Source organism: Salvelinus fontinalis, chromosome 26 (assembly GCF_029448725.1).
Source record: "Salvelinus fontinalis isolate EN_2023a chromosome 26, ASM2944872v1, whole genome shotgun sequence".
Lineage (NCBI taxonomy): Eukaryota > Metazoa > Chordata > Actinopteri > Salmoniformes > Salmonidae > Salvelinus > Salvelinus fontinalis.
In genome coordinates, this window is record NC_074690.1 from 41,911,315 (window position 1) to 42,055,493 (window position 144,179).

Below are 144,179 nucleotides of genomic sequence, written 5' to 3' on the forward strand. Positions count from 1 at the left end.
CAGAAATAAAATGCCTCCGGTATGCAGATGATCCGGTACTGCTGTCCTCCACAAAAGAGGGGCGACAGCAACATTTAGATAATCTGAAACAGTTCTATCAGACCTGGGCAGTGACAGTCAATCTTAAAAAGACAAACATTATGATATTCCAGACAAGATCCAGATGTCAGGGAAACTGATGTACTTTTTACAGGACTCCACTCATATAGAACACACACACACCAACATATGTTTGGGACAAAACATTTACTTTAACCTGGCCGTGAATGAACTGAAAGACAAAGCAAAGAGGGCTTTCTATGCTATTAAAATACCTAATACCTATCCACCAAGTGTTACAATACTTTAAAAACAAGTGACCCCCAATTCCTATCCTTACAAAGCCCTCAAATTCAAGAGGTTACCATCGAGAAGAGTCCCCTCAGCCAGCTGGTCCTGAGGTTAAGTTCACTTACCACTACCAAACCAAGAAATCCTCAGAATATCTGGCCCATCTAAATTATCACAAACCAAAAAAATATAAATATTCCACCTATTGGAATGACAGCACAAAAAGTAAACTTCAATGCTATTTGGCTCTAAATAGACAGTACATGGTGGCAGACTATCTGACCAACGTGACTGATAGAAAACAGACTCAGTGAGCACAGCCTGGCCATAGAAACTGTCCGTCACAGGCAGATCTGGCTACCCAGAGAGGACAGGTTGTGGTCATTTTGCCCTCAGAGAAAGGTCGAGACAGAGCTGCATTTTCTCCTACACACAGACTTACGGGAAATTTCCTTCACCAAAATTGAAAACAAATACAACGATTTTGAAAAAAGTATAGAAAATAAGAAAATCCAATATCTATTTGGATAATAAACCCTTTGTGCTGTATTAGCTGCTAAATATGTAGCATCCTGCCACACCTACAGTGCATTCGGAAAGTATTCAGACCCCTTTCCTTTTTCCACATTCTGTTACGTTACAGCCTTATTCTAAAATGGATTAAATAAAAACAATTCCTCATCAATCTACACACAATACCCCATAATGACAAAGTGAAAACAGGTTTTTATAAATATTTATGAAAAAACAAAAACAGAACAACATTATTTAGGGAAGTATTCAGACTCTTTGCTATTAGACTCGAAAATGAGCTCAGGTGCTTCTTGTTTCAACGTATTATCCTTGACATGTTTCTACAACTGGATTGGAGTCCACATGTGGGAAATCTAATTGACTGGACATGATTTGAAAAGCAAACACCTGCCTATATAAGGTACCACATTTGACAGTGCATGTCAGAGCAAAAACTAGGCCATGAGGTCAAATGAATTGTACGTAGAGCTCTGAGACAGGATTGTGTTGAGGCACGGATCTGGGGAAGGCTACCAAAACTTTTCTGCAGGTCCCCAGTTTGGCCTCAATCATTCTTAAATGGAAGAAGTTTGGAACCACCAAGACTCTCCATAGAGCTGGATGTCTGGCCAAACTGAGCAATCGGGGTTGAAGGGCCTTGGTCAGGGAGGTGACCAAGAAACCAATGGTCTGACAGAGCTCCAGAGGTCCTCTGTGGAGATGGGAGAACTTTGCAGAAGGACAACATTCTCTGCAGCACTCCACCAATCAGGCCTATATGGTAGATTGTCAAGACTGACGCCACTCCTCAGTAAAAGGCACATGACAGCCCACTTGGAGTTTGCCAAAAGTCACCTAAAGACTCTCAGACCATGAAAAACAAGATTCTCTTGTCTGATGAAACCAAGATTAAACGCTTTGGCCTGAATGCCAAGCATCACGTCTGGAGCAAACCAGGCACCATCCCGTCGGTGAAGCACGGTAGTGGCAGCATCATGCTGTGGGGATGTTTTTCAGCGGCAGGGAATGGGAGACTAGTCAGGATCAAGGGAAAAATAAACGGAGCATAGTACAGAGAGATAATTGATGAAAACCTGCATCCAGAGCGCTCAGGACTTAAGACTGGGGACTAGGTTCAGCTTACAACAGGACAACGACCCTAAGCACACAGCCAAGATAAAGCAGGACTGACTTCGTGACAAGTCTCTGAATGTCCTTGAGTGGCCCAGCAAGAGCCCGGACTTGAACCTGATCAAACATCTCTGGAAAGACCGAAAAGGCTCCCCGTCCAACCTGACAGATCTTGGGAGGATCTGCAGAGAATAATTGCAGAAACTCCCTAAATACAGGTGTACCATGTTTGTAGCATCATACCCAAGAAGACTCGAGGCTGTCATCGCTGCCAAATGTTCCTCAACAAAGTACTGAGTAAAGGGTCTAAATACTTATGTACAGTTGAAGTCGGAAGTTTACATACACTTAGGTTGGAGTCATTAAAACTCGTTTTCAACCACTCCACACATTTCTTGTTAACAAACTATAGTTTTGGCAAGTCGGTTAGGACATCTACTTTGTACATGACATAAGTAATTTTTCCAACAATTGTTATTTCACTTATAATCCACTGTATCACAATTCCAGTGGGTCAGAAGTTTACATACACTAAATTGACTGTGCCTTTAAACAGCTTGGAAAATTCCAGAAAATGATGTCATGGCTTTCGAAGCTTCTGATAAGCTAATTGACATAATTTGAGTCAATTGGAGGTGTACCTGTGGATGTATTTCAAGGCCTACCTTCAAACTCAGTGCCTCTTTGCTTGACATCATGAGAAAATCAAAAGAAATCGGCCAAGATCTCTGATTTATTTTTTGTTGAAAAAATTTAATCCCAAAACAACTGTAAAGGACATTGTGAAGATGCTGGAGGAAACAGGTACAAAAGTATCTATATCCACAGTAAAACGAGTCCTATATCGACATAACCTGAAAGGCCACTCAGGAAGGAAGAAGCCACTGCTCCAAAATCGCCATTAAAAAGCCAGACTACGGTTTGCAACTGCACATGGGGACAAAGTTTGTACTTTTTGGAGAAATGTCCTCTGGTCTGATGAAACAAAAATAGAACTGTTTGGCCATTATGACCATCGTTATGTTTGGAGGAAAAAGGGGGAGGCTTGCAAGCCGAAGAACACCATCCCAACCGTGAAGCACGGGGGTGGCAGCATCATGTTGTGGGGGTGTTTTGCTGCAGGAGGGACTGCTGCACTTCACAAAATAGATGGCATCATGAGGTAGAAAAATTTGGTGGATATATTGAAGCAACATCTCAAGACATCAGTCAGGAAGTTAAGCTTGGTCACAAATGGGTCTTCCAAATGGACAATGACCCCAATAATACTTCCAAAGTTGTGGCAAAATGGCTTGACAACAAAGTCAAGGTATTGGAGAGGCCATCACAAAGCCCTGACCTCAATCCTCACATTCTTAAAATAAAGTGGTGATCCTAACTGACCTAAAACAGGGAATTTTTACTAGGATTAAATGTCAGGAATTGAGAAAAACTGCGTTTAAATGTATTTGGCTAAGGTGTATGTAAACTTCCGACTTCAACTTTAAATGTCACTCAGCTTACATTTTTTAAACTACTGGTATCAGTAATGTAACTTTTGAATTACCAATACTTAGTAGCGTAATCTGATTACTTAACATTACTTTCCCCTTTAGAGGCATTAGTAGAAGACAAAAAGGATCCATCAAACGCATTTGGTGTGTCATCATAGTGGTCTCTAACTTGTGGTCAGACTTGGTCAGGTGGAACAAACTTAAACTCGTGCTTTTCAATGCTGAATGGAATGTCACTGAGAAAACAGAAAGGTGTCATGTATTTTTTCTCGCAAATATCCTTTCTGAATTTAAAAGTAATCCAAGAAGTAATTATCTAGTTTTTCAAAAGTATCTGTAATATGATTGAAATATTTTTTGCAGGTAACGTAACTGATTACAGTTACAGTTTTGTTATCTGATTACATGTAACTGATTACATGCGATCAGTTACTCCCCAACCCTGTGTATGATAAGGAAATCCTGCTGGTTTTTACCTGCTGAAAACAAAACTGCATACACGAGCATAAATTTCAAGCTGGTCCATGACTGTCTATTCTGGGCAGTGCTGGTCTAGCTGGTTATGATGGTTTAACAGCATGATTTAGCTGGTTATGCTTGTTGAAAGCTAGCTAACGTTACCTCCCATCAGCCTGAGTTGAGTTCACCTTAGCCTACCTAAGTGGACTGTAGCTAATTTCTAGAAAATAACTAGCTATATAATTGCTAGCTATATTTTAAAGACTAGTTACTGACTAATGAACACTTTTTGTCAAACTACTTTGTTCCCGTACCTGATAGAACAAGTTGGCAATTTAGCTAAATACCCTTATTGATTTTTATGCAAATAGGCTGTGTTGGCTTGGTATAATTTGGCTGATTAGGCTTATGCACATGTACCTGAGTGTTTCATTAGTTAGCTAAGTTTTTGACTGACTAGGCTCATTCTTATTCACATTGCATTTCAGGCGGAGAGGGAGTTGGATCACAGAAAGCCGCATGCTGCAGACAGACCAGGGCCCGTATTCACAAAGCATCTCAGAGTAGCAGTACTGATTTAGGGTCAGTTTTGCTTTTAAAGACCACAATGAATATGATTAAATTGACAAGGGAGCGCTGGTCCTAGATCAATATTCCTACTCTTAAGACGCTTTGTGAATACGGGGCCCTGGAATTAAGCTGTTGCCTAATACATTGCACAGCAGTCGTTTCACCACAGAGGTACTGTACTACAGTCAATACTTATGAACTGAACATAAGTGCATTTCTATATATCATATTTATATTTAATGTGCAGTAAATGCTAACGCGGCTTTGGTGATGAAAGGTACATAATGCATTTATTGTCATCTCCCTATCAGGCCAATGCATGCCGTGACAGGGGCCCGGAAGATGACATCTTCAAGCTACCTGACTGAACACTGGAGCCTTCAGTGCTACCGGAAGCCCTATCTGGGAGCACAGCAACAGTCTCTCTCTCACAACTATTCTGTCAACATGTATTGTACGTAACCACTCAAATTCATACAGGGAAAAGCATTGACTTGTATAGGCACTTTGTCCATTTGACCCATTCTTCAATCTTCAGTACATTTTAGTTGACACGCCTGGGTGATGTGTCTGCTATACATGAATAAAAAGGCATTCACCCTGGACATAAGACCAGCGCTGATTTGAGACATTTCAAATCATAAACTCTAAGTGCTTTCTTAAATGTTGAATTTACCACAGAAGTCCTAAATAAACTGAAGACCGACATGCGAAACATGAAAAGTTATTGTTTTGTAATCTAACAACTGAAAAATGAAAAATGAGTTGTTTATACACAACTTGCATCTGGTCATGCCCAAATGTGGCCATTGAAGGCCTTGATAGATCCATCCTTCCCCGGGGAACTGTCTGTGGATAGCTGACAACAGGGTGGCAGGTTTTTTCATGTGCTGCTCTTTCCTTGTCATCAGCCAGCCTTAGCTCGGACAACACCTGCCAGTCTGCACAGCGTGATATCAACCCAGAGCATATTGGACTCCTTCTCTCTACCATATCACCGGATTCCTGCCCGTCTGGATCTCATTACACCGGATCATTACAGCTAGCTAGCTGCAAACAAGTGGCTAGTGTTAGCTAACACCTCTGTCCCGAAGCAAGCATCAGCTTGACTTGAGCTAGCCTCGAGCTAGGCCCATATACCAGCTAATTCTATGGCTACAATACCTCCTTTGCCAATTGGCTTGGACCCTTTATTGTCAACACGGAGCCCCGCCAATCCATTACGACTGGACTGCCGATGTGATCGTCCAATTTGGTCTCAACAGGCTATTATTTTCTGATGTTGCCGAAGAACCATCTACTAGCCCCGGCCTGCTAGCTTTTCTGTATGCTGCGTCCCCAGCTCGCATAGCGTAGTAGTGACTACCGAACAGCACCCTGCCTCACCTATTGCTGCTCTTTTGACCCTATGATCACTCGGCTACACAGCTGTTGCCCCCTGAACTGTTTCAATAACATGGTACCTCATTTTGTTTACCTGTCGGCCCCAGCCTCGAACTCAGGTCCTATGTTTACCTAACTGACCCGCTCTGCCCATTCATCTCCATTTACCCGTTGTTGTCTTAGCTCTCTTGATCAACACCTGTGATTGCTTGATGCTTCTCTCTAATGTCAATATGAATTATCTACTGCTATCTTGGCTAGTTTTTACTGTTTTATTTCACTGTAGAGCCTTCAGTCCCGCTCAAAATGCCTTAGATAGCTCTTTCGTCCCACCTCACACACATGCATAGACCTCACCTGGCTTAACTTGTCCACCCAAAGACGAAACCTCTCTCATCGTCACTCAACGCCTAGGGTTACCTCCACTGTACTCACATCCTACCATACCCTTGTCTGTACATTATGCTTTGAATCTATTCTACAATGCCCAGAAACCGGCTCCTTTATTCTCTGTCCCCAACGCACTAGATGACCAGTTCTTTAGCCTTTAGCCGTACCCTTATCCTACACCTCCTCTGTTCCTCTGGTGATGTAGAGGTTAACCCAGGTCCTATAGCCCCCAGTTACACTCCTATTCCCCAGGCGCTATCATTTGTTGACTTCTGTAACAGTAAAATCATTGGTTGTTTATCCCATGTGTAACTCTGTGTTGTTTCTGTAGCACTGCTTTGCTCTATCTTGGCCAGGTTGCATTTGTAAATGAGAACATGTTCTCAACTGGCCTACCTGGTTAAATAAAGGTGAAATAAATAAAACACTATCTGTGATTTATTTAGAATTTAATGCACACTTAACCAGCATGGCTACCACAGCAGTCTGTTGTGATAAGCCATCCTATCTGGTTATCGCTTAGTGCGATTATCCATTGTTTTTCAACAGGGCAATAACCCAACACACCTCCTGGCTGTGTAAGAGCTATTTGACCAAGAAGGAGAGTGATAGAGTGCTGCATCAGATGACCTGGCCTCCGCAATCACCCAACCTCAACCCAATTGAGATGGTTTAGGATGAGTTGGACCGCAGAGTGAAGGAAAAGCAGCCAACAAGTGCCCAGCATATGTGGGAACTCCTTCAAGACTTTTGGAAAAACATTCCTCATGAAGCTGGTTGAGAGAATGTGGTGTCCAGGTGAAACTAGTCTTCACTATTATTGTACAATGTAGAAAACAGTAAAAATAAAGAAAAACCTTGAATGAGTAGGTGTGTCCAAACTTTTGAGAAACTTGGTGAATTGGCAGCATATTGGGTAGAGATTGAGAGTGAAGAGTGATAGTTGAGCCTTTTTTGGATATTATTACATTCTAATTCGTTTCTTCAAACTACAGGAAACAGAGGAGATGGATTATATAAAGTTTTACTGGTTTTAGAATTGTATTTTTGTGTGAAGTTACTATTTCAATTTGCCTTGCTAACTTTACTTGCAAGTAGCTAGCTAATGATAGCTAGCTACCAGAGTGCATTATTCTCCGCCAGAATGGCTGGCTAATGCTAACAGCTATGTAGTGGATTTTTATTTGATGAACCCTTTCCATTGCCCACATCATATCCAAGGCTCTTGGACAGATCATGTAATGGACGAAAGTCTGCGTATTCAAACTGCGCAACACAACAAGAAGGTGTATGATATGAAAACAAGACAACTTGTCAGTCTGATCAACTGTAGGCTACTAATAATAGGAGGTGCGTACAGCCTATGCACCCTGTCCATCTGGCCATGGTAAAGAAATTGGTAACACTATGTAGCACATTTGTTGTCAGGAGAAAATGTGAATGTGATCAAATTTGGTTTATATTCAAAATTGGGCTGGCTAGGCTGCCTATACCTTTTCAATCCACATTAATCAATCAACATAAGTGAGTACATGTTATATTAGGCCTACAGTTGCATAGGCCTGCATGATGCAAACATGCATAAAGCAATCTCATCCCTGTCAGTTCTATTGTCCATCAGTTGTTGCCTCTGTGTCTGGGTAGAGGAAACATCTCTGTTAATCTAGTCTAAATATAATTCATATGAACAATTACAAGGTTGGTGCAGTTTGGCAGGGTGTTCATCCACCCCAGGGCCAGGAGTTATTACAGGAGTTTTTGTGACCATGTGACCTGATTAGAAAAAACTGCACCCACCATAACTCGTATAAAAACGGATTAATGACTGTCATTCCCTATAGGGTCCAGAGTTTTCCTGATTAGGTGACCAGATAAGGAAACAATGTTTTGTCTGAGTCTCAGGAGGATATTAGAACTTCTGCCTCCCCCTCTCCAATAATCTCTTTAGTGTGTGGGAGTATGTTGTTCTGATGGGATGTGTGTTAATGAACATACTAAACCTCAGCATGTAGGGACTGGGAGGGGTGGGAGGCCAACTTGTCCTAATTTCTGAGAATGAATAAAAGTTGTCCACTTATGAGGGATGTGATTAAAATGTAGTTGGCTCTGATTAAACCTCTGAGCATGTGTTAACTGTGTGTGTTAACTGTGTGTGTGTGTGTGTGTGTGTGTGTGTGTGTGTGTGTGTGTGTGTGTGCTCAGAATGGGGGTTGAGATTCCTAAACAGACTTTATTCTAGTATTGGAGATGATTACACTCATAAAAGCTTTCACTCTGAATTGCTAAACTAATCCCCATCCTGCTAAACAAACAAACAAACAAACAAACAAACACACCATCTTAATCAAGGACATTTGTCTCTCTGGGCTAGCAGCCTCAGAGCTCAGAATCCCTCCTGAACGAGTGATTGCATTCAAGGAAAAGAGGATCAGTCCATCCATTCCTTTTCCGTTTCCTCTCTTTTTTCATCTTTAACCGGTTAGCAACAATATTGCAACAAAAGAAGGATGGATATTAAGTTAAGGAGGAGCTGGACCTATCCACCCAATGTCTCTTCTTTTCTTTCCTCTCTCTCTCTCTAGGTCAGTGGTTCCCAGCCATTTTTGAACCGTGGCACGTTTTGATGGGCTAAAAAATTCTGACCTCCCTCATCTGATCCATACTGCAAAATCATCTATTGTCTGTGATAAATGTTTTTAATTATTAAATAGTGTTTATTTGAACGATTTTCATAGTTCCTTAATCATGATGATTCATTTTTGTGTACCCCTTTTTAAGAGCATCGAGCCGAATCGATTCTAGAATTTTTTTGAGCTCCAGTAAAATTGTAGATGCATCTATATTAGGTTTTCAGCATCTATATTAGGTTTTCAGCCAGAAGTTAAATTTAAAGTGAGGTTTTCACCTCTTCATTTCTCCATCAATACTCAATATTATTAAAATGTGGCACACCGGTTGAGAACTCAATTCCCTAAACGGCCAGTAGATGAGGCCACGGCCCGGCCCACTAGTTTTCTTGCTGGAAAGATTTATTGACATTTAGCATTCTCACGTAGAGATTCTCTAAGAAGATATTTAAGAAATTACACTAAGTTGTTGACAGTGACACTCGAATGACAGAGAAAGATTACATATCAGAAGTGCCTTCCGTTTGAATATCCAAGAAAGGTGTTGTTGGTGTAAATGAAGGAAAGCTAACTAATTACTTGGGGGCTAACAGGCTAATATTTTATTTTTGTTGAAGGAGAAACAGAAAATGATGGACAGAATCAGGATTACAGATCATACAGTCTCACTCAAAGTGAGAAATGCAGCATGTCTTCATTGGAGATCTATTTGTTCTATGTTCCCGAGCTCTGTCGCATATTAGCATATGTAGCTAGCTAGCTACATACTTTTGTTTAGCTATCTAGCAAATGTTATATCCCAACAACATTGACCCTCAATATTTTGGGGTTCTCAGCCATGTGTAAGCCATTTTCATGATTGAATTCAAGCCAGATAGCCTAAATTGTTGAAATTGTATCTGTTTCGTTAGTTGACGTTGTACTGTAACTTTAGTTTGCGTTCAGCCCTCATCCGAGCAGCCCAGCTATGGCCTACGTTGGTTAGCTGGCTAGCTAACTTCTTGTACCATAACAACATTGAACCTCAACATACTTATTTTGTTCAATTATATCAGCCATATAGCAGACAATTACATTTAAGGCAGATTAAATATCTAACATAAAGGCATGAGCTCAGATCGGCTACAAACATTCATTTTCTTGCATCAAATCGACCTTAGCAAATCAAACCAATGCTCAAATTACATAAAATAGCATAATGCCATGACAATTTTATCAAACAGAAGTAGATTATTATAGCTATGTCTATTCGTACCTTGATCGTCGGTATTAGCTACTCTTTGGCCGTATCACCAATACTATTTGGATTCTTATCGCAAAATCATACAAACGTCCAGGCAATGTTGTTCTGCACTAAGATGACGAATGTTGCCGCGTCTCAGCGTGATTTAATCTCACATTCTGACAATTGGTTACAGAAAGTATTACAATAGCAAAACATAAAAAACATAAGTATATTTTACTCAAGTCAACCTTACCAACAGGATTGTAATACAGTCATCAGTACTATTCATACTAACCTACTGGACCTCCTTAGTAGAAAACAAACAAGAATATGAATCACACATTGTTAAATGTGGTAGATGCAAACTGTCTGCGTTTACATTCCTCAGTCCAATCTCTAAAGATGGCTATAGTAGTGGGAGAGAGGTAACGAGAGAAAATAGTGGGGGGACTAGGTGGAGGTTAAGATATCCTGGAGAGGTACCCTCTTGTAGCTTATCAACCAGCTTGTTATCAGATTCAGGTGCACTAGATTAATGTTGGAGGAAACCTACAAGACGGTAACTATCCAGAGGAACCCTGTATCAAATCATGCTAGATATTGCATTGTCTGTTGATTCCATCTCGACCTGGGGGCCTGATCGGTGTCACAATTTTTTTCCGGCCCGAGCTAACACATCTGATTCAACTAATTGCATTACATGAACAACAGTTGCTCATCTCTATGATAGATTGTCACCATTATCACCTGAAAAACATAAATAGTGTCACAATTACTTTATTTGCAAAATGTAGAAACACTGAAACTTTTTTTGTAAACCAAGCACTGCTCTCACTAACCTACAGTGCCTTCAGAAATTATCCATAACCCTTGACTTATTCCATATTTTGTTGTGTTACAGCCTAAATTCAAAATAAATTAAATATACTTTTTTTCTCACCCATCTACAGACAATACCCCATATTGACAAAGTGAAAACTTGTTTTTAGAAATTTTGGAAATATCAAATGTACATAAGTATTCACACCCCTGAGTCAATACTTTGTAGAATCACTTTCTGCATGTATTACAGCTGTGAGTTTTTCTGGGTAAGTCTCTAAGAGCTTTCCACATTGTGGAACATTTGCCCTTTATTATTTTCAAAATTCTTCAAGCTCTGTCAAAACGGTTGTTGATCCTTGTAAGACAACCATTTTCAAGTCTTACAATAGATTTTCATGCATATTTCACCAGTTAAATGTAACTAAATGTAATCTAAAATGTAATCTACGTAATCCCCAAAAGGAATTATGTATCATGAGAGGGCCATAAACAGTAACTAGTAATGCTACATACTCAAAGAAAGGTTTAAAATCTAGCGTAGTCAGTTGAGGCCACGAGCGCACTTACACAGTACAAATATGATTTCAAAAAATGAAATATGTTATATGATGTATTTCCTATTCAATAAAACTGTATGAATAAGGCTTGAAATGACTTATATGCTTTCTACACATAGCATAATCTAATTATAAACTGACTAACTATAAGCTCTAGCTTGGCTTCCTGTATTCGTTTGGAACTTTCATCTCATCTTACTATTCTCAGTCTATGACAAAAAGAAAGGTTTTGTTGGTGTCACGATTGTTATAATAACTGGTCCGAAGCGCAGTGTGATCTGTTTTCCACATATTTTTATTTCTATGTGAAACTCACAGCAAAACAAAACAATAAATAGCCAAACTGTAAAGGCAGTCATTGTTGTTCTCCCCCTTAGACGAGAAGGAGCATGGATAGGACCAAGATGCGGATTGAGGGAAATAAGCCATCTTTTAATGAAAACAGCAAACAAGACACTACAAAACTACAAAACAACAAACGTGACTAACCTTCAACCGTCCATGTGAGGACACAGGAACAAACACCCACAAAACCCCAGTGAAACCCTGGCTGCCTTAGTATGACTCTCAATTAGAGACAAACGATAACCACCTGTCTCTAATTGAGAATCATACCAGGCCGAACACAAAAACCAACCTAGAAATACAAAACATAGACTACCCACCCAACACTCACGCCCTGACCAATAAAGACATACAAAACAAGAGAAAACAGGTCAGGAACGTGACAGAACCTCCCCCTTAAGGTGCGAACTCCGGGCGCACCAGCACAAAGTCTAGGGGAGGGTCTGGGTGGGCGTCTGTCCACGGTGGTGGCTCAGGCTGAGGGCGAGGTCCCCACCCCACCATAATCAATCCCCGCTTCTTTATCCCCCTCCCAATGACCACCCTCCCACTAACACCACCTAAATGAAGGGGCAGCACCGGGATAAGGGGCAGCACCGGGATAAGGGGCAGCACCGGGATAAGGGGCAGCACCGGGATAAGGGGCGGCAGGTCCTGGCTGAGGGACTCCGGCAGGTCCTGGCTGAGGGACTCCGGCAGGTCCTGGCTGAGGGACTCCGGCAGGTCCTGGCTGAGGGACTCCGGCAGGTCCTGGCTGAGGGACTCCGGCAGGTCCTGGCTGAGGGACTCCGGCAGGTCCTGGCTGAGGGACTCCGGCAGGTCCTGGCTGAGGGACTCCGGCAGGTCCTGGCTGAGGGACTCCGGCAGGTCCTGGCTGAGGGACTCCGGCAGGTCCTGGCTGAGGGACTCAGGCAGGTCCGGGCGTAGGGACTCCGGCAGGTCCGGGCGTAGGGACTCCGGCAGGTCCGGGCTGAGGGACTCCGGCAGGTCCGGGCTGAGGGACTCCGGCAGGTCCGGGCTGAGGGACTCCGGCAGGTCCGGGCTGAGGGACTCCGGCAGGTCCGGGCTGAGGGACTCCGGCAGGTCCGGGCTGAGGGACTCCGGCAGGTCCGGGCTGAGGGACTCCGGCAGGTCCGGGCTGAGGGACTCCGGCAGGTCCGGGCTGAGGGACTCCGACCGGTCCGGGCGTAGGGACTCCGGCAGGTCCTGGCTGAGGGACTCCGGCAGGTCCTGGCTGGACGGCTCCGGCAGGTCCTGGCTGGACGGCTCCGGCAGGTCCTGGCTGGACGGCTCCGGCAGGTCCTGGCTGGACGGCTCTGGCAGGTCCTGGCTGGACGGCTCTGGCTGGTCATGGCAGGACGGCTCTGGCTGGTCATGGCCGGGCGGCTCTGGCTGACTGAGACGCAATATAGGCCTGGTGCGTGGTACCGGAACTGGAGGTACCGGGCTGAGGGCACGCACCTCAGGGCGAGTGCGGGGAACAGGAACTGGGCACACTGGACTCTCGTGGCGCACTCTAGGCCTGGTGCGTGGTACCGGAACTGGAGGTACCGGGCTGGAGACACGCACCATAGGGAGAGTGCGTGGAAGAGGAACAGGGCTCTGGAGATGCACTGGAAGCCTGGTGCGTGGTGTAGGCGCTGGTGGTACTGAGCTGGGGTGGGAAGGTGGCGCCGGATCTACCGGACCGTGAAGGAGGACACGTGCTCTTGAGCACCGAGCCTCCCCAACCTTACCAGGTTGAATGGTCCCCGTAGCCCTGCCAGTGCGGCGAGGTGGAATAGCCCGCACTGGGCTATGCAGGCGAACCGGGGACACCACCTGTAAGGCTGGTGCCATGTACGCCGGCCCGAGGAGACGTACTGGAGACCAGATACGTTGGGCTGGCTTCATGGCACTCGGCTCGATGCCCAACCTAGCCCTCCCAGTGCGGCAAGGTGGAATAGCCCGCACTGGGCTAAGCACGCGTACTGGGGACACCGTGCGCTTTACCGCATAACACGGTGTCTGACCAGTACGACGCCCTCTTACTCCACGGCAAGCCCGGGGAGTTGGCTCAGGTATCCAACCCGGCTTCGCCACACTCCCCTTTAGCCCCCCCCCAAGAAATTTTTGGGTGAGCCTCTCGGGCTTCCAGCCTCTCCTATGTGCTGCCTCCTCATACCAGCGCTCCTGGGCTGTGGCTGCCTTCCTCTCCTCCCGAGAGCGGCGATTCACTCCAACCCTTCCCCAGGGTCCCTTTCCATCCATGATCTCCCAAGACCATTCCTCCTGTGTCCAGTGCTTTAATTCCTTTTCTCTCTCCTCAATCCGCTTGGTCCTGTTATGGTGGGTGTTTCTGTAAAGGCAGTCATTGTTGTTCTCCCCCTTAGACGAGAAGGAGCATGGATAGGACCAAGATGCGGATTGAGGGAAATAAGCCATCTTTTAATGAAAACAGCAAACAAGACACTACAAAACTACAAAACGTGACTAACCTTCAACCGTCCATGTGAGGACACAGGAACAAACACCCACAAAACCCCAGTGAAACCCTGGCTGCCTTAGTATGACTCTCAATTAGAGACAAACGATAACCACCTGTCTCTAATTGAGAATCATACCAGGCCGAACACAAAAACCAACCTAGAAATACAAAACATAGACTACCCACCCAACACTCACGCCCTGACCAATAAAGACATACAAAACAAGAGAAAACAGGTCAGGAACGTGACACAAACGAAACATGAAGCTGCTATAGTGCTCACAGGCAACTATACATAGTCAATATCCAACAAAGCACAAAGGGGAAATGGCTGCCTAAATATGATCCCCAATCAGAGTCAACGACAAACAGCTGCCTCTGATTGGGAACCATACCTGGCCAACATGGAAACATAATCACCTAGATGACCCACCCTAGTCACACCCTGACCTAAGCAACATAGAGAAAAAAGCTCTCTATGGTCAGGGTGTGACAGTTGGTTTAAAATCTATTAATTATTTTAGATGAATAGCAAAAATGGATCTCTGAATGTGCTACCGTGATGAAAGCACTCTCCCCTGCTACAATGTAACGATTGCAAGCATTTGCTTTGTCAGTGGCAGCTACTGTATGAAGGGTTCAGCCAGGAGTTGATGGACAGTCAAAAGAGCAAATTAAATGGTATGAGGGACATCCCAGATTCAAGTGGTTTCAGATTTAACATCCTATGTTGCACAGGCTCAGAAAAAAATACTGTGTCTGTGGGAACCAGGGCTATTGTTCAATGCAAGTGATTTATGGTGTCCACAGATTGATTTATAAGCAAAAATGTCAATCAGAACCAGTACCAGAACCACTCAAGTCCCGAAAACAGGGGACATTATATCTAATTTAATTAAGTCAAAACTGTAACTCGGCCACTCAGGAACATTTACTGTCTTCTTAATATGCAACTCCAGTGTAGGTTTGGCCTTGTGTTTTAGGTAATTGTCCTGATGAAAGGTGAATTCATCTCCACGTGTCTGGTGGAAAGCAGACTGAACCAGGTCTTCCTCTAGGATTTTCCTGTGCTTAGTTCCATTCCATATATTTTTTATCCTGAATAATTCCCCAGTCCTTAACAATTACAAGCATACCCATAACATGATGCAGCCACTACTATGCTTGAAAATATGGAGAGTGATACTCAGTAATGTGTTGTATTGGCTTTGCCCCAAACATAACAATTTGTATTCAGGACAAAAAGTGAATCTTTGCAGTATTACTTTAGTGCCTTGTTGTAAACAGGATGCATGTTTTGAAATATTTGTATTCTGTACAGGCTTCCTTCTTTTCACTCTGTCAATTAGGTTAGTATTGTGGAGTAATACAATGTTGTTGATCCATCCTCAGTTTTCTCCAATCACAGCCATTCAATTCTGTAACTGTTTTAAAATCACTATTGGCCTCCTGATGAAATCCCTGAGCGGTTTCCTTCCTCTCCGGAAACTGAGATAGAAAAGACACCTGTATCTTTGTAGTGACTGGCTGTATTGATACACCATCTAAAGTCATCTAATTAATAACTTCACCATGCTCAAAGGGATATTCAATGACTGATTTTTTATTTTTACCCATCCACCAATAGGTGCCCTTCTTTGTGAGGCATTGGAAAATCTCCCTGGTCTTTGTGGTTGAATCTGTGTTTGAAATTCACTTCTCGACTGAGGGACACGAGACTTTTTTGGCCAGTGACCAAAAATCTCAATTTAAACCATTTAAAATGCAGGCTGGAAAAAGAAAGCAAACAGATACACGTAACAAACATTCATTGAAGTATAGTCAATGAATTCACAGAGTTGGATCATATCTAAAGAGAGAGGGGAGGTGGGGAATTTGATTAGTCTAGATAGAACAGCATTTCTTAATCCTGGTCCTGGGGATACAAAGGGGTGCACATCTTTCTTTTTGCAGTAGCACTACACAGCCAATTCAAATGATCAACTTATCTTGACGATTTGAATCAGGTGCGTAGCGCTGATGCAAAAACAGTATGTCTTCCTTCCCTGTCGCTGTCCCACCCTGGGCTTGAACCAGTGATCCTATTCTCGCAAACATATGTGAATGTCCTCCTTGAAAACATACCAACGGTTTGAGCAACCTGAAAGGTACCAGTTGGATGGCTCCATCCGCAGCATTTCATTCAAGTTGCCTCTCTCTCTTGAACCATGGGTATTGTGTATTGTACTTGTACTCCTCAGTCTTGCCTCCATTGTTTTTCAGCGAGACAAGATGATGTTATTGGGAGGTTGCCCTTCAGTCTCCTTCATCCGAGGCAGGCGTCTCTCGAAGAACACAGAGGGGGAGAGAGGGAAAGATGAGAAGGAGAAAACATTCATATGGTCTTATCAGAAAGGCGTATAAATACAGGTATTCTGGTTGGCAATAGGCTGCTTGTCAAGGAAAATAATGCATTACTACACCTTCTAAAAATACATTGAGTCATTTAGAAAATGAGGAGGCGAGGAGAGGATACTCACATGTACATGGAGAGGAAGCCATAGGTGGAATTGATTCTGGATGTCTACTAGTTAAACATCTCACTGGCATCCCAGCCCTGAGACTAACAGAGGGAGACACAAGGGAATGGTGGTTAGTATGTGTATCACAGTGTGTGTCTCACTGTGTCTGTCACCAGAGTGGTATACTACGAACAAGTTAGATCTACCCAGGCTTTTATAAAGCTAGCCAGATTCAGTAAGCTTCACATTCCAGGTCAGGCTTCATCTGTACTACGATGGTGGATATTGCTTATACGCCTGCCGCTAACTCTAGCAGGCTTGTAACTGCACGTGGATGTCGCACATGGCTAGTTGAATGCAGAACTCTTTATTGAGACAATGCTGAAACATCAATCCATGGGTGAGTCAGTGCCACATTTTCATTTGTGCCTAAATCAAAATGAAAGAAAATCTATCTTTCAAATTCAGCAGGCTATGGTATGAAATAGACTTTTGGAAGTGCCGTCTATCTTATTTTTTATTGTCAATGCTGTCTTTGGTATGTTTATCAATGAAGGAGCTCCTTTTTCCCAATCCCATTGCTCCTATCTGTGTAACAGCTTGTTGCGTTGTGGCCATAGACATATAATTAATAGAAGGGTTTTGGAAACTCTAACCCCAGCAATTTGACTGTTAAACTCATACACTAGCAATAGCTGCCAGTCTTGACTTGAATGGGAATTGCCATCTATGGATTATATGACTATGGTTGGTTGTGGCTGTCAATGTCTTTTACAAATTTCTAAATACAATCGCATAAAAACATACAATTTGGAAAGCAAATGCTTTCCTTACTGTATGTTTAACATGAAAAAAAATGTACCCCAAAAATCAATTTCATTAATAACAGGGAATGACGAAACAATCTTTCCTAGAGGGAGGGTATCTGATTTCATTGGTCCTCAGCTCATGACTCAGACACTTCATTCAAAATAAATGGAGTTAGCCTGCCCCGGAGCCGGTTAGTTCTGAAGGATTTGTTACCATAGAAATGCCCCTGGCTAAAAAGGTGAGCAACTTTCATGTTACCGGGTATCCCAAGTTCAACTCAGAGTTGACCAAAGTTACTGCGCTTTGTTAGTTTGAGCTAACTCCTCAAACCTGATTTGTTGTATAGGGCTCAGGATGAAGCCCTCCTGTTGCCGTCTGCAGCTCCCAGTTCACCCCCAACAAGCTGATTGCTGTGTCTGTGAGTGCATTATTGAGATAGTTGTACTGTAGCACGAGGTCATAAAGAAAGATGGACACATGCTCACCTCCATTGTGCCTTACTGAGTCTTTACCTCTTTCTTCCCTTTTCTGGTGCCCAGTCCTGAAAGAGACAGTTTTATTAGACTCCATTGAACAACATGGCAGGTCGGTCCAGTATATAACCCTCCAGCTGTTTCTAATAATAATCACATTGTTGGACCATACCGTTTCTATCTACAAGCCATCAGACTGCTGAACTGGACTGACCACCTGCTCTGATTCTCTGCACTTTAGCACACACGCACTCGCTCACTCATGCACACACCCACACAGACATGCACACGTCCACACACACACACACATCACAACTGCTTCTAGACTCTTATTATGATTGCTAAATACTGCACAATTGAAACACTTGCCCCGCATTCCCCCGTTGCCCAAAACACATGTAAATATTGGACTATAAATTGTTCTTTCCTGTATAATACTTATGCTAAAATGTTTCTTATATTATACTGAGCCATTTACAATTTGTTATTGTTTTTCCATTGTCGAGAAGGAACCTGCAAGTAAGCATTTTGTTGGACAGTGTATACCATGTGTACCTGTACATATGACTAATAAAACTTTAAACTACTGTTATACAGTCTGCTACATTAACACTGTTCACTACATTAGACTAACTCTGGCAATAACAAAGGGGCTGAAGTCCACATCATCCCATATTACATTACCCTCCATTAGACCCCATTAACGTCCATTAGCCCATTGTGTGTGTGTGTGTGTGTGTGTGTGTGTTGCACCTGGAACTGAGGCCAGTCAGTAAGCATGCCCATTCTGTGGGTGTTCTTCCACCAGCGCAGTCTGTCCTGCTCAATGAAGGGCATGAGAGTGCTTTGGACACTCTTGGAAAGAGAATGAGAGAGAGGAAATGAGAGATTAGGGCAGAAATGATCAGTGAGAGATAAAGAAAGACCATCCACAAACACTCTCCTAGCAACAGTCTGAGTGCAGGTGTAGCCCACCTCTCATTGTTGACAACATCCACTGCGTATTATTGCTGATCCTTTAACTCTCCTCCGGTGGTCAAAGATAGACTCTATCTCCTCCATGTAGCAAAGAGTGAAGTGGGTCAGCTCCTACAGAATCTTCTCTAAGCGGGCTCGCAACTGGGGGTGTCGCTTTGGAGGGAGATGTGCGCTTTATTACATACACCACCTACATAGACAACGTTTTCCAGTAGAGCATCATACAGTACAATATTGAGATTTTTTTTTATTCTGTACTTACTTTGATTGGGGTTGTACTGTACATACAAATGTGTTGGCGGAATACAGGTGTATGTCCTTGATCTATAAAATGTGGAGAGAAAAAAAATTCATATAAGATCTACAGTCGGAAGTTTACATACACCTTAGCCAAATACATTTAAACTCAGTTTTTCACAATTCCTGACATTTAATCTGTAACGGCTTTCTTCCTGGGGTGAAGGAGAGGACCAAAATGCAGCGCGGCTAGTGTTCAACATGATTTAATAAAGAAGAGACAATAACGTGAACGCTATACAAAATACAAAATAACAAAATGTGAAAACCGAGACAGTCCTATCTGGTGCAGAACACAAAGACAGAAGACAACCACCCACAATCCCCAACACAAAACAAGCCACCTATATATGATTCTCAATCAGGGACAACGATTGACAGCTGCCTCTGATTGAGAACCATATTAGGCTGAACACAGAAACAGACAAACTAGACACACAACATAGAATGCCCACCCAGCTCACGTCCTGACCAACACTAAACAAGCAAAACACACAAGAACTATGGTCAGGACGTGACATAATCCTAGTAAAAATTCCCTGTCGTAGGTCAGTTAGGATCACTACTTTATTTTAAGAATGTGAAATATTCAGAATAATAGTAGAGATAATTATTTATTTCAGCTTTTATTTCTTTCATCACATTCCCAGTGGGTCAGAAGTTCACATACACTCAATTAGTATTTGGTAGCATTGCCTTCACAATTTTTAACCTGGGTCAAACGTTTCAGGGAGCCTTCCACAAGCTTCCCAAAATAAGTTGAGAGAATTTTGGCCCATTCCTCCTGACAGAGCTGGTGTAACTGAGTCAGGTTTGTAGGCCTCCTTGCTCGCACACGCTTTTTCAGTTCTGCCCACAAATGTTCTATGGGATTGAGTTCAGGGCTTTGTGATGGCCACTACAATACCTTGACTTTGTTGTCCTTAAGCCATTTTGCCACAACTTTGGAAGTATGCTTGGGGTCATTGTCCATTTCTTAGACCCATTTGCAACCAAGCTGTAACTTCCTGACTGATGTCTTGAGATGTTGGTCAAAATTTCCACATAATTGTCCGTCCTCATGATGCCATCTATTTTGTGAAGTGCACCAGTCCCTCCTGCAGCAAAGCACTCCCACAACATGATGCTGCCACCCCCGTGCTTCACGGTTGGGATGCCGTTCTTCGGCTTGCAAGCCCTGTAGAGGTCTACAATTTCTTTCTGAGGTCTTGGCTGATTTCTTTTGATTTTCCCATGATGTCAAGCAAAGAGGCACTGAGTTTGAAGGTAGGCCTTGAAAAACATCCACAGGTACACCTACAATTGAATCAAATGATGTCAATTAGCCAATCAGAAGCTTCTAAAGCCATGACATAATTTTCTGGAATTTTTTTTCTGGAAGTTTCCAGTGTAAACTTCCAACTTGAACTGTACATTGCCAGAAACAAATAATGCTTTGTAAATAATATTAATTCATTCATAGGACTGGATGGTTTCAGATACTAACTTTAATAAGCTTGCTCAAGCAACAACATAGCTCAAGCAGTAGGAAGCTCTCTTATCCATTTATATGCAGTTGATACAGTCTTATACTCAGCTTGCCCCTCCACGGATTTTGTGTTAAATGCTTTATGCACCATAAAAACATGAAATACAACACTGTCCTTGCTTGACATATAGTACCAGTCAAAAATGTGGGCACACCTACTTATTCAAGGGTTTTCCTTTATTTTTACATAGGAGAATAATAGTGAATACATCAAAATTATGAAATAACACATATGGCATCATGAAGTAACGAAATAAATGTTAAACAAATAAAAAAAAATATATTTTATATTTGAGATTCTTCAAATGAGCCACTCTTTGCCTTGAAGAAGGCTTTGTACATTCGTGGCATACTCTCAACCAGCTTCATGAGGAATACTTTTCCAACAGTCTTCAAGGAGTTCCCACATATGTTTGTATTTGTATTTTTATTTATTATGAATCCCCAATAGCTGCTGCCATAGTAGCTGCTATTCTTGCTCTTCATGTTGAGCACTTGTTGGCTGCTTTTCCTACACTCAGCGGTCCAACTCATCGCAAACAATCTCAATTGGGTTGAAGGCGGGTGATTGTGGAGGCCAGGTCATCTGATGCAGCACTCCATCACTCTCCTTGGTCAAATAGCCCTTACACAGCCTGGAGATGTGTTTTGAGTAATTGTCCTGTTGGAAAACAAATGATAGTCCCACTAAGCGCAAACCAGATGGTATGGCTTATCGCTGCTACCCGTGGTAGCCATGCTGGTTAAGTGTTTCTTGAATTCTAAATAAATCACTGACAGTGTCACCAGAAAAGTACCCCCACACAATCACAAAACCTCCTCCATGCTTCATGGTGGGAATCATACATGCAGAGATCATCTGTTCACCTATTCTGCATCTCACAAAGACACGGCAGTTGAAACCAAAACATCTTAAATCAGACCAAAGAAAAGATTTCCACTGGCCTAATGTCCATTGCCCGTGTTTCTTGGCCCAAGCAAGTCAATCAATCGATCAAATGTATTTATAAAGCCCTTTTTACATCAGCCGATGTCACAAAGTGCTGTACAGAAACCCAGCCTAAAACCCAGAACAGCAAAGCAGATGTAGAATCACGTCTCTTCTTCTTGTTGGTGTCCTTTGGTAGTAGTTTCTATGCAGCAACTTGACCATGAAGGCCTGATTCACACAGTCTCCTCTGAACAGTTGATGTTGAGATGTGTCTGTTATTTGAACTTTGTGAAGCATTCATTTGGGCTGCAATCTGAGGTAGTTAATAACTCTAATGAACTTATCCTCTGCAGCAGAGGTAACTCTGGGTCTTCCTTTCCTGTGGCGGTCCGCATGAGAGCCAGTTTCATCATAGCGCGTGATGGTTTTTGTGACTTCACTTGAAGAAGCTTTCAAAGTTCTTGACGTTTTCCATATTGACTTGGTCTTTTACCAAATAGGGCTATCTTCTGTATACCACCCCTATCTTGTCACGACACAACTGATTGGCTCAAACACATTAAGAAGGAAAGAAAATCCACAAATTAACTTTTAACAAGGCACACCTGTTAATCCAGGCTTTATCACAACCGTCTGTGACTGGGAGTCCCATAGGGCGACGCACAATTGACCCAGTGTTGTCGGGTTTGGCCGGTGTAGGCCATCATTGTAAATAAGAATTTATTCTTAACCGACTTGCCTAGATAACCTTTTCACACGTACCAACAAACGGGTGTTTTCATTCTACAGTGGTCCCTGCAGCGTACGCTCAAACCGGTGTGATTAGAATGCTTATTTAGAACGTCCAGTTTCGATTGACACAACAATCAGCATTTGAGCTGGTAACACTGTTTTTTTCACAGAAACATTTTGCTCAAACACAGTCCTTACAAAGTTATGTCCAGAATGTAAACAATGTTTTTTGCCCCCTATCCCTAAGAAGTTTTAGAGTAGTTGACAATATCAGTGAGCTTTGTGATGAATGAGCCTTGTGATTCAATGAATGATGGAGCCGAGTTGGCCTTTTATCCCCAAATTTCATTTTAGGTGCCCCAAAGCTTTTACTAATCATTCTTTATATAATTTATCTTTGTTTCATAGTATAGTTTCTTTAATTTTTTATTTAGTTTCGACACATGATTTCTTAAAACCTGTCTAGGACAGCTAGCGGAACCCCTCGCCAACAGCTAATGAAATTGCAGGGCACCAAATACAAGTCAACAGTAATCTCATAAATCAAATTTCTCAAACATACAACTATTAGGCACCATTTAAAGATACAAGTCTCATTAATCCAACCACAGTGTCTGATTTGAAAAATGCTTTACAGCGAAAGCTCCACAAACGATTATGTTAGGTCACCACCAAGTCACAGAAAAACCCAGCCATTTTTCCCGCCAAAGAGAGGAGTCACAAAAAGCACAAACAGAGATAAAATTAATCACTAACCTTTGATGATCTTCATCAGATGACACTCATATGACTTCATGTTACACAATACATGTATGTTTTGTTCGGTAAAGTTCATATTTATATCCAAAGATCTGAGTTTACATTGGTGCCTTACGTTCAGAAGTTCCAAAACATCCTTTGATTTTGCAGAGAGCCACATCAATTTACAGGAATACTCATAATAAACATTGCTAAAAGATACAACTGTTATGCATGGAATTTTAGATGCACTTCTCCTTAATGCAACCGCTGTGTCAGATTTCAAAAAGCTTTACGGAAAAAGCAAAAAATTAGCAATTTATGTCCAAATAGTTACTTTTGTTTGCGCGTTTGGTAAATAAAATCCAAAGTCACAAAGCGCGGTCACTAAAAGCAGACGAAATGTAAAAAAGTTCCGTAACAGTCAGTAGAAACATGTCAAACGATGTATTGAATCAATCTTTAGCATGTTTTTAACATAATTCTTCAATAATGTTCTAACTGGAGAATTCCTTTGTCTTCAGAAAAGCAAAACGGGAGCAAACTCTCATGTGAACGCGCATGGTCAGCTCGTGGCTGTTGGCAGACCTCTGACTCATTCCACTCTCATTCGCTCCCACTTCACAGTAGAAGCATCAGACAAGGTTCTAAAGATTGTTGACATCTAGTGGAAGCCTTAGGAAGTGCAACATTACCAATATCCCACTGTATCTTCAATAGGAGCTGTTGAAAATCGACCAACCTCAGATTTCCCACTTCCTGGTTGGATTTTTTCTCAGGTTTTTGCCTGCCATATGAGTTCTGTTATAATCACAGACATCATTCAAAAGGTTTTAGAAACTTTATAGTGTTTTCTATCCAAATCTACTAATAATATGCATATTAGCCATTTACTCTGGGCATGCTTTTCATCCGGACGTGAAAATACTGCCCCCTACCCTTTAGCAATGGCTTTTTTCTTGCCACTCTTTCATAAAGCCCAGCTGTGTGGAGTGTACGGCTTAAAGTGGTCCTATGGACAGATACTCCAATCTCCACTGTGGAGCTTTGCAGCTACTTCAGGGTTATCTTTGGTCTCTTTGTTGCCTCTCTGATTAAAATGCCCTCATTGCCTGGTCCATGTGTTTTGGTGGATGACCCTTGTTGCGGTGCCATATTCTTTCCATTTTTTAATAATGGATTTGATGGTGCTCCGTTGGATGTTCAAAGTTTCTGATATTTTTTTACAACCCAACCCTGATCTGTACTCCTCCACATCTTTGTCCCTGACCTGTTTGGAGAGTTCTTTGGTCTTCATGGTGCCGCTTGCTTGGTGGTGCCCCTTGCTAAGTTGTGTTGCAGACTCTGGGGCCTTTCAGAACAAGTGTATGTATACTGAGATCATGTGCCAGATCGTGTGACACTTAAATAAAGTCCCCCTGTGTGCAATCTAACTACTTATGTGACTTCTGAAGGTAATTTGCTGCACCAGATCTTATTTAGGGGCTTCATAGCAAGGGGGTGAATTTATACGCACGCAACACTATTCCGTTTTACCTTTTTTTTTTATACAAGTTCTTTTTTTAATTTCACTTCACCAATTTATATTATTTGCTGTATGTCCATTAACTGAAATTATAAATACAAATATATTTCAATTACAGGTTGTAATGCAACAAAATAGGAAAAACGCCAAGGGAGATGAATACTTTTGCAAGGCACTGTTTGGTTTCCGGTTTACATAGAGTCCAGTGAAGTTCCTTGAGGGCCGTCTTGGTGTCTGCTTGAGGGGGAATATACACAGCTGTTACGATAACTGACGAGAATTTTATTGGGAGGTAATATGGCTGGCATTTGATTGAAAAAGATTCTAGGTCGGGTGAGCAGAAGGACTTGAGTTCCTGTATGATATTATGATTACATCATGAGTCGTTAATCATGAAGCATACACCCCCACCCTTTCTCTTCCCAAATAAGTGTTTTATCTCTGTCGGCGTGATGCATGGAGAAGACCGGTGGCTGAACCGATTCCGACAACATATCCCGAGAGAGCCATGTTTCCTTAACTTCTTGCAACTATAGGGGGTGCTATTTCGCATTAGCATAATTAACTCTACAGATTAAACTGCCTAGTACTCAATTCTTGCTCGTCCAATATGCATATTATTGTTATTATTGGATAGAAAACACTCTCTAGTTTCTATAGTCGTTTGAATTATGTCTCTGAGTGAAACAGAACTCATTCTACAGCACTTTTCCTCCCAGTGTGTGAGATTTAGACATCTTGGCCTCTGGTTCCAGATCAGTTTTTAAAGTCTCTGTTAATCCTATGAGATACAAACACTGCCCACGCCTTCCACTAGATGTCAGTAAGTGATGACAATTTGAATGGAGTCGATTGCGCAATCACAGGCTCTATAAATGACCAAAGACCGGAAGTAGGATTCCTTTGGAGTCTGCGCTCAACGCAAGAAGGATATCTGACTGGCCTTTTTCCAAGTCTTGGTTTAGCCAGTAATATAGCGTCGGTCATGTTTTTCCTCGTTATAGGTGTTAGAAACATCATAATGTAGTTAATTTAAACCGTTTTATAGCAATTTATATCCGTTTAGTGCGATTTTGAGGCATTGCTTTGTAATAGACTTTGAAGCTCCGGGCACGTTTCGGGGTTCCGGTCGTACGTTAGTGGGCATTTCGACGGACAAGTGGACATCTTTCGACCAAAAGAAGATTAGACCCAAGAAAGGATTCATTGCCCAAGAATCTGATGGAAGATCGCCTCATAGTAAGAAATATTTAAGATGATAAATCGTTGTTCTGTAGAAAAATGTCAAACACACGTTCTGCCATTTTGTTAGATGTAGCTTTGCTTGGCGCAACCTGTATTGAAAAGTAAGGATAATTTTAAAAATGTAATTCCGCGATTGTATTAAGAATTAAATTGTCTATCAATCGCTGTCCACCCTATATTTTTTAGTCAAGTTTATGAGTATTTATGTATAAGACTAGATCACTGTCTAATATGGTGCACGACATTTTCTGACCAGCTGTGCTACTTTTGTCATTGTCTAACCATGATTTTGGTGGCTACATATGCACATTTTCGAACAAACTGTATATGTATGTTGTAATATGATGTTACAGGAGTGTCATCTGAAGAATTCTGAGAAGGTTAGTGAAAAAATGTATATATTTTGGCGATACGATATCGCTCTCTTTGGCTAGAATCAGTGCTCGGGTAACGTTTGCGTATGTGGTATGCTAATATAACGATTTATTGTGTTTTCGCTGTAAGACACTTAGAAAATCTGAAATATTGTCTGTATTCACAGGATCTGTGTCTTTCGATTAGTGTATGCTGTGTATTTTTACGAATGTTTGATGATTAGTAATTAGGTAATACACGTTGCTCTATGTATTTATTCTAGTCCATTTGTGACGGTGGGTGCAATTGTAAACTATGATATCTACCTGAAATATGCACATTTTTCTAACAAAACCTATCCTATACCATAAATATGTTATCAGACTGTCATCTGATGAGGTTTTTTCTTGGTTAGTGGCTATCAATATCTTAGTTTAGCCAAATTGGTGATAGCTACTGGTGTTGAGAGAAAATGGTGGACAAAGAAAAATGGTGATTTTTGCTAACGTGTTTAGCTAATAGATTTACATATTGTGTCTTCCCTGTAAAACATTTAAAAAATCTGAAATGGTGGCTTTATTCACAAGATCTGTATCTTTCATTAGGTGTCTTGGACTTGTGATTTAATGATATTTAGATGCTACTATTTAATTGTGACGCTATGCTAGCGATGCTAATCAGTGTGGGGGGGGGGTGGGGGGTGCTCCCGGATCCGGGGTAGAGGCTCGTTAGAGGTTAAAACAGAGAATCTTACCATCTCTGATGTCTCTCTGGAAGGCAAACCTTGCTCGAACTTCATCTAACTTGTTGTCAAGAGACTGGACATTGGCGAGTACTATACTTGGGAGTGGTGGGCGTCTACGGAGTCTGACCAGGAGGCCACTCCATCTGCCCTTTCTGTGGCGCCAATGTTTCTGGTCGGTTTCTGACATTAGATACATTGTCCTGACTGGTTGTCCAAACAAACGATTCTCTTCGGGAAAGTCGTACTCCTGGTCGTAATGTTGGTAAGTTGACGTCGCTCTTATACCCAATAGTTCTTCCCGGCTGTATGTAATAAGACTTAAGATTTCCTGGGGTAACAATGTAAGAAATAATACATAAAAAAACAAAATTCTGCATAGCTTCCTAAGAACTCGAAGCGATGCAATCATCTCTGTCGGCGCCATCTTTCTTCTAACAGTCAGATACTGACTGTTAGCACTTGGTGGTCTACAGCAGCTTCCCACAAGAATGGGCTTTAGGTGAGGCAGATTAACCTGTAGCCATATTACTTCAACAGTATTTAACATAAGATAATCTCTAAGCTTTACAGGAATGTGGTTCTGAATATAGACCGGAACACCGCCCCCGTTGGCAGTTCTGTCTTTTCGGTAAATGTTATAACCATGTATTGCTACCACTGTATCATCAAAGGTATTAGCTAAGTGGGTTTCAGAGATAGTCAGAAAATGAATGTCATCTGTTACAAGCAAATTATTGGCTTCATGGACTTTGTTTCTCATATGAAAATAAGGGCAATTTTTGGCACTTTTCTGGGTTGCTTGATTGTTTTTAATGCTTTACTGGGAAGCTTATCAGAAGTAGACTTACTCATGTTATTTATATTGGAGCTGATAGTGCAGGGTCAGGCGGCGCTGGACAGACGGGAGACTCAGGCGGCGCTGGACAGATGGGAGACTCAGGCGGCGCTGGACAGACGGGAGACTCAGGCGGCGCTGGACAGACGGGAGACTCTCGCGGCGCTGGACAGACGGGAGACTCTGGCGGCGCTGGACAGACGGGAGACTCTGGCGGCGCTGGACAGACGGGAGACTCTGGCGGCGCTGGACAGACAGGAGACTCAGGCGGCGCTGGACAGACGGGAGACTCAGGTGGCGCTGGACAGACGGGAGACTCTGGCGGCGCTGGACAGACGGGAGACTCTGGTGGCGCTGGACAGATGGGAGACTCTGGCGGCGCTGGACAGACGGGAGACTCTGGCGGGGCTGAGCAGGTGGGTGCACCTGTAGTGAGGAGACAGAGAGACAGCCTGGTGCGGGGGGCTGCCATCGGAGGGCTAGTGCGTGGAGGTGACACCGGCTAGACCGGACCATGGAGGCGCACTGCAGGTCTTGAGCACCAAACCTGCCCAACCCTACCTGGCTGAATGCTCCCCGTAGCCAAGCCAGTGCGGCGAGGTGGAATAGGCCTCACTGGGCTGTGCTGGCGAACCGGGGACACCACGCGTAGGGCTGGTGCCATGTACTCCGGCCCGAGGAGACACACTGGAGACCAGATGCGTTGAGCCGACTTCATGGCACCTGGCTCGATGCCCACTCTAGCCCGGGCCGATACGAGGCGCTGCTATGTACCGCACCGGGCTATGCCTGCTCACCGGGGACACCGTGCGCCTCACGGCATAACACGGTGCCTGCCCGGTCCCTCTCTCTCCAAGGTAAGCACGGGGAGTTGGCTCAGGTCTCCTACCTGGCTTAGCCACACTCCCCGTGTGCCTCCCCCAATACATTTTTTGGGGCTGCCTCTCTGGCTTCCAGCTGCGCTTACGTGCAGCCTCCTCATACCACCGCCTCTCCGCTTTCGCTGCCTCCAGCTCAGCTTTGGGGCGGCGATACTCTCCAGCCTTACATAATTTCCATCAATTCCCATTTTTAAAGTGGCTGGAGTTGAGTCAGTATGTTGGCAGCGGCCGCTAAATGTTAGTGGTGGCTGTTTAACAGTCTGATGGCCTTGAGATAGAAGCTGTTTTTCAGTCTCTCGGTCCCTGCTTTGATGCACCTGTACTGACCTCGCCTTCTGGATGATAGCGGGGTGAACAGGCAGTGGCTTGGGTGGTTGTTGTCCTTGATGATCTTTATGGCCTTCCTGTGACATCGGGTGGTGTAGGTGTCCTGGAGGGCAGGTAGTTTGCCCCCGGTGATGCGTTCTGCAGACCTCACTACACTCTGGAGAGCCTTACGGTTGTGGGCGGAGCAGTTGCCGTACCAGGCGGTGATACAGCCCGACAGGATGCTCTCGATTGTGCATCTGTAGAAGTTTGTGAGTGCTTTTGGTGACAAGCCGAATTTCTTCAGCCTCCTGAGGTTGAAGAGGCGCTGCTGCGCCTTCTTCACAACGCTGTCTGTGTGGGTGGACCAATTCAGTTTGTCCGTGATGTGTACACCGAGGAACTTAAAACTTTCCACCTTCTCCACTACTGACCCGTCGATGTGGATAGGGGGGTGCTCCCTCTGCTGTTTCCTGAAGTCCACAATCATCTCCTTTGTTTTGTTGACGTTGAGTGTGAGGTTATTTTCCTGACACCACACTCCGAGGGCCCTCACCTCCTCCCTGTAGGCCGTCTCGTCGTTGTTGGTAATCAAGCCTACCACTGTAGTGTCGTCCGCAAACTTGATGATTGAGTTGGAGGCGTGCATGGCCACGCAGTCGTGGGTGAACAGGGAGTAAAGGAGAGGGCTCAGAACGCACCCTTGTGGGGCCCCAGTGTTGAGGATCAGCGGGGTGGAGATGTTGTTACCTACCCTCACCACCTGGGGGCGGCCCGTCAGGAAGTCCAGGATCCAGTTGCACAGGGCGGGGTCGAGACCCAGGGTCTCGAGCTTGATGACGAGTTTGGAGGGTACTATGGTGTTAAATGCTGAGCTGTAGTCGATGAACAGCATTCTCACATAGGTATTCCTCTTGTCCAGATGGGTTAGGGCAGTGTGCAGTGTGGTTGCGATTGCGTCGTCTGTGGACCTATTGGGTCGGTAAGCAAATTGGAGTGGGTCTAGGGTGTCCGGTAGGGTGGAGGTGATATGGTCCTTGACTAGTCTCTCAAAGCACTTCATGATGACGGAAGTGAGTGCTACGGGGCGGTAGTCGTTTAGCTCAGTTACCTTATCTTTCTTGGGAACAGGAACAATGGTGGCCCTCTTGAAGCATGTGGGAACAGCAGACTGGGATAAGGATTGATTGAATATGTCCGTAAACACACCAGCCAGCTGGTCTGCGCATGCTCTGAGGACGCGGCTGGGAATGCCGTCTGGGCCTGCAGCCTTGCGAGGGTTAACACGTTTAAATGTTTTACTCACCTCGGCTGCAGTGAAGGAGAGCTCGCAGGTTTTGGTAGCGGGCCGTGTCAGTGGCACTGTATTGTCCTCAAAGCGGGCAAAAAAGTTATTTAGCCTTTCTGGGAGCAAGACATCCTGGTCCGCGACGGGGCTGGTTTTCTTTTTGTAATCCGTGATAGACTGTAGACCCTGCCACATACCTCTTGTGTCTGAGCTGTTGAATTGCGATTCTATTTTGTCTCTGTACTGGGACTTAGCCTGTTTGATAGCCTTGCGGGGAGAATAGCTACACTGTGTGTATTCGGTCATGTTTCCGGTCACCTTGCCCTGGTTAAAAGCAGTGGTTCGCGCTTTCAGTTTCACGCGAATGCTGCCGTCAATCCACGGTTTCTGGTTTGGGAATGTTTTAATCGTTGCTGTGGGTACGACATCGTCAATGCACTTCCTAATGAACTCGCTCACCGAATCAGCATATTCTTCAATGTTGTTGTTGGACGCAATGCGGAACATATTCCAATCCGCGTGATCGAAGCAGTCTTGAAGCGTGGAATCAGATTGGTCGGACCAGCGTTGAACAGACCTGAGCGCGGGAGCTTGTTTGTTTTAGTTTCTGTTTGTAGGCTGGAATCAACAAAATGGAGTCGTGGTCAGCTTTTCCGAAAGGAGGGCGGGGGGCTATTGTGGCTATTGGGGCTATTGTGGCTACGCAAATATAGCGCTACATTTTGTTTTCGCTGTAAAACATTTAATAAATCGGAAATATTGTTTGGAATCACAAGATGCCTGTCTTTCAATTGCTGCACACTATGTATTTTTCAGAAATGTTTTATGATGAGTAATTAGCTATTTGACGTTGGTGTCTGTAAATATTATGGCTGCTTTCGGTGCAATTTCTGATTGTAGCTGAAATGTAAACTATGGTTTATACCTGAAATATGCAAATTTTTCGAACAAAACATATGCTATACAATAAATATGTTATCAGACTGTCATCTGATGAATTTGTTTCTTGGTTAGTGGCTATTTATATCTTTATTTGGTGGAATTTGTGATAGCACCTGATGGAGTAAGAAACTGATGGAGTAAGAAAAGTGGTGTCTTTTGCTAACGTGATTAGCTAATAGATTTACATATTGTGTCTTCCCTGTAAAACATTTTAAAAATCGGACATGTTGGCTTGATTCACAAGATGTGCACCTTTCATCTGGTGTCTTGGACTTGTTAATGTGTGAAAGTTAAATATTTTAAAAAAAATATCTTTTGAATTTCGCGCCCTGCACTTGAGCTGGATGTTGTCATAAGTGTACCGGTGTCGGGCTGCACCCCTAACAGGTTAATAGGTATTTCTTTTTGAACAGTTTGAGCAACGGAAGAGGGGTTTCTGCATTGTAAAGATGCAACCACGGACACAAAGCCATGCTCTGTTTGTTTTTATAGCAGAGACGGTGGTACAGCCAAGCCTAATCAGACTTTCCAGGTAAAATTATATAAATTAGTTTGCTCGTGATGTGCGCCCTTCAAATGATACTACAAATGTAAGAACATTCCTGAGCACACCAGACGTTCAAGAAACAACAACGATATAGATGTAACCATATGCTATTCAATATATCTGAGTGGCACTGGTGCTCCCAAGTAAGAATTCCATGTGTCATGTTTATGAGTGTGCCACAGGAACCCTGGTTGAATACCACTGCTCTAGGTACATCTTAATGCAGCAGAGGATAAGGTTGTTGCTGGGTTAATATGGTTGCCACGATAACAATCTGTCCCTCCATCGCTGGTGATTGATAGCTGGTGGAGTGTGTGTGAGGGTGGACGACAAGAGACTGAGTGGTGCAGTGTGGGACGTGTGTGTCTGTTTGTGGTGTGTGTGTTTTTGCTTTGTGTGTGTGTGTGCGTGCGTGCGTGCGTGCGTGCGTGCGTGCGTGCCTGTCTGTCTGTCTGTCTGTCTGTCTGTCTGTCTGTCTGTCTGTCTGTCTGCTACTGCTATGGCAGGGCAAGGGAAGTGGCGGGGGCCAACGTATTCATCAGTAGAGAACAATGGCTTTTAAATGAATCTGTGAGCTCGTAAATCACACAAAGAGAGAGCCTATACCGAACATTGATTGCCCCAACAACAGCGCCGGCAAACGACAGGAAAGAGCGAGGGAGAGAGTGAATGAACAAGCGCTACAGTGAGACACCTTGTTTACGCCGGGACAAAACGCCTCCAAAGTATTGTTCTTAGGAGACTGCACACACACACACACACACATACATACGCACACACATACGCACAAACACACTTCCGCTAACAAGCTCTCGCAGTCTCACTGCAGAATTAGGCGATTTAGCACTTTTTTCCAAACATTACATTTCAAAGTTGCTCTAAACGTCAAATGTCTACGTTAAAGGTTAAGGTTTTGGAAATGGTTAAAACATTACATTTTGGTATTCATTCTGATTCGTTAGGTTCCAAATATTTCTAACAGTCAACCCAGAGAGAGTTTTTTATTCATATGATGTCAGATTGCACTCACTGTTCCAAAATGGGATTGTTACGGAACAGGACAATTAACCAGTGCTGACCTCAAACCAAGACACACTGCCGGCTAATTATCTATAGGCTATGTTTGAACTTGTCAATTTCAAATTATTTTCTAACATGTTTTATTTTCTAACAGTTTGAATATCGGTGTGTTCTGCCTCCTCATTAATTCACATAGAAGTAGCCCATTTCACTGTTGCGGACATTTTATGTTTGAAAATATACTGAGCTGGACAAACGTTTCTCTTCGAGGAGAGCCCAACCACTTCCACAGTGTTTCCGCAGATCTAGTATGCAGACATTTGCACTAACTTTTTCCCCGTAGCACATTTTCTGGCTGGCGCTCGCATTACCTTCACTGTTGTTTTCTATACAAATAATAACTTTGGACATGTGTGCGTTCCTATCAAAGTAAGTGCCTTATTTTCTGTATATCGTGTTGTCGTTTCTACTGTAGTTTATGTAGCATAATGTATTTACAGTTTTATTCACATGTTTTCAAATATTGGTGACAAATCATGCATTCCGATTATTGCTTAGATTGTAATGGACACCTATGACGTGTGCAAAATACTTTTTTGAAGGTTTTTCTAATATGATGAGCTAGAGCTAAGCTATTTGCCAGCTATGTTTGGCGCCATGTTTGTTGATATTATACATTGCTTTCTGGGTGTCACACAAATGTCTGTCAGACCGAAGATGTCATAACAAAATTAGGTCAAGGAGTGAATGAAGGGAAGTGAATGATTGTAAACGACACACCCCCTTCACCATGCATACTGCAAATAGACCAAACTCATCTTGTCTTCTTATCTTTGCTTGACACGAAAAAACAACATGGTGGCGTGCACAAACTACCTATCGTTGGATTACTTTCGATTTTTAGAAAGTATATATATATTTTTTCGATCAATGGTGAGCTCACCCATGATGTGATGAATTATAAATAGTAGCTAATTGCTATAAGCTAATTCAAATTGTGGTTTCTGTCAGCCTAAAGTTAGCTAAATATGACTGCTTGTCAATCTTTCCTCAGTTAGCGCTAAGACTAATGTAGCCTACATTTTCCGGTTTGGAATATTGGGTTTAGGCTTTGCTGCTTCTGTGAATGTGTAGGCTACAGACTGTGTTTGTGCAAAATGTGAAACTGTAAAAACAGTGTTGCCAGCTCAAATGCTGACCTGTTGCGTCAATCGAAACTGGATGTTCTAAATAAGCGTTCTAATCACACCGGTTTGAGACTACGCTGCAGGGACCACTTTATAATTTTCACACCCATTTGTTGGTACGTGTCAAATGGTTAAGCGTTAAGATTTGGGATAGGGTTAAAATAAAAATAAAATAATAAAAATTGTCTTCCACTGGGATTGAACACGCAACCTTCAGATCCAGATTGATGGGATCACGTCGATCCACCATGCCCTAGCAAAGCCCAAGACTACTTGACGGTAATAGCGCTCACTGTTGCCCATAGTGGCCGGTCTGAAGGCATTTCCCGATGTCCTCAGGACATAGACAGACATCCAATTTTGAAGTCAATCTTGAGCGTTCTGGCTGCTTCCGCACACACAAAAAGCTAAAACAAGGAAAAACCTAGTCAGTTGCACAACTGAGTGCATTCAACAGAAATGTGCCTTCCAAATTTAATCCGACCTCTCTGAATCGGACAGGTGCAGGGGGCTGCCTTAATTGACACCTGGGAGCAGTTGGGTACATAATATGTAATCAGGTTTTAACATATTGTTGTGTTTTAGTCTGGTATTTTGGGCCTACAGTAGCTAGTGAAGTACTATACTACTAAACAGATCCAACTACATTTTAGTCATTTAGCTTGTCTTTTTTCTTCATACTGGTCTCTCATGGGAATCTACCATCTGAGCCACACAGGCTTGTGATAAGTTAGTTAGCTGAATCAGGTGTATTAGTTGCTGGGCTAGAAAAACATGTGCACACCTTATAAGTACTTAGGAAGATGACTGAAGAACAGTAGTCTAAGGATCAGATGTGTCATTTACTGTATAGGTATAGATCTGGCAAGACAATGTCAGTTGTTACCTTTCAGCATCATAGATCTAGCCTCTGACCCGAGCATCAGCTGGGCTTCTGTGGGTGGCCAGTGCCCTGACCTAACCCTAACCCTACCCATGATCTTGGGGTCAATGGGAGCTGTCTCAGTCAGAGTGACCACAGATGCTGGGAACCAGAGCGGACTGGCTACCTGAGTCATGACACAGCTTCTACTGAGAAGACACACTCGCATACATGCACACGCTTACACACACACAAATTCAAAACACGCACACACGCAAGGACACACATACACACTTTCTCTCGTGATCTCCAGCATAGTCTCCCTCTCTCAGACACACTAACACACCTCCTGTCTCTGCGGTTACTGTATATCTTTGATTGACTTATTTATTCCTATGGCAGGCCCTATACCAGTTCCTCCTTTTTCATGCATATCAATCTCACAGAACAGAGCTATCCTCCGACAGCTGCAAAAGTACAATGATGGATTGAGCTGCACCTCCACCCCACCATCACATGCGCGACAATGTCTATTTTTGGTCCTTCACTGAGCACTGTGGGCCTTGCCTATGCATCTTCCCTCCACCAATGTCCCGAATATCACCGCTCAATATACACCACCTATGTCAACTTCCCTAACCTATACATCTCTCCTAACCCCAACCCTAATCCTAACCCTAAATGCATGTCCACACACCGGTTCAACCATAACCCTAAATTCATGTCCACACACCCCGGTTCAACCATAACCCTAGCTTCCTGTCCACACCCTGGTTCAACCTTAACCCTAGCTTCCTGTCCACACCCCGGGTTCAACCTTAACCCTAGCTTCCTGTCCACACCCCAATTCAACCTTAACCCTAGCTTCCTGTCCACACCCTGGTTCAACCTTAACCCTAGCTTCCTGTCCACACCCCGGTTCAACCTTAACCCTAGCTTCCTGTCCACACCCCGGTTCAACCTTAACCCTAGCTTCCTGTCCACACCCCGGTTCAACCTTAACCCTAGCTTCCTGTTCACACCCCAGTTCAACCTTAACCCTGGCTTCCTGTTGACTCCCCGGTTCAACCTTAACCCTGGCTTCCTGTCCACACCCCGGTTCAACCTTAACCTTTATCTCACCCTCTTTCTCACTCTCTCGCTCTCCCCACTACTCCATGTCCCTCTGCTCCTGTGCAGTGGGAGCTGCAGCCAGATAGCCCTGTGTGTGTTTACTTAGCCCGCTGAACCGACGAGAGAGAGGAGGGGGCTATTTCTCTGACAGGGTTTTCCTTTTTTAACAGAAAGTGGGGGAAATAGAGGGAAAGTGTAGGAGGAGAGGGAGACACACAGAGGGAAAACAGAAATAGAAAGACATTTAGAGAAGTAGAGGAAAAGAAAAAAGGCTAGAGAGAGAGATACAATCACGAAAAGAAAAGAGGAAAATCAGAAGGTGGTGGAGAAGGGTAAACATCTATCCAGACATCCAGATGTGTCTAGCGTCACAACATACTTCAGGCTTTGAGGCTACTAGCAGCATCATCTCCCCTCCCCTCTCTCTCCTCTCTCTCCTGTGTGTGTATCTCTCTGCTCTCTCCCTGCTCTGGCCGGTCTCTTCCTCCTTTCCAAAGGGACTTTCCCCATCTGAAAACATTCCCAGAGATACAGTCAGCAACAATGTAATACATTCACTATAGTACGGTCACACACACACACACACACACACACACACACACACACACACACACACACACACACACACACACACACACACACACACACACACACACACACACACACACACACACACACACACACACACAATGATCGACTGCATTGCCCTAATGGTTTCTAATCTTGAACCTCTCTGTGCATATATCTTTTTTCTGGGTACAAGGAAAAAAACTATTATGACAGGGCCTTGTCCAATAATCTTACAGAATGGACCCCCTCCGCCTTACATCCCCTCTCCTCTCTTCTGAATGTGTATCCTCCTTCCCTCTAGGCCATTTCCTCACACCTACTCTTCCCCTTATCCCTTCTTCCTTCCCTCCTCTTCTCCTGGTGAATGAACAAAAAGAATGGACGAAAAGAGAGAGAGAGAGAGCGCTCACTATAACTGGTTTTGTGCTGAGAGGTCAAAGCCAGGTGTAAGATGTAAAATTGAAATGAAGTGTTGGTCTGGCACTGGGCCCACACGACAGCTATATGCATGTAGTCGTGTGTGTGTGTGTAGGATCTTTAATTTGAGCAAGCTTGCATATAATCCTGCAGCAAGAGGAAATGTGAATTATTATGTGGATTATAATTAATGGACATTTTTATAGGGGTTGATACATTGTTCTTTGGGGCAAATCAAGTCTGACATGTCAAAGTGGAAATGAAAGACTTAAGAAGCCTTTTTAAAACTCAAGTACACTACACGTTTGCATTTCCTGCTGTGCAACAAAAGAGTAATCAAGTGAAGATCCTACGTCCGTTTGTGGATATGCTAGTGTGTGGGGGATAATAGAGCTAAAGGAAAGAAAGGAGATAGAAATAGAGCTGTCTTCGGAACCACATTGATGTCCCTCTGTCTCTCTCCGTCTATCCCCAAGTGTGTGAAGGAATCTGTGTCATTGTTGACTGCCTATCTGTGTACCTTGCACAATTGATTGAGTGTGTGCGTGTGTGTGACCCCTGTGTGTAAGACTCTGTGGTGGGGTGACAGTGTGAAAGGAACATGAAGGAAAGGCTGTGAATCCTCTGATACTCCTGCTGTCACGGGCCCAAGATGATAAGGACACACGCACACACACACAGATACATTACCATGTAACTGGTAAGGGAAACCAGCTCCCCAGGGGTAGCCTGTACTAACACCCTTTCTGAACCCCGGTGTAAACGACCACATGGCCATTCCCAAATACTTCCAAGCCCCCTACCTCCATCCTGGAGGCGCCTCTTCACTGTTCTGTGAAGGGAGTAGATTTTTTTTACCTTTATTTAACTAGGCAAGACAGTTAAGAACAAATTATTATTTACAATGACGGCCTAGGAACAGTGGGTTAACTGCCTTGTTCAGGAGTAGAATGGCAGATTTTTACCTTGTCAGCTCTGGGATTCAATCTAGCAACCTTTCGGTTACTGGCCCAACGCTCTAACCTCTTGGCTACCTTCCGCGCCAAAAGTACACAGCGTTGTACAAGATCTTCAGTTTCTTGGCAATATCTCTTATGGGAATAGCCTTCCTTTCTCAGAACAAGAATATACTGACGAGTTTCAGAAGAAAGTTCTTTGTTTCTGGCCATTTTGAGCCTGTAATCGAACCCACAAATGCTGATGCTCCAGATACTCAACTAATCTAAAGAAAGCCAGTTTTATTGCTTCTTTAACAATTTTCAGCTATGCTAACATAATTGCATTTTTTTTTTCTTATGATCAATTAGCCTTTTAAAATGATGAACTTGGATTAGCTAACACAAAGTGCCATTGGAACACAGGAGTGATGGTTGCTGATAATGGGTAATGGGCCTCTGTACGCCTATATAGATTTTTCCATTAGAAATCTACCGTTTCCAGCTAAAATAGTCATTTGCAACATCAACAATGTCTACACTCTATTTCTGATCAATTTGATGTTATTTTAATGGACAAAAAAATATGCTTTTCTTTAAAAAACAATTACATTTCTAAGTGACCCCAAACTTTTGAACAATAGTGTATGTTTATCCCAATTTTGTTCCGTTTGCTTCAGTTGAAGAACCATTTTTCAACAGAATGGGTGGAATGAATACACCCCTGATCACGCGTCAACACAGTTCACTTTCATAGCTGCCACGTTGTATTCTTTCTCTCATCTGTGCACTCTCCTCCTTTCACCTTCACAAGTAGACTTCAATAAACAACACTTCAGCTGTATGTGACCGGGCGAAAAAACCTTTCCAAGCAAAACCGATACACACAGCCTACATCGTTGTCACCATATTAGCTAAAGTAACGTCATAGTCAGAATAGCCAATAGAACTAAGGGGTACAATCATGCAGTGACATTACAGTGTACAGTCAATAAGCAGTTACACTGGCGTGCCCCGGTGGCAATAAATTAGTAATAGCAAAAGCTTACCTCAACTTGGAAAGTTCCAATGTTTTGTTGGATAGTCTTAGCCAGCTAGCTAACATAGCATCTCTCTGTTTGATCAGGGTGTTTTAGTAGGCTAAACTAGCTAGCTGCATAAGTGAAACTGAAAAAACTATGACGAAATCTTCCTCTCTATTTCTCTCTTGCTTCTCCTTCATTTTGGAAGAAATTAATTTGCTCAAAACAGTTCAACTATTGTCTTCTCTTTGAGTCAACTACTCACCACATTTTACGCACTGCAGTGCTAGCTAGATGTAGCTTATGCTTTCAGTGCTAGAATAATTCTCTGATCCTTTGATTGGGTGGACAACATGTCAGTTCATGATGCAAGAGATCTGATAGGTTGGAGGACGTCCTCGGGAAGTTGTCATAATTACTGTGTAAGTCTATGGAAGAGGGTGAGAACCATGAGCATCCTAGGTTTTGCATTGAAGTCAATGTACCCAGAGGAGGACGGAAGCTAGATGTCCTCCGGCTACACCATGGTGCTACCCTACAGAGTGCTGTTGAGGCTACTGTAGACCTTCTTTGCAAAATAGTTTTAATTAATTATTTGGTGAGGTGAATATATTGACTATAGTTTTATTTTAAAAGGATCACTTTTAAATGTATTACAATTGTTTTTTAAATTAAATTAGTTGAGGGGGATGGTCCTGCCCATCCTCCTCTGAGGAGCCTCCACTGATATCAATGTACACTTTACACAAACCATACATTTTGCACACTCAATACACACTTGCTCATTAACACTCATACACTTACCATACTCTTACAAACTTTTCAAATCTTACAACTCCCTTCCTACTCCTTTGGCGTGTGTGTGTGTGTGTGTGTGTGTGTGTGTGTGTGTGTGTGTGTGTGTGTGTGTGTGTGTTTGTGTGTGTGTGTGTGTGTGTGTTACCATGCAGACTGAGTGGCATTTAAAATCATTCTGTGTTAATGAAGGCACTAATCTCAGTGTGTAGATTTTCAGGTTGTAGTTTGGAACAGGCAGCCATTGTGGCAGGAACACACAGAAACTACAACATGTAATAGAACAATATAACCTCAGCAGAAACATATGAAAATAACGTAAAACTGCATTTACACACACTTATAAGCATAAACTCCGCAAAAAAAGAAACATCCTCTCACTGTCAAGTGCGTGTATTTTCAGCAAACTTAACATGTGTAAATAGTTGTATGAACATAACAAGATTCAACAACTGAGACATAAACTGAACAAGTTCCACAGACGTGTGACTAACAGAAATGGAATAATGTGTCCCTGAACAAAGGGGGGGGGGGTCAAAATCAAAAGTAGCAGTCAGTATCTGGAGTGGCCACCAGCTGCATTAAGTACTGCAGTGCATCTCCTCCTCATGGACTGCACCATAAATGCCAGTTCTTGCTGTGAGATGTTACCCCACTCTTTCATCAAGGCACCTGCAAGTTCCCGGACATTTCTGGGGGTAATGGCTCTAGCCCTCACCCTCCAATCCAACAGGTCCCAGACGTGCTCAATGGGATTGAGATCCGGGCTCTTTGCTGGCCATGGCAGAACACTGACATTCCTGTCTTGCAGGAAATCACGCACAGAACGAGCAGTATGGCTGGTGGCATTGTCATGCTGGAGGGTCATGTCAGGATGAGCCTGCAGGAAGGGTAACACATGAGGGAGGAGGATGTCTTCCCTGTAACACACAGAGTTGAGATTGCCTTCAATGACAACAAGCTCAGTCCGATGATGCTGTGACACACTGCCCCAGACCATGACGGACCCTCCACCTCCCGCTCATTCCTTCGACGATAAACAAGAATCCAACCATCATCCCTGGTGAGACAAGACCGCGACTCGTCGGTGAAGAACACTTTTTACCCAGTCCTGTCTGGTCCAAAAACGGTGGGTTTGTGCCCATAGGCGACGTTGTTGTCGGTAATGTCTGGTGAGGACCTGCCTTACAACAGACCTACAAGCCCTCAGTCCAGTCTCTCTCAGCCTATTCCGGACAGTCTTAGCACTGACGTAGGGATTGTGCAATCCTGGTGTAACTCGGGCAGTTGTTGTTGCCATCCTGTACCTTTCCCGCAGGTGTGATGTTCGGATTTACCAATCCAATGCAGGTTTTATTGCACGTGGTCTGCCACTGCGAGGATGATCAGCTGTCCATCCTGTCTCCCTGTAGCGCTGTCTTAAGCGTCTCACAGTACGGACATTGCAATTTATTGCCATGGCCACATCTGCAGTCCTCATGCCTCCTTGCAGCATGCCTAAGGCACGTTCACGCAGATGAGCAGGGACCCTAGGCATCTTTCTTTTGGTGTTTTTCAGAGTGAGTAGAAAGGCCTCTTTAGTGTCCTAAGTTTTCAGAACTGTGACCTTAATTGCCTACCGTCTGTAAGCTGTTAGTGTCTTAACGACCGTTCCACCGTGCATGTTCATTAATTATTTATGGTTCATTGAACAAGCATGGGAAACAGTGTTTAAACCCTTCATAATGAAGATCTGTGAAGTTATTTGGATTTTTACAAATTATCTTTGAAAGAGAGGCTCCTGAAAAATGGGACGTTTCTTTTTTTGGCTGAGTTTATCAGATGAGTAAAGCAAAAATAGTAAATATTACTAGTAACTAGTGTTCCATTATTAAAGTGGCAAATGATTTCAAGTCTATGAATGTAGGGCAGCAGCCTCTAAGGTGCAGTGTTACGTAACCGAATGGAAGCAAACTATATTGAGGCATATGTGTGTGTGTGTGTCTCTGTTTGTGTGTGTCTCTGTGTGTGTGTGTGTGTGTGTGTGCGTGCGTGCGTGCGTGCGTGTGTGTGTGTGTGTGTGTGTTTGCGTGTGTGTGTGTGTGTGTGTGTGTGTGTGTGTGTGTGTGTGTGTGCTGGGCAAGCAGCCCAGTTGGAGTGTTGTGGGATCTTTAGGTAGGTGAGGTGGCCTGCAGGGGCAAACTTTTTTTCACATTCCTTGTCACACACACACGCACACACACACACACACGCACACACACACACACACGCACACACACACACACACACACACACACACACACACACACACACACACACACACACACACACACACACACACACACACACACACACACACACACACACACACACAAATAGTCCCTAAGGAAGCAGGAACACCTTTGTGCCGTGCAGATTTCCCATATCTCCCTGCTCCTGCACAGATAGATCATCTCAGCACCGCTGTACTCACTGTATGAAGGACACACATGCCAGGAAGAGAGGGGAAGAGAGAAAGGGGGAGTAAGAAGGGAAGAGTTGAACCGTACTATACAGAGAAAGAGATGCGAGGAAGAAAGGAAGCAAAAGAGGTAAAGGTAGAAAAATATGATCAAAAGTGATTGGAATGGACTGAGCACCATGTCCAACTTGATCTTCTTTCATCCACTCTCTCCCTTTTCCTTCTTCAGAATCTCAATCTCTCATTCCCCTCCCTTTCTCTCTATCTCTCCGCAATCTCTCCGTTGAGACAGCAGCTCTTTGAAGGTGATCCAGAATCCCTCTGCTGCCGCTGTTCCCACTCTCTCTCTCTTCTCCTCTCATCACCCCATTCTCGTCCAACTCCCCCACCCCTTAACCCCCAGGGGCATTGATCTCACTCAACCCGAGAGCAGCCGCACTCCAAATACAGGTCCTGGCTCTGTGCTCCTTCCTCAGGCCTCACTGGAGGGAACAATGCATTGGGAGGCCTGGGAAGAGATAGGGAGAGACAGGGAGAGATAGAGGGATGCTATAGTTGTAACTGGGGTGTTTGCTGAGGATTTTTATATATTTAATCCATTTTAGAATAAGACTTTAACGTAGGACACTAAAGAGGCCTTTCTACTCACTCTGAAAACCACCAATAGAAAGATGCCCATGGTCCTTGCTCATCTGTGTGAACATGTCTTAGGCATGCTGCAAGGAGGCATGAGGACTGCAGATGTGGCATTGGCTAAAAATTGCAATGTCCGTACTGTGAGACGCTTAAGACAGTGCTACAGGGAGACAGGACGGACAGCTGATCATCCTCGCAGTGGCAGACCACGTGTAACATCAACTGCTCAGGATCGGTACATCCGAACATCACACCTGCGGGACAGATATAGGATGGCAACAACAACTGCCTGAGTTACACCAGGAACGCACAATCCCTCCATCAGTGGTCAGACTGTCCGCAATAGGCTGAGAGAGGCTGGACTGAGGGCTTGGAGGGCTGTTGTAAGGCAGGTCCTAACCAGACATCACCGGCAACAACGTCGCGTATGGGCACAAACCCACCATTGCTGGACCAGACAGGACTGGCAAAAAGTGCTCTTCACTAATGAGTTGCGGTTTTGTCTGACCAGGGGTGATGGTCGGATTCGCGTTTATCGTCGAAGGAATGAGTGTTACACCGAGGCCTGTTTTCTGGAGTGGGGTCGATTTGGAGGTGAAGGGTCCGTCATGGTCTGGGGCGGTGTGTCACAGCATCATCGGACTGAGCTTGTTGTCATTGCAGGCAATCTCAACGCTATGCGCTACAGGGAAGACATCCTCCTCCCTTATGTGGTACCCATCCTGCAGGCTCACCCTGACATGACCCTCCAGCATGACAATGCCACCAGCCATAATGCTCATTCTGTGCGTGATTTCCTGCAAGACAGGAATGTCAGTGTTCTGCCATGGCCAGCGAAGAGCCCGGGTCTCAATCCCATTGAGCACATCTGGGACCTGTTGGATCGGAGGGTGAGGGCTTGGGCCATTTCCCCCCAGAAATGTCCGGGAACTTGCAGGTGCCTTGGTGGAAGAGTGGGGTAACATCTCACAGCAAGAACGGGCAAATCTGGTGCAGTCCATGAGGAGGAGATGAACTGCAGTACTTGTCTGTGGAACTTGTTCAGTTTATGTCTCAGTTGTTGAATCTTTTTATGTTCATACAAATATTTGCTGAAAATAAACAAGTTAACAGTGAGAAGACGTTTCTTTTTTTCTCTGAGTTTATGTATATACTGTATTCTATTTTACGGTATTTTAGTCTATGCCACTAGGACATTGCTCCATTATTTTAGTTTTAGGTTTGTGTGTATTGTGTATATTTTTGTGAATTGTTAGATAAGCATTTAGTTAGATATTACTGCGCTGCTGGAGCATGAAACACAAGCATTTCGCTACACCCGCAATAACATATGCTAAACACGTGACAAATAACATTTGATTTGATTTGATATCAAGGGCACCAAGGAGGGTCCGGATGGCATTACTTTCAACCTTTTCAGGCATTCATAACTTGCCAAAGAGGACCAGAGAGTTACTTCAGTGTGAATATTGTGAAGTGTTTGTGTGTGTGTGTGTGTGTGTGTGTGTGTGTGTGTGTGTGTGTGTGTGTGTGTGTGTGTGTGTGTGTGTGTGTGTGTGTGTGTGTGTGTGTGTGTGTGTGTGTGTGTGTGTGTGTGTGTGTGTGTGTGTGTGTGTGTGTGGCAGTGGCAGTGGCAGTGGCAGGACCTTCAGCCTGAGTCTGGGTCAGTTGTTTGTTTAGCATCAATTAGAGGCTCTGTGTTCCTCAACCAAAGTGGCACATTCCCAGCATATTATTACACAATCACAACACCTAACCTGCATTCTGTGTAGGTGTGTGTGTATGATGTCTACGTGTGTGTGTGTGTGTGTGTGTGTGTGTGTGTGTGTGTGTGTGTGTGTGTGTGTGTGTGTGTGTGTGTGTGTGTGTGTGTGTGTGTGTGTGTGTGTGTGTGTGTGTGTGTGTGTGTGTGTGTGTGTTTGTGCATGTACTGTATGTGTGTGAGTGTCCGTGTCTCTCTCTCTCGCTCTCTCTCAATTCAATTCAATTTGTTTTATTGGCATGACGCAACAGTGTACATATTGCCAAAGCTTATTTTGGATATTTACAATATGAAAATGAGAATCAAAATGTCGTGTCTTTGCTATCATTAAATTGAAGACTTCTAGTTTTTATCAAAGATTCCTGTAATTAGGGATTACGCTATCACTTGAGTAATAACATAACTAATTAACTATGAATTCGAGGGCACCAGGGAAAGTTATTAGATTACAAAGTTATAATTTCCCAATATAACCTTTCAGATAGTTTCATATCTGATCAATAATGTTCTGATTAATGATTTATTTATTTTTACCTCACGTTAGTTTCATTCCAAACGTCGTAAATTGTTGATTATGTGCACGAACCCAGTCTTCACTATGAGTCATCCATACATCAATTGTCTTAAATCATTTATTTATTACTAACTAATTCACAGAAATGTATAAACAAACAAACAAACTTAAAAAGGGTTACATGAAATGGGAGAAATATGCCCTAGTGGCTGAACCGGCATGGCGGCTTGTTATACAAAAGGGAGAATGGGGGGTCGATTCAGAAGTCACTACAGAGTATACTCTTTATAACAATTGACATGCTAATCCTTACACATGAACGCTCACTCATTCGGGAACAATTGCAATATATATATATATATATATATATAGTTACACTCGGTGTGTGTCGTCTTGATCGTTGGAGAGAAGTTAGTTTCTGTTGGAGTGAAGTTAGTTTCTGTTGGAGTTCCTTCTGTCTTGGTTTTTGTGGATAGTTCAGAGTGACATTCGTTATAGAATGATGTTTCGGCGGTTGTCTTTCTTTGCGTTCAATGATACCGAATTCCTAGCTGCAGACTAGTAGTCAATATCAAAACTTGTTCTTGTTCGCCTAAGAGTTTAACCATGTGGTATGGTTAAAGATTCAGCAATGGTACTCAACCTTCGTTCTCCCCACGGAGGATAAACATGGTCTAATGGTAATTTCTCAGAGTTTACTTTTATTCAGATATCAGGAAGTGGCTGTCCTTGGATGTCTGACCCAACTGGCTCAGGGGCGGGTCCTCGGGTTTAGTTCAAATCAAAAAGGGATTTGTATTTTTCTTAATTAAACAGTCCAAAATCATATTACACAATTATACAAACAGTATCATACTCACTCATTCATTTTATACAACAAACAGATGTAACCCTCATATCTGAGGTTATTATATGAACAGCGGTATGGTAATGTAGTCCCACAGTCTCTCATGAGTTTCCCACGTGGTGGCCAATGGGCATGTTAATGTGTGAAAGTTAAATATTAAAAAAATATATATTTTGAATTTCGCACCCTGCACTTGAGCTGGCTGTTGTCATATTGTGGGCGGCCTCGGGCTTGCAGCCATAAGAAGTTAATAGCTGGACTCTCCACCGATCTTTTATACTTTTGCGGGAACATGAAATATGTTCGTACCTCAAGTTCTGTGAGGTGGGAGAAAATTCCTTTGTCCTGAAAGTTTACCCTCTCTATAAATACTATTTGGCCATGAGGAGATTCTCAGGAATTTACGAAGTCTCTCTGTGATCACAGCATGGGTTGAAGGAGGAAAGAGAAAGGCAGGGAGAGGGGGATGGGGTTTGCAATACCCAAGCAGGCGACGTCATGACAAAAATATTCAACAGGACAACAGTAACAACAATAACCAAGGGTCAAAATAACCATACATTCAACAATAACAATAAGCATACAGTAGAGTACATTTGCAGGTTGATTGGTCTGTCAGACACTGTCTCTCAACTCCCTCAGCTCTTGGCATTGCAGGGCTTGGTAGTGATATGAGAGAGGGTCACTGTATTTTAGATGTCTCCAAAACTTAATTGCTCTTTTTGTAGTTTTTATTATTAGTGGATATTGGCCTAATTCTGCCCTGCATGCATTGTTTGTAGTTTTCCTCTGGACATGTAGTATAATCTTACCGAACTCTGCATGCAGGGTTTCAATGGCGGTGTTTGTCCCATTTGATGAAATCTTGTTTTACAAGTGGACCCCACACCTCGCTGCCACAAAGTGCAATTGGCTCAATGACAATTTTAATTAGTTTTAGACAAATTTTAATAGGTATTTCAATTTGAATTTGCTTTTTAATGGCTTAGAATACTCTCTCTCTCTCTCTCTGTGGGCTGCTCTCTCCTTCTTTCTCTCTCACTCCATCTCCGTCTCAGACCACAGTCCGACCACAATCTCTTTTGCCTAGCAAGTCACAGTTTCCATGGAACAAGGCTTTAATGGGCCTAGATATCCTGCATAGAAACTGGAGAGAAAGTCAACTGTAAAGACGAGTATGTGTGAAGGTTTCCTATTCCTCCATTCCAACTAGTCTGAAAACCCATATTAAAAAATGTATTCAGTAACTTAATCATGACAACAGAGACATGATTGGGCGGCAGGTAGCCTAGTGGTTAGAGCATTGGACTAGTAGCTGGAAGGTTGCAAGATCGAATCCCTGAGCTGACAAGGTAACAATCTGTCGTTCTGCCCCCTGAACAAGACAGTTAACCCACCATTCCTAGGCCATCTGGCACGTTCACTGTCTTCAAACTCCCTGTCATAGATGAGCCAAGGCGCAGCGTGCATGTAATTCCACTTTTCTTTCAATCGTAGTGAAACTTTCACAAAAAGAACAGGTAGACAGAAACAAATGTGACGCAACCGTGGCGCACACAAAACACACACAGAAAATAAATAACTACCAACAAAATAATAAATAACTACCCACAAGGCTGCCTAAGTATGATTCCCAATCAGAGACAACGATAGACAGCTGCCTCTGATTGGGAACCACACTCGGCCAAATAGAAAACATAGAATGCCCACCCAAATCCCACCCCAACCTAACCAAATAGAGAAATAAAAAGGCTCTCTAAGGTCAGGGCACCATCATTGAAATAAGAATTTGTTCTTAACTGACTTGCCTAGTAAAATAAATGATTTTTTTTTTACGTCACTCTCTTCAATGACAAATGAACTTTACATTATCAATTTAAAATCAGGTGTGTTGGTGCTGGAATAAACAGCTAGCTTACCCGTGATACAAGTCAGTAGTTGACATCCATCCATGTCTGAGGATGTTGGGACATAGAAACCGGCCACTAGGGGCACCCTAAACCCTCTTGCAATCTCTTATACCCTTCCATTCCTCCATCCCTCTCTCTCTCCACATCTGTCTCTCTTCGCTCAGAACCAAGCACACGGTAGGCTAAGCAGCCTTGTAGAGGACAGCTCTCTTCCAATCAGAAGACACAGAGACATTGTGTCAATTAAATGGTATGTGTTTATGCCGCAAATCACACACACATGTTCCTGCCACAAATCTTTGTCACACACACACACACACACACACATAAATCATACACACACGTTCTTTCCACCCCCTCATTAGCTACCTTGAGTGTAAATAAAATAATCTCTCTCTCTCTCTACGAATACATTTCCCCTAATCCCTTACAATAACATAATCTGTTTAAATCTGCCTAAACTACACATGCACACATTTACACAAGTCATACACACGCAAAGGACGTTCGCACGCACAGACAAGCACACACACACACACAATTTACAGGCGATTGGGGTCAATCCCCAATAAAATCAGCTGAGGGGGTCCCAAACCCCCCTTACTGCTCAGCTGCCCGTTTATGTGTTATTGTGTTACAACACACAGAGCAGAGGGTACTGAGTAACTGACAATGTGTAGTAAGGTTGTGTTTTTAGATAATAATTAGAGAAGATATAGTTCCTATTAGTTGACTATCCTCTTTTGTAGCTCTCTGTGTTATTGTCTGTGTTTAGAACACTCTGGCTCAGTTCTTTTTCTATCTAGATAGACCCCTATCAGCTGTTTGTGTTTGTATCTGACCCAGCTGCAGTTGTTATTCTTTATCTGGACAGACCATTGAGGTGTCTGTGTTTTTATCTGGCCCTGGTACTCTTCTTATCCATTAGTCCTCTCTGCAGACAACGTCTGAATATGGTCCTGTTTCAGATCCTGTTATATAGTTGGGATGAACATGTGACAATAATCTGACCTTGGTACTGTGCTGTTCTGCTATTTTTCCATGCTGTCTCTCGCCTCCAAACCACTTACAGATGTTAGCGGCAATGGAGTGCGTTGTGGCAACTCCCAAACAAGGAAATCAAAAAAGGGATCATCCCGTAAAACACAGGCCCAGAGAACGAGGGAGGAAGAGAGAAGAGAAGAAAATTAGGGAAATAACTAGAGAGAGCAGGCAAGAAAGGAATAGAGAGAGAGAGTTCAAAGAGCAGCTGGTAAAATGATGAGCTCCTAATATCTAGTATTATATATCACATTTCAAACGATTTAGAGGAAGAGTACATTTGAGGAAAACAAGAGAGTGAAAACAAGTAAAGGAAGAAGGACTAACAATATAAAATAAGGAAAATAGAATACAGTTGAAGTCGGAAGTTTACATACACTTAGGTTGGAGTCATTAAAACTCGTTTTTCAACCACTCCGCAAATTTATTGTTAACAAACTATAGTTTTGGCAAGTCGGTTAGGACATCTACTTTTTGCATGACACAAGTCATTTTTCTAACAATTGTTTACAGACAGATTATTTCACTTATAATTCACTGTATCACAATTTAAGAGGGTCAGAAGATTACATACACTAAGTAGACTGTGCCCATAAACAGCTTGGAAAATGGCTTTAGAAGCTTCTGATAGGCTAATTGACATCATTTGAGTCAATTGGAGGTGTACCTGTGGATGTATTTCAAGGCCTACCTTCAATCTCAGTGCCTCTTTGCTTGACATCATGGGAAATTGAAAATAAATCAGCCAAGACCTTAGAAAAAAACTGTAGGTCTCCACAAGTCTGGTTCATCCTTGGGAGCAATTTCCAAACGCCTGAAGGTACCACGTTCAACTGTACAAACAATAGTACGCAAGTATATACACCATGGGACCATGCAGCCGTCATACCGCTCAGGAAGGAGACGCGTTCTGTCTCCTAGAGATGAACGTACTTTGTTGCGAAAAGTGCAAATCAATCCCAGAACAACAGCAAAGGACCTTGTGAAGATGCTGGAGGAAACAGGTACAAAAGTATCTATATCCACAGTAAAACGAGTCCTATATCGACATAACCTGAAAGGCCGCTCAGCAAGGAAGTGCCCTTTCAAAACCACCATAAAAAAGCCAGACTACGGTTTGCAACTGCACATGGGGACAAAGATTGTACTTCGGTCTGATGAAACAAAAAAAATAACCAGAACCGGGTAGAAGAGTTGTGGCAATTCCAGGAGGCTAGCAATGCATCAATCGAACAATTAAGACAGAAGTTAAGACAGTTAACACTTAACAAATGACACAGTCCAATGATGCCCTCCAAGAGGAGCTGTGTGTAGTAAAGGTGGCACTGCAACAGAGAGAGAGCGACATCGATGCCCTCTGTCAGAAACTTCTGACCATGCCACCAACAGAGCAGCACCATCAGCCAGGTAGAAGCCCAGATACCCCTGAGCACAGTGCAGCCTTCACCACATCTGCCTCACAGGCCTCTCAGCCTCTTAGCATCCACACTTACCTGCCAACCTCCCAGCATGCTACAGCCTACCCTGACCTGCCAACCTCCCTGCCTGCTACAGCCTATCCTGCCTCACCAACTTTCCAGCAGTCTGACCATGTTCAGCTGAACTCACCTCCAGAGGACAGGAGACAGGATGCAGTTCAACCCAGGATACCTCCCAAACCTGCAGTTCTGATAGACTCTAATGATAAGTATCTGGAAGATAGGAGACTATTCCCCAGACACCAGACAACTAAATGCTGGTGTCCCACTGTTGACTGCTCAATCAAGCCAAGCTGGAAGATCCTGACAACCTTATCATACATGCTGGGACAAATGACCTGCACACAAAAGGAGTGAGAAAGGTGGCCGAGAAAGCACACACCCTGTTCCCAAGGACATACACAAACAAGGGAGATATTTCCTTCTACCAAGGAAAGATCTCCCCAGGCAAAATATGCACAAAGTCAACCAAAAAATCACCATGGACTGTGCCTCACTACCAAATGTTAGCATCTCTCACCACCACACCCTGACATGTGAGCATTTGTACGACCGTGTACACCTGGACAATGAGGGAGTCAAAATCTTTGCCAAGGACCTGAGTTCAACAATCATACCAGCCCAGCAACAGAACCCCCCCCCCCCCACCGCCCCGCTATCCAAGGAGAGAGAGGAGGTCAATCTCATCTCAACTGAGCCAGACACAGACATCTCCAGCCCAAGGCAACATGTCCGAGCTCAGCGGCGCTAGACCCACACCAGCCCCAGCAGTGAACTGTCAACTGCAGAAGCTGATGTGCAAACTCCTACAATAGGCATAAGCCAATGTAATGGACCTTATCAGAAAACATTTCTTATTTAAGCTAAAAGAGAAATTAGTAGATACAGTATAGTCAACACTTGTCATATATGTTAACATTTTATTGTTGTCTATTTATACAATTTGTATTTATTACTACTGAAGAATGCTCTCAGTTGAAAAGACACAGCAAAAAATTGGTGTGCTTAGTCTAAGTATTGTCAACCACACACATAATACAACACACATACCATACTGTATATCCTAAGTCACATCAACTGCTGAAAAACACACACACACGCACACCCTCCAACATACACATACACCCACCCATCCCCACACACACACTTCAAAAACCTTTTTATTTTATTATTTGTATTTATTTATTCAGCACACACACATACACACACACATACACAGACACCTTTGTATATTATTTTTATGTTTTATTGCACACACACACACACAAACACACTTCATTTATTTTGTTTTATTTTTATTTTTCACACACACGTTTGGATTTTCTTGTTCTATATTTGCTTGTGAACTAATTTCCTATGTACAGCAGTATGTGGATAGCCCTTCAAATTAGTGGATTCGGCTATTTCAACCACACTCGCTGCTGACAGATGTGTAATATCGAGCACACAGCCATGCAATCTCCATCGACAAACATTGGCAGTCGAATGGCCTTATTGAAGAGCTCAGTGACTTTCAATGTGGCACCGTCATAGGATGCCACCTTTCCAACAAGTCAAATTTCTGCTCTGGTCAATTGTACGTGCTGTTATTGTGAGGTGGAAACGTCTAGGAGCAACAACGGCTCAACCGCGAACTGGTAGGCCACACAAGCCCACAGAACGGGACTGCCGAGTGCTGAAGCGCGTAGTAAAATGGCCGAGCAGCTGCACACAAGCTTAAGATCACCATGCACAGTGCCAAGCTTTGGCTGGAGACATGTAAAGCTCAACGCCATTGGACTCTGGAGCAGTAGAAACATGTTCACTGGAGTGATGAATCATGCTTCCCCATCTGCCAGTCTGATGGACTAATCTGCGTTTGGCAGATGCCAGGAGAACGTTACATGACCCAATGCATAGTGTCAACTGTAAAGTTTGGTGAAGGAGGAATAATGGTCTGAGGCTGTTTTTCATGGTTCAGGCCCCTTAGTTCCAGTGAAGAGAAACCTTAACGCTGCAGCGTACATTGACACTCTACATTGAATTGGAACGCAGACTGTGAGCCAGGCCTAATCGCCCAACATCAGTGCCCGACCTCACTAATGCTCTTGTGGCTGATTGGAAGCAAGTCCCCACAGCAATATTTCAATATCTATTGGAAAGCCTTCCCAGAAGAGTGGAGGCTGTTATAGCGGCAAAGGGGGGACCAACTCCATATTAATGCCCATGATTTTGGAATGATATGTTCGACAAGCAGGTGTCCACATACTTTTGGTCATGTAGTGTATGTATATACTTACAGTATATGAAATTAGATTATTAACTGTTACTTCTTGGATTATCCAGGGTTTAAGGTACTCTCCTCTACCTTAGGTCGACCACAAACCCAGATTTTCTTAACAACACCAAAGGTCAAGACATAATAATCTAGAAACATGATTATAATTGGCTCATTCATCCCCCTCCTCTCCCCTGTAACTGTTCCCCAGGTTGTTGCAGTGAATGAGAATGTGTTCTCAGTCAATTTACCTGGTAAAATAAAAATACAAAAATTACAAAAATGGTACCGTGGTGATACAGATACTCAATGGTCTTCAGCCTATAGGGAAATTCTACTTACATCATTAAAACATAGAACTAAACTACTGCTCAGTTCTTTGTACCAGTGTTGTTGACTATGCAATCTCAGACTTGGACCCCTCCTCCATTACTGCATTCACTGTCAGACCACAGAGACCATTGTCTAACCACTGTCAGATTTCTGTCTTTTTGAAAAGACTTCGCCACCCAAAGACCACACAAACAGAGCCCTGTACACTGATTCATCTAAATAAAACATACAGATAGGCCTCTGACAGCGCAACACACTTCACCACAACATTGCACTCCCCCGAAACTACAACCTGTATCAATGATTTCCTTTCAACTGCATTCAGCCCAAACCTCCCTGACATACATTTGGCTGTGAACAAATGAAATGAGATCTATCATAAAGCAGCCAAAAAGCAAATGTATGCGAAAGAAAAAAATGTTATTCAAAACCTCAAAAAGAGAAAGGGTTTGATGCCAAATGTAATCTCTTTAAGGAAACAATTTATCAAATAGAAAACATCACCAGCCACTAGATAGAGACGTTCAGCAAAGATATTGTGACACATTGAAAGAATACAAACAAAACCTAAGATTTAATAAATGGAAGCATTTTGAGAACACTCTGAAAGAGGTTGAAGACTCCATTGATTTAAACCAGTTCTGGGAGAATACATTTTTTTATTTAACCTTTATTTAACCAGGAAAAGCCTACTGAGACCCAGAGTCTCTTTTTCAAGGGAGACCTGGCCAAGAAGGCAGCAACAATTAATACAGAATTAAAACAAAACAACAACACAACAACATGATCCAGCCTAAAAAAAACATCTACACTCCTCTGTACAGAGTCTCCCATCAACATGTTTTATTCATTCAGTGGCACTAACATGTCTGGATGAAGCATGGATAGTAGACTATTCCATGTTTCTGGTGCACAAGACAAGAAGGCAGTCTTGCCTAATACTGTGAATGTCCTGGGGACTTTAAGTAGCAACCACCTAGCAGACCGGGTATGGTAACTGCTGGTGGTGAAGGAGACAAGACTACAGAGGTAAAGAGGGAGTTTACTCATAAGGGCTTTGTAGATGAACACATACAAATGTATCTTTCTGTGCATATAAAGCAAGGTCCAACCCACCATTTGGTACAAGGTGCAATGGTGGGTGAGTGACTTGGCATTTGTAATAAAGTGCAAGGATGCATGATAAACAGAGTCCAGTCTCTGTAAGACGGAGGAGGCTGCATGATAAACAGAGTCCAGTCTCTGTAAGACGGAGGAGGTTGCATGATAAACAGAGTCCAGTCTCTGTAAGACGGAGGAGGTTGCATGCATATACAAGTCACCATAATCAATTACAGAGAGAATAGTGGCCTGAACAAGCTTCTTTCTAGCCATAAGCGGGAAGCAAGCCTTATTACGAAAATAAAAACCCATTTTCAATTTAAGCTTCCTCACAAGATTATCCATTTGAACATTAAATGGAATGGTCTAAATGGAAAACAGAGGAATGACCTAGCCATTCAGAATGAAAACATTTGGAAAGATCACTTTGAAAGTCTCTTTGGGATAATACCATCAGAAGACCTCACTTTAAACCCCAAAAAATGCAAGAACATCTCAGCTCCCTAGAACACACAATTAAAAACAACCAGAACCCAATTGACTATCAAATTATACAGGCTGAACTTTCACAGAAAATACAAAACCTAAAACCTGTCCCTGACAGCATCAGGAATTAAATGTTTGAACACAGTTTTAGAGAGGTGCTGCTTCCCTGATATTTGGAACAAGGGGCTCATAACCCCCATATATAAAAAAGGTGACAAATTAGACCCTAATAACTATAGGGGAATATGTGTCATCAGTAACATAGGGAAACTGTTCTGCTGTATTCTCAATGACCGAATACAGACCTTCCTCACACTCTCAGCAAAAAACAAATTGTCTTTCTACCCAAACACAGACCAACAGACCATATACACACACATTACACACACTAATAAACCAGCATGTTCACCAGAAAAGCAGAGGAAAAGTATTTGCATGTTTTGTTGATTTTAAGAATGCTTTTGATTCCACATGGTTTGATATTACAAAACCTTCCAAAGCGGTGTTGGAAGTAAAGTATATGACATCATCAAGTCTATTTACTTGAACAACACATGTAGTATTAAACTGAACAATAACATAACTGTTTTTTTGCACAACGGTGAGGGGTGAGGCAAGGCTGCAGTTTCAGTCCAACCCTGTTCAACTTCTACATCAATGAACTAGCACTGTTGTACCTATCTGCAGCCCCTGGACTCAACCTTAAAGATAAGGAGGTCTGCTCGACACTGCTCGACACAGATGACCTTGTCCTACTGTCACCAACAGAGCAAAGTCTACAGTAACAACTTAACATTATTTAGGAGTACAGCATCAACTCGGCAATCAACATCAACTTTCAGAACACCAAAGTAGTAATTATCCAGAAAACGGCCAGGAATCAGAGCAGCAGACACTCCTTCAAATTAGGAAATACCATGATTGAATATGCCCAATGGTACCTGGACAAAAAAATGTGATTCTGGTGGATTTGATCTACCACTGAATGCACTAAAAGTAAAATTACCAATTGCACTATATGGAAGCGAAGTTTGTGGGTCCAACATGTATTTATGATTATAAGCATTGGGAGAAAAACCCAATAGCCAATCTACATACAGAATTCTGCAGAATTATCCTAAATATCAAAAAGAAAGTACCAAATAATGCATGCAGAGTGGAACTCAGACGATTCCCTTTAATTGTAAATATAAAGAAAAGGACACTCAAATGTTGGCACCATTTGAAATTAAGCCCCAAAACATCCTTGCAATTCAAAGAATTGGAAACCCAAGAGCTGAACCCTGAAAGAGTCCCTTATGTCAGCTGTTAAAAACACTAAACAACCCTACAATCAAATTGTTACAGAAATGAAAACCTATTCGAGAAATTGGGGAAATTAAAGGAACACACAGAATAAACTGAATTGCTATTTGGTCCTCAAAAGAGAATAAAAAATGGCAGAATATCACTTCTCTGTCCGAGATATAAAACAGGGACAGATCCTGACCAAATACAGGCTCAGCGACCACCAATTATTTGGCTACAGAAAAAGGGAGACACAAAAAGACATGGCTACACAAAGAGCAGACTCTATGTGGTCACTGCACAACAGGGGAGGTAGAGACAGAGACACACTTTTTCCTCTACTGTGAGAAATACTTCAAGCCTTACACAAGCTTCCCACAATAAGTTTTGTGAATTTTGGCCCATTCCTCCTGACAGAGCTGGTGTAACTAAGTCAGGTTTATAGGCCTCGCTCCCACACACTTTTTCAGTTCTGCCCAGAAATGTTGTATTAGATTGAGGTCAGGGCTGTGTGATGGCCACTCCAATTCCTTGACTTTGTTGTCCTTAAGCCATTTTGCCACAACTTTGGAAGCATGCTTGGGGTCATTGTCCATTTGCGACCAAGCTTTAACTTCCTGACTGATGTCTTGAGATGTTGCTTCAATATATTCACATAATTGTTCCACCTCATGATGCCATCTATTTTGTGAAGCGCACCAGACTGTCCTGCAGCAAAGCCCCCCCACAACATGATGATGCCACCCCCATGCTTCACGGTTGGGATGGTGTTCTTCAACTTGCAAGCCTCCTCCTTTTTACTCCAAACATAACGATGGTCATTATGGCCAAACAGATCCATTTTTGTTTCATCAGACCAGAGGACATTTATCCAAAAAGTAAGATCTTTGTCCCCATGTGCAGTTGTAAACCGTAGTCTGGCTTTTTTTATGGCGGTTTTGAAGTAGTAGCTTCTTCCTTGATGAGTTGCCTTTCAGGTTATGTCGATATAGGACATATTTTACTGTGGATGTAGATACTTTTGTACCTGTTTCATCCAACATCTTCACAAGGTCCTTTGCTGTTGTTCTGGGATTGGTTTGCACTTTCCGTACCAAAGTACGTTCATCTCTAGGAGACAGAGCACGTCTCATTCCTGAGCGGTATGACGGCTGCTTGGTCCCATGGTGTTTATACTTGCGTACTATTGTTTGTACAATTGAGCGTGGTACCTTCAGGCATTTGGAAATTGCTCCCAAGGATGAACCAGACTTGTGGAGGTCTACAATGTTTTTTTCTGAGGTCTTGGATGATTTCTTTTGATTTTCCCATGATGTCAAGCAAAGAAGCACTGAGTTTGAAGGTAGGCCTTGAAATACATCCACAGGTACACCTCCAATTGACAAATTATGTAAATTCACCTATCAGAAGCTTTTAAAGCCAAGACATAATTTTCTGGAATTTTCCAAGCTGTTTAAAGGCGCAGTCAACTTAGTGTTGGAATTGTGATACAGTGATTTATAAGTGAAATAATCTGTCTGTGTAACGGGCTTCCTCCTTCTCCTCATCCGAAGAGGAGTAGCAGGGATTTGACCAAAATGCAGCGGGTTGTGAATACATAATGATTTAATAAACAGAAACAGAAGAACACGACGAACACTTGAATAATTACAAAACAAATAAACGAATGTAGACAGACCTGGACACGAACTTACATACAACGTGAAGAATGCATGAACCAGGAAAACAGACTACATAAAATGAACGAACTAACAAAAACCGGAACAGTCCCGTGTGGCGTAACATACAGACACTGACACAGGAGACAATCACCCACAAACAAACAGTGAGAACAACCTACCTTAATATGACTCTAAATTAGAGGAAAACGCAAAACACCTGCCTCTAATTAAGAGCCATACCAGGCAACCCAAAACCAACATAGAAACAGAAAACATAGACTGCCCACCCAAAACTCACGCCCTGACCAATAAACACAACCAAACAACAGAAAACAGGTCAGGAACGTGACAGTCTGTAAACAATTGTTGGAAAAAGTACTCGTGTCAGTAACAAAGTAGATGTCCTAACCGACTTGCCAAAACTATAGTTTGTGGAGTGCTTGATAAACAAGTTTTAATGACTCCAACCTAAGTGTAGGTAAACTTCCGACTTCAACTGTAAATGGCAAATAACCATGTATGCTGTCTATATTGTTTGTAATTGATTTAAGTCAACATCTAAGAATGAAGTATTTTTACGTAAATTGTTATGGCTGTATTGTTTAAAAACCCAATAATGTTGTAGGTCAATCAGATCCGCGAACATTGGGTGAATATCAAAAACATGAACACCACACAAGGGTTAAAACAGCCTATAACTCGATTATAGTTGCTTTAAATCAGTGCACGCCTGAGCACTCTTTTGCTGTCTTTCTCTCTCTCCAACAACTCCATTCAAATTTCATCCAAAATAGATTATCCTGTTGTAGATTGATATATAGCCTTATATATAGAAATCCAAGACTACCTCTATCAGGTAATACATTCAATGGAGTATTCTCCTATCATTGCTATGCAGACGACACACAATTAATCTTCTCCTTTCCCCCTTCTGATAACCAGGTGGCGAATCGCATCTCTGCATGTCTGGCAGACATATCAGTGTGGATGACGGATCACCACCTCAAGCTGAACCTCGGCAAGACGGAGCTGCTCTTCCTCCCGGGGAAGGACTGCCCGTTCCATGATCTCGCCGTCACGGTTGACAACTCCATTGTGTCCTCCTCCCAGAGTGCTAAGAACCTTGGCGTGATCCTGGACAACACCCTGTCGTTCTCAACTAACATCAAGGGGGTGACCCGTTCCTGTAGGTTCATGCTCTACAACATTCGCAGAGTACGACCCTGCCTCACACAGGAAGCGGCGCAGGTCCTAATCCAGGCACTTGCCATCTCCCGTCTGGATTACTGCAACTCGCTGTTGGCTGGGCTCCCTGCCTGTGCCATTAAACCCCTACAACTCATCCAGAACGCCGCAGCCCGTCTGGTGTTCAACCTTCCCAAGTTCTCTCACGTCACCCCGCTCCTCCGCTCTCTCCACTGGCTTCCAGTTGAAGCTCGCATCCGCTACAAGACCATGGTGCTTGCCTACGGAGCTGTGAGGGGAACGGTACCTCCGTACCTTCAGGCTCTGATCAGGCCCTACACCCAAACAAGGGCACTCCGCTCTTCCACCTCTGGCCTGCTCGCCTCCCTACCTCTGAGGAAGTACAGTTCCCGCTCAGCCCAGTCAAAACTGTTCGCTGCTCTGGCACCCCAATGGTGGAACAAACTCCCTCACGACGCCAGGTCAGCGGAGTCAATCACCACCTTCCGGAGACACCTGAAACCCCACCTCTTTAAGGAATACCTAGGATAGGATAAAGTAATCCTTCTAACCCCCCCTTAAAAGATTTAGATGCACTATTGTAAAGTGGTTGTTCCACTGGATATCATAAGGTGATTTTTGGATAAAAGCGTCTGCTAAATGACTTAAATGTAAATGTAAATGTATTAGCTTTAATATCTAGCTAATTAATGAATGGTTATGCATAAAAAGCTTCCAACTCATACCCACTGTCTCTTACACAACTGTGCTCCCTCCGCTGGCCTCTCCTCAAAAAGCGCACAATAGCTATTGGACTAGAATAGCTTGCTTGACATACATATTTTTGCATTTCTTGTACCAGTGGTTCCCAAACTTTTTATTGTCCCGTACCATATTCAAACATTCAACCACCAGGTGCGTACCCCCTCTAGCACCAGGGTCAGCGCACTCTCAAATGTTGTTTTTTGCCATCATTGTAAGCCTGCCACACACACACTATATGATACATCTACTAAACATAAAGAATGAGTGTGAGATTTTGTCACAAGCCGGCCCGTGGGAAGTGACAGAGCTTTTACAGGACCAGGGCACAAATAATAATATTATAATCATCAATAATTTTGCTCTTTATTTAACCATCTTACATATAAAACCTTATTCGTTCATCGAAAATTGTGAATAACTCACCACAGGTTAATGAGAAGGGTGTGCTTGAAAGTATGCACATAACTCTGCAATGTTGGGTTGTATTGGAGAGAGTCTCTGTCTTAAATAATTTTATACACACAATGTGCGCCTGTATTTCGTTTTCATGCTAGTGAGGGCTGAGAATCCACTCTCAAAAAGTATGTGTTTGCAAAGGGCATGTCACACCCTGACCATAGAGAGCCTTTTTTATTCTCTATTTGGTTAGGTCAGGGGGTGACTTGGGTGGGAAAATCTATGTTTCTATTTCTTTGTTGGCCTAGTATGGCTCCCAATCAGAGGCAGCTGTTTATCGTTGTCCCTGATTGGGGATCATACTTAGGCAGCCCTTTTTCCCACCTTAGATTGTGGGATCTTGATTTTGTATAGTTACTGTGTATCCTGCAGAACGTTACGTTCGTTTATATCTATTTTTTCTTTGGTGTTCATCAAATAAAGAAAGATGTACGCTTACCAGGCTGCACCTTGGTCTCCTCATTCCATCAACGAACGTGACAAGGCATCAGTGTCTTAACAGCGCGATTTGTTGGGTGCAGATAACTGAACTGGACACTTTTGTGTCTGTGTCTGCAGGTATGCAGGTATGCAGACAAGGAGGCATACAAAGGTATGTCAATTGGTATGTTATGCAGATCACATTTACCATCCTCCTCCCTTACCTCTTCAATGAATATCCCATAGGCCTCTACATTATGGACAAGATATATGTATGAAAACCACTATCAACACAGTATTTTTCATTCACATTCACCACAAAAACAAGGTATGAATACTGTTGGGTGCAAATTTTGTTAATCATCTGTATAATGATGATTATACATCATCATTATATTCCGCTAGCGGAACCCCCGCCCACATTCCACTGAAAAGGCAGCGCGCGAAATTCCAAAAATATTTTTTTGAAATATTTAACTTTCACACATTAACAAGTCTAATACAGCAAATGAAAGATAAACATCTTGTGAATCCAGCCAACATGTCCGATTTTTTAAATGTTTTACAGTGAAAACACCACGTATATTTATGTTAGCTCACCACCAAATACAAAAAAGCACAGACATTTCTTTCACAGCACAGGTAGCTTGCACAAAACCCCCAAATAGAGATACAATTAGTCACTAACCAAGAAACAACTTCATCAGATGACAGTCTTATAACATGTTATACAATAAATCTATGTTTTGTTCGAAAAATTTGCATATTTCAGGTATAAATCATAGTTTTACATTGCAGCTACAATCACAAATATCACCAAAGCAGCTAGAACAATTACAGAGACCAACGTGAAATACCTAAATACGTGAAATACCTAAATAATAAATCGAATAAATACTTATTCGAGGAGCCATTAAAAGGGGTTCTTTGAGGATCCATGAAAAGGGGTTCTTTGAAGACCCTTTTAAAGGGTTCTTCAAATAACTTAAAGGGGTTCCCCCACAGTTTCAATTTGAAGAACCCCTAAAGGACAATCCAGGAACCTTTTCTTTTTAGAGTGTACTCCAGTGAAGCAGCATCAGCTCTCACAACTCCTCTTTGATGGCTTCCAGTGTCACCAAAGTGTTGTCAAGACACAATTTGTCCATCACATTTGATCTAGCACTGGCTCCCTCATTGAACATGGCTACTGCCATACTGGCTGCTGCGTCAATGAGGCTTTGGCCCACGAAGACAGTTTGGGGGCATCGCGGCCATATTTCAGACATTCATTTGCATTCTGAGTTCCTCTGTGCTTCATTCTTTTGAGGTGGTCATCATTAGACTTTCTATGATGTACAGGTTCATTTTTCTGTGCAACCTTTCTATTAACAAATGTATGGCCTCCATGGTTTTTGTGACTGTGTGGATCATCACCATTTTCTAGGGCTCGCTGGTACCAGCACCAATGCACACACCTATCCCGTAGTTAGAAGTGAATCCTCTCTTGTGCCAAGTGCCATCAAAGGATACATGAATGTCTATGATGGCATCCTCATCCACCTTCAGCAACTCTGCTATGTCTGGGTCTATATCTGCACACTCTCCGTTGACTGTAGCCCTCTCTGAATCTCTGCAACTAAAGTGGGGGGGGGGGGGGGGGGGGGAGTACATATTATGATGTCTGTCGACATTACAGTCATAACTGCAGGACTAAATATCAGCACGTTATCCCATGTAAATATTAGCATATTAGCATGTATTTACTTTATGTAAAGCTAACTTACTACAGTAATCACAGTAGGCTACAGCCCTATGACACTGTAGGCCTGTGTGACAGTCTCATTGTATAGTTATGGTTTCCTATCACTCTGTTTTGTTCACTTTGAATACATTTGCTGGAGCCAGGAAATAAATATTATCTATACACAGCAAGTCACCTGATAATAATGGGCTACTCTCCCTTTTTATTAATCTGTCATGTCTCTGATATGAGCTGAGAAGCAAGGAAGGAATCCCTAGGAATTTGCTTATTTTCTTCAGAGCTGCATAACCAAGTCCAAGTTTGTGGGCTAGAATAACCATCTTCATACTTATTTAAAATGCCACATCTCCCCTGGAGCACTCCTGCAGCCTGGAGGAAGTGTAAACACTCCTCCTAAATGCATTACAATCCATTTCACAGTGTGCACATTCTATTATGACAGAATTACACAATCCCTGGTTGGTGGGATCAGCCGATCAAGGAAGTGTGGCAGTATAGGTACAGGAGATAAAGGAGGTAGCCGGCAGCAGCGGGTCGAGATGCAAATTAGTTGAGATGAAGATGACAGCTGGCGGCGATCAACCAGACAGCAGCCAGCCAACAGTGGCTTTTATCCACATGTCACAAATAAACCAACTTGTACATGATTTGTCGTCAATGTCTAAACACTGGATGAAAATCACCATAGAACTCATCGATCAGGCTAATTGTTTCTGTAATTCACTGCTTTTCTCGCACTGGCTAACTGAGATAGTCTATTTTTATTCACACAGAGTAGGTATATTTTTTTGAGATTTTTTCAATTTTGTCTCTGTGGATTCTTCACGGGAGATAAAGGGTAAATCCCAGTAACGAATCGGACGTCAGGACATTACTAATCTTTCACCACGAAGCACTATGTAGACAAGGGATATAGCTGTGAATGGACTAGCTAACAATATGCTCCGGAAAACAAGCTTTTGATTGACATATGATTCAACATGGAGGGTTTTAAAAATAGCAGTTGAAGTTCTATATGAAACATGCTAACAAGAATGACACTTATGGAAGGTGAGGTTGATTCGTACACATTATTGCCGATGTATTTGTACATTGTATAAAAGTATGGAAGTTATAATTGCAAAACATCACAAAATCTGAAATTTGACAGATGGAAGCAAAATCACAATTTTGGCCTGTGGTTTAACTGCTGAAAGCAAGGAAAGAATGAAGCGACAATGGAGAAAGAGGGGGTAGGCTAATAACATTAGTGTAACGATTCTCGTTGGTGGAAGGAGAGGAGGACCAAGGTGCAGCGTGGTAAGTGTTCATACTACTTAATTAAAATATGAAACACTTGACAAACAACAAACACGACAAACGAACAGTCCTGAAAGGTGAAACAAAATACTAAACAGGAAACAACCACCCACAAACACAGGTGGGAACAGGCTACCTAAGTATGATTCTCAATCAGAGACAACGATAGACAGCTGTCTCTGATTGAGAACCATACCAGGCCAAACACACAGAAATACAACCTAGAACACCAGACATAGAATGCCCACCCAAACTCACGCCCTGACCAACCAAAATAGAGACATAAAAAGGATCTCTACGGTCAGTGCGTGACAATTAGGGAAAATATTATGGAAGGTTTATATGGCAGTGGCGATGCATCATTCATTTTTGTGTGCCTGTTTTGCATGTTAATTCGGCATTGATACGTGTCACAGTTTACAAACAATGTAAAAAATAAAATAAAAAGTTGAGTTAATAAAACTGCATACGAACATGGTCTCTTTTTTTCTTTCTTGAGTAAAGCAGCTCCAAAATGCAGGTGTTTCAGCCTCGCTCAGTGCTTTCTGTGGTTGTAGGGCAGAAAATACAGAGCGCAGGGGTTGGTAATGTTCTCTAGTTGCGCTGTGATTGGCTCAGTATTCTGTCACTCATGAAGACACTACGTCACCGCAAAATCTACGGGTAGAGCTCGAAAATTCAAGCCCCTTGGGTGCTACCATAGAGTTACATTAGAAGTGCCCATCCAAGAAGGCTCAAGGTATCATGACACAAGGCGAGACCCAGATGCAGACACAGGAGGCAGATACTTGGAGTCTTACCATGTCTATTAATCCAAAAGGAGTAGGCAAGAGAATGGTCGTGGACAAGCAAAAGGTCAAAACCAGTTTAGAGTCCAGGAGGTACAGAGTGGCAGCCAGGCTCGTGGTCAAGGCAGGCAGAATGGTCAAGCAGGAAGGGTACAGAGTCCAGAAACAGGCAAGGGTCAAAATCGTGAGGACTAGAAAAAGGAGAATAGCAAAAAGCAGGAGGACGGGAAAAATGCTGGTTGACTTGGAAAAAGGGTTTGGTCAGCCGGTATGTCCTTGTCTCATCATGCTCTAGCGACTCCTCGTGGTGTGCCGGGCTCCTGCAAGCTGACTTCAGTCATGAGTTCGACAGTATTTCCACTGACATATTGGTGCGGCTGGCTTCCGAATTAACTTCTTAGTGATCCCTTCGCGCGCCAATCCCGTTAACGGGATTGATTTGACAACACCCAGTGAAATAGCAGCGCGCCAAATTCAAAAACATTATATTATATATAATGATGATTCCTAAATCATACAAGTGTTATACATCGGTTTAAAGATTAACTTCTTGTTAATCCAGCCACAGTGTCGGATTTTAAAAAGGCTTTACGGCGAAAGCAAACCATGCTATTATCTGAGGACAGCACCCCATCAAACAAACACATGAAAATCATATTTCATCCCGCCAGGCGCGACACAAAAGTCAGGAATAACGATATAATACATATCTTACCTTTGAAGATCTTCTTCTGTTGGCACTCCAATATGTCCATTAAACATCACAAATGGTCCTTTTGTTTGAAAAATTACGTCATTATATCTCCAAAATGTCAATTTATTTGGCGCGTTTGATCCAGAAAATACACCGGTTCCAACTCGCGCAACATGACCACAAAGTATCTAATAAGTTACCTGTAAACTTGATCCAAACATTTCAAACAACTTTCCTAATCCAACTTTAGGTATTTTTAAAAGTAAATAATCGATAAAATTGAAGACGGAATAAACTGTGTTCAATACCGGACGAAAACAAAGTGGAGCGAGCTTTCAGGTCGTACGCCCCAACCACAACAGTACACTTGGCTATCGACCCAGATAGGAAATGGCCACTTCTTCATTTCTCAAAGGAAAAACATCAACCAATTTATAAAGACTGTTGACATCTAGTGGAAGCGATAGGAACTGCAAGCAAGTGTCTTAGAAATCTAGATCCACATAGAAAACCCATTGAAAAGAGTGACCTCAAAAAAAAAAGCTTCTGGATGGTTTGTCCTCGAGGTTTCGCCTGCCAAATAAGTTATGTTATACTCACAGACATCATTTTAACCGTTTTAGAAAGTTTAGAGTGTTTTATATCCAAATCTATATATATACCAATTATATCCTAGCTTCTGGGCCTGAGTAGCAGGCAGTTTACTTTGGGCACACTTTTCATCCGGACGTGAAAATAGTGCCCCCTAGCCTTAAGAAGTGAGCAGTGTGTCAAAGGCTCTCGGGGAGTTGCAGCGATGAGATGTCATAGGCCAGAAAAGTTTGAATACATTGGCCATGCTGTAAATCCAGCATGACTACCACATTCAAAACAACTGGAAACTCAGAACTGGGCAATCTCAGACTTCAGTGAGTTCAAGACAACTGGGAACTTGGATAAAACTAGCTCTAACTAGGAAAATACGGAAAACTATTTAGAACGGTCATCCAACTCGGAATTGCAAGTCGGGATTTCGGGCATCTTTCTGGAGCCCACAAGAAGAACCGCTGGGCCACCTTCCCATTAAAATGAGCACAGTACAACAAAGTGAGCCCAAAAATGTCTTGTATGCTGCTACATAAATGATGTAGTATGCCAGAGAGATATGTATACTGTAGCCAAGAAAGTAATACTAAGTGTATGTTGTGTAGTAAGCTGTTAGTAGCCCATGTGCCTCACCCTAATAATTTGGTCCCTTTCCTCCCTCATAACTCAGCCTACTGTACTGACTTGATGGTGCACATGCAGCCTATAGCCTGTTTTAGAGAAATGTAATCATCGAATATTGTAAGAGCTTTCATTGTCTGTTTATATGACCCCTTTATTTATCCAATCACTCTGACTTGGTGTAGAGGGAGTATACTATAATAAAACCCCATATTCTGAATTCTGTCGAAGTATATTTCAAAAGTGTTGAACAAATAGTTATATTGACTACGCCTATCCTAGCTCGCTCATTAATGTCTGAATTGAAATTACAGATTTCCTCTTATCCGCTCGTCGTTCCCTAATGCCATAGTTTGTACATGTCAATTGTCAGTTGAAACCACATTAGTTTATGCAAGTCAACCATATCAGCTATGTTTTTTAAAGGCAGTAAATGAGGCTGAATGAACTGTTTCGCTGCCAGACAAGGCTCCGCTGATAGCCAGGTGTAGCAGTGGTAAGGATTCACTCCATGGTGCTGAAAAGAAAGCTCTGCTGTTGGGATAGCTTTATGTAGGCCCTAAAAGTTTGTGGGCACCGTTATAGTGCAATGAATGTATTGTTTAGTGTTGTGTTGTGTTATGTAGTGGCTTTGCTGGTATGCATAAAATGTTTTGGGGGGTAGCCCCGCCAAGATTTACATGCTAAAATTGCCACTCTATATGCGTCAGCCTACTGATTATACAAATAGGCCCTATTATATTGAAAAATCATATTCACTAGCCTATACTTGTAACTTTGTAGTCCACATGTGCATCACCAGAATCACATGTTCTCTCCCTGCCCTATCATGGTTTGAACAATGTGCATAATTCCAGTCCATATAATACAGTATAATACAACACAGTACAGTAATACAGTACACGCTCAAAAAGATTAGACTATTCAATCTAGTTTCATTTATTTACCCAAGAGAGCATATAGCTAGCTACATCAGTGGGCTTTTATGTTTATCTGTCGTAGGTAATGTGCAGTAGCCTATATCATATAGCCTATCCTATTGTATAACGGCACAATCATTTGGGCTTGGCCTCAATACATGTCTTTAATATACTGCCTCAGAAACCCGGATCCCGGATCACCCCCCACCCCCCCCCCACACTGATTAGCATCGCTAGCATAGCGTCACAATTAAATAGTAGCATCTAAATATCATTAAATCACAAGTCCAAGACACCAAATGAAAGATACAGAGCTTGTGAATAAAGCCACCATTTCAGATTTTTAAAATGTTTTACAGGGAAGACAAAATATGTAAATCTATTAGCTAACCATGTTAGCAAAAGACACCATTTTTCTTTGTCCACCATTTTTTCTCTCCACCAGTAGCTATCACCAATTCGGCTAAACTAAGATATTGATAGCCACTAACCAAGAAAAAACCTCATCAGATGACAGTCTGATAACATATGTATTGTATAGCATAGGTTTTGTTAGAAAAATGTGCATATTTCAGGTATAAATCATAGTTTGCATTTGCAGCCACCATCACAAATCTCCCCAAAGCGACTAGAATTACTACATAGAGCAACGTGTATTACCAATTTACTCATCATAAAACATTTCTTAAAAATACACAGCTCACAGCAATGGATAGACACAGATCTTGTGAATTCAGACAATATTTCAGATTTTCAAAGTGTCTTACAGCGAAAACACAATAAATCGTTATATTAGCATACCACATTTGCAAACGTTACCCGACCATTGATTCAAGGCAAAATTAGCTATAGCGTTATCATCACCAAAATACATTAATTTTTTCACTAACCTTCTCAGAATTCTTCCGATGACACTCCTGTAACATCATATTACACAATCCATATAGAGTTTGATCGAAAATGTGCATATATAGCGACACAAATCGTGCTTAAACAATGGAAATAGTGTTCAACTACTCAAGCAATCTGCCCGGCGCCATTTTGAAAATACAAATATTTTTATCAAAAACTATTCATAAACTTGACTAAAAAAATACAGGTTGGACATGAAATGAAAGATGCATTAGTTTTAATGCAACCGCTGAGTTAGATTTTTAAAATTAACGTTACTAGACATACAGTGTGCGTTACAGCCAGACTAGTGCCGCAATAATCGCGTCACTAATCGCCATTATGGAGTTTACATTTTTCCAGATAAAAACGGAATAACATCATAAATAGCTCTTACTTTTCGACGAGCTTCCATCAGAATCTTGGCATGGTGGTCCTTTGTCCAAAAGAATCGTTGCTTGGTTGTAAAACGTTGCATTCAACTTCTGATATAGCAGCTAACAATAGCTAACAATAGCTATTTTGCCCCAACGTGTCCAAATCCTCAAGACGCAATACTGAGGAAATTCCGAAAAATAGCAATATACTCGCATAATCTGATATAACTCGGTTTAAAATAGCTTCGTTATGATGCTTCTAACACCTATATCTAATTAAATTACAGACTGATACATCTAACGTTGATAATTGAGCGTTTGAAAATGGCATCCTGAGGTCCCTCTCTGCGCAATGGTCAGCGTCGAAAGGAAGGCTACCCTCACTCCTTGGCCTTTTATAACCTCTGAGAGCTACGTAGCAAGCCCATTCCACTTCTCATTGGTTACTGACATCCAGGGGAAGGCGGGTGCAGTTCATGTCGTTCCATAGGATACACACAGACCTTTAAAACTGATCTGAGACCAGAGCTTCGCTCTCAGACCATCGCAGTACCTGTCATGGATTTCGCTGTAGAAAGAGTTCTGGGTCACCCACAGACAAAATTCCAACGGTTTATGAAACTAGAGAGTGTTTTCTATCCAATAGAATTAATAATATGCATATTGTACGAGCAAGAATTGAGCACGAGGCAGTTTAATTTGGCGACACCCAGAAAAAAGAAATGGTAACTGCTCCCCCTATTGACAAAAGGATAATTATATAGGGTTCATAAATTGTATTTAATGTATGGCTCATCAGGCTCATGTATAGCATCAGGCTTGAATTTTTTATCAAAGCTCTATTCAAAGGCCTATTTGTAGGCTTTATAATGCTTTTGAATGACACTTCCGGTTTGGCTGGAAATACCGGGTCACCTTGGAGAAAAGTGATTTATTCTCAGGATGGAACATTTGTAAAGTACCGTGAAAATATTGAACCCTAAGTGAGTGAGTGAGTGAGTGAGTGAGTGAGTGAGTGAGTGAGTGAGTGAGTGAGTCAGTGAGTGTTTAGTCTTCAGTCTCTGCGTGACATCTCTCTTTCGGCTGCTGTGATTGTAAAGATGAGTGACCTGTTTCTCCCACCACCTCCCTTTTCCTCTCCTCCTTCCTTCCTCCTCCCGCCTGGAATTGTGTTTCACCTCCCGGAAATTGAGATGTACACACTAGAGGTCGATTGATTAATGGGAATGTCTGAATAATAGGGCCGATTTCAAGTTTTCATAACAATCGGTAATCAGCATTTTTGGACACTCATCATGGCCGATTACACTGCACTCCATGAGGAGACTGCGTGGCAGGCTGACTACCTGTTATGCGAGTGCAGCAAGGAGCCAAGCTAAGGTGCTAGCTAGCATTAAACATCTTATAAAAAACAATCAATCTCACATAACTAGTGATTAACTACACATGGTTGATGATATTACTAGTTAATCTAGCTTGTCCTGCGTTGCATATAATCGATGCGGTGCCTGTTCATGTATCATTGAATCACAGCCTACTTTGCCAAACGGGTGATTTAACAAGAGCATTTGTGAAAAAAGCACTGTCGTTGCACCAATGTGTACCTAACCATAAACATCAATGCCTTTCTTAAAATCAATACACAAGTATATATTTTTAAACTTGCATATTTAGTTAATATTGCCTGCTAACATTAATTTATTTTAACTAGGGAAATTGTGTCACTTCTCTTGCGTTCTGTGCAACAGAGTCAGGGTATATGCAGCAGCTTGGGCCGCCTGGCTCGTTGCGAACTGTGTGAAGACTATTTCTTCCTAACAAAGACAGCCAACTTCGCCAAACGGGGGATGATCGTTGCACGAATGTACCTAACCATAAACATCAATGCCTTTCTTAAAATCAATACACAGAAGTATATTTTTTTAAACCTGCATATTTAGTTAAAAGAAATTCATGTTAGCAGGCAATATTAAACTAGGGAAATTGTGTCACCTCTTGCATTCATTGCACGCAGAGTCAGGGTATATGCAACAGTTTGGGCCGCCTGGCTCGTTGCGAACTAATTTGCCAGAATTTTACGTAATTATGACATAACATTGAAGGTTGTGCAATGTAACAGCAATATTTAGACTTATGGATGCCAACCGTTAGATAAAATACGGAACGGTTCCATATTTCACTGAAAGAATAAACGTTTTGTTTTCGAAATGATAGTTTCCGGGTTTGACCATATTAATGACCTAAGGCTCGTATTTCTGTGTGTTATTATAATTAAGTCTATGATTTGATAGAGCAGTCTGACTGAGCGGTGGTAGGCAGCAGCAGACTCGTAAACATTCATTAAAACAGCACTTTACTGCGTTTGCCAGCAGCTCTTTGCAATGCTTCAAGCATTGCACTGTTTATGACTTCAAGCCTATCAACTCCCGAGATTAGGCTGGCAATACTAAAGTACCTATTAGAACATCCAATAGTCAAAGGTATATGAAATACAAATGGTATAGAGAGAAATAGTCCTGTAATAACTACAACCTAAAACTTCTTACCTGGGAATATTGAAGACTCATGTTAAAAGGAGCCACCGGCTTTCATATGTTCTCATGTTCTGAGCAAGGAACTTAAACGTTAGCTACATGGCACATATTGCACTTTTACTTTCTTCTCCAAAACTTTGTTTTTGCATTATTAAAACCAAATTGAACATGTTTCATTATTTATTTGAGACTAAATTGATTTTATTGATGTATTATATTAAGTTCAAATAAAAGTGTTCATTGTTCATTCAGTATTGTTGTAATTGTCATTATTACAAGTGTATATATATAAAAATCATCCGATTAATCGGTATCGGCTTTTTTTGGTCCTCCAATAATCGGCATCGGTATCGGCGGCATTGAAAAATCATGATCGGTCAACCTCTAGTACTGTCAAGTTCCTGACCTGTTTTCTGTTAGTTTTGTATGTGTTAGTTGGTCAGGACGTGAGTTTGGGTGGGCAGTCTATGTTTTCTGTTTCTATGTTTGTTTAAGGGTTGCCTGGTATGGCTCTCAATTAGAGGCAGGTGTTTGGCGTTTCCTCTAATTGAGAGTCATATTAAGGTAGGTTGTTTCACATTGTTTGTTGTGGGTGGTTGTCTCCTGTGTCTGTGTATGTCGTTGCACCACATGGGACTGTTTCGGTTTTGTTTGTTCGTTCGTTTTATGTAGGCAGTTTTCGTGTTCATGCGTTCTTCGTGTTTCATGTGAGTTCGTCGTTCAGGTCTGTCTACATCGTTTATTTGTTTTGTAACTTCAAGTGTTCGTTCGTGTTTTCTGTTTTGTTTATTAAACATTATGTCTAAGTATCACGCTGCGTCCTGGTTCAATCCATGCTCCTCCTCTTCGGATGAAGAGGAAGAGGAGAACCGTTACAAGTACACACGGGTCACTTTCATCGACTCACTGTGGCCAGGCCTATATACACTGCTCAAAAAAATAAAGGGAACACTTAAACTACACAATGTAACTCCAAGTCAATCACACTTCTGTGAAATCAAACTGTCCACTTAGTAAGCAACACTGATTGACAATAGATTTCACATGCTGTTGTGCAAATGGAATAGACAAAAGGTGGAAATTATAGGCAATTAGCAAGAAACCCCCCAAAACAGGAGTGATTCTGCAGGTGGTGACCACAGACCACTTCTCAGTTCCTATGCTTCCTGGCTGATGTTTTGGTCACTTTTGAATGCTGGCGGTGCTCTCACTCTAGTGGTAGCATGAGACGGAGTCTACAACCCACACAAGTGGCTCAGGTAGTGCAGTTCATCCAGGATGGCACATCAATGCGAACTGTGGAAAAAAGGTTTGCTGTGTCTGTCAGCGTAGTGTCCAGAGCATGCAGGCGCTACCAGGAGACAGGCCAGTACATCAGGAGACGTGGAGGAGGCCGTAGGAGGGCAACAACCCAGCAGCAGGACCGCTACCTCCGCCTTTGTGCAAGGAGGTGCACTGCCAGCGCCCTGCAAAATGACCTCCAGCAGGCCACAAATGTGCATTGTATTGTTGTAACTTAGATGAAGGTCAGATCAAATTTGTTGACCATTTTATACAGAAATCCTTACTGTATGTTGACTTGAAAAAATAGTTTCTTGCTCAGCTTCATTCAGACACATTACCATCTCTCTCAAAAACTTTATTTCCCATACATGCACATGCACACTCCATCAAGAATAAATCTGCGCGTGTACACACGCGACCAGTGGTGGAAAAATAACTAAATTGTCAAACTTGAGTAAAAGTAAAGACACGGGCTAAACTCCGAATGGTTGTTTTGTACCCGGTACCGGGTCTGGCGAGTTTGGGGGGGGGCAGGAAATAGAAAGTGACATATCAGGACCTCCCGAGTGGCGCAGCGGTCTAATGCACTGCATTGCGGTACTTCAGGTGTCACTACAGACCTGGATTCGACCCCAGACTGTGTCATAACGGGCCGTGACTGAGAGTCCCATATGGCAGCGCACAATTGGCCCAGCGTCATCTGGGTTATGGGGGGGGTTTGGCCGGGGGGGCTATACTTGGCTCATCGCACTCTAGTGACTTGTCGTGGTGGGCTGGGGGCCTGCAGGCTGACTTCGGTTGTCACATGTTTTGGTACCTATTGGAGAGCTCTTCTTTGTCTTCACCCATTCAGCATTGTTCACATCCTTTAAAACTTTAGCCCCACCCATCTCTTTAAGCATTCACATGTGAGGCTATGTACTAAACATCCAAAGATTTCAAGATTAAAGACTGGTTTATCCTGTTTGGGCTTCAGGGGCAGTATTGAGTAGCCGGATAAAAGGTGCCCATTTCAAACAGCCTCGTACTCAATTCTTGCTCGTACAATATGCATGTTATTATTACTATTGGATAGAAAACACTCTCTAGTTTCTAAAACCGTTTGAATTATATCTGTGAGTAAAACAGAACTCATTTTGCAGCAAACTTCCTGACAGGAAGTGGAAAATCTGAAATCGATGCTCTCTTCTAGGGGCTGCCTATTAAAGTCCTAGATATTTATTAGTTTAGATGCACTTCATACGTCTTCCACTAGATGTCGACAAGGAGTGAGAGAAGAAATGGAGTGTGTAACTTGATCTGGACTCGAATCATAGCTCTTGGCATGACGTGTCACCAGTTTCCTGTTTTCTGGAGAGCGCGAGAAGGGACCTGGATTTGCCTTCTGATAAGCTGTCGTTATGGAAGACTAATATCTCCGGCTTTGATTTTATTTGATACATGTGACAATATCATCGTAAAGTATGTTTTTTCAATATAGTTTAATCAGATTATTGAAATTTTTTCGGGAGTTTTGCCGTGTTCCGTTCTCTTCCGTTTGTTGACATGGAGAGATTCGCGCCACTTGGCAAGTGTGCTTGCAAATCGAGAGGGAAAAAGGCCGTTCTAAATCCAAACAACGATTGTTCCCGACAAAGGACCCCTTGTACAACATTCTGATGAAAGATCAGCAAAAGTAGGACCCATTTTATGATGCTATTTCATATATCTGTCGAACATGTTGTGCTAGTCGTTTGCGCCCAGCTTTTGGGTACTCTCTCGCTATAACTATGTATGTCGTAATGAAGTTATTTTTAGAATTCTAACACGCCGATTGCATTAAGAACTAGTGTATCTATAATTTCCTATACAACATGCATTTTTTAGTTATGTTTACGAATAGTCATTTGGTCAGAATATGTGTGTCAGAAAAAGTATCCGAAAAATATCCGGACCTTGTGGGAAAATATGCTACGTTAGCACAATGTATAACCACTGATTTCAGCTCTAAATATGCACATTTTCGAACAAAACTATGTATAACCTGATGTTATAGGACTGTCATCTGATGAAGCTTATCAAGGTTAGTCAAAAATCATATATCTTTTGCTGGTTTGTCACGATCGCTAACTTTTACTACTGGGGAATGGCTTGTGTTTCTGGCTATTGTGGTAAGCTAATATAACGCTGTATTGTGTTTTCGCTGTAAAACACTTAAAAAATCTGAAATATTGTCTGGAATCACAAGATGCCTGTCTTTCATTTGCTGTACACTATGTATTTTTGGGTATTTGACGTTGGTGTCTGTAATTATTATGGCTGCTTTCGGTGCAATTTCTGATTGTAGCTGCAATGTAAACTATGATTTATACCTGAAATATGCAGATTTTTCGAACAAAACAGATTTATTGAATAACATGTTGTAAGACTGTCATCTGATGAAGTTGTTTGTTGGTTAGTTTGGTTGGTTCTTGATAAGTTAGGTTGGCTTTGTGCATGCTACATGTGCTGTGAAAAATGTCTGTCCTTTTTTGTATTTGGTGGTGAGCTAACATAAATATACGTGCTGTTTTCGCTGTAAAACATTTTAAAAATCGGACATGTTGGCTGGATTCACAAGATGTGTACCTTTCATTTGCTGTATTAGACTTGTTAATGTGTGACAGTTAAATATTTCTAAAACCTATATTTTGAATTTCGCGCCCTGCACTTGAAGTGGCTGTTGTCATATTGATCCCGACTTAGGGCTTGCAGCCATAAGAAGATTTATACTACGGGTGTGTTCTTACATTTTATCTGGAGTGCCAGAGTGTGCTCTGGGTGTTCGTGAACTCAGAGGGTTGTCAGATTGTCCGTTCGTAAATTCAGAGCGTTTTCACTCTTGGAGCGTTCAGAGCGCACACTGGACGCTCTGGTTGAAAAGTAGGGTTGATCCGAGCGCTCTGACCTAACAACAGCAGTCAAGCACCCAAGCTAACTGCCTACCGTTGGCTAGCTTGCTATTTACTTCCAGACACAAATTAGAGTACAGCTTCCTCACCCTAGCAGAGCTGGTTAGGCTGTTTTTAAGTTATCCAGAGCATTGGTGACTGCAACTGTGCTGCTGGCAACAATTTAATTATGCTTTTATGCCGACGTTTACTGACACCGGCCATATTCAACGGGTGTTGAGCATTTGTAAATTCGTCAGTTATTCTGCGCGCTCAGATGAGAGTGCTCTGAGATCAGAGTAGATAGCCAGAGCGAATTTACCAGCTACGTCTATCGACAGTTGTCGCAGTGACATCATTTACATTCTATTGAAATAGTTACTTGCATAGAGGAATCTTTTGTTTACACATGTCGCTAGCTAGCTAAACATGAACCATAATCCCAACTCATAATGTTACTACCCTGCATGAATCTGCAGGTAGGTAACCAACCAGGTTCATTGTTAGCTAGCTAACATTAGGATATAACTAGCAATGCAAATGGCTCTGAGATACAAATATTGTTATTACGCAGATCATACATGCAACATTAGCTAGGTAGCAGCTAGCTAACAGTACACTTTAATATAACAGGACTGCAGAAAAAGTAATAGTCACCCAGTGAAATACTACTTGAGTAGAAGTCTGAAAGTATCTGGTTTGGTGGAAAAAGTAGTCAATTGTCATACTTGAGTAAAAGTTCAAAGTAAAAGTAAATACTATACATCAAATTCCTTATATTAAGCAAACCAGATGGAACGAGTTTCTTGTTCAATTTTTTTTTACAGACAGACGGGCACACTCCAACACTCAGACATAATTTACAAATGCAGTATTTGTGTTTAGTGAGTTTGCCAGATCAGAGGCAGTAGGTATGACAACGTGTTATATTGACAGGTGCATGAGTTTGACCATATTGATGTCCTGCCTGAGCATTCGAAATGTAACAAGTACTTTTTGGCATCATAGAAAATTTGGGGAATAAAAAGTACACATTTTCTTTAGGAATGTAGTGGAGTAAAAGTAAAAGTTGTCAAAAATATTAAAAAATAAAGTACAGATGCTACCCAAAAAGGTTACGTTTTTTTACTTACAGTTTTTTACGATTGCTGACACACTAAAATGTAACTTTTCCCACAATTAGCAAAACCTTACACTCAAGGAGCAAAACACAAGGCTAGATTTGCACAACTGTAAGCACATTGTCAGCTTCACACTATTTGCAAAACATTACACACAGTGATTTGCACTGAACACACTTGTATACATCAGACACAGAAGTATGTCACTTCCATGCAATTCCAAAGCACTGACTGTCAAATTACCACACCTATAAGCCAATCTGTTAAACACAGCCATTAGGTGCACAAACACATGATCGCTAAATTGTAGACACACCAATCAGGTTTAAGCACTATACAAATGCAGCAGGTAGGTTCACTGCCTTCAACCAAAATGGAAGGAGTCAGAAGAAGAGTGAGGGTGAGAGGAGGAGTACACAGAGGAGGAGGAGAAGGAGGTAGAGGAAGAGGCAGAGGCCGAGCCAGAGGTCAAGGAAGACCTGAAGCAGGAGGAGAACGTGCACAAAGAAGAAGAGGACCAAACTTATCAAATGACATTCGTGCAACACTAGTGGACCATGTTGTGAACCACGGATTGACGCCGAGGGAGGCTGGAGTGAGAGTTCAGCCAAATCTTAGCAGATATACAGTGGCATCTGTCATAACGTCACTTTTCGACAGGAAAACAGGTAAAAGAAGATCTGTCTACAGTTACAGTAATCAGCCGCTTATTGTATGCACCATATCAGCACTTGTGATACCCCTTCCTGTGACATTGTACAGTAAGTTACATGTATTATTCTCTACATAGGATTGAGGGTCGGGAACGACAAGGAGGAAGGGGGCCCATATCCACGCAAGAACAAGAGAGAAAGATAATAAACATGGTTTTGGCCAATAATGCTATCAGGCTCAGAGAACTACAAGCCAACATTATCGGTGACCATGCCATTTTCAATAATGTCCATCAGGTCTCTCAGTCAACACTGGCACGCATCCTGAAAAGACATCAGGTTCAAATGAAATAACTTTATCGAGTGCCTTTTGAGCGGAATTCAGAGAGGGTCAAACGGCTGCGACATGAGTATGTGGAGGTTTGTATTGTTCACTTTAGCACTGTGATGTTGCATACTGCACACATGACTTCTTTACATTGACTGTATACTAGACCTATCCTGAACTACACAATCTTGTCTTTCACTGTATTTCAGGGAGTTTTGCAGATGGATGCTGAGGAAATCCTGCATGAATTCATATATATAATGAGGCAGGGTTCAACCTCACAAAATCAAGAAGGAGAGGCAGAAATATCATTGGCCTCAGGGCTATAATCAATGTCCCAGGGCAACGTGGGGGTAACATCACCCTTTGCCCTGCCATTTCACAGCATGGGGTTGTCCTCCGTCATGCCAAAATGGGCCCTTACAACACACCTCACATTCTCGCATTTTTGGACCGATTGCACCACATCGTCACAGCAGGTGATGAAATGCACCAGATGCAATACATGGTCATCTGGGACTTTGTGTCATTCCACCGCTCTGCTTCGGTCCAGAACTGGTTTCAACACCATCCACAGTTGACAGTATTATACCTTCCACCATACGCTCCGTTTCTAAACCCTATCGAAGAGTTTTTCTCTGCATGGTGGTGGAAGGTTTACGATCTCCAGCCCCAGGCTCAGGTACCCCTCATTCAGGCCATGGAGAACGCCTGTGACCAAGTCGACGCCGCAGCTGTGCAAGGATGGATTCGACATTCAAGACGGTTCTTCTCGCATTGTCTTGCTAATGGCGATATTGCTTGTGATGTTGATGAAATTCTCTGGCCAGATCCAGCTGGGGAAGAGATAATGTATAGTATGTTTACTGTACTATTTTCTGTACAATATTGTCCGTTTTTTTCAGATTATTTTTTATGTTGTTGTTATTTACTGTAATTGTAACCTGTACTGGATACAGTATTTTACGTTTGTCTGTTGTTTGCTGAGCTAACAGTGTTATGCACACTACTGTAGTAGCATGAAAACCGGGACATGTTTTGTTGTGATTCTCCATGTTGACTGATTTGTGTATATGGAGAGAAATAAATGATATTTTCCTCAGTCTGCCGCATTGGTCTTGTGTAGTGTTTGTATAGTTGCACTTTCTCTGTGTACTTCATTTACAGTACTCTAATCACTGACAATTAGACTTGCTAAAAGTGTTTTAGGTTAGCAACAGCAGTGTTTAACTGGTTCAAAAAGATTGAAGTCATATGAAATGTGTGTGTTTCCTATGGTAACAAAATATTATTTTTATGAAGTCGTGTATAGTTTTGACAAAAGTGCTCCATTTTGCAAATGATCTGAAGTGTTGTGCTAATTGTGCGTAGTGTTTTGACAAACCGGGCCATGTTTTCAAAATTGTGCTTAAACAATTGAAAAAAACTGTAAGTACTTTACACCACTAACATACACAAACCTCCTTAGTGCCAGCTCAGTGGCTGTAGCTAATGCAGTAGGTGTGTGTGTGTGTGTGTGTGTGTGTGTGTGTGTGTGTGTGTGTGTGTGTGTGTGTGTGTGTGTGTGTGTGTGTGTGTGTGTGTGTGTGTGTGTGTGTGTGTGTGTGTGTGTGTGTGTGTGTGTGTGTGTGTCCCAGGGGAGAGGGCTGGTTTAATTCCCCAGGAAATCACTCTGATTTGGAACAGCAGGAAAGTCATTTCCAATGAAAGTCAATGGACTGCTGGTGCGAGCGGCTTGAGAGAGAGAGAGAGAGAGAGAGTAGGGTGTGTGTGTTCCAAACCCTTGTTTGTGACGTGACTACCATTAATGTGATGGCAGCTATTTTATTAAATCAATTAACTATGTTTAATTATTTTGTGATTAAATTAATCATGTAACAATTAAATCATTAGTAACTTGGGGCACCATGGAAAAAGTTTGTTTAACCTTTCACGAGCCTCTACCCCGGGTCCGGGAGCACCCCCCCCCCCCCCCCCCCCCCACACTGATTAGCATCGCTAGCATAGCGTCACAATTAAATAGTAGCATCTAAATATCATTAAATCACAAGTCCAAGACACCTAATGAAAGATACAGATCCTGTGAATAAAGCCACCATTTCAGATTTTTAAAATGTTTTACAGGGAAGACACAATATGTAAATCTATTAGCTAAACACGTTAGCAAAAATTACCATTTTTCTTTGTCCACCATTTTCTCTCAACACCAGTAGCTATCACCAATTCGGCTAAACTAAGATATTGATAGCCACTAACCAAGAAAAAACCTCATCAGATGACAGTCTGATAACATATTTATGGTATAGGATAGGTTTTGTTAGAAAAATGTGCATATTTCAGGTAGAAATCATAGTTTACAATTGCACCCACCGTCACAACTGACTAGAATAAATACATAGAGCAACGTGTATTACCTAATTACTAATCATCAAACATTTCGTAAAAATACACAGCATACACTAATCGAAAGACACAGATCCTGTGAATACAGACAATATTTCAGATATTCTAAGTGTCTTACAGCGAAAACACAATAAATCGTTATATTAGCATACCACATGTGCAAACATTGCCAGAGCATTGATTCTAGCCAAAGAGAGCGATAACGTAAACATCGCCAAAATATATTAATTTTTTCACTAACCTTCTCAGAATTCTTCAGATGACACTCCTGTAACATCATATTACAACATACATATAGAGTTTGTTCGAAAATGTGCATATTTAGCCACCAAAATCATGGTTAGACAATGACAAAAGTAGCTCAGCTGGTCAGAAAATGTCCTGCACCATATTAGACAGTGATCTAGTCTTATACATAAATACTCATAAACTTGACTAAAAAATACAGGGTGGACAGCGATTGATAGACAATTTAATTCTTAATACAATCGCGGAATTACATTTTTTTAATTATCCTTACTTTTCAATACAGGTTGCGCCAAGTGAAGCTATAGCAAACAAGATGGCGGCATAAACGTTTAACATTTATCGACAGAAACACGATTTATCATCATAAATTGTTCTTACTGTGAGCTGTTCTCCCATCAGAATCTTGGACAATGAATCCTTTCTTGGGTCTAATCTTCTTTTGGTCGAAAGATGTCCACTTGTCCATCGAAATGCCCACTAACGTACGACCGGGACCCCGAAACGTGCCCGGAGCTTCAAAGTCTATTACAAAGCAATGCCTCAAAATCGCACTAAACGGATATAAATTGCTATAAAACGGTTTAAATTAACTACATTATGATGTTTCTAACACCTATAACAAGTAAAAAGATGACCGACGCTATATTACTGGCTAAACCAATGCTTGGAAAAAGGCCAGTCAGATATCCTTCTCGCGTTGAGCGCAGTGTCCAAAGGAAGGCTACTTCCGGTATTTTGTCATTTATAGAGCCAATGATTGCGCAATCGACTCCATTCAAATTGTCACCACTTACTGACATCTAGAGGAAGGTGTGGGCAGTGTTTGTATCTCATAGGATTAACAGAGACTTTTAAAACTGATCTGGAACCAGAGGCCAAGATGTCTAAATCTCACACACTGGGAGGAAAAGTGCTGTAGAATGAGTTCTGTTTCACTCAGAGACATAATTCAAACGGCTATAAAAACTAGAGAGTGTTTTCTATCAAATAATAACAATAATATGCATATTGTACGAGCAAGAATTGAGTACTAGGCAGTTTAATCTGTAGAGACAATTATGCTAATTTGAAACAGCACCCCCTATAGTTGCAAGAAGTTAATGAGTTACCATTTCCCGAATTAACTCAAGAATATATCAAAATATATTGTTATCATACCAGTCATCCACTAATCATTATTACCTCATATCAGTCTCATTCTGAACGTCGCATAATTCTTGGATATCTGCACAACCCTAGTCTAAATGATGATTCAGCAATACACAAATTGGCTTTACTTTTTTTTACTAGATAAATAATCACACAAAAATACATAAACACACACAGTATCGGTTGTATTGACTACTAACATAATACAATGAAAAGTCCCTAGTGGACTAACCCGGTATGACGGCTTGTTACACAATGAAGAGGGGGTGGGAACAGATAAAGAGTGGGAAAGACACTGTACATACAGTTGGAAAACTATTCTCATGGGAATGTGAATACTTTGCACATGAACGAGAGTGTACTTTTAACAGAGCTGAGATTTCCAATAAAGTGACAATTAAAACGTAGCAGGTAACGTAGCAGGAAGATTGGAATGCTGTGAGCCAAGAGGTTAAGTTCAAATCCCACTGGAGGACATGTTGAATATGAATTATTATATAAATGAACAAGCAGAGTGTGTGTAGCTAGTTTCAGAGCCTTATTTTTAGGTAAGATGCCCAAATAACATTTTTAAATTGAATGAACATATGAGGCAATTTGCGCAAATGCATCATTATCAGTTGAAAACATTTTCGCCTACATTTTCCCACGTTGTATCTAAGTTAGGGCTAACTAAAAATGTTGAGTTCAGCTAACACTTTCACCAAAAAGTTGAGTAAATTAAAAAAGGCTGTAGAACCAGTTACTTAATCATGTTTAGTTGAAACAACTCTATATTTTGTTTTACAGAGTATATGTTTGGGGCTAGTGAGCTGTAACTGTCCTGCGCAGGAGCTGGTTGTAGGAGCTGAGCCTGGTATTCAGTGCTGCCTGAAGGCCAAGCAAGGAGCTGTGTGTGTGTGTGTGTGTGTGTGTGTGTGTGTGTGTGTGTGTGTGTGTGTGTGTGTGTGTGTGTGTGTGTGTGTGTGTGTGTGTGTGTGTGTGTGTGTGTGTGTGTGTGTGTGTGTGTGTGTTTGGCTGGGAGCAGGGAGCTGGCAGAGCAGAAGCTGCTGCATGCAAATAGCATCTCAGCGGGGGGAGTGAATGTGTGATCGGAGACTAAAATCATTACAGTACACCTGGTCACTGTGTCCTTGGCTGGGCTTCCCGCTTCCTCTAGCTAGCCTCTCTCGCTACCATCCGCCCTTTTTCTATATTCTCTCTTTTATCACCTCTCCTCTCTCATCTCTGTCCTTTTCCCTTGTCTCACCTCTTTCTGTCTATCCCCTTCTCCTCTCTCTATGGTAATGGAAGTTATTTTACACTCCACTTTTCATCTCCCCATCGCTCTTTACTAACTGATTTCGCTGCGGGAGAGCGCGAGAGGAGAGAGCGCGAGCCCGAGAGCGCGAGAGGAGAGAGCGCGAGCCCGAGAGCGCGAGAGAGACTAAACGCATGGATGCATCAGATGCTATCCTGTTAATCTCACTCTTAACAATTTAAAAGTTAGTAGTTACTTTATTTCACACACACGTGTTTATATTAATCAGCTTACACTGCCACCCCCTGTCTTCCTCAAATACAAAGAGAGAATAATCATTTAATAACATGAATACTGTGGATATTACTGGTTAGATACAGTAGGCCTACTCTTACACAATACATGTCTGCAGTTGACTCCAGTACAGTAGTGTTAGCTGACTGTCTCCTGTCCTCTCTCTTCTCTCATATTCACTGAGAACGTCAACTAGACTGAGATTCCCTGGGCTCTGATTGGTGGATTCCACGTCTGGTGGTTTTGTCCTTGAGAATGCGCAGACATGGGCCAGATAATGTTCCGACACCAGAAACTCTAAACCCAGACCCAGATCAACACATACTCTCCTCTCCTCCTACTCTGCCATCGCAATACAGGATGAAGGAATTGAGTGATGTCTTAAATGAAAGCACCACATGTCCCCAGTACATCTACAAAAATTTGAGGATAGATATACTGTACAGTTGAAGTCGGAAGTTTATATACACCTTAGCGAAATACATTTAGACTCTGTTTTTCACATTTCCTGACATTTAATCCGTGTAAAAATTCCCTGTCTTAGGTCAGTTAGGATCACCACTTTATTTTAAGAACGTGAAATATCAGAATAATAAGGGGAGAGAATGTTTATTTCATCACACTTCCAGTTGGTCAGAAGTTTACATACACTGAATTAGTATTTGGTAGCATTGCCTTTAAATTGTTTAACTTGGGTCAAACGTTTCAGGTAGCCTTCCACAAGCTTCCCACAATAAGTTTGGTGAATTTTGGCCCATTCTTCCTGACAGAGCTGGTGTAACTGAGTCAGGTTTGTAGGCCTCCTTGCACGCACACACTTTTTCAGTTCTGCCCACAAATGTTCTATGGGCTTGAGGTCAGGTCTTTGTGATGGCCACTCCAATACCATGACCATTAACCTGACCAACTTGCCCTCCAAATACACCTCCGCTGTTTCAATCAGGATCTCAGCGATCACTGCCTCATTGCCTGTATCCGCTATGGGTCCGCGGTCAAACGACCACCCCTCATCACTGTCAAACGCTCCCAAAAACACTTCTGCGAGCAGGCCTTTCTAATCGACCTGGCCCGGGTATCCTGGAAGGATATTGACCTCATCCCCTCAGTCGAGGATGCCTGGTCATTCTTTAAAAGTAATTTCCTTACCATCTTAGATAAGCATGTCCCGTTCAAAAAATGCAGAACTAAGAACAGATATAGCCCTTGGTTCACTCCAGACCTGACTGCCCTTGACCAGCACAAAAACATCCTGGGGCGGACTGCAATAGCATCGAATAGCCCTTGTGATTTGCAACTGTTCAGGGAAGTCAGGATCCAATACACGCAGTCAGTTAGGAAAGCAAAGGCTAGCTTTTTCAAGCAGAAATTCGCATCCTGTAGCTCTAACTCCAAAAAGTTTTGGGACATTGTAAAGTCCATGGAGAACAAGAGCACCTCCTCTCAGCTGCCCACTGCACTGAGGCTAGGTAACACGGTCACCACTGATAAATCCATGATAATCTAAAATTTCAATAAGCATTTCTCAATGGCTGGCCATGCCTTCCTCCTGGCTGCTCCAACCCCGGCCAACAGCTCCGCCACCCCGCAGCTACTCGCCCAAGCCTGCCCAGCTTCTCCTTCACCCAAATCCAGACAGCAGATGTTCTGAAAGAGCTGCAAAACCTGACCCGTACAAATCAGCTGGGCTAGACAATCTGGACCCTCTCTTTCTAAAACCATCCGCCGCCATTGTTGCAACCCCTATTACCAGCCTGTTCAACCTCTCTTTCGTATTGTCCAAGATCCCTAAAGATTGGAAATCTGCCGTGGTCATCCCCCTCTTCAAAGGGGGTGACTCCCTAGACCCAAACTGTTACAGACCTATATCCATCCTGCCATGCCTATCTAAAGTCTACAAAAGCCAAGTTAATAAACAGATCACTGACCATTTCAAATCCCACCGTACCTTCTCTGCTGTGCAATCACGGGTGCACCTCAGCCACGCTCAAGGTACTAAACGATATCATAACCGCCATCGATAAAATACAGTACTGTGCAGCCGTCTTCATCGAATGGCCAAGGCTTTCGACTCTGTCAATCAGGGTATTCTTATCGGTAGACTCAATAGCCTTGGTTTTTCTAATGACTGCCTCGCCTGGTTCACCAACTACTTTGCAGACAGAGTTCAGTGTGTCAAATCGGAGGGCATGTTGTCCGGACCTCTGGCAGTCTCTATGGGGGTACCACAGGGTTCAATTCTCGGGCCGACTCTTTTCTCTGTATATATCAATGATGTCACTCTTGCTGCGGGCGATTCCCTGATCCACCTCTACGCAGACGACACCATTCTGTATACTTCTGGCCCTTCCTTGGACAGTGTGCTATCTAACCTCCAAACGAGCTTCAATGCCATACAACACTCTTTCCGTGGCCTCCAACTGCTCCTAAACGCTAGTAAAACCAAATGCATGCTTTTCAACCGTTCGCTGCCCGCACCCGCCCGCCCGACTAGCATCACCACCCTGGACGGTTCCGACCTAGAATGTGTGGACAACTATAAATACCTAGGTGTCTGGCTAGACTGTAAACTCTCCTTCCAGATTAAACACCTCCAATCCAAAATCAAATCTAGAATCGGCTTTCTATTTTGCAACAAAGCCTCCTTCACTCACGCTGCCAAACTTACCCTAGTAAAACTGACTATCCTACCAATCCTCAACTTCGGTGATGTCATCTACAAAATAGCTGCCAATACTCTACTCAGCAAACTGGATGCAGTCTACCACAGTGCCACCCGTTTTGTTACCAAATCACCTTATACCACCCACCACTGCGACCTGTATGCTCTAGTCGGCTGGCCCTCGCTACATATTCATCGCCAGACCCACTGGCTCCAAGTTATCTATAAGTCTATGATAGGTAAAGCTCCGCATTATTTCAGTTCACTGGTCACGATAACAACACCCACACGTAGCACACGTTCCAGCAGGTATATCTCACTGATCATCCCCAAAGCCAACACCTCATTTGGCCGCCTTTCCTTCCAATTCTCTGCTGCCAGTGACTGGAACGAATTGCAAAAGTCGCTGAAGTTGGAGACTTTTATTTCCCTCACCAACTTTAAACATCAACTATCTGAGCAGCTAACCGATTGCTGCACCTATACATAGTCCATCTGTAAATAGCCCACCCAATCTACCTATCTCATCCCCATACTGTTTTTATTTTATTCACTTTTCTGCTCTTTTGCACACCAGTATCTCTACTTACATATCATCATCTGCTCATTTATCACTCCAGTGTTAATCTGCTAAATTGTAATTATTCGCTCCTATGGCCTATTTATTGCCTACCTCGTCATGCATTTTGCACACACTGTATATAGACTTTCTTTTTTCTACTGTGTCATTGACTTGTTTTTTGTGTTATTGGCTTGTTTATTGTTTACTCCATGTGTAACTCTGTGTTGTTGTCTGTATCACACTGCTTTGCTCTATCTTGGCCAGGTCGAAGTTGCAAATGAGAACTTGTTCTCAACTGGCCTACCTGGTTAAATAAAGGTGAAATAAAAAAATATAAATATAAATTAAAAAATGACTTTGGAAGCATGCATGGGGTCACCGTCCATTTGGAAGAACCATTTGCGACCAAGTTTTAACTTCCTGACTGATGTCTTGAGATGTTTGGGCGGCAGGTAGGCTAGTGGTTAGAGTGTTGGACTAGTAACTGGAAGGTTGCAAGATCGAATCCCCGAGCTTACAAGGTAAAAATCTGTCATTCTGCCCCTGAACAAGGCAGTTAACCCACTGTTCCTAGGCTGTCATTGAAAATAAGAATTTGTTCATAACTGACTTGCCTAGTGAATAAAGGCAAATAATAATATTTTGCTTGAGTATATCAACATATATTTTTCCTCCCTCATGATGCCATCTATTTTGTGAAGTGCACCAGTCCCCCCTGCAGCAAAGCGCCCCCACAACATGATGCTGCCACCCCCGTGCTTCACGGTTGGGATGGTGTTCTTCGGCTTGCAAGCCTCCCCCTTTTTCCTCCAAACATGACAATGGTCATTATGGTCAAACAGTTCTAGTTTTGTTTCATCAGACCAGAGGACATTTCTCCAACAAGTACGATCTTTGTCCCCATGTGCAGTTGCAAACCGGAGTCTGGCTTTTTTATGGAGGTTTTGGAGCAGTGGCTTCTTCCTTCCTGAGTGGCCTTTCAGGTTATGTCGATATAGGACTTGTTTTACTGTGGATATAGATACTTTTGTACCTCTTTCCTCCAGCATCTTCACAAGGTCCTTTGCTGTTGTTCTGGGATTGATTTGCACTTTTCGCACCAAAGTACGTTCATCTTTAGGAGATGTAACAGGGTTGGTTATGTTTCCACTTGCCTCTAAAGAAATGTGTATTTGATGTTCAAGCATTCTTATTGGTTAGTTCAACTCTGATGACAATAAGGGGTGTTGTGATTGGCCCCGCTTGCAGATAGGGGGAGATCGCGAACGTCAGGTCTTCCCAGTAGGAAAATGTGATGCAAGGGTTAGGTCACGTTCTGAATACTGTTTTCTAATTTCTATTTTACAATGTGTACAAGTTTTCTGTACGTTACTGATTTTATACATGTGTGGGTATGGTACCGGTTAGGGATTGAGGGGCTTTCTGGGATGTGCTTTGGCATATGATTGCTGTAAATAATTGTGTTAGCTAGCATACACCGATGTCATGGTCACATAAGCCACGGCTAACACAGTTGTCTTCATGCTACAGATTTTGCCATCGACAGCCATCAACACTGTTAAGCCCTGCACAACTAACGTGCTGTTTCCCATTTAACAACAGGTATTTACACATGTTATATTTTGTATTGTATTTTTGTATTTTGTTCGCCCAGTAGGAAAATGTGATGCAAAGGATTTTTCCATCGACAGCCATCAACACTGTTAAGCCCTGCACAACTAACGTGCTGTTTCCCATTTAACAAGAGCAACAGAAATAAATGATGCTCAACTGGGACTACTGGCCGAAGTTATTTATTTTGAGAAAACACAACGCAAGGAGAGTACATTATACATCTGTTACAGAGACAGAACGCGTCTCCTTCCTGAGCGGTATGACGGCTGCATGGTGTCCCATGGTGTTTATACTTGCATACTATTGTTTGTACAGATAAACGTGGTACCTTCAGGTGTTTGGAAATTGCTCCCAAGGTTGAACCAAACATGTGGAGGTCTACACTTTTTTTTCTGAGGTCTTGGCTGATTTATTTTGATTTTCCCATGATGTCAAGCAAAGAGGCACTGGGTTTGAAGGTAGGCCTTGAAATACATCCACAGGTAAACCTCCAATTGACTCAAATTATGTAAATTATCCTATGAGAAGCTTCTAAAGCCATGACGTCATTTTCAGGAATGTTCCAAGCAGTTCAAAGGTACAGTTATACATACCATTGCTAAGCCTTCTCTGTAAAGACACTGTGGCATCTATCCCCAACATGCAGCTATATCATCCACCAAGAAAGTTATAATGCCAGCATTGTGTAATTAAAATAGCATCTGTATTCTGAATTTAGGCCTATTATATTAAAGTGTGAATTGCAAAATTAAAATATCTTCACACATGCACCCATGTATGTGCACAAACACACACACACACACACACACACACACACACACACACACACACACACACACACACACACACACACACAGTGGCCGAATTAGGTATAGGCGACATGGGCAGCCGCCCAGGGTAGCATCTTGTCGGAAGCGGCACAGGGCGCCCGCACCAAAAAAAATGGAACGGTGACATTTGCGCAAACGGTTTTCTATCGCTCATTTGCACGTCACGTCAATGATATAATGTCGGAGAGGGCGCCCTGATTCTAATTTGTGAGCTAGGCAGGCTACTGCCTGGGAACGTCTCCCACTCAGAAGTACGAGGTGGGGAGGAGGACGGGGGTAGGTTGACCTCAGGGCTCCCCACTGGAATCCCGAGGTAGGGGGAGCGGGGGAATCTATGAAATAGCGCTCCTCTAGCTTTGTACAGCACTAATGCAATTAGTAAAATTAGTCACACAACGAAACATGCTACCAAATAAACCACAATTCATTCATAATACTGTGAATATATAGTTTCACAGACATATTATTGAATTTTTTCTGGTTTGCGCAAAATGGTTAAGAATAATATAAAATCAGTCTGCACAGCAGCAAGGTAATTGGTTTAGTCTTGACTCTTGGTTGACAGTGTTGGGGGATGGGTAGTGTAGTCTGCACGGCACCAAGGTGAACTGGTTTAGTCTTGACTCTTGGTTGACAGTGTTGGGGGATGGGTAATGTAGTCTGCACAGCACCAAGGTGAACTGGTTTAGTCTTGACCCTGGTTGACAGTGTTGGGGGATGGGTAATGTAGTCTGCACAGCACCAAGGTGAACTGGTTTAGTCTTGACTCTTGGTTGACAGTGTTGGGGGATGGGTAATGTAGTCTGCACAGCACCAAGGTGAACTGGTTTAGTCTTGACTCTTGGTTGACAGTGTTGGGGGATGGGTAACGTATTGATGCTCGAGTGCCAAGTCAACACAGATGTTTTCTATTTGTCTTTGTTACTTCTTTTTGATATTTTCAAGTCTTATTTTTATATAGCTTTAAATGTAATGTTGATTTATTTGTGTTGATTCAAATGTCTGGATAAAAATGACAGTTAGTGCAGAATGGGGCTTTTGGGGGGGAAAGAACAAGTCCTATTCGGAATTCACCTTTCTCTGCCATCATTACGCAGCACCTGTTACGCTATTTTTGTAGGCCTGGAAGAAGTAAGCCTACAAATGAAACAAACAGACAACTCGTGAAGGCCTAGTGTAGGATTAATCGCAGAATTATATCATTTGAAAGTTGAAGGGCTCTATGCAATCCATATCGAGGAAATTCAATGTTACAACGCGGTTAAGGTACAAAGGTAATGTTCCCGTTTTAGCTGAGACTGCATTTAAACAATGCATATGTTGGCTCAATCGGAAATTACTTTGAAATTTAGATTGTGCAAAATGTATCACTTCAGCGATTCAAGTTGAATCGAGCCCTAATCTCCTTACCCAGCTGCTTGCACAGTGTTGCAAGGTCAAATATCTCATTTTATCGTTGGCACCTGCAATGACGGGAATTCTACAAAAGTCAGTAGCATGGGCCAGCACCCAAACCCAGTACAGTTTGGATTCTGTCGCTCGCAGTATTTGGTCTAATTCCAGGCTTTCCACCGTGCAACGTGTGTTTAAATCAGGAGGCTACCATAAAATTAACAAAAGGCCTGCTGCCTGTGACCGCAAAATGCAAGCACAGACTGGTAAAGTAGGCTATGACCATACTGGGCCTACTACATTCATTTTGCCTCTGTCACATGTGCACCTTGTGTCAGTTAAAATAGCCAACAGGGCCGGGCTCCTTCACGAAGAAATGAGACTAGTCTGTGTTTCCGAGAGGGTGAACATGAGGCATTATAGACGTGTTGCTTCACATACACCTTTAGGCTACATGTCATAAACGCGATGTCATGACCTCAAATCAACGGTCTCGATAAAAATGCCATCGCCTAAACCACATTAACCATAAGGTTAAATCTGTGCAAAGCATAGTTCTGTAATATTGAGCATTAAAGTTGTCACATCCCATTTGTCAGAACTGTTTTGTAGTGAATTCTTCGTTCATAACCCAATAAGCTCCTCACCCTAAAGGTACTTAAAGTGCACAGTCAAAATCTTGAGACATTTGTAAATTCGTTTTTTTTAGGGTGTGCAATCACAGATAGAACCTCATGGCTCTGAAATGTCAATCATGGGTTCAGCTATAAGGTTCTGACACTTTGAATTAGACATTTTCCGTTTTTATGAATGCTGAGCTATTTGAATACATAAATGATAGAATAACACTATTTTACCAAGATAGAGTCAGAACACATCATCATGTATATTTAAGAATTGTACCATAAACAACAATGTGACAGAATCATTTACTTTAAGATCTCTGACAGTCTGCTTTACTTGAATGACATTATTGCTGGCTGGACTAGCCTAGACTATACTTAGAGGAAGTTGGCAATGACATGTGTTCTGATTGGTCCGTTTGTATTTGTTCACGATTGTGATTGGATTGCAGATAGGAACGTATAGGCCAAGCTCAAGTGTGTTTATGCATATAGAACTTTTAGTTTTTCATTTTTTTCTCTTAAAATTTACTTTTTCAAAAATAGAACTTCACAGACATATGAAGAACCATCTAAAGGTCAGCTATATGTGAAAAACTCATTTTTGACAAAACATGTCAGATAGAACCTTACAGTCCCAAGATCTCATATTTATGTTCAGTATAGGCCACGACTGATGTTGACTCAGTCCGCTAAAAACGCTGTGACAGGAATTTGACTATGTTTTACTGATGGAAAGATTTTCCATGAAAACTGTAGGTCTTCCCAATAACATACTTTTCCCGAACTGTAAATGTGTAGCTCTATGTTGGTGTATAATATCGGATTGGGCCTGTAGTCTAACGCAACAGAGATGACGCATAACCTCAAATTACACCATGTTACCTAAACAAACCTACAACTAGTTTGTAGACGTAATTCAGAGAGCGAGAGAAAGAGGGTAGTGAGAGTAGAATAAACAGTCTGAGAAAGGTAAATGCCATTTCAATGACTTTAATAAGCAAAATAGGAAACCATTTCTTCCAAAAACAATAAAAATAAGACGAAACAGAAACCAGCCTGAATGGAACTACAACAGTTCAAATGTAAGATATTTAAAAAAAAAACTTATTTATATAAACCGGATTGAAAATTGATCCCCATCATCATCGCAAAATACAGGAAATCAAAAACAAAACAACCCGCTCGTGCAGTTTCAATTTGATTTCAACACAGTTGAATCAGGAACAAACCAAGAGATTGTTAAATGCATGACTTTTCAACAATAGTGTTTAAATGCAAGCGCCATGCTTATTCAATATGATCTGACAGTTTGTTCATTTTAATCATTCAAATTACATCTTCAACTATGCATCTGGCCAGCAGAACCAGAATCACCGAATAATAATAATTAAATAGACGAAAGGATAACATCATATAACATACACAACAGTTTTCATTTTGAGATTTTGCACAACCTGAATCCCTTTTTTTACTGACCGGCAGAATATTCTGGGGGAAAAACATATAGCAGTAATATATTTCAACGTCGTATTCCCGAAACGCATGCGCAATCCAAATACTTGTTAATTGTACATAAAACCCCTCATTTGGTCAACATTATTGAGCATGTTTGAGACACTTTATTAAAAAATGGAAAAGTACAAAATATGTCTATAGTAGGCCTGTTATGACTGTTAACGCGATGCAGCTGCACCCAATAAAATACTTAAATCAAGTTTCAATGAAATGACTCTCCTGCTACATTTGTTCTACACATTACATTCTAATTAGGGTTAGGCAATAGTTAACAGAACGGCATTTCTGGTGCAGAAAAAAATCTTCTGACTACAGCACCACATTGAAATGAAATGGAATAACAGTATTTTTCTACTGTAGCCTATATACATCCGAGGAGAGAGAATAACTAAAGTTATGGTGCTTAAATGTTATGCGCAAAGTACTCACTCATCTGATATTCTAGCGAGGCGTTTGTTTTTTACAGTTTCGCACAATACATCACATTGTGTCATATGGTTATCATTAAGCTTGCATCTCTCTTGTCTTTATTATTATAATAGAACAATCAATAATCATAGAATGTCTTCTTTTAAGGGCGTCTGCACAAAACTCAAAATGAAAACTTAAAACAAGCCATTATCCATAAAGTGCACTTATTATACAGTTTTTTTCTCTTTAAATGCAACTGCAAAATGGCCATATCTCCCGAAACAATACGCACAGAATGAAACTCAAACAAAAACACGAAGAAAAGACTACTCAAAGAAAGAAAGGAAAGTTCAAACCAGCCTCTTCAATCATGGTGTGCAGTTTTGCGTTGCGTAATATCTACAAGGCTACAGAGCACCATGATACTGCACAGGCAGCCCTGCTGTACTTTCCCCATTCCCCTCATCTAAACCCAACAACGCTATGGAGAAGCGTAGATCAACGACATGCTCTTATTAAGTAGTACAAAATATAAATTATTACCGTACATGTCCAGCATGCAGGATGAATATTTTTACGAGATTTTTGTTTCAATATATATTCGAAAATAACCAAGCAGGCAACCAATGGGATGTTGCATACAATGTCCCCCTTTGCGGGATAAGTAGACCGATTTCAAGATTGCATAATGTGGAGTCTTGTTTTTACAATTCTCTTTTCTTTTTTCAGGCCCAGTGTCAAATGTTAGTCTCAAAACTCTGCGTTGTTTGTTGTGTAGGCCAACACGCCGGCGGGTCATCCCACGAACAGACACAGAAAAAGCAGTAGCCTGAAAAAAGGAAAGTTCACCCGCCGTTTCTCTCTTCTCGCAGGAAGACGGGGGAAAAAGTATCTTCACTACAAGCAACTAATCATCAAAGATGCAGCCGTGACCAAACAGTCTGCCTTGTTCATTGTATCTCTGTTGTCACGTGGATGGAGAGATGGTTACATATGCGACTATTACTATTTGATGGATCATTATTCTTATATGAATATAGTTGCTGTCATGAGTATAGTCAATAGGACGGCGTATGTGATTATTATTGTTTGTTCGTCAGCAACAGTTGGTGGTGGAGTAGGGGTGAGTCAATGCAGCTATAATAACAACTCACATGAACAACTCTGGAGATGACGGATTGTCCCTTGTGGACCCAGCCTCCCGGATCCCGTTATTCGCTCCCGTTCCGGTCAGTTTCTCGCACTTGAGTTTGTAGGCGTCCCTCTCGCGCGCCAGCCGATTGATCTCCGCCTTGAGTGCTCCCACCTGGTTTATCAGATGAGACTTCTCGTTCTCCAGCACGTGTTTCTGCTGCACCCGCTTGAAGCGGCAGGACTGTGCGTAGCCTCTGTTTTTTAGGGTCCGCCTCTTCTGCTTGAGATGGATGACCTCGTTCTTGGTGAACACCCGCAGGTGCCTGTTCAGCTCCCTCACAGACATGGACACCAGCTGGTCGTCAGAGAATTGGTCCTCCACGTTGCCTGAGCCTTTTTGTCCCTGGTGGTCGTGTTGGTGGTGGTGGAGGGCTTGGTGGGAGCCTGGTGAGACGGGGGACGGGCTGTCTGGGTCCTGGCTGTGGTGGTGGTGCTGGGTGTGTGGGTGGCTGTGCCCCCCCTGGTGTCCAGGCAGTTCATCTGGGTGGTGTGGAATGCCTCCCCCATAGGGATGGTAGTGCTGTTGGGGTTGGCCATGGGGGTTGTGGTGGTGAGGCCCTCTGTAGCCATCGAAGCTGCTCTGCTGCAGCTGCTGCTGGACATGCGGGGTCGGGGCGTGCCCATGGGCCGTGGCTCCAATCAGGGCCTCCACTGCATCCTCCGGGGTCAGACTCAGCGTCTGTGGGTCGATCTGCTGGTGGTATCCACTGTTTGGCAGCCAGTAGAGCTCCTCCAGATGGTTCTTCTGCTCTGTGGGGCTGAAGCTGGGTGAGGAAGGCACCGAGCTGCATGGTGTGCTGGTGGGGGTGGAGGACACAGAGCCCTGGGGCTGGAGCCGAGTACACTGGCGCACCCCGGCGCGTTCCAGCCCGGTCAGACCTTCCTTCTTCACGTCAAACTTCATTAGGTCAAAGTCGTTGACGTATTCCAGAGCCAGAGGGCTGTTGGGGAGCTCTGGGCCCATGCTCAGCGCTGCGCTCATGGTGCTGCCACGACTTTTCTGCAGATTGGCGAAGGTGTTTGCCAGCGTCGCAAAAACAGACTTCTTAATAATAAGCGTCTGTTCTCCACTCTCTTGTCTCATGCAGTAGTTTTTCCTATTCCTCCAATGCTGCAGACTCGTGTGCTGTTGCATGCAACACCATTCGGAGAGGTAAAAAAGTAGAAATCGAAAAAGAAGCGGAAAAAAACATTCAGACTAGGGCACTGCAAACGACATAGGAATTTACTTCATGTCGCCTACTTCTGCTAACTGGCTCTGATCTGGTCAACAGACGAGAAGTGGAGGTAGAAATACTTTCGTATCAGTGCATAGACTAAACCGCCAGTCCTTTCAGCAGAAACTAACTTCAAAAATGTAATTAAAAATTAAAAATACAAAATAATACCGAGTTGTCGTTGACCCAGGCTCCTGTCCCGGTCAACTTTGTAGATATAAGGTATAGTCCTTGTTTTTCGCCAGGAAAATAAAAAATAAGATAAGACTGGTTTTTGATTGGAGAAGTAGCCTTTTAGTTCTGCACTGCAGAGATTTCAGCTCTCCTTCCTGACACACTCACTCTCGAGTATCCAACAGTCTGCGCTCACTGCCAGCACTTTATCCTTGTAGCGCGCCGTGACGTCACGCTTAAAGGCAGGTCCCCTTGCCTGCCTGTCTCCAATGGAAGCGGCTAATTCTCCGGATTAGAATAACGGAGAGGCTGGATAGACGTAGGAGGAGAACGGAATTGAGAAGGGGGAGCGCTGTCAATTCAATTCAAGGGCTTTTTTGGCATGGAAACGTTGCCAATGCAAGTGAGTAGATCATAAACAAAGGGAAATAAGAAATCAAAGTGAACAGTAAACATTACAAAAGTTCCATAACATTAAAGTAATTTAATATGTCATATTATGTCTATATACAGTGTTGTAACGATGTACAAATGGTTAAGGTACAAAAGGGAAAATAAGTAAACATAAATATGGGTTGTATTTACAATGGTTCTTTGTTCTTCACTGGTTGCCCTCTTCTTGTGGCAACAGGTCACAAATCTTGGTGCTGTGATGGCACACTGTGGCATTTCACCCAGTAGATATGGGAGTTAATCAAATATGTGTTTGTTTTCAAATGCTTTGTGGATTTGTGTAATCTGAGGGAAATTTGTCTCTAATATGGTCATACATTTGGCAGGAGGTTAGGAAGTGCAGCTCCGTTTCCAACTCATTTTGTGGGCAGTGAGCACTTAGCCTGTCTTCTCTTGAGAGCCAGGCCTGCCTATGGCGACCTTTCTCAATAGCAAGGCTACGCTCACTGAGTCTGTACATAGTCAAAGCTTTTGTTAAATTTGGGTCAGTCACAGTGGTCAGGTATTCTGCCACTGTGTACTCTCTGTTTAGGGCACTCTCTGACAGCTACAGACAGTCAAATCAGCTGACTGACTCCCCCAAACAAACAAGTGAGGAGTGGTGAGTGAGAAAGAAGAGCTGAAAGCTTTCACATAGGGGAACCACTGGCATTGAATCGTTTAACAGCCCACGTTTAATGCATAATTCCCCCTCTTCCACAGAAATGGTGTCACCGTTTACACGGAGTGAACAGAGAGAACCAAGTTATCCACACACAGTGCCTTCAGAAAGTATTCAGACCCATTGACTTCTTGCACATTTTGTTAGGTTGCAGCCTTATTCTAAAATTGATTGAATTCTTTTTCTTTTTTTCCCTCGTCAATCTACACACAATACCCCATAATGACAAAGCAAAAACAGGATTTTAGACATGTTTGCTAATTTATTAAATATAACAACTAAAATATCACATGTACGTAGAGTACTAGTCAAAACTTTGGACACACCTACTCATTCAAGGGTTTTTCTTTATTTGTAATATTTTCTACATTGTAGAATAGTAGTGAAGACGTCAAAACTGTGAAATAACACATATGGGATCATGTAGTAACCAATAAAGTGTTAAACAAATCAAAATATATTTCATATTTGAGATTCTTCAAAGTGGCTACACTTTGCCTTGATGACAGCTTTGCACACTCTTGGAATTCTCTCAAGCAGCTTCATGAGAGTCACCTGGAATGCATTTCAATTAACAGGTTAAAAGCTAATTTCTGGAATTTCTTTCCTTCTTAATGTGTTTGAGACAAACAGTTGTGTTGTGACAAGGTAGGGGTGGTATACAGAAGATAGCCCTATTTGGTAAAAGTCCAAGTCTATATTATGGCAAGAACAGCTCAAATAAGCAAAGAGACATGATGGTCAGTGAATATGGAAAAATTCGAGAAATTTGAAAGTTTCTTCAAGTGTAGTCGCAAAAACCATCAAGCACTATGATGAAACTAGCTTTCATGAGGAGCGCCACAGGAAAGGAAGACCCAGAGTTACCTTTGCTGCAGAGGATAAGTTCATTAAAGTTACCAGCCTCAGAAATTGCAGCCCAAATAAATCCTTCACAGAGTTAAAGTTAAAGACACATCTCTACATAACTGTTCAGAGGTGACTGAGTGAATCAGGCCTTCATGATCGAATTGCTGCAACAACAAAACAACACTACTAAAGGACACCAATAAGAAGAAGACACTTGCTTGGACCAAGAAACATACGCAATGGACATTATACCAGTGCAAATCTGTCCTTTGGTCTGATGATTCAAAATTTGAGATGTTTGAATCCAACCGCCGTGTCTTTGTGAGACGCAGAGTAGGTGAGCGGATGATTTCTGCATGTGTGATTCCCACTGTGAAGCATGGAGGAAGAGGTGTGATTATGTGGGGGTGCTTTGCTGGTGACACTGTCAGTGATTTATTTTGAATTCAAGGCACACTTAACCAGAATGGCTACCACAGGATTATGCAGTGATAAGCCATTCCATCTGGTTTGGGCTTAGTGGGTATCATTTGTTTTTCAACAGAACAATGAAGCGACACCTCCAGGCTGTTTAAGGGATATTTGACCAAGAAGGAGAGTGATGGAGTGCTGCATCAGATGACCTGGCCTCCACAATCATCCAACCTCAACCCAATTGAGATGGTTTGGAATGAGTTGGACGGCAGAGTGAAGGAAAAGCAGCCAACTAGTGCTCAGCATATGTGGGAACTCCATCAAGACTGTTGGGAAAGCAATCCCTGTGAAACTGGTTGAGAGAATGTCAAGAGTGTGCAAAGCTGTCATTTGTTTAACCCTTTTTTGGTTATTACATGATTCCATATGAGTTTTCATAGTTGTGATGTCTTTACTATTATTCTACAGTGTAGAAAATCGTAAAAAAAAAAAAAACTTGAATGAGTAGGTGTGTCCAATCTTTTTACTGGTACTGTAAGTATTCAGACCGTTTACTTAGCACTATGTTGAAGCACCTTTGGCAGTGATTACAGCCTTGAGTCTTCTTGGGTATGATGCTACAAGCTTGGCACACCTGTATTTGGGGAGTTTCTCCCATTCTTCTCTGCAGATCCTTTCAAGCTCTGTCAGGTTTGATGGGGAGCGTCGCTGCACAGCTATTTTCAGGTCTCTTCAGAGAGGTCTATCGGGTTCAAGTCCGGGCTCTGGCTGGGCAACTCAAGGACATTCAGAGACTTGTCATGAAGCCACTCCTGCATTGTCTTGTCTGTGTGCCAAGACAATGCAGGTTTCCTCTATAAGTGACACATGGCATTCAGGCAAAAGAGTTCAATCTGGTTTCATCAGACCAGATAATCTTGTTTCTTAAGGTCTGAGAGTCTTTAGGTGCTTTTTGGCAAACTCCCCGCGGGCTGTCATGTGCCTTTTACTGAGGAGTGGCTCCTGTCTGGCCACTCTACCATGAAGGCCTGATTGGTGGAGTGCTGCAGAGATGGTTTTCCTTCTGGAAGGTTCTCCCATCTCGACAGAGGAACTTTAGAGCTCTGTCAGAGTGACCATCGGGTTCTTGAGCACCTCCCTGACCAAGCCTTTTCTACCCTGATTGCTCAGTTTGGCTGGGCAGCCAGCTATAGGAAGAGTCTTGGTGGTTCCAAACTTCTTCCATTGATTGTACAGTATACATATAGCCTCATTATTGTTATTTTGTTACATTTTATTTTTTACTTTAGTTTATTTAGTAAATATTTTCTTAATTCTCTTTTCTTAATAAAACTGCATTGGTGCATGTGACAAATACAGTTTTATTTGTTTTATTTGTGTTTTCCCAACACAATTGCAAGTCACTTCCAAGTTCAATATATTGAGAACAAGCTCCCGGATTTAGAGACACATTGAGAAAAGGTTGTGTTGTTAGACCAAGTAGCCTACATTCTGACGTCGTGCCAATGGTAATATCAGCATGTTCGAGCGAGAGACAGAACGCTCTTTCTTGGCTCGAATATTGTGTAGTGCATTGTGAAGCGTCACTGGTGACTACCGTGAAAAGAGGCTCAAGACCTCCGCTCCGTGGTCCCAATTGACTCTGCACAGAGACCTCGCGAAGAAATATTATTTTTGTTCAATCATAAGCTAATTGTATCATTAAATTGATTAGGCTACCAGTTTTTCTTTTAGGTATTGATTTTGTTGACACATAACACATTATACGATACTATTGCGTAAAGCCTATTCCTTATTTGTGGCAACATAAAGTAGAATGAAGTTAAACAACCAAATTAAATATTCTCAGGAAAAACGAATAGTTATGGAACAGTACCACTAAAGACTATCTTGTGGAATTTAACAATAAATTGTGGGCCTTGCATGTTGTGTGCATTGCGATTAATTGGCTGACTATGATACAAGATATATGTCTTGATATCCTGCAAAAGGCAGCTGCTTGTAAATGAGTCAATTTGAAGAATTGATTCTATTATCAATTCGTTTCCACGTCATATACAAGCCTGATCTCATGCCTCAGGGTCGGCCAAGAGTTATCGATTAGGCTGAGAGGGGACAGGGCGCCGCGTGCAAACATCATACAATAACTGTTAGTTTATATACTTCACTCACTTCAACTCTGCATTTCTTCACGATGTATCAAGACACATAAGGACATATGTAATCTCAATCTTTTCCCACAGCTATCTGTTAGATTATTATTCAGTCCATATTAGGCTAGTTTTTTATATAAAAAGGACTATACATGTAACACTTTGTCTGGTTTTAAAATGTCCCAAAAATCGAATAAACTTAAGACTTGAGCAGCAACGAAAAGGGAAAGAATGTGGTGTCACATTGTCAGTGGTATTACCCTTTTTTATAAAGTATTTTGAGTTGTTAGCCCGCATACCTAAAGCTGATAGACAGCACTTTACGTTTTATGATACATCTATTCTACTTTCTGACAGAAGCGAGATTTCAAATCCCCCAAAACAAATACATCAAATATCATATTGTAGGCCTTAAAGGTGGTGTCTAAATGTATTATCAATATTAATAATAATAATACATGTTGTTACTATGAGGCTATTCAGTGGCGATTTTAGCACGTACATCTTGGTGGGGGGAAAAAAATAAATAGTGAGATGCATGCCAGCAAAGCAACTACACAACACAATACTAAACAATACATGAATTGCACTATAACGCAGTCCCAACATCGTACCACTGCTACACCTGGCTATCAGCGGAGCCTTGTCTGGCAGCGAAACAGTTCATTCAGCCTCATTTACTGCCTTTAAAAAAAACATAGCTGATATGGCCGACTTGCAAACATCCTGAAGTTAAACAAATGTGGTTTCTAATGAAAATTGAGATGTACAAACTATGGCATAAGGGGACGACAAGCGCATAAGAGGCGATCCGTCATTTCGATTAAGACATTAATGAGCGAGCTAGGACGGATGTTGTCAATGTAGCTAACTATTTGCTTAGTACTTTTGAAATGTACAATGACAGAATTCAGAACATGGTTTCACCCTGTACATAAAGTCAGAACCCTAGGATAAATAAAGGGGACATAGAAGCAGAATGATAGCTCTTACAATATTCAATGATTACATGTATCTAAATCAGGTTATAGGCTACATGTGCACCACCGAGTCAGAACAGTAGGTCGGAATTAAGAGTGGCCTACATTAAGCTGTCCCAACAGCAGAGCTTTCTTTTCAGCACCCTGTAGTGAATCCTTACCACGGCTACACCTGGCTATCAGCGGAGCCTTGTCTGGCAACGAATCAGTTCATTCAGCCTCATTTACTGCCTTTAAAAAACATAGCTGATATGGTTGACTTGCTTAAACAAATGTGGTTTCAACTGACAATTGAGATGTACAAACTATGGCATTAGGGAACGACGAGCGGATAAGAGGCAAATTTGTACCATATTCGATGATTACATTTCTCTAAAACAGGCTATAAGCTACAGGTGCACCATCAAGTCAGTACAGTAGGCTAAGTTGTGAGGGAGGAAAGGGACCAAATGATTAGGGTGAGGCACATGGGCTACTAACATCTTCTTACACAACATACACTTAGTATTATTTTCTTAGCTACAGAAAACATAAATCCCTGGCATATTACATCATTTATGCAGCAGCATACAATACCTTTTTGGGCTCACATTGTTGTGCTGTGCTCACTTGAACATGAAGGTGGCCCGGCAATCCTTCATGGGCTAATTTTGTCATCAAAGTCTGGCATTTTCTGGATTTATGGTCCTTTCAAAACAACTGGGAACTCGGAAAAAACAAGGTCGAATCATGATCACGTCATTGATCTTCAGGGCGTAGCTCTAGAAAGTGTCACGATCGTCATAAAAACTGGACCAAAGAGCAGCGAGATCTGGGTTCCACATCTTGTGTGAACCTCAAAGCATGTGAACCTCAAAGCAAAACAAAACAATAAACAAACTAAACTAAACGTGAAGCTACAATAATGCTCACAGGCAACTGTACATAGTCAAGATCCCACAAAGCACAATGGGGAAATGGATGCCTAAATATGATCCCCAATCAGAGACAATGATAAACAGCTGCCTCTGATTGGGTACAATACCAGGCCAACATATATCATTAATCACCTAGATAACCCACCCTAGTCACTGTCACACCCCAACCAACATAGAGAATAAACAGCTCCCCCCCAAAGGTGCAGACTCAGACCGCAAAACCTGACTCAATAGGGGAGGGTCCGGGTGGGCATCTACCGTCGGGGGCGGCTCCGGTGCGGGGCGAAGTACCCATTCCACTCGCAGATACGCCATCTTCCATGGAGGCTCTGGTGCGTGGATCTTCGCCGGAAGCTCCGGACCGTGAATACTCGCCGGAGGAACCGGACCGTAGATCGTCGCCGGGGGCTCCGGACCGTGGATCGTTGCCGGAGGCTCCGGACCGTGGATCGTCGCCGGAGGAACCGGACCATGGATCGTTGCCGGAGGCTCCGGACCGTGGATCGTGTCCTGGAGGAACCGGACCGTAGATCATTGCCGGGGACTCCAGACCGTGGATCGTCCCCGGAGGAACCGGATCGTGGATCGTCGCCGGAGGAACCGGACGTGGATCGTCGCCGGAGGCTCCGGACTGTGGATCGTCGCCGGAGGAACTGGACTGCCGACCGTCGCTGGAGGCTCTGAACTGCCGAACGCCGCAGGAAGCTCTGGACTGCAGACCGTCGCTGGAGACTCTGGACCGCAGACTGTCGCTGGAGGCTCTGGACCGCAGACCTTTGCTGGAGGCTCTGGACCGCAGACCATCGCTAGAGGCTCCGGACCGCAGACCATCGCTGGTGGTTCCGGACTGCCGACCGTCGCTTGAATTCAAAGGCTGGTTGAAGCCGTTTATTGGAGATGATACATGGGCATACTGCCTGTATTGTAAGGCTGATTTCTACGCCAAACTTAGTGATGTAAAAAAACACATGACAACTCAAAAACATACTCAAAAGGCAAAGCCTTATAACAGTTACACCCAAAACAAGCTGCTATTTATGGTTAAACAAATTGACTCTGCAAAAAAGGCTAAGGCCACCATGGCATTAGCTATCGCTGAATACTCTTCCATGCTGGCATGTGATCACATTGAAAAAGCATGTAGAGCTGCTTTCTCAAACTCCACTGCTGCTACCCACTTCAAAATGCACAGGACAAAGTGCACAGAAATTATTAATGGTGTTCTAGCACCATACTTTCTGAAGAAATTGGTTGCAGAAGTGGGTGACCAGCGTTTCAGCCTCCTCCTCGATGAGTCCACAGATGTAAGTGTTTCTAAGTACCTGGGGGTGGTGATAAGGTACGTTAGTGACACCAAGCAGACAATTATATCAACATTTCTGGGGCTTGTTGAGTTGGAGGGAGGAGATGCCAAATCTATAGCCTGTGCTGTTGTGGCTTTCCTCGAGAAGTGTTGTCTTAGAAAATAGAAACTCCTGGGGATAGGGACTGGCAATGCCTCTGTTATGACGGGGATTAACAATGGGGTCCATAAAGAGTACTCACTTTTTGTCTCTTCCACAACGTTATCCCACTCTCTTACAGCGTCCATCGCAATTACATGCACATGGCCAATTATGCAAATTAGGCGCCATCATGCCATCATTTAGCGACTTCTAACGACTTTTAGGATAGCCAAAAGCTACTTTCCTTCCTGAGGAGTTGGCAACACTGAGCACAACGCACCCTGTAGTGGTGAGGAGTCACGTGCTCCCACAGAAACAGAACTCGCTCCTGGGAGCACGAGGCCATGGCACCTGTTCCTGTAGAAGCGTCTGGGCACGAGGGCTGCCAGTTTGATAATGTTAGGAGTGGCCGCTGCGGCTAAGCCAAGACTCCACCAGCGAACTGGATGAGTATTTTGTGGCTTGCAGGACTTCAGAGTACATCTACCCCAGAAGCGCATGCAAAGATGGCGTCGCGCGTGCGGAGTGGCGGCTGTGCTTCATGACCAGAGAGGCTCGAGTGGTTATAAATAACTGTTTTAAAAGCTTTGGTATTTGTTCTAAACTTTGAATACTTTGAAAATGGGCCGATTCGTGTTTAGGAAGTTGGGTAATGGTGTGTAGTTTCCTGGAACCCGTTGCAGGCGTAACGCAAATATTCCCTACAGATCATGTATCAATTCTAGGAGACAGCGAGACATAACGTGTGTCTGTTTGCATGCGTGCGAGAGAGAGATAGTGTGTTTGCATGTGAGAGAAAGGATGCTTTGTTCTGTGTTGTACACAGAGAGCCTTGTGAGTCACCAGGATGGCTTTCACGCACTCAGACATTGCGCAAATTAGCTTTAGGACAGAAGCATCCCCCTTGAGCAAGGCACCTAATTTGCTCCAGGGGCGCCATACTACTATGGCTGACCTTGTAAAACAACATATCCCACTGGGCACAGCCGTCAATTGAATGTCTATTCCACGTTGGTTCAGGAACGTTGATTCAACCAGTGTGTGCCCAGTGGGATTTCAATGCTCCAGATCTTTGAACTTCAGTGAAAACATGTATTATTAAGGGGTGTCATCTCTGCGTAGGCTACACTCTGCCCTGAGCCTTGTTTCCCAGTTGTAATGTAATTTAAGTATGATGACTGATTGTTGTTTGGGGTTTTAGGCTGCGTTTCTGTATAGGACTTTGTGACATCTGACAATGTAAAAGGGCTTTATAAATAAATGTGATTGATTGATGATGATTGTATGATTCAGGGGTGCAACTTTGATTTTAGAAGTGGGGGGGACATAATGTGACTTAAATTGAATTTGAATTTTTTCAAATATAGACACATTCTGTGTTTTAATAAAATCAAATGTATGTACTGAACTTGTCTGATGCTTTAAGCACACTATTTATTAACAAACGTTAGCTTACTATTCTGAATTGAATTGTTTATATAACTTATATTATTTGTATTTGTATTCTAGAAATAGGTACAGGGTACTGCAGCTTGTACTGAGACAGCTGATTCATTTATTAAATTTTTTTATTATCCAGAATCAACATTACACAGTTAAAATGTTTCAGTGTGAATCGTGTATTCACGAATCTAATTAGGTAGTATCATTCGTACAGCACATGAAACTTCATAGAAATGCACCCTATTGCTCTTTTAATTGTGGGCCAAATATTTACGTGCATTCAGGCAAATATAATGCCTTTAAGTCTCACTTATACAGACACCACAGGGGATATCAAAGATCTTTGAAAAGTGCTCAATTTCAACCAGCAGACAACATTTTTATTTGCCCAATAGACATTTGTCAGTTCAGATGTTTATTTGAAGGAGCATTTGGAAGAGGGCAGAGAAATGATTTGCGAAGTGAAAAATATGCTGTTAAATCTACAGACCACAAACTGTACATTTTACTGAGACCCCTGGTGTGTCTACAGACAATTACTTTTCTGAGGATCTAGAGGAAGGTGTCCCCTTGGACATGGTTGATGAAGCTCTCTTTTAAATAAAAAAATCGTACACTGTTTTACTTAAAGCTTCTGGCCAAGTTATTGTTACCGGTCTCTGTCATTCAGTCTATTATTGAAGAATTGAAAGATATTCATGACCTTGGTCAATCACATCATTCAAAGCTCAAGGAGAAGTTGGGTGTACTTGGCATTCCTGAGAATGATATAAAACACGGAATTGAAGAGCTCCAAAAGGAGGATCTTCTCAAGGCCTGTAATGGTACTTTACGAACAGATCAGCATCAGCAGACTATCTTTAAAAACACTTTAAATTATGTTGAACCAGTGCCCTTGTATTTAGGCACAAATGAATCTGGGAAAGAGTGCTTTGCCCAGTATGTCCCTATAAATTAAACACTTGGTGTCCTTTTTCAGTCAGAGACATTTCAGACACAGTGTGACAAAGCCCAAGCTCACATTTCTGACAAGGATCTCTTTCAAGATATTTGGGATGGACAGAATATTGCAGACAATGCTTTATTTAAAACAGAAGCATCATCTTTAGCCTTAATACTATATCAAGATGCGTTTGAGGAGGCAAATCCTTTGGGATCAGGGAAAAAGAAACACAAGGTGCTTGCTTTCTATCTTACTCTAGGTGACGTTTTGGCTTATAACAGGTCAAATATTGATCACATGCAACTAGTCTTTCTATGCAGAGATCAAGATTTTAAGCATTTTGGACAGGAATTAGTTCTTAACCCATTGCTAAGAGATAATAAGGAGCTAGAGGATGGTGGTATTGTTTTAGCAGATGGACGTGTTTTGAGAGGTGCTTTATGTGCCATTGCTGGAGATGATCTGGGATCTCACAGTATTGGGGGCTCTGTGGAAAATTTCAGCCGGAGTACACATTTTTGTCGATATTGTGACATTGACAGAGCAACATTTGAGTCCAATCTACGACCTAATCATCTTTCTAACATGTTGTCTGGATGTGCTCTTTGTTTTCACAGATGTTTTGCTGGAATCAATCCTTCCACTGGCTTGAAGATCGCCACAGCAGAGGTCGTCAACAAGAAAAGCAGAAAGGTTGTCACGATCGTGTGGAGGATTGACGGACCAAAACGCAGCTTTAGGAAAATAAGCCATCTCCTTTTTATTGAAGAAGAAGGCAAACGAAACAAAACACACTTACGAACTAAACAAAACAAGAAAACGATCGTGAAGCTAAACAACGATGTGCACACACAGGCTACAAACGTATCACATAGACAACTACTCACAACAAATGAAAGCCTATGGCTACCCTAAATAAGGCTCCCAATCAGAGACAACCGAAATCAGCTGTCTCTAATTGGGAACTCATTCAGGTAACCATAGACTCTCCTAGACAACTAAACATACATAGACAACGCTAGACACATGTACTCAACACAAACCCATATACTACACCCAACAACCCCTTTACCATAGAAACACCCAAAACCAACAAAACACAAACATTCCCCATGTCACACCCTGACCTAACTAAAATAATAAAGAAAACAAAGAATACTAAGGCCAGGGCGTGACAAAGGTAGTGGAGAAGAAGATACAAAATGTATGTGCATTAATGTACATATCTGTACTCTGCTCAGGAAGATAATGGACTTAGAAAAGCTATAGGCTAGTTCCTCTTGGGCATACATTTTGGTTTGTCACTAAGGTTGACTCATTTTTGTGTTTTACACCTTACGTGTTGGAAAATGATCCGGTATGCACTGAAATTGACACATTGTTGAGGAAGTAATGCTACTTTGGATGTTTGGAAATGTCTGGCATTTACTCAAAACTTGAGTAGGCAACCGTTATTAAAGCTTGAGTATGTCGTTTTGGGAAGGGCATAATTTAAATCTGGCATTAGGACAAAATATCCATTGAGATCTTTTCTAACCATAATCTCACATATTTAAAAAGTCCAATTAGCCTTCCCAAAACTGACTGCCAAATCCCAAATCTGAATGCAGAATAGCGTTTTGACAAACGATGATAACTTGTATGTCACATACAAGCTAGAATATCATTAAACATACTTTTGCGCAATATTTTCATTTGTAAAGGAAGATGCTTCTCATTTTTGTAGATTAAGTGGTTGCGTCCATCCTAACTAATGCTATAATGGAAACCCTTGATTTTGTGAAGTTATGTCATGCCAATACTATTCAGATTAACAGTTGTATTCTGTCCTGATGAATCATTTTCAGATTTACACTTTTTGATAGGTGCTAGGGGGACAGGTGTAGGTTTGTATTTGAGGCGTTTGTGATGCAGCCCATTTGGCTACAGTTTATTGGCATTTCCCACCGAGCAACAGTGAAGTTGTACTATGGGAGCTTATTGAATGTGTCACTTTTTTTTGTTTGTTTACATTAAACCATGCTTAAGAACATATTATTTGTATTGCGTTTACTTGTGTTGGTGATGCAAATGTTTTAGAAGTTTACAGTACTATTGGCATATTTTATCTGTAAATGTCATATGTTACTGTAAAAGCACATAAAACAGATAACTGTAGTTTTACAGCAAAACTACTGTAAAATAAATTACAGTAAATTAATGGTAAATCGAGATGCCAAGTAAATCCTGCAAATTTCATAGATACAAGTAATTACTGTAAAATAGAAGCACAATATTATATTGTAAACAGAAAACTGTACAGATTCTGTAAAAATACAGCAAATTACTGTTATTAATAAACAGTAACTTATTGTAGTACATCTACAGCAATATGTTGTAATTCTAATTTACAGTGCCCACTGTTGTTTTACAGAAAAGTTTTTGCCGTTAATTCAATGCTCTCTCTCTCTCTCTCTCTCTCTCTCTCTCTCTCTCTCTCTCTCTCTCTCTCTCTCTCTCTCTCTCTCTCTCTTTCTCTCTCTCTCTCTCTCTCTCTCTCTCTCTCTCTCTCTCTCTCTCTCTCTCTCTCTCTCTCTCCTGTTTGCATCTAATTCTTGTATAAAATGAATGAGTAAAGATAAAACAATTTATGAAATTATGTAAATGATGTTAAAGCTTTCATGTGAAATAATTGTATTCCCTTTAAAGTTTAAATAAGTCAATGGCCACTCCCCCGTGAGCACAGACATGATCTGGCGTCATGGAACAGCCCTTTTCTACTGTTACGAATAAAACCCCCTCCTGAGGAAATCCTCTTCAAACCACACGTACCTCGATGGACACCGAGGGGGCACAGGTTGAGATTAGACCACAAAAACCTCAGTGTAAGCTAAGGCTGCAATGGTTATTGAATTCCTAACCATACCACGTGGAACATTGGCTACACGGCGGGAAAGAGAGGGGTCAGGGGCGTGTTGGTGCTGCGGTCAGGGAAATGAATGGATACATCTAAGTACAGTAGTGTGTCAATGTGTCTCGCAGTAGGAGCATTTGTGCCGTGGATTTAGAGCCAGGTCAGTGTTAGGGTTAGACGGTATGATCGGCTGACCTGCAGGTTGCGTTGATTTGGCCCCCAGGGGGACCATAGAACCACAAGCACATTAATAACCGCATCCACGTTAATATTTGAACATCAGTTGCGGTGCCCTATTAGTTATGGGAGGGCACAGGACTCCCAGGCACCCCGGTCTAAGGCACTGCATCTCATTGCAAGAAGTGGCACTACGGTCCCTGGTTCGAATCCAGGCTGTATCACATCCGGCCGTGATTGGGAGTCCCACAGGGCGGCGCACAATTGGCCCAGCGTCGTCCAAGTTTGGCCGGGGTAGGCCGTCATCGTAAATAAGAATTTGTTCTTGACTGACTTGCCCAGTTAAATTAAAGTTAAATGAAAAAAATATATATATATTTATAAATATATACTTATTTTTTTAAATAACCCTGGTGGCTAGTGAGTTAATGCTGAGCTTCGGGAAAACAAGGAGCTTACAACTTTATAATGATATATATTACTAGTATTACTTAGCATTAGAACATTTATACATTTAACGAGAAGGCTTATTATTGAACGTGACTATGAAGTGTAACCAGATTGGAGTAGGTGATGAAGGGAGTTGGAGATATAACTGGACACAGTAGATTATGGTTAGGGGGACACGATGGACAAGCTGTCAGGTGGGAGTACAGAGAGAGAGAGAGAGAGAGATTAAGAAGACGCAAGAGAAAGACGTGGAGGAGAGAGTCAGAAAGCGAGGGATAATGCAACACTGGGAGAAGAGAAAAGGTGAAAGAGAACATTTGTAGAAGGGAGAGCAAGCAACGTGCAAAAAAGAGACACCAAAACAAGAGTAAAGGAGCGAGCAAAGAGGTGCGGAACAGGGAGGAGAGCAGCTCAGTGACCCAGCACCAATTGGCTGAGAAAGACCCACCAGGCTTTAATAGACTTTTGCTGATCCAACACTTGTTTCCTAGGAGCCACAAAGAAGTGATTGCAGGAGCTGACAGAGGCCTGCAGGCCCGGAGGCTCCGCTCCTGGCTCATGATAAATGACCCAGGACAGAGTGGAGGATGGAGGGAGGCGTGAGGATGGGTGAGGAGGGAGACAGGCCCAATGCGTAAGCGAGAGAGAGATAGAGAGAGGCAAAGGGGAGGGCAGAGGAGGGGACATGAGATGAGTGAGGAGGCCTAAGGGCTCTACTCCTGACCCATGTTAAATGACGCGGGTTAGAGGGGAGTGAGTGAGGGCAGAGGAGAGGAGAAAGGGGGTGAGAAAGCAAGAAGGGGAGTGGGGGGTGAGAGAAGGATGGCAAAGGGGTTTGGAGTCTGGGGAGGGGACTTGGGTGAAGAGAGAGGATAGAAGGTAGGTAGGGTATGGAGGGAAATATAGGAGCAGACAGAGGATGGGAGCAGGTAGGTGAATGGGGCTGATGGAGGGAAGAGGGGGGGCAGAGAGACGAGAGGTGAGGAAGATGAGAGAAAGCAGGGAGGAGTGTGTGGGTAGGAGAACGAGAGACAGGGAAAGAGGGAAAATGAAAAAAGGAAAGGGTTGAGTTAGCGGCAGGGAAGAGAAGGAGAAGAGTTGAGGGATTCCCTTCACTGGCAGTGTGAGTATGAAAGAAAAAAAATGACATTTGGCACATAGTCCTAAAAATACCCCCACTCCTGCCCACACAATGCCAGATCAAACATGCCCACATAGTCAAACACTGACTCATGGGTCATTCTAACCTGGACATTCAAACCAGTATCTCTTCTTTAGTCATGATGTGAAAGGACCTCAACCTCAGAACAAGAGACTGCATAAAGTCCCTGCACTAGATTTGGTCGTGCTGCATGCTGTATGAGCATGATGCACTTCATACACTGAATGTAGAAGACATTAGGAACATCTGCTCTTTCCAAGACATAGACTGACCAGGTGAATCGTGGTGAAGCCTACGATCACTTACTGATGTCCACTTCCATCAGTGTAGATGGAGGGGAGGAGACAGGTTCATTCATAAAAGTCTAAACCGTGGGGGTGGTGGGGCGGGGGGGGGGGGGGGGGGGGGGGGGGGTTCTCAGCTGACATATGGAATTGTTGTTCAGATGGTATAGATAATTTAGCTCTTTGAATTAGAATTTGACATCCAGAAATGGCAAAAACACAAAAATATCGTGAGAAACAAGGTTTTGAAGTGTCTGTCCTATATCTAGGAGATTTAAGAAAGCTTTTTACACATATTTAACCACTTTTTGGGTGGGCACAAAACTACCTTCAGACTTCCATTCATTTTTTTAACTGGTACCGGTTACCTTTAGACAAGTCCTGTGTGGGGGTCAAAAAGCAAAATGGAGAACACCATCGTGTTCGTGAGAATCCCCCCTTTCCACAGTGGGGTAACATTAGTTTGAAGCCCAAACAGTTCGGAGGCTACAAACAATAGTTGGCATGTCGACAGTACCAATTTTAGATGTGTGACACTTGTGGAGGTTGTAGAGCAAAACGGAGAAGGCCATCATGGTCGTGAGAGTCCCCCCTTTCCATAGAGTGGTCATAACAGTTTGAAGGTCAACCGGATGATACATCCGTTTTCGTGAGAAAACCAATTTTCGGGATGTCTCACGATCTGACAAATACAACTGTAGCTCTGCCACCTTTCACCGCAGGTGCATCGGTTTGAGAGCATTGGTTCTAGGAGTTCATTAAAGAAGGATTTTGAAGCCTTGAAACAATTGAGAAATGAATTGTGTATGTGTGCCATTCAGAGGGTGAATGGCCAAGACAAAATATTTACAGTGCATTCGGAAAGTATTCAGACCTCTTGACTTTTTCCACATTTTCTTACGTTACAGCCTTATTCGAAAATGTATATTTAAAAAAAATATTCTACACACAATAGCCCAGAATGGCAAAGCAAAAACAGGTTTTCAAAATTTATTAAAAAAACCTAAATATGACATTTACATAAGTATTCAGACCCTTTACTCAGTACTTTGTTTAAGCACCGTTGGCAGCGATTACAGCCTGGAGTCTGCTTGGGTATGACGCTAAAAGCTTGGTACACTTGTATTTGGGGAGTTTCTCCCATTCTACTCTGCAGATCCTCTCAAGCTCTGTCAGGTGGAGGGGGAGCATCGCTGGACAGCTATTTTCAGGTCTCTCCAGAGATGTTCAATCGGGTTCAAGTCCGGGCTCTGCCTGGGCCACTCAAGGACATACAGAGACTTGTCCCAAAGCTACTCCTGCATTGTCTTGGCAGTGTGCTTAGGGTCATTGTCCTTTCCCTTGATCCCGACTAGTCTCCCAATCCCTGCCGCTGAAAAACATCACCATAGCATGATGCTGCCGCCACCATGCTTCACTGTAGGGATGGTGGCAGGCTTCCTCCCGACGTGGCGCTTGGCATTCAGGCCAAAGAGTTCAATATTTGTTTCATAAGACTATAGAATCTTGTTTCTCATGGTCTGAGGGTCTTTTAAGTGCCTTTTGGCGAACTCCAAGCAGGCTGTCATGGGCCTTTTACTGAGGAGTGGCTTCCGTTTGGCCACTCTACCATAAAGGCCTGATTAGTGGATTGATGCAGAGATGGTTTTACTTCAGGAAGGTTCTCCAATCCACAGAGGAACTCTGGATCTCAGTCAGAGTGACCTTCGGCTTCTTGGTCACCTTCCTGACCGAGGCCCCTGATTGTTCAGTTTGGCCAGGCGGCCGGCTATAGGAAGAGTCCTGGTGGTTCCAAACTTCTTCCATTTATGAATGATGGAGGCCACTGTGTTCTTGGGGATGTTCGATACTGCAGAAATGTTTTGTAATCCTTCCCCAGATCTGTGACTCGACACAATCCTGTCTCTGTGCTCTACGGACAATTCCTTTGACCTCATGGCTAGGTTTTTTTTCTCTGACATGCACTGTCAACTGTGGGACCTTATATAAACAGGTGTGTGCCTTTCCAAATCATGTCCAATCAATTGAATTTACCACGGGTTGACTCCAATCAAGTTGTAGAAACATCTCAAGGACGATCAATGGAAACACCTGACCTCAACTTCGAGTCTCATAGGTTCTGAATACTTAGCATGTAAGTAAGGTATTTCTGTTTTTTATTTGTAAACATTTTAAAAACCTGTTTTCACTTTGTAATTATGGGGTATTGTGTGTAGATTTTTTTTAATGTAATCCATTTTAAAATTTAAGGCTGTAACGTACCAAAATGTGGAAAAGGGAAAGGGTCTGAATACTTATGTCAACAAGGTATTTGTGTTTTATATATTTTAATAAATTTGAAAACATTTCTAAAACCTGTATTGACTTTGTCATTATGGAGTATTGTGTGTAGATTGATGAGGATTTTTCATTTATTTAATCAATTTTAGGATAAGTCTGTAACGTAACAAAATGTGGAAAAAGGGAAGGGGTCTGAATACTTTCCGAATGCACTGTGAGTGCCTTGGAACTTAGTAAAGTAGCAGGTGCCAGTCGCATCGGTTTGAGTGTGTCAAGGACTTGAACCCTGCTGTTTTTTGGGGGCGTTCAAAAAACGGAGAGTCTCCACTTTTCATAGTGGTCATACTAGTTTGTAGGTCAAACTGGACCCTACAGATGTTTTTGTGAGAAGACCGATTTTCGGGATGTCTCATATTCTGACAAACACCGCTCTAGCTCTGTCACCTTTCACCGCAGGTCCATCAGTTGGAGTGTGTCAAGAAATGCAATGCTGCTGAGCTTTTCACGCTCAACAGTTTCCCGTGTGTATCAAGAATGGTCCACCACCCAATGGACATCCAACCAACTGTGGGATGCATTAGAGTAAACATCAAATCAAATTGTATTCGTCACATACACACGGTTAGCAGATGTTAATGCGAGTGTAGCGAAATGCTTGCGCTTCTAGTTCAGACCATGCAGGAATATCTAACAAGTAATCTAACAAATTCACAACAACTACCTTATACACACAAGTGTATAAGTCTTTTTGGGCTTGCTGTGACGTCGGGTGGTGTAGGTGTCCTGGAGGGCAGGTAGTTTGCCCCCGGTGATGCATTGTGCAGACCTCACTACCCTCTGGAGAGCCTTACGGTTGTGGGCGGAGCAGTTGTCGTACCAGGCGGTGATACAGTCCGACAGGATGCTCTCGATTGTTATCTGTAAAATTTTGTGAGTGATTTTGCTGACAAGCCGAATTTCAGCAGCTGTTGCACCTTCTTCACCATGCTGTCTGTGTGGGTGGACCATTGCAGTTTGTCCGTGATGTGTACGCCGAGGAACTTAAAACTTTCCACCTTCTCCACTAATGTCCCGTCGATGTGGATAGGGGGGTGCTCCCTCTGCTGTTTCCTGAAGTCCACGATCATCTCCTTTGTTTTGTTGACGTTGAGTGTGAGGTTATTTTCCTGACACCACACTCCGAGGGCCCTCACCTCCTCCCTGTAGGCCGTCTCGTTGTTGTTGGTGATCAAGCCTACCACTGTAGTGTCGTCTGCAAACTTTATGATTGAGTTGGAGGCGTGCATGGCCATGAAGTCAAGGGTGAACAGGGAGTACAGGAGAGGGCTGAGAAAGCAGCCTTGTGGGGCCCCAGTGTTGAGGATCAGCAGGGTGGAGATGTTGTTTCCTACCCTCACCACCTGTGTGCGGCCGCTCAGGAAATCCTGTACCTAGTTGCACAGGGCGGGATCGAGACCCAGGGTCTCGAGCTTAATGACGAGTTTGGAGGGTACTATGGTGTTAAATGCTGAGCTGTAGTCGATGAACAGCATTCTTACATAGGTATTCCTCTTGTCCAGATGGGTTAGGGCAGTGTGCAGTGTGATTGCTGTTGCGTCGTCTGTGGACCTATTGGGGCGGGAAGCAAATTGTAGTGGGTCTAGGGTGTCAGGTAGGGTGGAAGTGATATGATCCTTGACTAGTCTCTCAAAGCTTTTCATGATGACGGAAGTGAGTGTTACGGGGCGGTAGTCGTTTAGCTCAGTTACCTTAGCTTTCTTGGGAGCAGGAACAATGGTGGCCCTCTTGAAGCATGTGTGAACAGCAGACTGGGATGAGGATTGATTGAATATGTCCATAAACACACCAGCCAGCTGGTCTACGCATGGGCCAGCATCCCTGTGGAACTTTCAACAGCTTGTAGTCCATGCCCTGACAAATTGAGGCTGTTCTGAGGGCAAAAGGGGGTGCAACTCAATATTAAGAAGTTCTTCCTAATGTTTTGTACACTCATTGTATATGATGTATATGTGCTCCAGTAAGGTCGACACTCCCCCCACAGATGCAGACACTTGGCCAGTTCCATGGTCCATGGCCAGCGCTGTACCTAGCTCACGTCTGCATTAAGTCAGAGGTACACTACGGTCAAAAGTTTTAGAACACCTACTCATTCAAGGATTTTTCTTTATTTGACTATTTTATACATTGTAGAATAATAGTGAATACATCAAAACTATGAAACAACACGTATGGAATCATGTAGTAACAAAAAGAGTGTGAAAAAAAATCTAAATTCTTTTTATATTTGAGATTCTTCAAATAGCCACCCTTTGCTTTGATGACAGCTTTGTACACTCTTGGCATTCTCTCAACCAGCTTCACCTGGAATGCTTTTCCAACAGTCTTGAAGGAGTTCCCACATATTCTGAGCACTTGTTGGCTGCTTTTCCTTCACTCTGTGGTCCGACTCATCCCAAACCTTCTCAATTTGGTTGAGGTCAGGGGATTGTGGATGCCAGGTCATCTGATGCAGCGCTCCATCACTCTCCTTCTTGGTAAAATAGCCAATATACAGCTTGGAGTTGTGTTGGGTCATTGTCCTGTTGAAAAACAAATGATAGTTGCACTAAGCCCAAACCAGATGGGGTGGCGTATCGCTGCAGAATGCTGTGGTTGCCATGCTGGTTAAGTGTGCCTTGAATTCTACATAAATTATAGACAGTGTCACCAGCAAAGCACCCCCACACCATAACACCTGACCATGCTTTACGGTGGGAAATATACATGCGAAGATCATCCGTTCACCTTCACCGTGTCTCACACAGACACGGCAGTTGGAACCAAAAATCTCAAATTTCGACTTCAGACCGAAGGTCAAATTTCCATCGGTCTAATGTCCATTGCTTGTGTTTCTTGGCCCAAGCAAGTCTCTTCTTATCGGTGTCCTTTAGTAGTGGTTTCTTTGCAGCAATTCAGTTGATGTTGAGATGTGTCTGTTACTTGACCTCTGTGAAGCATTTCTTTGGCCTGCAATTTCTGAGGCTGGTAACTCTAATGAACTTATCCTCTGCAGCAGAGGTAACTCTGGGTCTTCCATTCCTGTGGCGGTCCTCATGAGAGACAATTTCATCAAAGCACTTGATGGTTTTTGGTTCTTGAAATGTTCATTATTGACTGACCTTCATGTCTTAAAGTAATAATGGACTGTCGCTTCTCTTTGCTTATTTGAGTTGTTCTTGACATAATATGGACTTTGTATTTTACCTAATAGGTCTATCTTCTGTATACTGCCCCTACCTTGTCACAACACAACTGATTGGCTCAAACACATTAAGAAGGAAAGAAATTCAACAAATGTACTTTTAAAAAGGCACACCTGTTAATTGACACATTCATGGTCAAACACAGACACACAATTTACAGACTGTAACAGTATATCCTAAGTGAGGTATACTTTTCATATTGTTTTCTGTTAACCTGTGTGTGTCTCTATTTTCTTCCTATGTGTGTGTTGAAAGTGTGTGTCTGTGTCAAGAGTGAATGGATGAATCCTGTCTGCTGCCCTGTCCGTTCCCCTGCCCAGTTTCCTCTCTGATTAATCTACTGAGTGTGAGTGTATTGGGGTGGAGATGCGGGTGTTTCTCTTCCCCGGGTCTCTCCCAGTGTGTGTGAGTAATGATTCAGACTGTCAGTGTGGTTGTCACCCCATCTATAACCCAGCCAGGTCATTCAAGATTGCCGAAGAAATCGAATGTCTATGCATGTCGGGAAATGCCTTCAAAACCAGCAACTGGGGTGAACAGTGAGTGCTATTACCATAAAGTGGACAGGGGTGGTGGATGGGCGTAATCCCATGACTATGGATCAGCAGGTTTTGTGTTCAATCCCAGTTGTGGACACTATTTTTAACCCTAACCCAAAACCTTACCATAACCATTTGGAATAAGTGCCTAAACGTAATGTTGTAACACTATCCCAAACCTTAAACCTTACCTTAACCATTTGGAATGAGTGCCTGAATTTAACCCTTAACTTCTACATTTGACGTTTGGATGAACGTTTAAATCTGCAGTGAGACGGAGAGCTTGTTGCTGTCAACCTCATTCTCGTTCTAGGTATGGGCACAGAAGTAATGGAGTAACTTACGGCGTTACTTGGTCAGACAAATGGGAGCTTTTACAGTGCTATGATAAGGAAACAGTGGACATGGTAAATGGCGTTGGTGGTAAGTTCACACGCCTAAGAGAGGAGAGGTGGAAGAAGGAGAGGAACAATATAGCTAACATACTAGGTTGTGTATGTCTATTGGTGTGTGTAAAGGGATGTTTATATGATTTTATGGATGGTGTGTTTGTATGTGTGAAAGTGTGCTGTATAACGTATTATGTGTTACCGTGTGTATATGTACATGTATTTTAGTGTATGTTGTAGTGGGGTGGATGTGTACAGGAATAAGGCTTGTAAATCAATCTGTTTGGGGATAGGGTGTGTGAGGATGAAATATTGTCCTGGGGAAATGGAGCAATGTGACACACACAGTGAAATATGGTCCTAGGGATGTGGAGTAATGTGAAAAAACTCAGCAGTGCCAGGGAAAATCAAATCTCCTTGTGGGGGGTGGTGAGTGTCAATTTTTTTATGGTTAAGTTCAGACATTCATTTGTGATAGAGTTAACTTCTTCAGGCTGCAGGGTGAATATTGAAAAAACTGGAAAATATGTGCACATTTTCAAACGCCCTCTTAAGAAATTTTTGATTTTACAATATGCATATATTTACTACTATTGGATAGATAACAGTCTATAGTTTCTAAAAACGTTTGAATTATTTCTCTAAGTGGAACAGAACTATTTTTACAGCCATTTTCCCAGCCGAATTGAGATTTCCAAAATGCGATGTGTCTCTTTAAGACCTTGTCTATACAAGGTCATGACACTTAGGACCGTAGAAACACGTCATACGCCTTCATCTGGGTGTAATGCGGAAGTGAGAGTTGAAAGGAGTCGAATATCTCTTCCATGGACTGAATACCACATCTTCTTGTGAGACCTGCGCAGTTAAAAAAAAAATCCGGGCGCGAGGCAGAATCTGGACTCGGCTCCTGGAATCCGCTCGTTAAAGGTGAATATGACCTCTGCCTACGATATTATTTGATACATGTCACAAAATCATCCTAAAGTATGTTTTTTCAATATACTTTAATTATATTATTGCAATTTATTCTGGACTTTAGATGTCATGCGACGGAAGAATTTTTTGAAGAAAGACAGATTAGCGCCGCACGGCCGTTGTGCTTGCTAACCAAAGAGGGAAATATTTTGTTCTGGAACCCAACTAAAGACTTTACTGGACAATGGACCCCGTTACAACATTCTGATGGAAGATCAACAAAGATAAGGACCCAATTTGGGATGCTTTTTCATATATCTGTCGAACTGTGCTATGCTAGCGCTTGACTAGAATCAATGCTGCCGTATGCTAGCTAATGTTGTAAGCTAATATAACGATATATTGTGTTTTCGCTGTAAAACACTTCAAAAATCTGAAATATTGGCTCTATTCACACGATATTTGTCTTTCATTAGCTATCCACCATATGTTTTTCTGAAATGTTTTATGAGGTGTAATTAGTAGTTGACGTTGGTGTCTGTATTTTCTCTGGCTACTCCCGTCTGATTTCAGACTGTAAAACTGATTTATAGCTAAAATATGCACATTTAATGAACAAAACATAGATTTATTGTGTAACATGTTATAGGACTGTCATCTGAGGTAGTTTTTTCTAGGTTCTTTAGGTTGGTTTTAGGTTATTTAGGTTGGCTTGTGCATGCTACTTGAATCATAATTCATACATCATAATCATAATCATACGTGTCTGTCCACTTTTGTATTTGGTGGTGAGCTAACATAAATATATGTGGTGTTTTCTCTGTAAAACATTTAAAAAATCGGACATGTTGGCTGGATTGACAAGATGTTTATCTTTCAAATGCTGTATTGGACTTGTTAATGTGTGAAAGTTAAATATTTTTTAAAAATAGCTTTTGAATTTCGCGCCCTGCACATGAGCTGGATGTTGTCATATTTGTACCGACGTCGGGAGAGCCCGCCTAACAGGTTAAAACTATCAGGTTTAAGGTAAGACCCAAGTGCAGACTGTGTGAAGTAACAATGTTTATTGTAACCACAGGGGCAGACAAACGACAGGTCAAGGCAGGCAGGGGTCGAATATCCAGAGCAGAGACCAATGCACAGGACGGCAGGCAGGCTCAAGTCAGGCTCAGGTCAGTAATCCAGAGGTGGAGCAAAGGTACAGGATGGCAGGCAGGCTCAGGCTCAGAGACAGGCAGTGGGCAGGAGTGCGGTACAGGGTCAGGACAGGCAAAGGTAAAAAACCAGGAGGATGAGAAAAAGAAAATTGGGAAAAACAGGGGCTGAGAAAAAAATGCTGGCAGGCTTGAACAAACGAGACGAATTGGCAACAGACAGAAAACACAGATATAAATACACAGCAGTTAATGGGGAACATGGACGAGACCTGGAGGGGTTGGAGACAAGCACAAGGACAGGTGAAACCGATCAGGGCGTGACAGTATCCCCCGTCTAGGGACGCCACCTGGTATCCTACCTTGGCGCATAACCTGGTTGAGCTGGATGCCGGCGCTGGAACTGAGAAATGAGTCCTGGATCCAGGATGTCTGTAGCGGAGACACAGCACCTCTCTTTCGGGCCGTGATGGCGCCGACAGAGTTGGTCGCCTCGCTTCACGTTCTTAGGAAACTATGCAGCATTTTATGTATTATTTCTTACACTGTTAGCCCAGGAAATCTTAAGTCTTATTATATACAGCCGGGAGAAACTATTGGATATAAGAGCAACGTCAACTTACCAACATTACGACCAGGAATAAGACTTTCCCGAAGCGAATCCTCAGTTTGGAATACCACCCAAGTCAATGGATCAGATCCCAGTAGGTGACCCAAAACAACGGCGCCGCAGAAGGGGCAGACGGAGCGGTCTTCTGGGCAGGCTCCGTAGACGGGCACATCGCTCATCGCTCCCGAGTATACTACTCGCCAATGTCCAGTCTCTTGACAACAAGGTAGACGAAATTCGAGCAAGGGTTGCCTTCCAGAGAGACATCAGAGATCGCAACATTCTCTGTTTCACGGAAACATGGCTCACTCGGAATACGTTATCAGAGTCGGTACAGCCACCCGGTTCTTCACACATCGCGCCGACAGAAACAAACATCTATCTAGTAAGAAGAAGGGCGCGGGTGTATGCCTTATGATTAACAAGCTGTGGTGTGATCATAACATACAGGAACTCCAGGAAATCTTTTTGTTCACCTGACCTAGAATTCCTTACAATCAAATGACGACCGCATTATCTACCAAGAGAATTCACTTCGATTATAATCATAGCCATGTATATCCCCCCCCAAGCAGACACCTCGAAGGCCCTTAAAGAACTTCATTGGACTCTATGTAAACTGGAAACCACATATCCTGAGGCTGCATTTATTGTAGCTGGGGATTTTAACAAGGCTAATATGAAAACAAGGCTCCCTAAATTTTATCAGCATATCAAATGCGCGACATGGGCTGGCAAAATTCTGGATCAACGTTAGAGTAGCATACAAAGCCCTCCCTCGCCCTCATTTCGGCAAATCTGACCACGACTTCATTTTGTTGCTCCCAGCCTATAGACAGAAACTAAAACAGGATACGCCCGTGCTCAGGTGGATTGATGGTAGAAACCGTGGATTGATGGTAGCATTCATGCAAAACTGAAAGTGCGAACCACTGCTTTTAATCATGGCAAGGCGACCGGAAACATGACCGAATACAAACATTGTAGCTATTCCCGCCGCAAGGCAATCAAACAAGCTAAGCGTCAGTATAGGGACAAAGTAGAGTCGCAATTCAATGGCTAAGACACAAGACGTATATGGCAGGGTCTACAGTCAATCACGGATTACAAAAATAAAACAAGCGCTGTCGGGGACACCGATGTCTTGCTCCCAGTCAAACTAAACAACTTCTTTGCTCACTTTGAGGACAATACAATCACTGACACAGCCCGCTACCAAAACCTGCGGGCTCTCCTTCACCGCAGCCAACGTATGTAAAACATTTAATAAACCGACCTCAGAACAGCTTACAGATTTCAGCACTCACATCCTCATAGGAAAATTGCTCCAACTCCTGTTCTGTTTTACTCACAGATATAATTCAAACGGTTTTAGAAACTAGAGAGTGTTTTCTATCGTAATTTTCAATAGTAATAATAATATGAATATTGTACCAGCAAGAATTGAGTACGAGGCAGTTTAATTTGGGAACGAAATTATTACAAAGTGCAAACAGCACCCCCTATTGAGAAAAAGTTAAACGAGCTAACCCTCGCAAAGCTGCCGGCCCAGACGGCATCCCTAGCCGCGTCCTCAAATCATGCTCAGACCAGCTGGCTGGTGTAATTACGGACATATTCAATCAATCCCTATCCCAGTCTGCTGTTCCCACATGCTTCAAGAGGGCCACCATTGTTCCTGTTCCCAAGAAATCTAAGGTAACTGAGCTAAACGACTATTGCCCCGTAGCACTCACTTCCGTCATCATGAAGTGCTTTGAGAGACTAGTCAAGGATCATATCACCTCCACCCTACCTGACACCCTAGACCCACTCCAAAAGGTCCACAGACAACGCAATCAGCAATCACACTGCACACTCCCCTAACCCACCTGGACAAGAGGAATACCTATGTAAGAATGCTGTTCATCGATTACAGCTAAGCATTTAACACCATAGTACCCTCCAAACTCGTCATTAAGCTCGAGACCCTGGGTCTTGACCCAGCCCTGTGCAACTGGGTCCTGGACTTCCTGATGGGCCGCCCCCAGGTGGTGAGGGTAGGAAACAACATCTCCACCCCACTGATCCTCAACACTGGGGCCCCAAAAGGCTGCTTTCTCAGCCCTCTCCTGTACTCCCTGATCACCCATGACTGCGTGGCCATGCACGCCTCCAACTCAATCATCAAGTTTGTCACACTACAGTGGTAGGCTTGATTACCAACAAGGACGAGACGGCCTACAGGGAGAAGGTGAGGGCCCTCGGAGTGTGGTGTCAGGAAAATAACCTCACACTCAGCATCAACAAAACAAAGGACATGATTGTGGACTTCAGGAAGCAGCAGAGGGAGCACCCCCCTATCCACATCGACGGGACAGTAGTGGAGAAGGTGGAAAGTTTTAAGTTCCTCGGCGTACACATCACGGACAAACTGCAATGGTCCACCCACACAAACAGTGTGGTGAAGAAGGCGCAACAGCTACGATAAAGATTCACTGGAATCTTCATCGTAGCGCTCCGGGGGAGGTAAGTGGGGTTCCCGGGAAACCGGGGTGACGGCCCTGTTACCAGCCGGGTTACTGAGAGGCTGGGAGGTTACTTTCGTGGTAGAATTGCTCACGCAAAGTGTCCAAACGTTCGGCCACGTACTGGACCACTTCCATAAGGCCACAAAGCATCTGCTCGTGTCTACTAATGATGGCTCCTTGGCAGGAGAAGGCATTGCGGAGCTGGTTCAAGTCTGATGGGTCAGTCATGGCCAGTTCGTACTATCAGGGATCAAGGTAAGACCCAAGTGCAGACTGTGTGAAGTAACACAGTTTATTGTAATCACATGGACAGGCAAACGACAGGTCAAGGCAGGCAGGGGTCGATAATCCAGAGCAGAGGCCAGGGTACAGGATGGCAGGCAGGCTCAAGTCAGGCAGAGGTCAGTAATCCAGAGGTGGAGAAAAGGTACAGGATGGCAGGCAGGCTCAGAGACAGGCAGTGGGCAGGAGTGCGGGTACAGGGTCAGGACAGGCAAAGGTCAAAAACCAGGAAGCCGAGAGAAAGCGAGACTAGGGAAGAACAGGAGCTGAAACAAACCGCTGGTAGGCTTGAACAAACAAGATGAACTGGCAACAGAGACAGAAAACACAGATATAAATACCCAGGGGATAATGGGGAAGATGGGCGACACCTGGAGGGGGGTGGAGACAAGCACAAGGAGAGGTGAAACAGATCAGGGTGTGACAATAAAACAGAAAAAAACTCTACATTTAAGTTAGGGCATTAATTCAGTGGTTCAGTTAAAGTCCATTTTTCACATTTAAAAAAATATATATATAATAAGTAGTGCATATTAATACTTATTCATCTGCCATGTAATTGTGTTGTTGTTAATATCATTTATGATATACTGCTCAGCTTCACGCGCCCCTTAATTGTCCTTGCTTGATATACAGTTGAAGTCAGAAGTTCACATACACCTTAGCCAAATACATTTAAACTCAGTTTTTCACAATTCCTGACATTTAATCCGTTTTAGGTCAATTAGGATCACCACTTTACTTTAAGAAGGTGAAATGTCAGAATAATAGTAGAGAGAATGATTAATTTCAGCTTTTATTCCTTTCATCACATTCCCAGTGGGTCAGAAGTTTACATACACTCAATTCGTATTCGGTAGCATTGCCTTTAAATTGTTTAACTTGGGTCAACCGTTTCGGGTAGCCTTCCAAAAGCTTCCCACAGTAAGTTGGGTAAAGTTTGGCCCATTCCTCCTGACAGAGCTGGTGTAACTGAGTCAGGTTTGTAGGCCTCCTTGCACGCAAACACTTTTTCAGTTCTGCCCTCACATTTTCTATAGGGATGAGGTCAGGGATTTGTGATGGCCACTCCAATACCTTGACTTTGTTGTCCTTAAGCCATTTTGCCACACCTTTGGAAGTATGCTTGGGGTCATTGTCCATTTGGAAGACCCATTTGCGACCAAGCTTTAACTTCCTGACTGATGTCTTGAGATGTTGCTTCAATATATCCACCTAATTTTCATTCCTTATGATGCCATCTATCTTGTGAAGTGCACCAGTTTCTCCTGCAGCAAAGCACCCCCACAACATGATGCTGCCACCCCCATGCCTCACGGTTGTTTTCTATCCAATGCCATACCAGGCGGTGATACAGCCTGATTATATGCTCTCAATTGTGCATCTGTAAAAGTCCTGATGAACTCAGTCAATGTGTCCATGTAAGCATCATAGTTATTCTCAGAGGCTCCCGGAATATATCCCAGTCCGTGTTACCAAAACAATTTTGAAGCATGGATTCCGATTGATCAGACCAGCGTTGAATAGACCTTAGCATGGGTACTTCCTGTTTGAGTTTCTGCCTATAGGAAGGGAGGAGCAAAATGGAGTCGTGATCTGATTTGCCGAAGGGAGGGCGGGGGAGGGCCCTGTAGGCTTCTCGAAAAGGCGAGTAGCAGGGATATAGTGTTTTTTCTTCGTGTGTACTACAGTCAGTGTCTTGATCGAACTTCGGTAGCGTTTTCATCACATTTGCTTTGTTAAAATACCCAGCTACAATAAATGCGGCCTCACAGGACATCACAATCACACCATGAGTAGTTAATCATGAAACATATACCCCCGCCTTTCTTCTTCCCGTAGAGTTTGCATTCCTGTCTGTGTGATGAACTGAAAACCCAGCTGGTTGTATGGACAGGGACATTATATCCTGAGAGAGCCGTGATTCCATGAAACAGAGAACGTTACAGTCCCTGATGTCTCTCTGGAAGGAGATCCTCGCCCTGAGCTCCAAAGACTGAACATTAGCGAGTAATATACTCGGAAACGTTCCACTCCGAATACCTCTTCTCCGCCGGCGGCGTCTTGGAGCAGCCTCTGGGATAAGTTCAATTGCCCTGGGGGGTACGAACAAAGGGTCCAATTTGGCAAAGTCGTATTCCTGGCCCTTATGCTGGTGAGTTACCGCCGCTCTGATATCCTAAAGTTATTTCCGGCTGTATATAATAACACAAAAAATGTTCTGGGCTAATAATGTAAGAAATAACACACAGAAAAACGAAATACTGCAAAGTTGCTTAGGAGCTAGAAGTAGAGCTGCCATGTCTATCGGCGACCTCTTGCTCTTTGAAATGTTTGGTTCTTTTTTTTATCAATTTGATTGGTGGATTCAAAAAAAGTATTTAATGTGTGTGTGTGTGTGTGTGTGTTTGAGAAAGTACATGTATCGAGCTATGCAGATCTGGGCTCCGGAGTGGAGCAGCGGTCGAAGGCACTGCATCTCAGTGCAAGAGGCGTCACTGCAGTCCCTGGTTTGAATCCAGGCTGTATCACATCCGGCCATGATTGGGAGTTAAATAAATAAAGATCTGTGAGGTTCCCTCTGTTGCACGGAACAACAGTGGGTAAATAATAAACTAACACTATATTGTAAACGACCCATTGTTTTCAGCCTTATCCCAGCTAATGATGAACAGGAGTGACATAAAGTAAAGCATCATCTTAATTAAGAGGATGATTTAGGGAAGTGCTCTGTCATCAGACACAGCTATAACACCCTGGAAGATGTACCAGCCCAAACCCACAGGGGGCTTATCTAGCTTTTCAGATTGCCCTTTACAACCCAACTGACTAAGACTATAGCTATAACCACTACACCTATTCTGCTAACTATAAAGTGTCCCCATATACAGATTTCAAAATCACATACCCCACAGTAAGGATCACAAACTCAGACACACTTTGTCTCCGGAGAAAAACAGAGTGTTTGATGAGGGGAAGGAGATACAGTAATTTGAAGATCAAAACAATTGTCTTGGATCAGAAATTGATGTCTCATAAAGAACACCCATACCTCAATCCTTTTTTCACATGCCTTGGTCTCGCTCCATATCCCTCTCGCTCACGTCACTCTCCCTTCATCCCTCCCTCTCAGGGTGACAGGCGCACGCGCACACACACGCGCACACACACCAATGTCTCTGTCTGACCAAGAATAATTGGGTTATTGGACTGACCAATTAGACATACCATCCGAGCGGCACAGAAGACAATGTCTGAACAAAAGTCAAATGAAAACAGAGGGTACCTCTGACAGACATCATCCTCTGTTCTACTTTCTTTACCTGTCCCCCTCTGACACTTTTTAATCCCTCTCTCGCTCTCCCCCGCCCTACACTTGCTCTCTCTCGGTCCCCCTCTCCGTTTTCTCAGCTGGAGAGGTCTGAATTGTCTGGATGTGTCGTGGTTTTCCCTACAAGCGTATGAACAATTGGAGGTAAATACGTTGGAGACAGACCATTTGTTTTGGGCTGGCGGTGATACATGCTTCTGCAGTGGGCAGCACATTTTTACAGTCCCGCCAAAAGCGGCTGTGAGTAATGGACTACTCCGGCCTGTCCACTCACACTGCTATTTTTATTATTGTTTCAGAGAGAAAGAGCAAGAGAGTGGGAGAGAGAGGGCGAGCGGGAGAGACAGAGAGAGATAGAGCAAGAGAGCGGGAGAGAGATGGCGAGCAAGGGAGACAGAGAGAGAGACAGAGAGAGAGACACAGAGAGAGAGACAGAGAGAGAGAGAGAGAGAGACAGACACAGAGACAGAGACAGAAAGACAGAGACAGAAAGACAGAGACAGAAAGACAGAGACAGAAAGACAGAGAGACAGAAAGACAGAGAGACAGAAAGACAGAGACAGAAAGACAGAGAGACAGAAAGACAGAGACAGAAAGACAGAGAGACAGAGACAGAAAGACAGAGCGACAAAGCTTTGTTATCCTCCTTTTTTTGTCACTGTATGTGAGATGGGTGAAAGAGAGGGGTGAGATGGGTGAAAGAGAGGGAGCATCAACAGGAAAAGTTTTCATAACAATTCTTCATCTATGAATCTATCTCTTACCTGATTATCTCCTAATTGTCTGGTTTGTCTGACTCTCTGGGAGGAATAGTTTATCATACCTGGTTGAATGGATCCAAACTGGAGGGGAAAAGAGGGGGAGAAGAGACGGTGTTAATTATACTGTGTGAATCTCTCTCTGAGTGGATCACATCATGATGTTTTAGTTCAGGGATGGGCATCTGGCCCCCCCAAAAAACAGACAAAATGTTTATTTGTGTTTTTAGGAACTCAGTCGGGGTCTCAACGTAATGTCGAGAGTTCGAATAGTAGAATACACAAGGTGCAATTTCAAAAATAGCTCGTGCATCAGCAGTTTTTCTCTTCAATGACAGTCATTGAATTAGCCCATGTCAGGAACATTTTGTAAGATTGGTAAGTTAGTCTAGCGGCCACCTATCTAAACTTGGAGTAATCGTGGTCGAATTACCGACCGGGGGCCCCTTATTGATTTTATCAGTCACTCTGACTCAGACAAAAACTGCAAATAATTCTCCCCACCCTATGGCAAAATCTGTAGGAAAGTATGGGGGGGGCAACACAATTTAGCTTAGGGACCCAAAAGGGACCGCATGTGTGGGTATGGACGTGGGTACTCACACCCGAGAGCCACTGCGGACCCTCATGATCAGTTCCTATTTTTGGTGGCCCTCACCCTTATCAAAGTTGCCCATTCCTGTTTAAATTAGATATGTCTGTGTGAGTCCATGTGAAAATACACATTGTATGTGTGAGAAAGAGAGAACGAAAGAGTTATGTCTGATGTCTCTATATGTGCATGTATGCATATTGAAGCAGAGAAGGGGAGAAACCACAGCTCCTTCCCTGAAGATGATTCACTAAGCAGCTAAAAGTATCTGTTCCTCCTGGCCCTGGGAGGCGGGGCGTTTTGCAGCTCCTTCATTTGGCCCTGGCGCATGTATGGGCATCTATAATAGCGGCCTCTTAATTCCAGTGACAGCTTTACGGGTCCTGAGGTATGGAGATGGTGAGGAGCACCTCGTTAGACCCCAGCTAGTCTTCACACTGGGCTACACTAATACACCTCCATCTGAGGCATTTATCCCCCCCACACACCTCTCCACCAACTCCTTTTTTCCTTCTCGCCAGCTTCCTCCTGGGTAAGTAAACTGTAAGTGGGGATGGATAGGGGAAATCCAGTTCACTCAGTCACATTAACAGAATAATTCAGGCATCAATAGTCTCATCACTAATGACTCTTACTGTGCACAGTTAACCTGTAGATCAAGCTGCTGGTTTCCCCCTCTCTTCCTTTTCCTTTCACTCTATATCCCCCTTCTTGATTTTTCCCCCAGTCTTTCTCGCCTTCTCTCTTCTCAACTCTCATCCCCCATCCAGACAGTAGTAGTACAGACTGAGGTACTGCTGGGTGATCCATCTCTGTCAGACTGCTGAAATCATAACTCCAATTAAACGAGAGGAGTAATTGCCCTCCACTCCCTCCGGTCCCCACAGACCCTCCCTGGGAGCCTGCACACACGCAGGCAAGCACACCCCAGGAGCCATGGCCACCGAATATGAATGAGGTGTGTTAGGAGGGGAGACCAGGGTAGAAGGGGGAGAATGTGAAACGGATTTGTAACTTTTAACCTCCACTGATCACAGCTGGCCTTGACAAGGGAGGAAAGGGAAGAAATCAAACACAGAAGACCCCCCCCCCCCCCCCACACACACACACACACACACACACACACACACACACACACACACAAACACTCTCGCTCTCTCAAAGTCGCTGTGACTGGACTCATGGTCCTTGCACACGGCTAGGCTTCTACCGGAAGAGGCTAATGTAAGGTGAAATACCCCACTGCAGTCAACTGTAACACCACTGATCAAAGGTGACATTACTACAGACAACACACACACAACCTATACTCGCCTCTTCTTTCTCTTATCCCCTTTCCACACCCCAACACTTTTTAAAATATGTATCCACACACACACACGTTCACATCTGCACCCTCTGTCTCTGATAGGTAGTGCGGGGTAAGGGACAGGGGAAGTCAACCCTTAGCCTCTGACTCCTAGACATATCACATATATCTGGAAGGATTGGATGGGTGAAAGCAATATGGTGAGAAATATGGTAAGAAGTAGGGTGAGGGTGGATTTTGGACTGGGTACAGCAGCATGGTGTGCTCTGCACAGCAGACGAGCAGCTGAAAAGTTTGCTCTGCGACTCGATCATCTCCATCAGAAGAGTAATGAGAGCCAGAGCCTCAACATGACAATATTGGCTCTAATTTCATCAGCAAAATATTTTTCAGAAGGCCACCAAACCCTCTCAATATGTTCTGCATTGTAATCTTCCTCCTTCCCAGTCTCCACGCTCCAATAACAATAACAGTAACGCAACGCAGGAAGCAAGTGCTACAATAACGATTCTGCCAGGTTAAGCTGAACACTGTAGTTCCTTAGCGCTGCAGCCGTCGCCATGCAGCCTGATGCTAACATTGACTTATTGCGATGGAGCGTGCCGCCGAAACTCATAATTAGGGTCCTTTTGTTGTCCCCCCGTTGTTGTTGGAAATGCAATTATGAAAAATGAGACACAGCCTTCAATGAGATGCCTGTAAAATAGCATCATTAATATGGGCTTTTGCGAGAACAATGCTCTGCTGTACGGGAGCCCCCCCCCCATTCCGCAGTGAAATTAATTAAGTGTGCCAGGATTTATGGGTGGCGCGCAGGAACCAGGAGAATTAATCGCTGGTCGAAGATGGATGGTTGCTGGAAAGTGATGATGCCCAGGACCGGGGGGGTGGAGGTGGTTGGAGGGTGTGTAACTGCTTTAGGGCCCTACTTTTGGGGAGGGCTGGGAGGGTCGCTTACAGGATTAGACTCCCCGAGCCGACAGCTGGGAAAGGGGTGGGATGGGGAGAAAAAAAATGTGCCAGTAGGTTTGAGATATGAGATTGTGCACCTCCATCCCACCTGCCCCCCAACTGTATATTCCCCCTTAGGAAGAACATATTAGATTTGGAATTGAGTGAGGATGTTGTTATTGTTGCAAATGTCATTAAAACTAAGTTTGAGTGGAGATTAACATATCTTGGAGAGAATATGATGGATAGTGGTCTGATGTTGTGTTATTCTGTCTTCTATCTCATCGTAAATGAACACGGTTGGAAAAAGTACTGAAATGTCCTACTCAAGTAGAAGTACAGTTACTTTAATAAAATAGTAGTAAAACTACCCGTGTAAAAATCAACTCAAGTAGAAGTCAAAAGTAGCTAAAAGGTAATTGAGTTACTTTTAAAATAAAAACATTGACCTTATAGATAATTTCGCAAAAGTTACTTTTACACATGATCTTTTCCATGCATTACATTTCAAAAGGAAGAGAGGAAATGATTGTACTCTACGAACTAAGTTCATTTTATTGTTTGAGATGCAACAAGGCACATCTGTATATGTAGAAAAAAAGATGTGGAAAAAATATAGCAGTAATGTTTTTAAATAAATTAAACATTCAAAGCAATTCAAATGTATTGATTAATAAAAAGCAATGCATTCACGCTCTTTTCCTCACTCATTCACTCCCTCTTTACCTTACTCACTCCCTCTTTCCCTCATTCATTCTCTCACTCACTCATACAAGGCCTGGGTGCCTCGGCACACTGGACCTACCTAAAGGATTTGATGTCAAATTAGCTTTGGAGGCAACAATAGAACATCATGGAAATGCAAAATGAATATGTAAACCCCCTTGAAATAGAAAAGGGGCCACAGATGTTGAATTCGATTGATAAACTATATATAGGCTACATTAGGTTATGCAGAGTTATGTTCTAACGCCTTCACTTATCTCTGAACTTGCTGTTCAGTTTCAGTAGGCGCTGATTTTCAAAGTAAAACTATCCTGGCTCGCTTTGCACTGAAGAGCAATCCAACACTGCTATACACTCACAGGCGGCAGAGGCAGGCAGCCCTGTGTACCGTTTGAGGGACAGCTTCTTTACGTCTGAAATTAAGCGAGGCCATCTTGTCTGACACACATGCAAGGTACCCATCCAGTTCCCCTGTACCTTGGGACCTTAGGTCTAATGTCCATTGCTCATATTTATCTGGCCCAAGCAAGTCTCTTCTTCTTATTGGTGTCCTTTAGTAGTGTGTCTTTGCAGCAATTCGACAATGAAGGCCTGATTCACACAGTCTCCTCTGAACAGTTGATGTTGAGATATGTCTGTTACATGAACTCTGTGAAGCATTTATTTGGGCTAAAATCGGAGGTAGAGTTAACTCTAATGATCTGGGTCTTCCTTTCCAGTGGCGGTCCTCATGAGAGCCAGTTTCATCATAGCGCTGTATGGTTTTTGCGACTGCACTTTAAGAAACTTTCCGTACTGACTGACCTTGTCCATCATGTCTTAAAGTTAGGATGGACTGTTGTTTCTCTTTGCTTATTTGAGCTGTTCTTGCCATAATATGGACTTGGTCTTTTAACAAATAGGGCTATCTTCTGTATACCACCCCTACCTTGTCACAACACAACTGATTGGCTCAAATGCATTTAGAAGGAAATAAATTCCACAAATGTGACCCGATTCAGGAAACCAGACCTATGTTCCAAGTCACGACTTCACAGGAGAGCTGTTTGAACGTAGGCAAAGGGTGGTTTTTATCAAAATGTGTTTTTTGGCATCAGACAGGAGACGCGTCCAACCATGATGTATACTGGTAAGATTTTCAGATATTACACATTTGTAATTTTGACAGAAGGTGGTTTAATTTCAAGTGTAGAGTTAGCTAGCTAACGTTAGCTGGCTGGGTTGCTAGCTAACGTTATGTATATGATCTTATTCTTCGTATCTCAGACACATTTGCTTGACTAGTTATAGCCATAGAACCTGTTTGGTTAGCTACCTGCAGATTTTCTGATCCACCTCTTCGCAGACAACACCATTCTGTATACTTCTGGCCATTCTTTGGACACTGTGTTAACTAACCTCCAGACGAGCTTCAATGCCATACAACTCTCCTTCCGTGTCCTCCAACTGCTATTAAATGCAAGTAAAAGTAAATGCATGCTCTTCAACCGATCGCTGCCTGCACGTGCCCGCCCGTCCAGCATCACTACTCTGGACGGTTCTGACCTAGAATATGTGGACAACTACAAATACCTAGGTGTCTGGTTAGACTGTAAACACTCCTTCCAGACTCACATAAAACATCTCCAATCCAAAGTTAAATCTAGAATTGGCTTCCTATTTCGCAACAAAGCATCCTTCACTCATGCTGCCAAACATACCCTTGTAAAACTGACCATCCTACCGATCCTCGACTTCGGCGATGTCATTTACAAAATAGCCTCCAACACCCTACTCAATAAATTGAATGCAGTCTATCACAGTGTCATCCGTTTTGTCACCAAAGCCCCATATACTACCCACCACTGCGACCCGTACATTCTCATTGGCTGGCACTCGCTTCATACTCGTCGCCAAACCCACTGGCTCCAGGTCATCTACAAGACACTGCAAGGTAAAGTCCCGCCTTATCTCTGCTCGCTGGTCACCAAAGCCAATTCCTCCTTTGGCCGCCTCTCCTTCCAGTTCTCTGCTGCCATTGACTGGAACGAACTACAAAAATCTCTGAAACTGGAAACACTTATCTCCCTCACTAGCTTTAAGCACCAGCTGTCAGAGCAGCTCACAGATCACCGCACCTGTACATAGCCCATCTATAAATAGCCCAAACAACTACCTCTTCCCCTACTGTATTTATTTATTTATTTTGCTCGTTTGCACCCCAGTATTTCTACTTTGCACACTCCTCTACTGTCAAATCTACCACTCCAGTGTTTTAATTGCTATATTGTATTTACTTCGCCACCTTGGCCTATTTATTGCCTTTACCTCCCTTATCTCACCTCATTTACTCACATTGTATATAGACTTATTTTTCTACTGTATTATTGACTGTATGTTTGCTTTACTCCATGTGTAACTCTGTGTTGTTATATGTGTCGAACTGCTTTGCTTTATCTTGGCCAGGTTGCAGTTGTATGAGAACTTGTTCTCAACTTGCCTACCTGGGTAAATAAAGGTTAAATAAATAAAAAATGTAAATATATGTAATACCCTTGGTCTGTTAGGTTTATGCACTCTTGTTTGTTTATTTCTGTTTTTGTATTTGTTTTGTTCATAATATATATTTTTAAAAATGCATGCAAGCGCCCAAGCTAACTACTTCCAGACACAATTAAGAGAACAGCTCACTGAACATTACTCGCCCTAGCAGAGATGGTTAGTCTCTTATGTTATCCAGAGCATTGGGGACTGCAACTGTGCTGTCAGATTGTCCGTGCTGTTAGAGCGTTTCGCTCCCGGAGCGTTCAGAGCGCACACTGGATGCTCTGGCCGGTGAGTAGGGTTGATCCAAAAGTTCTTATCTCACAACAGAAGTCAAGCACCCAAACTAACTGGCTAACATTGGCTAGCTTGCTAGCTACTTCGACACATGAGAGAACCCCTCACTCTGACCATTTTACTTGCCCTAGCAGAGCTGGTTAGGCTGTTTTCATGTTATCCAGAGTGTTGGTGACTGTAACTGGACTGCTGGCAATAATTTAATTACTATTTTTTGGCAGCGTTTACTGACAACGGCCATATTCAACGGCTGTTGAGCGTTCATAAATTCATCAGATATTTGGCGCTCTGGCACTCTCGGACGAGAGTGCTCTGAAATCGGAGTAGATGGCCAGACTGAATTTACGAATGCCCTCAATGGTTACTTGCATAGTCTTTTGTTGAGACGTGTAGCTAGCTAAACAATGAATCATAATCACAACTAATGACGTTACTACCCTGCTTGAATCAGCAGGTAGCTAACCAATGTCTATCAATAGTTGTCGCAGTGACATTCTATTGAAATGGATAGTTGCACAGTGGAGTCTTTTGTTAAGACATGTGGCTAGCTAGGTAAACAATGAACCATAATCCCAACTAATGACATTACTATCCTGGATGTATGTGCAGGTAGCTAAGCAACCAGGATCAATTTTAGTTAGCCAAGCACTTGGTTCTGAGATATGAAAAATAAGATCATACATGTAAAGTTAGCTAGCGAGCCAGTCAGCCAGCTAACGTTAGCTAGCTAACAGTACACTTTAAAGTATGTGTCTCTTGCAATAGAGCAATGTCAACTTAATTCCTATGTAATAAATCAAGACATTTAATTTGCTTATTTGGCTCAGTAGAACCCCTCTCGATTACAGGAAATGATCACTGAATTAGCCATGATCCATATGTGGTGATGTGAATACCAGTTTGATGGATAAAAGAGGAGAAAAGTAACTTATGATAGCTATAAAATGACTATTCAGTTGCCAACTAAATAATTGTAAACCAAATATTCCAGAAAAAACAGTAAACATATCCATTGTTGGATAAAATTATATATAATTCACAAAACCCTTCAGATTGCAATTCCACCCTAATAACCCTGCAAAATGTATCAAAACTATTTAAATTAGGAATCCCTCCCCTCCCAGACAGGTTAGGACACAACAGTCCTCCCTTTCCACTCAATGTTAAACACGTGACTGAACGCAGTCGTGTATCACTAAAACACTCCCAATACCCCTGAATGTCTCAATCCATTTAAGTATCTTGCATTAACTGTCACAATGGATGTATGAGAACGGCAAGAGATGCTCAATTGATTGAATTATTAAAAACTTCTTAGGGCTAGGGTAATTTTTTCTCAATTTCTGTCTGATTGACGTGCCCAAAGTAAACTGCCTGTTGCTCAGGCCCTGAAGCAAGGATATGCATATAATTGGTACCATTGGAAAGAAAACACTCTGACATTTGTAGAAATGTTAAAATAATATAGGAGACTATAACACAATAGATACGGTAGGAGAAAATCTAACGAAAAACCAACCAGATTTTTTTTTTTTTGAGAACCCATGCTCTTACAATGGAAAGTTTATGGGCATACTGAATTCTAGCTCCCTGGATGCAATTCCTACGGCTTCCACGGGGTGTCAGCTATGCATGTTCCAAGTTTCAGGCTTAACTTCCAAAACGAATAAGAAATGTGAGTTTTAGTAGAAATTTGTCTTTGGGAGCGCGATGAAGACAAGGTTCAAGGTTTCCTATTTAACATACTTCTTTCCCTAAGAAATATTATAGTTTGATTACATTTTAGGGTATCTGAGGATCAATAGAAACGTATTTTGACTTGTTTTAACAAAGTTTAGCGGTAGATTTTGGGATTCCTTTCTCTGCATGTTGACCGAGTGGATTACTCAAATTGATGGCGCCAACTAAACTAACTTTTTGGGATATAAAGAATGATTTTATCTAACAAAACGACACTACATGTTATAGCTGGGACCCTTTGGATGACAAATCAGAGGAAGATTTTCAAAAAGTAAGTGAATATTAAATAATCGCATGGCATGCTTTTGCTGTAACGGCTACTGTAAGTCGAACAGTGCAGTTAAATTAACACAAATTTAAGCTTTCAACCGATATAAGACATGTGTGTGTGTACCTAAATGTTTAATATACATAATTTTTATGATTATGTATTTGAATTCACGACCCTCCAGCTTCACCGGAAGTTGTCCCGCTAGCGGGACGCCTAGCCTTAAGTTAAGCCTCAACATTGCACAAACATGGAGAACTAACTTGCAAAATATTTAATTGGTGATAATTGATTCTCTAGCTACGCAGTTGTTGTCATAGCAAAATGAGACATGATAGCTAGCCAGCTACTTTACCACCAGACAAAGTTATCACACAAATGTTGTAATCGTAATTACAAGTGGTTCCACCGCCTCAGCTAACACCCGTTGTAGAATATTCTTGAGAGTTCTGTTGCTTGGCTAACGCCTCAGAAATTACACCAGCTATGAATGCCTCAGTTTCAGTGCTGAAATCTGCATTTCGTTTTTTGCGCCTCTCATTTGGAATGATCTCCAAAACGTCGTACCCCTTTCCTTCAGTCAAATGATCTAGTGGCCTCATGGCTGCCAAAATTAATAAACATTATCCCCCAAAAATTAAGCCCATAACCATGTGTGCGAAGTGTATACTTTAGTTTCTAGGTACATTTGTTTAAGACTACCAAGAAACACTGTGTGACCCTGACTTGGCCCACTGCAGTAAAAGGTTATTCAAGTTGTTGGAGTTGGTACCACTAAGGCAATTCTGGCGGATGTTAGAGGAGCTTTTTACTGAATAATGTGTTTGTTTGATATGATTGTGTTTTGCTTTTCGTCTTTGCTTTTCATGTATTCTGTAATTGATGTGTATATAGATAGGCATAGTGTAATTGTTGTTTACTGATGTGTTCATGCAGGGCTCACTTAGTATGACTTCCTGCTTAAGTAAAATAAAAAACACAAATAAAACTTCCTAGAGAACGCATTTTACTCAGAAAAGAATCCAAATTGTTTTTTAACTGTATAGTACAGTACAGTGCAGTATATTATCTACCAGACAGACAGAATAAGACAGTACTTGCCGAGAGAAAAGAATAACTTATCTGGACAGGAGAAAGATTTAGCCAAGCTCATATCATAGGCTCCATACTGACCTGTGTGGGAGGAGAGAGGAGAAGGAAGAAGCCCACTTAAATTGATTATATGGGAATCGACAGGGACCCAGAAAAACAGGCACTCACTTTCTCCCAGATTGAATTAAACACCTTTTTATGTGGTGAATCAATTGGCCAGAGATGATAGGAGGGTGGAAGGAGGGACGAAAGGATGGGAAGAGAGTGTCATGATATGTAGAGGAGTTTATCTGTCTTTGTGGTCACAGGCGCAGTACAGCACACACACACGCACACAAATGCACACATACACACACTAGAAAGCCCAACCAAACACACGCATGCACACTCCCACACCCCCGACACACACACGTGCACTCAAACAGACACACACCTGCGCCTCCACAGACAGGCAAGGGTCTGATGCCAGGTTGTATTTCAGGCTTTTAAAGTACTGTGAAAATAGGCCTGCCTAGAAATGTACACTATATAGTTGAAGTCGGAAGTTTACATCCAATTAGATTCGAGTCATTAAAACTCGTTTTTCAACCACTCCACACATTTCTTGTTAACAAAACTATAGTTTTGGCAAGTCGGTTAGGACATCTACTTTGTGCATGACACAAGTAATTTTTCCAACAATTGTTTACAGACAGATTATTTCACTTATAATTCACTGTATCACAATTCCAAGGGGTCAGAAGTTTACATACACTATGTATGACTGTGCCTTTAATCAGCTTGGAAAATTCCAGAAAATAATGTCATGGCTTTAGAAGCTTCTGATAAGCTAATTTACATAATTTGAGTCAATTGGCGGTGCACCTGTGGATGTATTTCAAGGCCTACCTTCAAACTCAGTACCTCTTTGCTTGACATCATGGGAAAATGCAAAGAAATCAGCCAAGACTTCAGAAAAAAATTGTAGACCTCCACAAGTCTGGTTCATCCTTTGGGACTAATTTCCAAGCACCTGAAGGTACCACGTTAATCTGTACAAACAATAGTACGCAAGTATAAAAACCATGGGACCACGCAGCCGTCATACCGCTCAGGAAGGAGACGCGTTCTGTCTCCTAGAGATGAATGTACTTTGGTGCGAAAAGTGCAAATCGATCCCAGAACAGCAGCAAAGGACCTTGTGAAGACGCTGGAGGAAACAGGTACAAAAGTATCTATATCCACAGTTAAACGAGTCCAATATTGACATAACCTGAAAGACCGCTCAGCAAGGAAGAAGCCACTGCTCCAAAACTGCCATCAAAAAGCCTGACTACGGTTCGCAACTGCACATGGGGACAAAGATTGTACTTTTTGGAGAAATGTCCTCTGGTCTGATGAAACAAATATAGAACTGTTCTGCCATAATGACCATCGTTATGTTTGGAGGAAAGAAGGGGAGGCTTGCAAGCCGAAGAACACCATCCCAACCGTGAAGCACTGGGGGGGCATCATCATGTTGTGGGGGTGCTTTGCTGCAGGAGGGACTGGTGCACTTCACAAAATAGATGGCATCATGAGGACGGACAATTATGTGGATATATTCAAGCAACATCTCAAGACGTCAGTCAGGAAGTTAAAGCTTGGTTGCAAATGGGTCTTCCAAATGGACAATGACCCCAAGCATACTTCCAAAGTTGCGGCAAAATGGCTTAAAGACAACAAAGTCAATGTATTGGAGTGGCCATCACAAAGCCCTGACCTCAATCTTATAGAAAATGTATGGGCAGAACTGAAAAAGCATGTGCGGGCAAGGAGGGCTAGAAACCTGACTCAGTTACACCAGCTCTGTCAGAAGGAATGGGCCAAAATTCCCCCAACTTATTGTGGGAAGCTTGTGGAAGGCTACCCGAAACGTTTGACCCAAGTTAAACAATTGAAATGTAATGCTACCAAACAGTAATTGAGTGTATGTAAACTTCTGACCCACTGAGAATGTGATGAAAGAAATAAAAGCTGAAATAAATAATTCTCTCTACTATTATTCTGACATTTCACATTCATAAAATTATGTGGTGCTCCTAACTGACCTAAGACAGTGCCATTTTACTTGGATTAAATATCAGGAATTGTGAAAAACTGAGTTTAAATGTATTTGGCTAAGGTGTATGTAAACTTCCGACTTCAACTGTATATATTCAAAGTATGTGGATACCACTTAAAATTTGTCGATTTGCCTATTTCAGCCACAACCGTTGCTGGCAGGTGTATAAAATCGAGCACACAGCCATGTAATCTCTATAAACAAACATTGTCAGTAGAATGGCCGTACTGAAGAGCTCACTGACTTTCAACGTGGCACCGTCATCAGATGCCACCTTTCCAACAAGTCAGTTTGTCAAATTTCTGCCCTGCTAGAGCTGCCCCGGTCATCTGTAAGTGCTGTTATTGTGAAGTGGAAATGTCTAGGAGCAACGGCTCAGCCGAGAAGTGGTAGGCCACACAAGCTCACAGAACGGGACCGCCGAGTGCTGATGAGCGTAGCTACTGAGTTCCAAAGTGCCTCTGGAAGCAACGTCAGCACAAGGGGTGACCAACTCCATATTAACGCCCATGATTTTGGAATGAGATTTTCAACGAGCAGGTGTCCACATACTTTTGGTCATGTAGTGTATGTGCCGGGCCAAAATCAATCACCTTTACGGAGGGTGGAGGCCATTGACAGTCCAGTGGACAGAGATAGAGAAGAGAACATGATTGAAAGATGAGGGGAGAGGGGGTGTGGACTACACTCCATTCTTTCCTTTTATAGTTTGATCAAGGATTAATAGTAAAACAGGGTTAAGAGATATCAGGCAGAATAGATTTGACTTGCAGACTGTCCTTAAATCAAAATGCACCCTGCCCTCCTATCTTCCCTCCACTCCTCCCTCCATCTCTCACTCCCACCTCCCTCTCTCTTTGCCTATCATTTATTAATGTTGTAAATTGTCACTGGGTCGTCTTTTAATGGATGGGAATTAGACCTGCTCATTCTTGGTCAAAGGATTCACTGGCTTTGCGCGCGCACACACACACACACCTTTGGGAGTTGACAGGGGTGATCTAATGAGATGGACAGATTAATTTGATTTGCCAAATGAGGGGCGAATCACGGAATGGTGGGGAGACAGGTCTGTGCATAGCTATAGTACGTTGACTGCGGACAAAGTAAATAAACAATCAATCTACAGTATATGCCTTTGCAATTTGCATTAATCAAACAGCTCAAAGCAGAATCTCCCCGACTCTCTTTTTTTCTCTGTCTCTCTGTGACAGACCGACTTGGACCAGCTTTCTCTATCCTCTCTCTCTGTCTCGATCTCTGTCCCCCTCTCTCTCCTTCCTCTCTCCCTCTGACAGTCAAATGGAGTGTTCTTCACCTTCTCCTCTCCCACACCCCCACCAACCCTTACCTCACTCTGACCCCCCACCCTCTCCCCCCTTGCCCCTGACACTATGATGTGACATTGCATACATTGGTATGAAATGGAAAGAGCTCTTGGGACAAAGACAGATTTAACCTGATCAAATCAAACAGCCACATGTTTATCAGAGCTGGCATCCGGTAACCTTCCCATGGCTCCGGGCCAGTACAAGGTTCACTTGTCTAAGAATGGATATTGAAAAAAGGCAACATTTCTGAAAGGACAGATACCAGGTGTAAACATGTTTATTGCTGTAACTCCCAACACTATATAATACTGTGTTTAAACAGGCATCACCATCAGACCTGGTTCTAGTTATATCAACAACCTTAGAGCACTCTGAAATCAGTATGTACAGTACTAGGAATGAAAATAAGGGTTTTACCCCTCCTCCCCAGTCTCTTAGTGTATGCTCAGCCTCCTGAATATTTCCATAGTAGAAATGAACTGCTCTCTCTGACGGGTAAACCTGCTCCTGATTGCCCTGATATGGTCTGGGTTAGTCTGGGTTGACCCGGGCCTAGCTCTGGACCCTGCCTCTCTAAGCTTTACCTCAGTCCCATGCCATCCCAAACTGGGGCCAGAGGAGCACCACGGCCAAATTGCAGCCATAAAGAACAATTAAAAGCAGTATTCAGTGTTTTCATATCTGTAATTTCCACTTTTACGGCTCCCAATAGAAAATGTATGAGTCGGAGCACAAGGTTTAGGAGACAGGGAGGTTGGAGGTGTGTGTGTGTTCGTGTGTGTATGGGGGTGTACATGTTGTTTATATGCAAGGAGAGGTTATGCACAATTACAATTACAATCAACCACCATGGGAGATGCATCAACATCACTTGGAGAGCCAGTACCCCCTTACAGTTGCTGCATTATATATTTATTTAAGCTTTTATTTAACTAGGCAAGTCAGTTAGACGGCCTACCAAAAGGCAAAAGACCATCTGTGGGGACGGGGGCTGGGAGTAAAAATACAAAATATAGGACAAAACACACATGACAAGAGAGACATCACGACGCCATATAAAGAGAGACCTAAGACAACAACACATGACCACACAGCATGGCAGCAACACATGACAACAACATGGTAGCAATACAACATGGCAGCAGCACAACATGGTAGCAGCACAAAGATGGTAGAAACATTGTTGGGCACAGACAACAGCACAAAGGGCAAGAAGGTAGAGACAACAATACATCACACCAAGCAGCTACAACTGTCAGTAAGAGTGTCTATGATTCAGTCTTTGAATGAAGAGATTGAGATAAAACTGTCCAGTTTGAGTCTTTGTTGCAGCTCGTTCCAGTCGCTAGCTGCAGCGAACTGAAAAGACGAGCGACCCAGGGATATGTGCGCTTTGGGGACATTTAACATAATGTGACTGGCAGAACAGGTGTTGTATGTGGAGGATGAGGGCTGCAATAGATATCTTAGGGGGGAGTGAGGCCTAAGAGGTTTTTATAAATAAGCATCAACCAGTGGGTCTTGCAACAGGTATACAGAGATGACCAGTTTACAGAGGAGTACAGAGTGCAGTGATGTGACCTATAAGGAGCATTGGTGGCAAATCTGATTGCCGAATGGTAAAGAACATCTAGCTACTCGAGAGCACCCTTACCTGACGATCTATAAATTATGTCTCCGTAATCTAGCATGGGTAGGATGGTCATCTGAATCAGGGTTAGTTAGGCAGCTGGGGTGAAAGAGGAGCGATTACGATAGAGGAAACCAAGTCTAGATTTAAATTTAGCCTGCAGCTTTGAAATGTGCTGAGAGAAGGACAGTGCACCGTCTAGCCATGCTCCCAAGTACTTGTATGAGGTGACTACCTCAAGCTCTAAACCCTCAGAGGTAGTAATCACACTTGTGGGGAGATGGGCTTTCTTATTACCAAACCACATTACCTTTTCTTTGGAGGTGTTCAGAACAAAGTTAAGGGCAGAGAAAGCATGTAGAGGAGGAGAGAATAAGAGGGGGGAGCCCAGGATAGTGTTTCTGAAGTCCGTTACGACAGAAAGAACAATGCTGATCATGGACTCTCAATAAAGATTATTAATGATGAGCACCCCAGACTTCCACACGTAGTTACATCATTATATGCTGACTCATAAGAGCGGCAGTTCGGTGCAAGGTTAGGGTTAAAATAATCAAAGTTTACAAATGTACCCATGTGTGCGTTTCTCAAATCAAATCAAATGTATTTATATAGCCCTTCTTACATCAGCTGATATATCAAAGTGCTGTACAGAAACCCAGCCTAAAACCCCAAACAGCAAGCAATGCAGGTGTAGAAGCACGGTGGCTAGGAAAAACTCCCTAGAAAGGCCGAAACCTAGAGAGGAACCAGGCTATGAGGGGTGTCCAGTCCTCTTCTGGCTGAGCCGGGTGGAGATTATAACAGAACATGGCCAAGATGTTCAAATGTTCATAAATGACCAGCATGGTCAAATAATAATAATCACAGTAGTTGTCGAGGGTGCAACAAGTCAGCACTTCAGGAGTAAATGTCAGTTGGCTTTTCATAGCCGATCATTGAGAGTATCTCTACCGCTCCTGCTGTCTCTAGAGAGTTGAAAACAGCAGGTCTGGGACAGGTAGCATGTCCGGTGAACAGGTCAGGGTTCCATAGCTGCAGGCAGAACAGTTGAAACTGAAGCAGCAGCACGGCCAGGTGGACTGGGGACAGCAACGAGTCATCATGCCAGGTAGTCCTGAGGCATGGTCCTAGGGCTCAGGTCCTCTGAGAGAGAGAAAGAAAGAGAGAAAGAGAGAATTAGAGAGAGCATACTTAAATTCACACAGGACACCAGATAAGACAGGAGAAATACTCCAGATAGAACAGACTGACCCTAGCCCCCCGACACATAAACTACTGCAGCATAAATACTGGAGGCTGAGACAGGAGGGGTCAGGAGACACTGTGGCCCCCATCCGATGATACGCCCAGACAGGGCCAAACAGGAAGGATATAACCCCACCCACTTTGCCAAAGCACAGCCCCCGCACCACTAGAGGGATAACTTCAACCACCGACTTACTCCTGAGACAAAGCCGAGTATAGCCCACAAAGATCTCCTCCACGGCAAAACCCAAGGGGGGGCACCAACCCAGACAGGAAGATCACGTCAGTGACTCAACCCACTCAAGTGACACACCCCTCCTAGGGATGGCATGGAAGAACACCAGTAAGCCAGTGACCCTGTAATAGGATTAGAGGCAGAGAATCCCAGTGGAGAGAGGGGAACCGGCCAGACAGAGACAGCAAGGGCGGTTCGTTGCTCCAGAGCCTTTCCGTTCACACTCCTGGGCCAGACTACACACAATCATATGACCTACTGAAGAGATGAGTCTTCAGCAAAGACTTAAAGGTTGAGACCGAGTCTGCGTCTCTCACATGGGTAGGCAGACCATTCCATAAAAATTGAGCTCTATAGGAGAAAGCCCTGCCTCCAGGTGTTTGCTTAGACATTCTAGGGACAATTAGGAGCCCTGCGTCTTGTGACCTTAGAGTACGTGTAGGTATGTACGGCAGGACCAAATCGGAAAGAAAGGTAGGAGCAAGCCCATGTAATGCTTTGTAGGTTAGCAGTAATTCCTTGAATTGCCTGAACAGGAAGCCAGTGTAAGGAGGCTAGCACTGGAGTAATATGATCACATTTTTTGGTTCTAGTCAGGATTCTAGCAGCCGTATTTAGCACTAACGGAAGTTTATTTCGTGCTTTATCCGGGTAGCCAGAAAGTAGAGCATTGCAGTAGTCTAACCTAGAAGTAACAAAAGCATGGATACATTTTTCTGCATCATTTTTGGACAGAAACTTTCAGATCTTTGCAATGTTACGTAGATGGAAAAAATCTGTCCTTGAAACAGTCTTGATATGTTCGTCAAAAGAGAGATCAGGGTCCAGAGTAACGCCGAGGGCCTTCAGTTTTATTTGAGACGACTGTACAACCATCAAGATTAATTGTCAGAATCAACAGAAGATCTCTTTGTTTCTTGGGACCAAAAACAAGCATCTCTGTTTTGTCCAAATTTAAAAGTAGACAGTTTGCAGCCATCCATTTCCTTATGTCTGACACACAGGCTTCTAGCGAGGGCAATTTTAGGGCTTCACCATGTTTCATTGAAATGTACAGCTGTGTGTCATCCACATAGCAGTGAAAGTTAACATTATATTTTCGAATGACATCCCCAAGAGGTAAAATATATTGTGAAACAATAGTGGTCCTAAAACGGAACCTTGAGGAACACCGAAATTAACAGTTGATTTGTCAGAGAACAAACCATTCAGAGACAAACTGATATCTTTCCGACAGATAAGATCTAAACCAGGTCAGAACTTGTCCGTGTAGATGTCATGAGAATTTTCAATCCCAATGATAATAACTAACAATCAATAGCTTTGACCAATCCCCGAGGTTTGTAAAACCATGGGTTTAATAATAATTAGGCAAAGACTCAGCTTATGCAAAAGGTTAGTACAGTTTATTCAGAGAACGTTCTAAAGTCAAGAATGCAAAGACATCCATTTTATACTTGCTCGGCACATACTTCCACATAAACAGTAGGTATCCTAGGCACATACACACACACAAACAGTAGGTGAGTTGTATCCTTCTCCATAGTTCTGTGTATCACTACCCAGCCGACAGCTCCATTCCCCCGAGATTAGGGAAACCTTCAGAAGTACTCCCTGTCCTATCATAAGTTTCTCAGAGTTCTAGCCAGGTCGGTTCAAGCACAGTTTAACTTCTCTGGGATATGTGGGACGCTAGCGTCCCAACTGGCCAACAACAAGTGAAAATGCAGAGCGCCAAAATTAAATAAATTACTATAAAAATTCAACTTTGATGAAATCACACATTCAATATACCAAATTAAAGCTTCACTTGTTATGAATCCAGCCAACGTGTCAGATTTCAAAAATGCTTTACGGCGAAAGCAAATGATGCTATTATCTGAGGATAGCACCCAAGCAAACAAATACAGACCATCATATTTCAACCCTCCAGAAGCGACACAAAACACAGAAATATAAATATAATTCATTCCTTACATTTGACGAGCTTCTTCTGTTGACACTCCAATATGTCCCATAAACATCACAAATGGTCCCTTTGTTCGATTAATTCTGTCAATATATATCCAAATTGTCAATTTTTTTGCTGCGTTTGATCCAGAAAAACACTGATTCCAACTTGCGCAACGTGACTACAAAATATCTTAAGTTACCTGTAAACTTTGTCCA

General features: G+C 42.7%; 1 protein-coding gene and 1 long non-coding RNA gene across 2 annotated transcripts; one reads left to right on the plus strand and one right to left on the minus strand.

Moving 5' to 3' along the window:
• Window positions 1–4,361: 4,361 nt before the first annotated feature.
• Window positions 4,362–6,694, plus strand: LOC129824380 (uncharacterized). Its single transcript, XR_008754746.1, has 2 exons — window positions 4,362–4,667; window positions 4,808–6,694. It is a non-coding gene; the product is annotated as an uncharacterized LOC129824380 (long non-coding RNA).
• A 9,201-nt stretch (window positions 6,695–15,895) lies between these two features.
• On the minus strand, window positions 15,896–94,929 carry LOC129824381 (transcription factor MafB-like). The gene is made up of 6 exons (XM_055883968.1): window positions 93,315–94,929; window positions 19,337–19,398; window positions 19,072–19,227; window positions 18,850–18,951; window positions 18,109–18,164; window positions 15,896–16,914 (listed from the first exon to the last, which is right to left on the minus strand). Exons 1-3 carry the CDS (start codon window positions 94,487–94,489, stop codon window positions 19,133–19,135), a joined length of 1,332 nt encoding a protein of 443 aa, XP_055739943.1. The 5' UTR covers window positions 94,490–94,929; the 3' UTR covers window positions 15,896–16,914; window positions 18,109–18,164; window positions 18,850–18,951; window positions 19,072–19,132.
• Window positions 94,930–144,179: the final 49,250 nt, after the last annotated feature.

Excerpts from the sequence above, each read along its gene's own strand:
- LOC129824381 (XM_055883968.1), bottom strand. The coding sequence starts at position 94,489 with ATGCAACAGCACACGAGTCTGCAGCATTGGAGGAATAGGAAAAACTAC. Across the intron at positions 19,399-93,314 it reads TCATCTCCAGAGTTGTTCAT|ATCAAGGACATACACCTGTA; the intron begins GTGAGTTGTTAT and ends CACATTTTATAG. Across the intron at positions 19,228-19,336 it reads ACAGTACAACCCCAATCAAA|CGACACCCCCAGTTGCGAGC; the intron begins GTAAGTACAGAA and ends CTCCCTCCAAAG.